The 103,593-nt window shown below is 42.8% G+C and overlaps 8 protein-coding genes, 1 long non-coding RNA gene and 1 pseudogene across 13 annotated transcripts; 4 read left to right on the top strand and 6 right to left on the bottom strand.

Annotated features, from left to right (window-relative positions):
* Positions 16,259-17,620, top strand: LOC8062245 (auxin-responsive protein IAA12). The gene is made up of 3 exons (XM_002466735.2): positions 16,259-16,634; positions 16,744-17,127; positions 17,234-17,620. Exons 1-3 carry the CDS (start codon positions 16,417-16,419, stop codon positions 17,310-17,312), a joined length of 681 nt encoding a protein of 226 aa, XP_002466780.1. The 5' UTR covers positions 16,259-16,416; the 3' UTR covers positions 17,313-17,620.
* Positions 19,684-24,207, bottom strand: LOC8062244 (protein OSB2, chloroplastic). Its single transcript, XM_002464162.2, has 5 exons — positions 23,809-24,207; positions 22,724-22,862; positions 22,557-22,635; positions 21,434-21,582; positions 19,684-20,237 (listed from the first exon to the last, which is right to left on the bottom strand). Exons 1-5 carry the CDS (start codon positions 24,147-24,149, stop codon positions 20,040-20,042), a joined length of 906 nt encoding a protein of 301 aa, XP_002464207.1. The 5' UTR covers positions 24,150-24,207; the 3' UTR covers positions 19,684-20,039.
* Positions 26,216-32,636, bottom strand: LOC8062472 (CBL-interacting protein kinase 7). The gene is made up of 3 exons (XM_002464161.2): positions 31,192-32,636; positions 27,514-27,695; positions 26,216-26,573 (listed from the first exon to the last, which is right to left on the bottom strand). Exons 1-3 carry the CDS (start codon positions 32,480-32,482, stop codon positions 26,433-26,435), a joined length of 1,614 nt encoding a protein of 537 aa, XP_002464206.2. The 5' UTR covers positions 32,483-32,636; the 3' UTR covers positions 26,216-26,432.
* Positions 46,377-46,824, top strand: LOC110436018. Its single transcript, XR_002453713.1, has 3 exons — positions 46,377-46,400; positions 46,499-46,662; positions 46,773-46,824. It is a non-coding gene; the product is annotated as an uncharacterized LOC110436018 (long non-coding RNA).
* LOC8062242 (pentatricopeptide repeat-containing protein At2g42920, chloroplastic) lies at positions 51,287-52,852 on the bottom strand. Its single transcript, XM_002464160.1, has one exon. It carries the CDS (start codon positions 52,850-52,852, stop codon positions 51,287-51,289), a length of 1,566 nt encoding a protein of 521 aa, XP_002464205.1.
* LOC8062241 (guanine nucleotide-binding protein subunit gamma 1) lies at positions 53,526-57,309 on the bottom strand. Of its 2 annotated transcripts, none has more exons than XM_021455118.1 (4): positions 56,996-57,309; positions 54,238-54,314; positions 54,097-54,141; positions 53,526-53,991 (listed from the first exon to the last, which is right to left on the bottom strand). In XM_021455118.1, exons 1-4 carry the CDS (start codon positions 57,107-57,109, stop codon positions 53,907-53,909), a joined length of 321 nt encoding a protein of 106 aa, XP_021310793.1. In that variant the 5' UTR covers positions 57,110-57,309; the 3' UTR covers positions 53,526-53,906. The 2 variants fall into 2 exon arrangements, with proteins under 2 accessions (XP_021310793.1, XP_002464204.1); XM_002464159.2 differs by having other exon boundaries at positions 54,262-54,314; positions 56,996-57,299.
* On the bottom strand, positions 59,509-61,229 carry LOC8062240 (signal recognition particle 54 kDa protein 2). The gene has a single exon (XM_002464158.2). The coding sequence runs from the start codon at positions 61,149-61,151 to the stop codon at positions 59,721-59,723; it is 1,431 nt and encodes a 476-aa protein (XP_002464203.2). The 5' UTR covers positions 61,152-61,229; the 3' UTR covers positions 59,509-59,720.
* Positions 63,840-68,091, bottom strand: LOC8062471 (WAT1-related protein At5g64700). 3 transcript variants are annotated; one of them, XM_002464157.2, is made up of 7 exons: positions 67,836-68,091; positions 67,444-67,509; positions 67,170-67,286; positions 65,069-65,321; positions 64,781-64,939; positions 64,277-64,428; positions 63,840-64,197 (listed from the first exon to the last, which is right to left on the bottom strand). In XM_002464157.2, the coding sequence occupies exons 1-7, from the start codon at positions 68,006-68,008 to the stop codon at positions 64,029-64,031; spliced, it is 1,089 nt and encodes a 362-aa protein (XP_002464202.1). In that variant the 5' UTR covers positions 68,009-68,091; the 3' UTR covers positions 63,840-64,028. The 3 variants fall into 3 exon arrangements, with proteins under 3 accessions (XP_002464202.1, XP_021312378.1, XP_021312382.1); XM_021456703.1 differs by lacking the exon at positions 67,170-67,286; XM_021456707.1 differs by lacking the exons at positions 67,170-67,286; positions 67,444-67,509.
* Positions 78,836-80,180, top strand: LOC8062469 (annotated as a pseudogene).
* LOC8062468 (signal recognition particle 54 kDa protein 2) lies at positions 98,143-100,441 on the top strand. 2 transcript variants are annotated; one of them, XM_021454179.1, is made up of 2 exons: positions 98,143-98,166; positions 99,390-100,441. In XM_021454179.1, exons 1-2 carry the CDS (start codon positions 98,143-98,145, stop codon positions 100,425-100,427), a joined length of 1,062 nt encoding a protein of 353 aa, XP_021309854.1. In that variant the 3' UTR covers positions 100,428-100,441. The 2 variants fall into 2 exon arrangements, with proteins under 2 accessions (XP_021309854.1, XP_002466776.1); XM_002466731.2 differs by lacking the exon at positions 98,143-98,166 and having other exon boundaries at positions 98,997-100,441.

Raw genomic sequence — 103,593 nt, 5'->3', positions numbered from 1 at the left:
AGCTAACAGAGTTCATTCTTATTCAACCCACTTCTTCTCTTTTTTTTTTTTAAAAAAATATTATCATACCATCAGAAATGCTTCGGTCTGTGACAGTCTATTGAGGAATCAATGAAACTCCCGCTTAATAATAGCATATATAATAATCGATATCAGTCGTACCTAAGCTTAGTGCGTGCACGCATGTATGCATCATTAGTTGTTGCACAATCTTTGTGTACGTACTCGTACGGTCCTTGGAGTAACGCTGGTCTCCTGCGTTTCTTCGTAGGCTGCCATCCGGAAGGCAACAAGAAGGCTGTGCATGCGCACGTACTGTCGCTTCACGTGCACGTGTGTGTGTGGTATATTTTGAGCATCCTCACATGCATGCACATTCGGGCATGACAGCCTTTTGCTACAGCTTTACTCATGACTTTTGCCGGCTCTGCTTGCATTACTTCCTCTCACGTTTCTGGCCAGCCCCAAAGCGGGCAGTCAGGAGCATATGCTTGAGCCAAAAAGTATCAGAACTATTGATTTTACAACGCAAGTTAACACTTTCTGTAAAAATCATCTCATCATTCAGTATTTTGTCACTGATTTCTTTTTCCATTCTCTTTCACAACCTCTGTAAAAGCAGAGACCAGGCTCGCTGCTCGACGTCTACAACGCTTGCTTGCTTGCTTGGGTGCCTTGCACTTTTGTCAGACGAGGCTGTTGTAGCCTCTGCAGGCAGCTATAAGCTGCTGCGGAGCCACTACAAAACATGATTTGGAGCTCACGAGCTGATGTGGAGGATGGGGCTACAAGCCAGCTTGGCGCGTTGGGGAAGGCCTTATTAGCATCCTTGATCCAGATTCCAGCACTATAGCGTGTGCTTGGCATGGGCAGCAGAGGCCCGGCCGCACCTCGATCAAAGTGACAGCATGGCTTGGAGTTGTTTGGTTGGATTGTTAAAAGTTTAACAGGTATTATAAATTAATTAGACTTAAAGATTTATTTGGTAAATTACTCTTTAGCTATGTTTTTAGTTTCGTAAATAGTCTATATTAGTACTCCTAAACATTCGATGTGACATACAGTAAATTTTACGGAGCTTGTAACGCCCGGACATCCGGATGTAGAGGTATCCGTCCCTGCATGCCCCTATAATCGCCCACCCCACACGAAGGAAAAAGTGAAAAAGGAAACGTCCCGTCCCCCAACGTGCACGCAGAGGAGGAAGTAGATCGAACCCGCCCCAACCTCGCGAGCCCCCCAGCACATCCGCCTGGTGCCAGTTTGCCTCCCCCTAACCCCCTCCCCGCACGCCCCCACACTCGCCCACCCCGCACCCCGTCCCCAACATGCGCGCAAAGGAGGAAGTAGATCAAACTCGCCCCCAACCTCGCCAGCCCACAGCACATCCGCCTGCTGCCAGTTCGCCCCCACAACCCCCAATCCCCTCCTCGCCTGCACTGCAACATAAGGACGAAGACACTGCAAACACCATAAAGTGCGATAATGAAACAACACTCAACGAACTGCTGCAACAAAAAGGTTGAATCAGTTGAAACACCGTAAACGTATATATTGCTGCAGCAACAACAACAACAGCAAATGACAACAACTCTAACACCGAGATGATGAAGTTAAAAGACCTTAAACATATATAATAACAAACAAGAAAAACAGTTAAAACATTAGACTGCAGTTGCTGAAACAAAATAAACATATTACTACAACAACACCCGAACACACTACTGTAACAACACGCAACAACTACTGCAACATACCGACTGAGAAAACTGAAACAATATATCAAAAAATAGTACTCCAACAACGATCCTATCACACCCATGTTTTAAGAACAAAATAGGATGCATTAAAGACTCATATGTGCCCCAGGAATAGTCGCACACACAAGTAGACAAATCTCAAATGTACCATTGCAGTGTTTATTACATAGCGGAACATAATATATCACATAGTCTCATACAAAAATGATAGCATAAAGTAAACAACGCTCTCGACAGAAGCTCCACACAGGGACACTGTTGACTGGTTGACTCCAACCTAGTACTCATAACGGTAATCCTCATTCCAGTCATCTTCATTATCATAACCTGAGGTGTTGGGAAATTGCAAGAGTGAGCACATATCGTACTCAACAAGTATAACCAGGGGTTCATGAGGCTCAAATAGCTGACACTGGTTTGACTGCATTTAGCTTTTAATAGTGGATAGCATATTCATAATTAAATAGCAAATGCCAAGGTAGCATAGATAATCCATTAATCACATGATCAAGTGTAAGCATAATTAACTCATAGCACAAACGATAATCAGATGAACATAATAACATAATAAGCTCATCATCTTAATGTAGATGTCCCCAAGGCCGCTCCTGACCGTGAGCTCGGCTAGTATACCAGTTTTACACTCTGCAGAGGTTGTACATGTTTACCCATGAGTCATGATTTACCCTTACGCCCGAGGTAGCTAGTCTCTTAACCCCCTTCCTAGGGAGGTCGGCAGGAATCACTATGAAGCCTTTCAAAAGTTCGTCTAACATGTTAGGGCCGCAAGGTTTTCTTTGCGCGCAGATATAGAGCCCCCCTTCCGATGGCACAATGACTCGCAGCCTATACTCATACAGACAGAGGCCACACTATACCCAAAACGGTTCAGCCCCTCCGCCCTTTCGGGTAACCTCTAACAAGCTAGAAAAGGTCTTCATACTGAGCTAAAGCCAGAGCCATTATAGCCCTCATGGTTGCACTGTTGTCCCGGGTGATCACGTACAGACAAGATCTCATACAGTTATTGTCATTCTTTTATGTTCATTGCATAGCTATTAATCATCTTACAAGCACTAGCACATCTACAACAAATGCATATCAAGTAGGTAGCAAGGAATACAGGTAACAATCATCTATGATTTTGCTAAGGTCGTCAAGGTGATAGCATGCATATGATATATATATGTATTTATAAGTGAATAGGTAACAAGGATGATCCCAAGTTATACTTGCCTTGCTCAAAGCTCTCCCGAGCCTGCTGGTCTTCAAAAGCTTGGTCTTGATCACCAACGTACGACTCACCGTCTAAACCCAATCATCAATCAACAACACGCAATCCAATGTAGACAATCATACACGAAGCAAACAAGATATAATTAGAACAATACACCAAACAGTGAGAAATCAAAGATAAAAGTTTATAAAAATATTCTACGCAGCGCTACGATCACACAAACGTAAAATTCACAAAAATCAGAATTAAAACGTGAAAGATATGAATTTTCTAAGATTTCCTATATAGAAATAATTAATTAAATGCTACTGCAGAATTAAAAAGTTTCAAAACAGAGAATAAATAGTTCTAACATGTAGAGCTCGTTGAAACGAACCTAACGAAATTTGAATGGATAAAAACAGAGTTAAAATGAATATTTTATGAGCAAAATACTGTGAATGGCAATTCTGTAAATATTGAAAAACGTATTTTAGCTTCAGCTGGCAGAAAATACGCTTTTAAACTTTTAAACTGAGGATACGTATTCTTCAAACCTGCAAAGGACCGTGGGTTAAATCTAAAAGAAAACAGGGGCTCTTTAGCAATTTTCGCAGCGAAAGGGTATCTTCTAATCCTATCCGTTAGTCCTCGATCGAACGGTCCTGATCCAGTCGAAGGGGGCGCGTGCGGCCTGCCGGCCGGCTCACCACTCCGGCGCGGTGGTGCGCCATGGGCGCCGCCTCGAGGCTCGCCGGCGTCGTCCAACTTCCCGTTTCCGAGCACCAAATCGAGAAGCAAGACCATGGGCGCGTAGAGGAGCATTAGGCAAGCTCACCAGGGCACTTTGCTCGGGCCGGAAGGTAGCAGGGGACTCACGCCGCGATGGGGAACGGAGCCGGCCCCGGAGAGATCTCTGTTCTGGCGGCTAGGGCACGTCTTCGCGATTTAGATGCAAAAACACGACGCGGGCATCACGGGGTGCTTTATAGGGGCTCGGTTCGCGCAAAACGGCAAGCAAATCCCGACGTTCACGGCTTCGATTCGGCTGCTGCGTGACCGGCTCGGTTACGAGCAGAGGAAGGAGATGGAGGCACCGCTCGGCGGGTCCCACGCGTCAGCGAGAAGGGGAGGGGGTCCGCGCGCGTGGCCTGGGCCAGTTGGGCCACTGCGAGTTGGGCCGGGGGAAAGAAAACCAGGGGGGTGGGGGACTGGGCCTCGGCCGATTGTGTCACCAGGCCGAGAGCAGGTGGCTCTCTTTCTTCTCCTTCTTTTTTTTTATTTATTTCATTTTCCAAATCCTTTTTCCAAAAGAGTTTTGGGAAAAACAATTAAAGATATAACAGAAACAGCAATTCACAAAAATACTATGCTCCATCATGAATGCAAAACATGTTTCTAAACTTATGATAAATTTTATTTTCCGAAAATTTATTTAAGTGCTAAATTTAAATGCTCACCAAAAATACATAATTAAATCAAATTAATTCCTATTAATTCAAAAGCAAAATTTTGGGTGTTACAGATCCAAACTCGCCGCAACATCGAGAGAGAACCATTGCAACAACGGCGAAATCTGAACCCGAGAGCTCGCTGGAAGCCTGGCCTACTGAAACAACAACTGAAAATGCATTGCAACATCTAGAGAACACCATTACAACACGCGCGAGAGCTGGACCTCGAGACTTCACCAGAACCCTAGCCACCACCGCATACCTTAGATCCAGAGGAGGAGGAGAAGGAAGAAGAAGAGGAGGAGGAGGGCTTGGATCAGATCCAAAACAGGAGGGAGGGGGAGGAAAGCCTCAGATCTAGATCCCTCTACCACCTACCTCATTGGAGCCACCGTCGTCGTCCTCGTTTTCGATTCCATGGAGGTCGCGAACCGATATAGGGAGGAATGGCATGGCTCCTTGGAAGCCATAGCCCTCCTCTCTGATGACATAGAGGTCGCGAAAGGAGCAGGGATGGAGGGAGGGAGGAAGGGAGGAAGGGGGCTCGTCGGAAGCCGTCGATGTCGCCGTCCTCTCCGGTGACTTGGAGGTCATGGAGGGAGGGGAGGCACGACAGCGCGTGAGTAGAGCGAGGGAGTGGAAGAGTCATAGGAAGAGAGGACGAGCGGAATGTCATGAGCACTGTGGGAGTCCGATTCGAGAAAAGAGATAAGGAACAAAGACAGAGATAGATGAGTTGGTTCAGGTGCGTTCGTTCAATTGGACTACAGGCCCACATGTGCGGCGCCCGAACGGGACGGACACCCGCATAGTATTATTTCCGTAAATTTTAACAGATACAACCAAACATGGCCTTATTACAGCATGCGTGTAGGATCACTTAGCTTTGTCGTGCCTGTTGTAGTTCTCGAAAACCATAATATGCCCTTCGCTGCTACGGAAATAATCTTTAGAGGCGTATTTAAGAAAAGATTCGCAGAGATAACTATTTTTTTCTTCTCAACCATACTTTTTCTGCTAAGTAGTGTTTTTCTCTTACAATAAATCAGCCAACAATAATTTCAGCCTTAACTTTTCACACCAACTGTTCTATCCACTTTTAGTATTTACGTGTCTTCAGAAATCAAGCTAAAAGTGACGAAGAATACAAGCAACCTCTAAAAAAAGATCTTTTATGTTTTCCTCTTATGATTACGGTACAACACAGAAACTCATAAGATTGTTAAGATCTCATTTCAATTCTACCCTTGGCATTGCAGTTAATTAGGTCTTAGAGACATGATTACAACGACATGCATAGACACTTCTCATGGTTGTTAAGCACCAAACATCTTGTCCAACAAACAACCAAACACGATAGAGCAAATACACAAATCATGACACGCTACTACTGAAATGGTTTTTTATGAACACCGTCTATTTTTTTCATTTTATTTTTTAGAATACACTTAATAAAAGAAAAAAGTTTACGTAACCCCCACAACTATACATGGTGGACTACTTCACTCTTCGAACTATAAAACTGGATTTTCTACCTCCCTAAACTTTCCAAAACCAGTCAAATAACCGTTACAAGCAGTTTTGGACGGTAGTTATGTCTTATTCCTTCTTTTTATTTTAGCTAAATCTTTAAAAAATCATAATAAACACGGAAAAATCATAAAATAAAAGTATAATTTTATTGGACTCTACATGAGTAGATCTATATAGTGAACATATAATACGGTATGATTTAGTTCACTTTTTTTCTATAGCTTTAGATCTATATTTTTTTGTAATTTATTGGAATAATTCATAGATCTAAAGCTACAACTAAAAAATTTTACTAAAGCATATTATATTATATATTCACTGTGTAGATCTACTCATGTGGAGTCCAACAAAGTTGGATTTTCTATTTTATGATTTTTCTATGATTTAGTATAATTTTTTAAAGATTCAGCGGAAATAAATAAAAAAGAAAAACACACCGTCACTGTAGCAAAACCACTACTCAAAATCGCTTGAGGGTGTTATTTGAACGGTTTTAGATAGTTCAAGGGATAGAAAATCTGGTTTTATAATTTAAAGGGTAAAGTAGTGCATCTGTGAGGGAGTTATATAGACCTTTCCTTAATAAAATCACCAATACAAACCAATTTCCACTAATAGTTGACTTTTTTTGAAAGGAAGGTAAGCATATATTACTCATTTCAAAATGTTTACATCAAAAAATACAGGAGGGGGAACCAAGCCAAACATGTCGGCCAGGTCTAAGTAAACATGCATACTTTGCAAGATAATGAGCCTCCCTATTAAACTCCCTACCTTCATGTGTGAAGCGCACACAATCAAAAGATTTAGATGTCTCATAGATATCTCGAAGGATCATCATATAAGTGCAGCGAGGCATCTCCTTTATATTATTGATTACATTTAAGCAATCAGAAGCCACGTTCAGTCTGTAGACTCCACAATCCTCCGCGATCACTTGAGCCTCTTAACAAGCCATCGCTTCTAGTGCTTATATTAGGAACCACCATAACGCTAGCTGCAATAAAATAGCTTTGATTGTTCCTGCATATAGCAGCCACAGTCCCTTTAGAACTAGTTCTATCAACAACATCAACATTTATCTTACAGAAATCCCTCTCAGGAGCTATCCATTGTTGAGTTTTTGATTTTGTCAGAGATTTAATACATCTCTTGAATTCAAATCCCTTAACAAAATCAAATTCTTGAATTAAGCGGTTAATCATTATCATAATGGAGAAAGGGCTCTAAACCTCTAATGATATTCTTTCACTAATAGTTGACTTAACCGAACTGCAAGTGGATATGGGACTAGGGCCACTAGAGTCATGGCCCTAGGTGTGGCCCAAAACGTATTCCACTTACCACATCTTGACACCACGGCCCAGCAAGGAAGCCCTCACCTTCACTCATGCGAGAATAGAGTATCCGGCGGCCAGCTGTCCTAAAGTTATCCTTAGTAAGAGTTTCATCACTCGATTTTCAACACATCCAAATTTTAAAAACTGTGTAGAAGGGTTTCATCCCTATAAAACTCTCTCTACTCTTATGAAACTCTTATCATCTCTCTTCATTAATATGTGCCACATCAGTATATTTAATGATTATAAAACTTTATTAAAACCCTATTAAGACTAGTCTAATAGTTAAGTTGCTCGCCTAGTCGCATCTTCCCTCTTATGTGCGGCAAATCGATTTACTCCACCTGAACCCTAGCGTCGGTCCGCCGGCCGGCCGCTGTCCACCTGAACCCGCAGAGTTGCGCCGCTGTGCGGCTGTGTTGCGTGGTGGCCCCTTGCCCTGTTGGTCCCTTCCATTCTGCAGAATTGCAATGCAATAGAGGCACACCGCAGTCCGCAGAGGCAGAATTAGAGACAGAGGAAGTACAAGACAGCAGGTTTTTCACTAAGGTCTTGTTTACTTCATCCAAAAACCCAAAACTTTTCAAGATTCTCCATCACATCGAATCTTGCGGCACATATATAGAACATTAAATATAAATATAAATAAAAACTAATTACATAGTTTGTTTGTAAATCGCGAGACGAATCTTTTAAACTTAGTTACTCTATGATTGAACAATATTTGTCACATAAAAACGAAAGTACTACAGTTTCGTTTTCTCAAAAAAATTTGGAACTAAACAAGGCCTAACTCTGGTCCTCCAACCCAAATATGAAATATCTAAACTTCCGTTCCCAATTTTCCATGGTTTCGTTAGTCAACAGTTTATGTTTTTGTTGGATGCAGCAAGTAGCAATCAGGTTATTTTACTTTGTTTTTCTTCTGCATCTTTTAAACTTACACAAAGAAGAGGACAAAGACATTGGAGTCTAGATGTGTTCACTTGATAGTAGATAATTCAAATCTTTTTAGTATATATTCATAGTGAGACCTTTTACAATAGTTGGAATCACTTCCAATCGCCTCTCATCGTTTCCGCTAATTTTTTTTTGATTTAATTTATACAAGGATAATAATGTCATTGTACAAGATTCTCTCAAACCCCAACCCCTATCATCGGCGGCGACGGCTTCCTACAACACGCACTGGCGGATGCCGGCTGGTGGAAACCCTAAGAAGATTTAAAAAAAAACTTAAGAAGAAGATTTTTATCTAACTAACTATAGTACTTGAATCATACACCCCAAAATATCATTTTTACAATTTTGAATTTATCCTTTTACCCTTCATTAAAAAAGAAATACGAAAAATGAATTACCACTCGTCTATTTAGGGTCCTAATCCCCATAATTTCGGAGGCGATGTGACGTCTATGGCTCACCGACCATAGACACACATGTCGCCTCCCATCGCCTCTCATTGCTTTTCATGTTCTTGGTCCACCGACCATAGACACACCAATCGCTTCTCATCGCATTTTCAACCATTGTAAAAATATTCCATACTTTATATAGAGTGCATCTCTTTACTTTTTCTAAACGTTATAGGATCATGGATCCACAAACCCATACTTCCAAACAAACAAAAAAAACTCCTACAATTATGATCCTGACAATCATGTCTCATGATGCCTGTTGTTGAACATATTACACTATACTTAGTACATAGTACCAAAATGTTTACTGAAATAAACAGTTAAACAATCTTTGCAATACCTTGAGCAGATATATGATCTATTAATCATTGTGTTGCAATATTAATAGGCAGTCGTGCACACATTCACATTGTTCGGCTCATGATCTTAGCCATAGTATTCATGCATGGCCATCAATGCACCCACACCGATCAGTCTCAATTCTTCCCTACGGGTCACTATCGACTTGTTGTGCTTAGTGCTGACACAATGAAGGTGTATCTTGCTGTCCTATTCGTCTACCTTCACAGGATTACAGACATACGTACATGGTGCTACACTACGAGTCTACATCTCAATGGTGTCATTGCAGACATATTGTACAATATAATTGCCCACACCCAATCTTAAGATGTGTGGGCTGATGATCACGACATGGACAGTGCTCGTCTTCACCTGTCCCCCATAATCATCCCACGAGGGTTTGCAATCCAAGTGTAGCTATCGGACAAATATAGTTGTACAGTCTGATCTTTGAAATTGTTGAAAACACTATTTAGTAAGCTTTATTTCGATCGATCAATTCTGGCATGGGTATAGATTCACACTACTTTGGACGACTTATACCAGTGTTCAAAGTTTCAGGGTCATCATTTAACTCAAAAGTTATGGTCGGTGCTCGGAGATGGAAGCTGCCACCTCCAATCAGGCCAGGGAAAAAATGTCATTTCAGACAAGCAAAAATAATCAGCAAACAACTTATTATTCTTTTCTAAAATTTCAAAATTATTTATTGACCGGAGTACAATATAACATTTGGAAATTGCGGGACCAATGGATTGCCGTTATGGTTTAGGCCGTGCAGGGGCGGTGGTGTGCTCTTGCTAGTCACAAAGCATCAAGCACTGTATATGTGTGTATGATATATCCTATAGACCACTATATTATTTTTAACTTTTGACAGGATATAGTATAGTAATACTTAATTGGTGGTCAAGGAAACTTTATCTATGGTCAATGAAGCTTACAATTGACAAAAACAAGGAGAAAGCTAGGGTTCAGTTGCTTACTTTAGTAGTGGGGACCTGTTTACGACGCCCAATGATCAAGAACAGTTTCTGAAAACCGTATGCAGAAATACATTCAAGATTCAACAGAGACTGAAGCAACTCGAATACTACACAGGGAATAACTGACAATATGATTTATTATAGTATAGTACCAAAGGCACAAGAAGTCGATATATGGTGGTTCAGAGTTCACAGACCGCCACACCGGCAGATATAGATTTGTTAGTACGCTTGATGTGGGAGGTTATTGCGACACATGGCATCTTTGTAAACAGAAAACAAACTGAACATGAACCTTTGCTCTGATCTAGTCGTGGGAACCCAGATGCAGTGCAATATTCAATACATGGAGCCAAACAAGTCCAATTCCACTGCATCGAAGAATGCCAGCACTATGCTATTTTGCTATGCAACACTTTAGTCGGTGCAGCTGTCAGAATCATATGCAATGCATATGCACAGCAGACCGCCTGGAATCCAAGGAATTTTCTTTTCAGTTGGCCGGGGGCGACATCAACAGCAGGTACACATCACAGCTCGAGACTAGTACTACCAATATAAATGTTTATTAGTCATGTACAGTTGAACACACACGCACACATAGTTTAGGAGCAGAGCAGCTCAATTATCAGTAGTGTTAGCCTGTGTGCTACGACGACGTTTCAGCTAGCCTTGTGTCTGCAAGAGGTTGCAGGAACAGAAGGCATCTGCCAACAGTCAAACGGTACTGGGAAGCTTTGATTTTTCAATCTATATGGATGCATGCATCCAATCATGGACAGTAGCAGTGTGACAGGGAATCAAAGGTTGATTCTAGCTTGCTAGCGCGTTAATTAGGTGAAGAGAGGTTCATCATTTCAAGGCAGCAGCCAGCAGCTAGATCAGTTAACACCAATAAACTGATCGTAGCAGCTAGCTTCGATAGATTGCATTTGGATCGACTGATGCTGACAAAAGGATCGGAGCATATCATGCATGGGATAGCACACACGACCTTGAGACCTGCAAAAACAATTCTTTTTCGCGTCATGGAGCACCGCGCATGTGTCGACACATTAGGAGCATCATCTGAACTTCTCGCCACTTTAAAAACACAACGAGGTCAGATTAGCTATAGGCTTAGCTTGGCTGGGTGTAGTTACTAGGTGTAGACCTGTGTGCTTAACTTGTAAGTACTAGCTAATGAACTCCATTGTTAACTCCGATTATTTTTTGGACCGTACGTTACAGCCTTACAGTCTAGTCTTTGTCCATTCTATCAATCGCCCGAGACGTTTGTTACCTTTTGTTTTGCCGCCTGTCCTTGATATACAGCCAAATTACAATCCACACACTCCCTATGTCCCTATTTAAATGCTGTCGTGTAGGAACCGTATCAGCGAAACCATCTTAAGTTTAACTACATTTATAAAAAATATTAGCAATATTTTTATCTCCGAATAAATTTATTATAAAAATAGATTCAATGTCCATCTAATCATACTAATATTAATATTTTATTATTATATATTTAGTCAAAGTTAAATACGTTTAGCTTCTCAGGAAGTGAGAATGATGGACAAAAAGGGACAGAGGGAGTACATATTTTTCACGGTGGTGATTCGTGCTCCAGTCCCTACAAGCACTCCTCTCCAATGACGCTCAATATATATGAGCAATAATTCTAGCCAGAGTTCTGCCAGGTTATTAGGGCTTACAGGATCACCTGGGAGGTTGACATATATCTCTACTGTTATAGAAGAAAGGTAAACCTAAAAGCCTATAAAACATTCAGCTATCAATAAGCTATACTCTAGTGATCACTAACAACAATAATCTTTGCATTATTCAGTTTCGTACCTACAGCTGTTATTATTTAAAACAGTTCAAAGTAACACCTAAATATATATCTAAACTACCACATGCAGATATTTGTCTAAATTATCCACATTTGCCATTATGGTAATCAATCTAAAGTAACCCACTAAATCTTCATTTAAATTATCCACACCACTACGAAAAAATTAATCTAAAGTAACTCCTAAATTTATGTAAACTACCCAAAATATATGTTATTATTGAACCTCTCTAAATTTGCATCCAACTGGCACAATACAAATACCCAAAGTACTGTGTGTCTACATTACCATATTACTCCATTTTTAATATAGGCCCTGCTTCTCAGGTATCTTTATTATCCATACTTCAATTCAAAGTTGGGTTTCTTGCTAAGCTAGATTCCTTAAGAAGTAAATTAGGTAAAGCTTACTGTTTGATAGTATGCTTTGAGAAAGAACCCAATGATGGCTGATAGTAGCAAGAGGTAGGGAGCGGTGGAGGCGGCCGGTGTTGGTTTAGCTCCCTGCAACAAACATGCCTGTAGCTGGTGTGGTGCATATTGCAGGGTTTGTTAGATTTGCAAGGGTGCCTCTAACAAAAAAAGACAATTCCTAAAAATTCTCATAAAAATAGAAACATTCGGTTATCGATTTCAATACATCCAAACTTCTTGGATAATAATAGACATGTGATCTATTCTAGTTTCTAAAGATTGTCTACCCTGTCATTATCAAAATACTCTAAAAGTAAACACTAAATCTATATCTTATTATCCACCTCTGCCATTTTGAAAATTAACATAAAATAATCACCTCCTAATGTTCATCTAAATTACACACCTATGCCATTGTGAAAAATAATCTAAATTGACCTCCTAATGTTCATCTAAATTGGTCATATACTCCATTATTAAAAATAACCTAAAGTAACCCACCTATGTTATTATAAAATTAAATAATCTAAGTTAACCACTATTTGCTTCTAAATTAGTCATCCCATCATTATTTTTACATCATCTGCACCATTATTTAAAATAACTAACAGTAATATCCACTTATACCCCAAAAATTGCATATAAATTACACACCACCACTATTATGGAAAATAACCTAAAGTAACAACCTCAATATACATCTAAACTACCTACATAAGTCACTACAGAAAATATCTCAAAGTACTTGTATATATGATTATAAATTATCCACTTCTTTCATTGTTAATATGAAAAAAATAACTCAAGGTTTGCATCATGTGTGTCACCATTCATACTACCATATACTCTTATAAAGCTAAACCCCATTAGATGGTTTTTCTCTTCATGCAAGGTGTCCACATTATTTTTCACTAAGTGACCCACTAAATGTTCTATCTCTTCATGTAAGGTATCCACATCATTCTCCACTAAGTCTATGTCATCCCATATTAATTACAAAAAATATCCATATCATCTAAAATAATTTAAATATTTAATCTATTAACATACAATTCATCTATATATGCTATTTGTTTTATCACCTATTCCTCTATAATGTAATCAAATATTCTATTGTTTTTCTTCTATTAGCTTAGTGATTGCTTATCAAATCTAATACAATAAAATAACATGCAAGTCAAATTCATATATATGTATACACAATATATTGAATATCAAATAGTAATGCTATGTATATAACAATTTATTTAAAAAAAAAACTCGCAGCGACGCGCAGAGAATCCACCTAGTTTATACAAGTATGCATGAAATGATTATCATATCTAGTTCCTCATCAAAGTCATAGCTTAAATTATATGGTTTCAACTAAACACATAGCCTAAGCTCTAGGGATTGCAACAAATGCAAGTTGCCTTTTGGCGATGGTGAGTCCTGTCATTTCTGACTAATTTATAAAGGTTTCTTCCGCTGGAAAAAGCTTTAGATGATTTATTTGCACTATATACCTAGTATATTTTAAAATTCTATTCTTTTAGATAATGGATAAAATGACAGGCTTCATTCCTTATAACCTAGAGAATTGGACCAATTATTACACAAGTCTAAACCAACACAAACAAATTCAACTCAAAACTCAGTTCTAGCATTGTTTGGCCATCTGAAGGAAGCAAAGAACTGCATTGTGGTTGATTCAAGCATGTGACAAACTTGGAAAATATGTTCCTTGTTCTCCTCATGCAGTTTTAATTGTAGCTGCAGCGAGTGACATGATATTTTTGAATTATATTGATTTGTTAGCTATTCTTGGATGTTTCAATGTGAAACTTTTGATTTTCTTATTTTATTTCATTATTATTGTGTCCTCAACTGCTTTTTTTTACAAGACGGCAGGGGAGGCCCCTACCAATGTTTCTGTGTATACAATAAGTGAAAGAAAGAAGTATATATAGACTATACAAGTCCTCAACTGTATTTGGAACAATACATAATGCACACCAAAGGTTATATATGGCTCTGGTACTGGTTCTGATAGTGAGCTATGAAAGGAGCTAGCATCTTTCATAGAATTACTAAAAACATTTACAGTTCACAATAAACTTGCTCCAAGCTGATACAGGCAAGTAATCAAACCTAGTCGTTGCTCGTTGTTTGTCTGAGAGGGGATTAGCTGCCTTCAAACTGATGACACACAAAAAAGAAACAACTTCTATACACCGTACCATTCAATAGAAGGCACTGGAAACAATCCCGTAAATTCTGGAGTGCATGATTTTGCCTACGTTTTAGTACTTTTAGTACAAGACAAGCTTGTTTCTGAAAGCACTAACCTTTTGCTTTTCTAGAACTGCTCGTTAAGTGCGGTTTCCAAAAGGTATGTGTAGTTTGATTCAACTAGTCCCGACTACCATGATACACTGTGTTAAATTATGAGCCAAATCTTTAAACAGGGGGACCATGTTCTCATGATCAAACTCAGGAGTGCACTTTGTTTAGTGAATAGCACAGCCAACCAAACAATGCTTTGTGTGTGAACATTTTTTAAACAAACAACTCCCACTTGTCTTTGTTGGACCTTTACCAAACCAAAAGATGCAACTGCAGCAACAGAAAGAGAGATTTGCTGAACAATAGTATCTCATCTAATGGTTAAAAAAGAAATTGGGAAGTGAAGTGGATGAATGAGAGAGGATTAGAGATATGAACCATGGATAGCCTGCGCTTTAATTTACTCATGGTTGTTTTTTAGGAGTGTGGTATTATAGAGGCCATTGATCTTGTGTGAAACACCACTTTTAATGTTGATCCGACAAAAACAGATGAGCAAATTACATGTACCATCCTTTTTTCCCCGATGATCAATTGCACATATTTTAGATATAACCGTTGCCATAATCATGCGAAAAATTGCTTCACATATGATACCTCCCTTGTCTAACCTTAAAATGTAGAAGTATGAACAAAGGTGACGTGCAATGATGGTCATTGGGTGTAATTTACTCAAAGATACATGGGAAAAGGAGAAAGAGATGCATATATGCGTCCAAAAGCAATGGACAGTGCCCCTATATTCCGCGATACATATCATCTTCAACCTCTGTATATTAGTTAATGCTCCATGCGATCGACAGGGCCGAAAGGAAGAAGAAACAGCTCATAATAATGCTCGAGAGATGCTTCCCCAATATCTCTAATCATAGCATCCTAGTAATCATTCCACACTAGTAGTTTTTCTATTCCTCCTTGATCATCCTATATTGTTCACATATATATCACCTATTGAACCGGGTTATCGGGTCACTCAACACTGGGTTTATTCGCCTTGTGAACCGATAAGCATACCTCAGATCGTATCACTACACCCAACTATATGCATTAGTGATCTGGAACCGATGATAAAATCGGATCGCCAAATAAATCCTACAAACCGAACCCGTCACGAGCGACAACCCGTTAACACGCCATGTTCTTGGCTGAATTGAAAAAATCAACCCGGGACCCGGAAAACCGCGTATCCAGCCACCCCATTTGGGTCCAACTAATGGAGCAAATTAGATTAGATATATATGTGCATAGCATGATTAGATTCATGGCCAAAGGGAAGCCACCCAGCGTGTAAACATACAGTATAGTTTTATAGTACTATACTATATGTGTGTACACTATAGACATGATTTGTGTATCCTCTCCAGCGGCCACATGGGCTGCCTCCGGATCCGACGGCCCCGGCTCGCCGTGACCCCGTCGACCGAGGAATCCTTGTCGCCGGCCGACCCGGCAGGCCGCTCGTGGCTGCGCCCCCGCCGTCACCCTCGCAGCACAGCCCACGCCCACGCCCACGCCCAGGACGTCGTCGTCGCTGCATGCATGTGTCCGTGTCGCCTCTCGCTCCCCCTCGATCGGTTGTTCCCTGGCTGGCTGGCTGGCCACCTCTCCTCCCCTCCCTCCCTCCTATAAAACATGCGCACCGAGGCCAAGCACACAACACCAGCTCATCATCACATCCATCTCATTCATTCTAGAGCGAGATCAAGGTAGCTGCAAGCCTGTGCGACCAGAGAAGGAGAACTACTCTTCGCCGGCCGGAGGAGTACGTGTTCATCACAAGTAGTTGGGGACATGGAAACCACCGTTGTGGGAGACCTCATGGCGACCGAGCTGAGGCTTGGACTGCCGGGCACCGTCGACGACAGCTGCAGCCTGCAGAGCCAGGTGAAGGCGACGACGCCTAGGGGCAAGAAGCGCGCCACCACCGATGCCGCCGTGGAGGACGCCGCCGCCGCCGAGGAGGCAACAAACAAGCGTGACGACGCCGAGGCAGCACCCCCAGCAGCCAAGTGAGTAGATCAGACAGAGCACCAAAGTCTTCAGAAAGAACTGTCTCTCGTGGCAGCTCGCTCTGCAATCAGATTCTCACGCGCTAGCTACTTCGATTCGTTCTTGCAGGGCGCCCGTGGTCGGTTGGCCGCCGGTGAGGTCGTACCGGAAGAGCTGCTTCCAGCAGGCGATCAGCAGCAAGCAGCAGGTCAGCAAGCAGGCGGCCAAAGATGAGGCGGCGGCGGCGTCGCCCAGCTGCACGGCGCCATCCGTAGCCGCCGCGAACACCACCGCCAGCGTCGGCGGCGGCTCGTTCGTCAAAGTGAGCATGGACGGCGCCCCGTACCTGAGGAAGGTGGACCTGAGGATGTACAAGGGCTACAGGGAGCTCCGGGAGGCCCTGGAGGCCATGTTCGTCTCCTCCAACAGCGGCAGCGCCAACCTGTCCGAGTTCGCCGTCACCTACGAGGACAAGGACGGCGACCTCATGCTCGTCGGAGACGTGCCGTTCGAGTAAGTAGTATTAATTTCATCTTCTGTTCTCTCTGATTTCTGAGAGGATATATATATATACCAACAAGATTACTGATCATCAGGATGTTCTTTATGTAATTTGCAGGATGTTCACTAGCACTTGCAAGAAGCTGAGGATCATGAAGAGATCTGAAGCCACAGGCCTGGGATCAGCGAGGCAATGAAGATCCATCTGATCTGAGGACCGGATCGGACAATATGTTGTCATGACCTTCTTGTTTTTTTTTTCGTTTTCATTATTTTTGTTCTTCTGGTTGGATCCCCAAGCCGAAGGATGAGCTTGGTGTTTCGAAGCGCATACACGGATGTGTGCGGCTTTGATTCTGTAAGACGATTAGGTCTTTTTAGCAGCACAAAGGAGATGCATGCTGAGGTTGTTTCAGTTTACTCTCCATGTGTTTGTACAAACGAAACAATACAGTTATATTGATCGTTGATCCCTTATTAATTACTTGAAGCCTTCGTTGATCGAGCTGGTGCTTCTCTTGAGTCTTGATGCCTTCGTTTCGTATTCTGATGCCATGTCTTGTCAGCTCATGGCGTTATATATGAGATACCTTGGTAGATGTCTTTGGATCTGATATATGTCATCGTAAGATTGTTCATCAAGGTGACACAAAGGCAAATATACAGAAGAACAGGCTAATATCAAAGCTGCAACATATATATATGTAGCCTGTCCAAAATGCAAAACTGGAATCTCCCCATTTGATCTGTTCGCTTGAGCTTATTCACCAAAATCAGCCGACATGAAACAATGACTCTACAGCAGTTGACATTAACCACGCCGCAAGTCATGTTATCAGCCAAAAAAAAAAAGAGCAACTTGTTCTAAATGATCCAGTTTGACTTGAAACGAAAAGTTCTGATTCAAATCAGCCTGGCATGTCCATGTGCGACCCGAGGATTAAAATCTGACGGTGGTCAATCTCAAGATCCACAAATTAACCAATGTGAGTGACCGAGTTCAGTCAGTCAAACAAGAAAACAAGGTTATCACCGAGATCGATCGATTCGATGGGTCAAGGAAACACAGCGCAGACACAACGCCGACGACCTGCCTGCGTAACTGCGTTCTGTTGTCAACACATGCACCGGTCGAGGCACCGGCGGACACCGAGCATGTGGCCGCACATGAGAGCTGCATCACCGAAGCATCCATTGGCATCAGGGAACTGCTAGTTAATTAATCTATATGGCTGATTGGTTGCCAGGTCTCTATCCGGCTATCTGTCATTCAGAAGAGAAATAAAAATATATAGCCAAGTCAATATCCTCCCGGCCTGTCCCTGAAATACGGCATATATAAAAATTTTGGAGCTCTGCTAGCAGCTGTAGTATTCGTCTACCTTCTGGGATGCTGCGGTGTGTATGGTTGCTGGCGTGCATGACGCCTGGAGATACGGCAGGTCCATCTGCTGCACCCATAGAAAATGCTTCAGCGCAGATTCACGTCGTCCGACAAGGCAAGAGGGGTACCATGTCCATGATAGTGTAGGGGAAAGAAATCAGTGTATAATAACTGTATATATATATACATACATATATACCTTGGTGATTCACCTTGTATGTGCCATGACAATGAGATTCACAAGAAGGTATGCATGATGATTTGGGTGTAAAATTAAACACGATATACGTCAAAAGATAGGATCCGGCTGTATCTGCCACTCTGGACTGGATGCAGGTAAATGTCTGCTCCTTTTGCATCACAGGCAATCAGAAATCTGGCGGTAAAGCGAGATAACAGCCCGCAGTTCAGTTGTTCACGAGCCATAACAAATCTAAAATTATTTTTAGACCAAAGGCCGCTTACCGGCCCAGCTTATATTGAAAGCGTAACGAGGTTCACACCGTGGAGCCCAGTTTAAGAGAGGAACCACAGACGACAATGAGTGACCCAGAGCCAGCCCAGCTAGCCCAACAAAATGCTTCGGTCTTCAGAGACAGCATTAAACCAAAACTATCTGGAAGTCTTCGTCTATCCACTCCCTCCATCCCTAAATAAATAAAATTTCTAGAGTTGTTCTTTTTTTTAATTTAAGAACATTATAAGATTCCAAATTGGAATATTATATTAGATACACCTTAAATATTATTATAACACGTTCATTGTTGTCATAAACATTTGTGTTATTTTATATAATTTCAATCGAAATTTGTTTGACTTAAGACAACTCTAAAAATTGATTTACTAGGAGTTGCTGAACAATGAAAGGAAAACAAAGACTCCTCGGGTAGCGCGAAGATGAGCAATCCCGTTTCAGTTCCCTGTCTATGACGCCCGTTTCCGTTTCAGTTCCCTATGACGCCAAGGCCCAAGGGTACCAACCTGCAAAAATCCCATGCTCTTGTTCTACCGGCTACCTGAGGAATAGGGCACTAGATTGCCTCCCTGGCGGAAATGATCACGCATTCTCGCACGCGGCACGCGTCAACGGAAAGATGCAAGCTTCAGACTTGATTCAGCAACTGCTGGCCGGTATACTCGATCTTCGTCTCTCCGCGTACATGACACCGGACTGTTTGTAAGCATTTTTGAACATGTGTATGTAGATAGTATTGCAAATCCAGCTCAGCAGAATGTGACATTTTATCTGCAAATCCTTCCAAGCAAAAACATAAAAATTTGAACATGGCAACCCAAGGTTTACACATTACCACTAGACGTAACAGCACAGTTGAAACTTGAAAACCATGTCACAAACCTGCTAACACTACTAACAGATCTACGATAACACTCAACTCTGAAGAGCCGCTCAGATATGTACAATAACACTCAACTCTGGACAGCAAGCATGAGTTAGCTACTCCGACAGCACGATCTCGCCATAACAGCCAGCCAAGCTGCACAAAAAGTGGGGGCTGTGAAGCTTCCTCCTTCATAAAGACTACCGATTGCCGTCCAATGTCATGAACTCATCAGCATACATATAAGAGACTGGTTTTCTCCCATTGTCTTGCAGAGAACTCATTCTTGAGTCCAAAACAGCCAGCTGAGAGATGACCCAGTTGGGGTTGTTCCTCCCGTCAACCCATAGTGCTTCACCAGTGTGCTTATGCTTGAAGTCTGGATACCTTGGGTTCTTCTGTTCATATTATTTAAGGTCATAAGTCAAGCAAATGTTGAGAAGACCTCTTCCAAATAAATCGATAGACAAATTACTGAAGTAAATAAACAAATACATCAACCTAACAACATGATCATTCTGAAAGGTATATTATGAAGTAAAGTCAAAGTAGCTTCTAGCTTCTACTGGAGACGATTCAGTTTAAAATATGGACCAAACTAGTCAGTGTCCATTCATTGCATTTATTTATTATTTGCTTGACACATGACAGCATATCTGGTGTACATGAATATGAAAACAAAAGGTTTAAGAAAAACCATGTAAATATCAAGTCTATCTCTATAAAAAGCACACTAAACGTTAGCATAGAAGTGTCGTGTACCGATAACAGGTCTTGAACTCTTGTCACCAAATTGAATTTAATTTGATATTTGTACTAGATTTCTTTATAGATTCAGAACGATGGACAAGTGATATTTAATTCTGTATGACATATACAGCCACTGTTCGCCTAAATGGTCGTTTAGGCCGTTTAAACGCTGTGTAAACGCTACACAATGGTACACTGTTTCCGTTTAATCATCCGTTTAGCCCATTTAATGGTCTGTTTAGCCCGAATAATGACTAAACAGGAGGTGACCGACTGTTTACCGTTTAGCGTTTAGGAAAACTATACAACAGGATTAAACCAACTAAATTCAATTGCACGACTCAAGCAGTACTACAGCCACTATACTTATGTTCATTAAGCTATGACTTAGATATTTTATTTCCACTGTTCTAAATTAGAAACTTTAGTAGTCTCTTCTGGTTAAATTGGAAGGAAATAAGGGTAGGTTCCAAGGTCAGAAGATAACTCCAACATACAAAATGCTGCAGAACCCTTTCTAGTACACTAGTCTTAAATTTAAAGTAAGAAGTGCACAACTTAAGCATTAAATCACTAGACAAAAAATTAATATCTTTCATAACCGCATTTGGCTGTTTATTATTTCCGTCTCAATATTCACCACTCTACTGAACATATATCCCTCTCCCTCAGTAAATATTTGAACTTCTTTTCTTGGTTCTAGATTTCTCATGTGTTCTGTATTTTTTTTTTATGTTTGCAAATTAGCATACGCTCAAAATGAAGGTTTAAGTTATTCACATGCAAGGTAACTGTTACCATGTAAATGACAAGTAGTTATAACTTTAAACAATCCCAGTCTAACCTTATTTGTCCTGTTATCCCACCAGTCAAGAGGGTTAGCAAAGAACGCTTGCCACAGCTCTTCAGTTGATCGAGAAGAGCTCATATTATCCCTATTCTTATCCTCAGTTGAATTAGAGGTAGAGTTAAAATAATCAGCACGCCTTCCACCTTTGATTCAACAAAAAACGAAAGTTAATTTTTACCTTTTATGAATTTTCATTACATTTAATAAGCAGCTAACTAGAACCAAGTATGTGCATCATTGGCTAATAAAACATTTAATGAACTGGAGAAAGTCAGCTAAATCAAACAACTGCTTCTGCAAGAGTACTCAAGAATGATGCAGGCAAGAGTCCTTTTCTGCTCCTTTCTAGAGACAACTACCTACCTTGCACCCAGAAAAACAAAATTTGAAACTTTGGCAGAAAGCATGCTGTTTAATGGGATCTATCATGAGAAATGTTTCCTTTCACATACATATAAACGAGGGGGCATAGTAGCAAGGTTAACAGCATATCAAATTATATATTACAGGAAAGCCAGTGGAAAATTAGCTCTCCCATTGATTCCTAACCGAAACATTTGCAGAGTTGTGGATACAGGAAAGTAGGAAACACTTGCCCAGAAGCTTTCAATCCAACTTAACTTGATTCTCACTGCATTTATTTTCTGTACTGGTCTCGCTTGTATTATTTGCAGTTGCAGCTAACTAGGGCCATTACATACTACTAGCACGATTTTTCGCATGTACAAACAGTGAATGCAAGTGATATGCGCCAGTCTAAGAAGATGCATAAGCTATATTTCATTACTTTAAGCTTCAAACTAATTAACCATGCATGCAGTTAAGAGTCCACTGTAATTAATAGATAATTAAAAGCACATATCAAATACAAATCAAACACAAGCAATCAAGAAGTTGCAATTCTAAAAAAAAAGATTGACCAGGAACCAAATAGTAGTCTAAGAATGTTCCAAAATAGTTGGCAGCAGTCCAAACAATTCTATTGATGTTTAAAAAAGTGGAACATGTCATCACAGGCCACAAACAACTATATCTCACAAAAATATGGGCAGACAAGAATGGTAAAGGCAGCAATTTTATGATAAAAAAGGCTTCACAGCCTAACTGAGATTCATACCTGGGGCATCCTGGCTTGCCTCTGGTTCATATAATCGAACTGGCTGGGACTCGATGAAATTCAACTGTTGAACTGCAAGCTGAGAAAGAGTGTACCCATTAATTTCATTATAATCACAGAAAAGAGGGATAATGAAAATGAGAATGTAAACCAGATGAAGATGATACCTTGTAATAAACATGCCGCTTCTCAGGCCCCTCATCAACAGTATCTGACACAAGCCGTCCAGAAACAAATATCCGGTCACCCTTCTTAACGTGCTCAGAGGCAACAATAGCCAGATCATCCCAGAATTGTAGAGTTACCCTATAGTAAGGTGACCCCCATTAAACATTTAAACAACAAGTACTGCTAGGACTGTATTTTTCAGTTTAAAAATACTCATCATTTATGGCTCTGAGAGGATGTAAAAGGCAGTATTATGTATCTGCATAGCTAGAAATATGTATATCAATAACTCATGCAGTCACGCTTGGGCTTGCTTGGTGTGTGTTTGTGTGTCGCGCTTGTGGTGTTAATTATTGATGGAGAGCCTCAGGAGTCAGAACTCAGTTTAATGCTTAAATTGTTGATACAATAGGTATTCAGAAATTGAAACTCATTTGTTTATCATCGTAGTACAATCATGATTTCAAAGGTGACTAGGCATTCAATCGAGAGCTAACACTGTTCCCCAAGGCAAGATGGATATGCCTGGACACCTAGGCAACACCTTTGAAACAGAGAGTACAACAGAAATTGATTACTGAATCTTGTCAGGTTGTAAGAAAAAAAATTGCAGGTAGCAGACAGCCTAAGGGCATATACTGATAAATATTCACTGCTTCAAAATAAAGTCCCTATTTAAGTAAAGTACAAACTCAGTTGCAATAAAGAATTGTTACACAATTTCATTGGCATTTTCTGACCTCGCTGTATAAGCAGCAAAACAATTTGGCACAACTACACTGTCCGTAAACAAAACCCAAATCCATGGTCTTACCAATCATCTTTCTTATTGCTACAATCCACCAATTGCACAAACCGCTCTAGCCAACATATTACCCAATGGCTTTGCCGACCTCTCAAGAACCACGCTTCCCTCACACTCTCAAAGGTCAAAGCTACAAGCCTACTACGAGTGACCAACAAGTGACAGATAGTCGAAGCACTGCCGGCCGGCCCCCAATAATAGGGACATAAATAGTCGACGCTAGAAATGGAAGGAGAATTAGCAATGCCTAGCGGTTGGCACCAATCAAATCAGTAATACCATGTAGTTTCGGTGGCCGACTTCCATACGGCGAGGCGGCCCCTCGCAACAGCGGAGCCGCTGGGCAGCTGCCGCAGCTCGACTTCGGTGCCCACAGTCCCAATGAGGCGCACCGAGTTGCAGAGCTCCTTGCTCCAGGGTATCTCCGCCGGCCGCGGCGTCGTTGTCGACGTGGGCGGCGCCGCCGCCGCCTCACTGTACTGCGCGGAGCACCGGAGGCGGCGCCATCGTGGCACCGGGAGCGGAAGGCGGAGGAGGGAAGAGGAGAGGCGGATGCGGCTGTGGTCCGCCTGGCTAGGGTTTAGGGTTTTGAGCGGAGAGGCGACGGCGAGGATAGCCATGGGGATATTTTCTCCGGCTTCCGCTTTCACCTCTTCCGGAGATTGGAGGCGTTGCGAGCTTATTTCGGGGCGTGGCCGCGTGGGTCCTTTTTCACCCGGAACCTGCCACGGCGGTCATTGACGCGTGGGGCCCACGAGCTGCCGCTGTGGCTGTCATGCGGGCCGCATACTAGGGCCTCGTTTACTTTCAAAATATTTTACAAAATATAAATAGTATTACTTTCGTTTATATTTGATAAATATTATCAATCATAGACTAAATAGGCTTAAAAGATTTGTCTCGCAAATTACATGTAAACTGTGTTATTAGTTATTTCTTTTATGTATATTTAACGCTTCATGCATGTGCCACTAGATTCGATGTGACGGAGAATATGAAAAATTTTACAAAATATTTTAGGAACTAAACAAGACCCAGGTTCTTAAAAAAAACACAAATCACAATGCACTCGAGCCCTCACTCCCAAATCCCGAGAAGAGTCCACTTCTGTCACCAAATCATCGAATATATTTAGGCCTTGTTTAGTTTCCAAATTTTTTTTGAGTTGAGCCACTGTAGTACTTTCATTTTTATCTGACAAACATTATTTAGTTATGAAATAACTAGACTCAAAAGATTTATCTCGTAATTTACAGACAAACTGTGCAATTAGTTTTTGTTTTTATCTATATTTAATGCTTTATGCATGTGCCGCAAGATTTGATGTGACGGAGAATCTTGAAAAGTTTTTGGTTTTTAGGGTAAAAGTTCTATATTTAGGCAAAAAAAATGTTTAGATTTTAGCTCATCATTGTGTAGAATGAAACTAAACACCATCCAAAATTTTTAACAAAATAATTGCCATTTTACATTCTGCAAAGCCTAAAAGAGCAGTTTCCTGCATGTTTAGTTACTCATAGAATGCTCATAGAATGCAGAAAACAAAATGCAACTACATTAGAATGATGAAATACAAAATAGCAAAATTTTCATGGTTGTGTTTAGTTCCATCCAAAATACTGAATTTATTTTCCTCATTATGGCCCTCTTGAGGCTTTTTTGGGCTTTTCTTCTTCTTCTTGAGGCCAAAATCCAAAATGGAGAATAGCCATTTTTTTTCTAAAACTTTTGTGTAGTGTTTAGTTTCATTATGCAAAATAATAGACCAAAACCTAATTTTTTTTGGGATGAAAAGGGGAACTAAACACCCCCTTCATGTATTTTGGACCCTGAAAATTTTGGTATTTTAGATGGAAATAAACACACCTATAAAAAATTTGATATTCTAGGTTTCATCCTTCCTTTGTATTTTGCATTTCATGGGGAATTAAACACACCCTTATAATTTATCATATAATATATATTTAAAGTATATTTGTTTAGAATCATAATTTCTGGCTTTACTTTTTATAAATTAGTCAAATTTAAAATAATTTGGTTTGAATGAAATCTAAAAATGCACTTGACTAGAATAATAAGGAAGTATAAAAGGCAAATCCTACAACTAACTGACAATTGCAATAATAAATAATGGTCGATATCTTCAATCAGGCAAAGAAAAAAATCCAGCACATTCTCATTCCTTGTGTGTTTGCTCGGTAAGCTTTATGACTTTATCAAGTGTGGAAGCACCAGAATGCTATGTGCTTCAGGATGACAGTATACCTAACATAGAAGTGCTACTAGATGGTTGCCAAGAGGAAATGCTTGTGGTTTGAGGATGCTAAGCCTAACATGAAGTGCTACTACGTTTGGATGACACAGTTTCCAAAAACTGTAGTATCATAAAACTGTGGTTTTATAAGCTAAAGATACACAAAAGCATGGTTTAGAAAAAAGAGATCGTGAGTAGAGTTTCTAAAATTCTAAAAAGAGACCAAACTATGGTTTTAGAACTACAAGATTTGTTGCATCCAAACATCTACTAGTAGCTTTTAAAAACCAAAGTATTTTGTAAAAACCATAGTATCTCTTTAACACTTCAAAAATACTTTGCATCCAAACAGTAAGTCGGTTTTTTGGTCAGGGTTGTTTGGGAGGGATTGAACACCCACCTGTTAACGAAATGACACATAACTCTCCTGTGTTGTTTAAGAAGAGAGAAAAATAATATATAACAGCCTCATAACTGAACACAGCAAGGTGTTATTCATATTCCCGGGTACAAACTAGAAACAATATTGCTACAATGGCCTGAAACCGTGAGGTTGTCAAAATAAAAGGACAGGAATTTGATGCTAACTCCAGAAGTCCAGAATACAGTTTTACATAAACAGCACTAACTCACAACACTTGATGGATCCTCACGTGCTCTCCTTGCTGCTTGATGCCTCAAGCCCCTTCTTCTCCTCCCCACCACTTACCGCCGCGGGGGTCGCAGGTGGGGGTTGATCGTCCCCTTCCCCAGGCTCTTTCTTCAGTTCAGACTCAAACTCCTTAGCCGCCTGAGAGAGAAGTTAGATGGATCACTGAACAATTTTACTAAATGGAGAAGGACATAATAACCTGATCAGAAAACTCAATCAGTAGCTTGTCTTCAGAAAACAGAGCACAAAAGCATGCTAAGGTGAATCAGTCCCTCAAATTCTTGGACAAGTGAGGCCAAAAGGAAGCAGGCCGTATTTCCTACCATTGGCATTATCCCACTAAACGTTCAACAACACAACTGAGCCAAAATGCAAATTTGCAATGAATGTGCTTTTTTTTTTGAAAAGGGAATATATTAATATCCCAGCTTCTGCAAGGAATCTCAAAAATGAAGTTTTGAGCCATGGAGACAACAAAAAAAGTGCTTCTAAAAACCACAATTAAAAAGCAATGAATGCGCTATATTAGGTCACTATATTTATAGGTCACAGGGTTCCTAAACTAAACATTATTATCTACTCCCTCCATTCCAAATTATAATACATTTTGTTTTTTATAGATACATAACTTTTGTTGTACACATAGATATACATTATGTTTAAATACATAGTAAAACCAATATATATTGAAAAGCCAAAACGTCCTATAATTTGCAACGGATGGAGAACCAAAATCCTCGAAGTTGCAACCAAACCTTATTTTTATACGGTCAATTGAGGGGAAAGTATACTTTATCCACCTGGATTTTCATTGCATAGGAGTGGGTACCGAACAGTACCACTTGGGAAGAGTTACAGATCAGGGGATCAGGAAAGAGTTGCAACCAAACCTAAAAGTGCTACCAAAGCAATGCCTCACAGATTGAGCATCACGAGCAAAATGGGGTTACTAGTTTCCGCAGCTGCTAAGTGCTAACCGCCAGTCAAACCACTGTCAGTACGGCACACGCATCATCCTCCACAAATTGCAAGCTTCTACCGACCACGCCATTATTAGAATTCATACCCCAACCCTCACCTGCTGGAAGCTCTTGACGGTCTTTCCGATGCTGCGGCCGATCTCGGGGAGCTGCTTGGGCCCGAACACGAGCGCGGCGACGCCGGCGATGACGGCGAGCTCCGGCACCCCGAGCCCGAAGAGGCACTTGCACCCGAGCGCGCCGCCTCCCCGGGAGCCCGCCCCGCTCCTGGGCCGCGCGGCTACCGACGCGGCCACCGCCGCGAGCCCGCCGCCTCCGCCGCCCCCGACGAAAGAGGACGCCCTGGAGGACATCCCGGCCGCCGCGACGTGCGCCCGGCTCGCCGCCCTCGCCGCCCTCGGCGGCGCGGCGAGGGAGGAGGAGGAGGAAGAGGAGCATGAGTAGGCCGCCGCGACGGGAGCCACCACGGCTATCCCCATGGCTGCTGCTGCTGCTCGGAGTGGGAGGGGGAGGTCGGGGTCACGCACTCACGCGGATATTTTTGTGTGAAGTGAGAAGATGGGATAGCGTTCTATGGTGGCGGACGAACGAGCTCGTGCAACTCGTGTAAACACGGTGCCCATTTTGTTGCGCGTTGCCGTTGGATGCAAAGTGGGCCGCCGATGCTTAGCCTGGGAGACCAAGGGTGTGATTGAGCCAGCCCATATTGAATTTGCACCAGTTGGGCCTGATGGGCCAAGATGAATCGCTAATCCCAACAAAGGTGGGGTGTTTCGAGATTGGACTGTCTAATTGAACTTTGGGCCTATTTGTCTTTGCATATCTTTTCGTAGAGTATTTTTCAAAGCTTCCTTCTCTTTGAGTGCGCTATACACTAGTATACAAGAACTTGCTACAAGTGCCAAGGGGTTCACAGCGCAATGGCAAAGGCCATTGGTTGGGGGCTCCCACCCAGGGTTCAAATTCTGGGTGCGGCACTTTATTCTGGATTTATTCTAGGATTTTCCGGCGCTACGCATTAAGTGGTAGGCGACGTGCCCGTCGACATCGAGACGCCTGTGGTGCGCCTGTGGTGACTTCGTGAACTTCAAGATTTGCTGGCTCAGTCCTTCGAAGGTGCTCATAGGGGTAGGGTTTGCGTACGTGTGTTCATAGGGGTGAGTGTGCGTGCGTGTTGAGTGTCTGCGTCGTACTGTGTAATCTCAAAAAAAAAAGAACTTGCTACAAGTTTGTCATTTACCTGTCTTTTTTTTACTCACACAAAATGAGATACATAATAAGATGAAGAAGCGTGTACATTTCAAGCTACTTTTTTAGCACCTTGACTGATTGATTCGCACGCTGCTGAGTCCACTGATCAGATTCCAGAACATGCATGTACAACTGTACATCTCTGATTGCGACCACTTGATCTTGCTCCTTTGTTTTCTTTGGCATTAGAGGGTCGGGAGGAGAACCTTTCCTACTTCACGACCAATGGGAGGTGAGATGCTTAAACACAATTAGACTAATCCAGTACACGATGGCAGCAAGACGACGACACAACACAGTTCTGCACTAATGCAAGGGGGGTGTTAGGTATCGTTCGTCTTCAGTTTTGGATGTCTTGCGTTGACAGTAAGAAACGTGATCTCCTAGCTCATTAATCCACAGACGATCAGTTGGTTAAAGTTGTACGTAGTAGTTGGAGAGCCTTCTCCGGGACCGGGTCAGAGACTTCTTGAGCGACACATGCTTTCAGGAATATTCTTCCCGGCCAATAGTATGCACGCAGCATGCCCTCGTGCGTATATGAAGATTCATGCATGCTTAGCCGGCCTCCTCGTTTATTTAGCTTAACGAAGGGCGGCCAATAGTTAGGCTGGCTCAAGACATGGCGAGATCAAGGCGAACAAGAACTCTTGTTTTCCTTCTGGTGTGTGTTAATTATCATGGTGTCTCTGATATCTGAATCCAAAACTGGTTTCTTGTGGAACAGATGGCCTGACCAAAAGATGGCCATGCTTTCCTTGCACATGTAGTTCCACCGGAGCTTCTTTCTCTTGATGAATCTATGTCCAAACCCGGCGTTTTAGCTAGGGCATCTAGTCAAACCAACCTTCAATTACATGCTCAATTCACTTTCACCACTTTACAGGCTGATGAGGACGTCAGAAGGGAGAAATTGTATAGCTGCCGACTACCGAGCTCAACTTGTTCATAGAGAAGTAATTAATAATTCAGCACAAGGATACAAGCTACTTGCATTGTCATTTTTCCATACCCCAGATGGCCCTGATCGACCTTGTTTTGTTCGTTTCCCCTGATCGACGACGTCCATGTCAGGATCATCACTCCTTTTTCTCCTCCGGGTTCTTACCCATTCTCGCTTTCGTCGCCATCTAGCACACATCCATCCACTAGCTACCTAGTAGCAGGCCACAACTTGCAATTGCCTGCCGATGCGCTGCTACTTGAAATAACAAGTTCATTCAAGCGTCAGCATGCATCGATCTGGCAAATTTGAAGTGCCTGATGAAAGAGTTCTGCATGCCTTTATGTGGGTCTGCATTTGACGTGTTTAATAGGATGACTTGTGTGGTTTCCACGGAGTTCTATTTGACACATGTTTATCCTCGTCATGAGCTTGGTGCTGGCGCCCAGAAGTCACTGGAGATGATGTGATCTAGATCCCCGTTTTAAATTCTCCATTCGACTTCCATTTGATCACGCGCACGCCAATGAGTTCCCTTGTGTTTGAGTGCGTTGCCTCATTGCCTGCAAACCGACTAGGACTTGCACCAATGAGTTTTCACTGTACTGTATGTCAGCCGGTGTATCTGTCAACCTTTTGCGCTATGGTTCTTCGCGTTAATCATAACTGAGATGCCGTGATATTCTTCAGCAAATTAAAGCAGGTGAGATTGAGTTGGACACCACCTTAATTAAACCTTAGTTGGATGGACGGGAATGGTAGACTGTAAATGATTTGCCACCCCGGTCCATACTCCATAGACAAGAAAGAATTGACTTGATAGCTAAATCATGGGAGGAGGGTAGGAGTATGTATGTTTCTTCCTACTAGCTTCTAAGCTAGCTGCGGCTGGGTGGGTGCAGCTGCATTTGGACGCGTTGCTGCGGTTTGGCAGCCGCTGTCGTCAGGGAAGACCACGAGTCCATAACAATGGGAATGTGCAGTCATGTTTGGAGAGCTCCATTCGATTGGACTTGGAAGCTGGACGATTTGGTGTTGCAGTCTTTTGGTGCTTGCAGCTTTGCAGGTGCCTGCTTGGTTATACGTATGGCAGGCATGTATGTATACCTACTGTGTATGGTATTAACCATTATTGCCACCGCTTTTATAAAAATTTCTTGAGAGCTCCAGTGTTCTGGAATCCAGCTGTTTCCTCTGAAATCCTTGCAAGATTCTTGTGGAAACTCCTAAGCTGCTGCAAGCATTGTTCTTGGAAAACTGCGCAAAGGCCTGAATGGAGTGCCGTTTAGACTGTAGAGACTGAAATTGTCAAACATCACACATAAATTGAACAAGGTCTAGTACTAATTAATTTGACAACAACTATCATCCCAATTCCCAAACATCACATATTAGATTGATTGAACCTACCAATCTAGTTACAACATCACACATCTTCAGTGCGTCCTAGCCAACTAATTCTACGTACATGATACGCACTTTACTGTACTACTATACATACACTTCCCCTCGATCTCCTACACGAAAGGATTCTGATCCTGCTTCTCGATATCGCATTTCCTCCTCTTGCGAGCGAATCAACCTTCTTCGCACACGTGCCATGCTGTCACGACGTCGCCCAGCTCCACCCGGAGCTCCTCCCACCCGAACGCATCGGCCTCGTCGCCGTCGCCGCCCTCCAGCCTCAGCTCCACTAGCATCAGCTCGTGCGACACCTCCGACATCTCCATGGACATGGCCACGAGACCCGACAGGCCGCCCAGCGGCAGGCGCTCCACTCCCTTCTTCCCCACCATGAAGTAGCCGAGCTTGGCGCCGGCGTGCCCGAGCCGCTCCACCGTCTGCTCGGGCGACGCCGTGGTCATGAACCGCTTCTCGCGGCTGCGCCTGCTCTCGCCGAACAGCCCCGACAGGTCGAGCCCGGGGGACATGGAGATGATGTCGAAGGCGTTGAGCGCCGGCGGGGCCTGGAACGCCAGCTCGCGCTCCGCCTGGCCGCCCAGCAGGCCCCCGAGCTGGGAGTCCACGCTGAGCGAGCGCTTGAACCAGGGGTGGCTGGCCAGCTCCGCGACGGCGAGGCGCGTCGCCGGGTTCGGGTCCAGCAGGCGCGCCACGAGTCGGCGCGCCGGCTGCGACACCCAGCGTGGCACCGTGTACTCCCGGCGGTGCGCCTTGCGGCACATGTCGGCGATGTTGGCGTCGTCGAAGGGGAGGTGGCCCGCGAGGAGGACGAAGAGGATGACGCCGCAGGACCACGCGTCGGCCTTGGCGCCGTCGTAGGCCTTGCGGCGGAGCACCTCGGGCGCCGCGAACGCCGGGGTGCCGCACGCCGTGTGCAGGTGGCCGTCGTCGCGGAGCGAGTCCGGGAGCGCGGCGAGGCCGAAGTCGGACACCTTGAGGTTGCCGTCGGCGTCCAGGAGCACGTTCTGCGGCTTCACGTCGCGGTGGAACACCCCGCGCGCGTGGCTGTAGATGAGCGCCGACGCCAGCTGCAGGAACACGCGCCGCGCCGCGTGCTCGGGGAGCCTCCGCGACGGCAGGGAGGCGAGGCGGGACAGTAGGTCCCCGCCCGGGGCCAGCTCCATGACGAGGTACACCTTGGACCGCGTGGCCAGCACCTCGTGGAGGCGGAGCACGTTGGGGTGGCTCAGGCGCCGCATGGCGGAGACCTCGCGCAGGAGCCGCGCCGCCATGCCCGTGGCGGACAGCTCCGGCTTGTCCAGCACCTTCACGGCCACGGGGTCGCCACCGGCGAGGCAGCGCGCGTGGTATACCTTGGCGAAGTTGCCCCGGCCGAGGAGGTGGCCGAGCTCGTACTTGCCGAGGAGCGGCGAGCCGGCCTTGGTGGACGATTTGCTCTTGGTGCCGGCCATGGCGCGCGGCACCAAGGGCCAAGGCGACGGGCAGGCCGGGCAAGCCGCCTCTTTTGGCTTTGGTTGTTTACAGGGGCTGGCTTGGTAGTGCCAAGGTATATAAAAGAGGGAGTGGTTGAGTCTTGTACGTTGTTTGTGTGTATATATATGGCGCCCTTGTGCCTCTTCTAGTTCCTGTCATTGGCATTTTGTATTTATATAGTAGCTTCAAGTTAGGATCACAGTGGTTTGCGTATTTTAGATCCAGAAAGAAGGTTTAAATTGATGGACTTTGAAGAAATGAAAAGGTTGAGAAGTGTCTTTTGTACAACCGCACCTTTACAGGTTGTGAGACATTTAATAACTCTCTCCGATGGGAAATATATGTTTTTTTTTTGGCTTTTTTTGAGTATTGATGACACAAGGTAGAAGATGGGACTTTCACTGCAAATTTTATGAAAATTATAGCTTGATAGTAAGAAAAATGTGCGTCTATTATGGATCCATAAATGGTATTACATTATCAATACATCTATGTCTATTATTAAAAAAACAAACTGATTTTGTATCCATCTTTTTTTATTTTCTATAAAAAGCCCTCGCGTCTCTTATGATATGAATTTCACACGGATTCACATTCACAGTCTTATACGAGCTGAAACCCCACATGTTTGTGCGTCTAGCGATGGTACATATTTCAATTAATACATATTGAATTAGGCGACACAATTGTTACATAAGTATTTAAGGCACAAATTATCCAAGTAACCACACAGTGAGGTGTGTGTTCTATTGTAACGAATGGACACGTAAACACGTTTGCTAGTCTAATTGGTAATAGTGAGCCAATAGCTAGCACCTTCATTTTAAACTATAGGTCAATTTTAGGTATTTTCTTTTAAGTGAAATCTTTTAACTTTAATAATAAAGTTTGTAGAAAAAACATTTTGATACCAAATAAATATATTACAAAGACATATGTTATAGTTAATAAAATTAACTTATAACATTGTACATGTTGAAGCATCTTTTTTTATAAATTCAGTTAAACTCAGACAAGTTTGACTCTCAAATGACCTATGCTTTTTTTTAGAACGTGAAGAGTAACATTAAAAACAATGATCCTTATGATTTTTGTACGCCAGATGTTCTATGGATACAAGCTATTTCATGTTCCAAACAAAAATTTTGTAGATTCTGGACCACGGGAACTCTTTTCTTTTAATTTGTATCTTTTTACTAGTAATAGGAATATGTATTTATCGAGATTTTGTTCTCTCTCTATGCGTTGATAGGGTAGAGGCTCTATTATCCAATTATTATACTAAATAGGATTTTCTGTTTTTAACCAGTCCGCTCTATATTCTAGAGTGGAAAAATTAAAAAATTAAGAAAAATTAAAAATGTCTAATTAGATCAAATGCTGGCTATCTTACACATACATTTGTTGAAGTAGTTCAACATATTAGTGTACGTAGAAGAGATTGTGGTACTATCTAAGGAATTTTTGTGAGTCCTCAAAATGGGATGACGGAAAAACTTTTGTCCAAACACTCAGTTTCACCAATAAGATATGAAGACTTGCTTCACATTTAGAATTACACAAAAAGATTTTTCATTGGAAAGAGAGACAAGCCCGTGCCTCTTTACATATTGTGCAAGCAAAGATTGCCTCAACATCAGGCAAGTCTGGTTAATTTAGTTTTTTTTTGTACCTATAGCAGCTTCAAATAGATGATATATCAATTCTCTCTCTCTAAACATGTAGAAAGGACTTTGTGCCTTGAGATCCGCCATAAAAGGTCCAAGCCATAACAAATGAGAAGCTATATGGCTCAATTCTAATATAATTACTCTAATATAGCTAGCTCTTTGGGGTATTTGGATATTCTCTAAGAATTCTGGTGCAGTACTAACCTCTATAAGAAACGCATACATGAATAAAAAAAATATTCGAGTAGTATCCACAAATATTACCGAAAACATTGTTAAAATACTTCTACAAGAGGGTTTTATTGGAAGTGTTTGGAAACATCATGAAAGTAAATACTTTTTGGTTTCAACTTTGCAACATCAAAGGAGAAAGACTAGAAAGGGAATACATATATAGAACTAGAACCTTTTTAAAGCGTATCAGCCGACCTGACTTATGAACAAAATTGGGCGAAGTTTTTTTTTACCAAGAAATTGATATTCAAAATCATTCTATTCGAGATTCTTTGCTTTCTTAAAGCGTCAGGCTTCTTGTCGACGAAAGCTAGTCGGCAGTCTACCTTGGGGTATACCCACGGTAGTAGTTTATCGGTAGACGGTGCGCAAACTACGAACTCGATGGTGACGCAAGACACGGACAAGCTTTTTATCCAGGTTCGGCCGCCGAGTTGGCGTAATACCTACGTCCTGCGTCTGGTTGTATTGATTTGTGCTGAGAGAATATGATGTCCTAGGGGGGTCCCTCGCCCCTCCTTATATAGTCTGGAGGGCGGGGTTACGGATCTGGAAACTAATCCTAGTCGGTTACAATTGCCATGGATAATTCGATGTTAATTCCTATTCTAACCGACTAGAATCCTGTTTGATCTCCACATCTTGTTTCCTTGCGCGAAACTCCAGGTTGTCGGATCAAGCCTTGAACTCGTCTCGTAATGGACCAAGCCTCCTGGCCGAAGTCTAGCCGTAAGGGTATAGGGGTTTATACCCCCACACTTCTAAGTTCTCATAATGTCATCCAGACCAGAAATCATATAAGAATTTGATAGGAGTAAATTCCTTTAACGGGTTCATCCATAGTCTTAGGGCAGAATAGAATGACCTTTTGACTCTGTACCCTTTAGGCCTTTTGACTCTGTACCTTTTATTCTACTAATAGTCATAGTGAAATCAAAGGTATAGAATTAAAAGGCCATTCTATTCTGCCCTAAGACTATGGATGAACCCGTTAAAGGAATTTACTTCTAACAAATTCTTATATGATTTGAGTAACGTTAAAAAGATTGATCCTTATGATTTTTTTTTAACGATGCTATAGTACATAACAGGATAGGAGGGAGTTGTGGAGATCCTTGAAATAGAATTGTGTAGGGTATCTTGAAGCGTGTCGGACAATGAATAGTTCAAACAAAAACTCAGAAAGGGACAAAGAACTCGGTTGCCTCGGTGGAACCTGTGATTTTTTTTTTCTTCTTTTCTTCCCCTTCCTTCTCCAGCACAGCCACAGCACGGCGGATGTGATCTGTTTGCTGAGCGTATCTGATCAGGTACAGAGCCTACTAGTACTAGGACGTGTCAAGTGCCGTCGATGAGCCTTGTTGCTGCTGCTGGGCTACCCATGTCTCTCGCCCAGCCACGGATGAAAACGATAAAAAACGCTCGAAAACAAAATAAAAAATAAACACGATCAGTTCAAAATTATTCTACATTTTTAACAATTAAAAAGTAAAAACAAGAGTTGAAAATAACAGAACGGAAATATTTCAAGAAAACCGTTTTTATTTTTCACATTATGATATGTTCTTTATATTATGATATGCTTTCAAATTTTATCACGTATAAAAAATTGTCAGTTTCGAAGGAACACGTCAGTTTACCATTTTGACCTGGCCCTTTGGTGCTCGGGAGGGCCAGCACGGCAGGACGCAGCATTCGATTCCCGCTACCGCTAGCATGGGGCACGGCACGAGGGGGCCAGCTCGAATGGTGCCGCCCGTCGGCCCGGCCGCTTTGCGCTGGCCCCACAAAAGAGCTGGGAGCCTGGGACTGGGAGGAGAGAGAGGGAGACAGGGGCTCCGGGCCGTGGACAGGTGCGAGAGAGCTGAGCGAGACGTGACGAGCTCACGAGAGACCGAGACGCGGAAAGGAGCCGCTGGGGGATGGGATCCGACTCCGCAGGGGATCGGATCGAGGGAGGCGCGCAAAATATCCGCGGAACGGAAACGACGGAACCAGCGACGACCACCCCAGCTTTTTTCGGGGAAAATCCTCCCGTCGTGCTCCAGCCTTCATCAGGTCCAGGGTGGTGGCGTACATCAGATGTCAACAGCGGCGGTGTTGCCGTCCCCGGCGGCAACACGAACATTCACGATAGTGCCACGAGTGGCCTAGATAAAAACCGCTCGTCTCGGACACAATACATTTAATATTATATATATATATATATATATATATATATATATATATATATATATATATATATATATATATATATATATATATATATATATATATATATATATATATATATATATATACAGGAAGATTTGATATGACAAAAAAATTATAAAAAGTTTTTGAATTTTTAAGTGAAGGTCTAAGTGCACTTATATCACCATTCTATACGCTTTTATCTCTCAGCGTAGTACGTGTTTTCTCTCTCTTTTTTTTTTCTACTGGATGATTAATAACTGTTTAGTTCCACCACATGCTTAGTTAATTATTATACTTGGCATTGAGAAACAAAGACATGACAAACTACCTGGTACTGGACTAATTAAGTCTATGATTTACGGTCAACACTTGCTAACGTTCATGCTTGCTGCTTGCACATACATGTCAAAATTCCATATACAGCAGAGGTACTTCGCTAGCTAAAACCGAACGTCCTTGTCCAGTTGCTGTTCATACAAAGACGTTTGCGGCGGCCGGCACAGCCGGGCCGCCCTGCCGCCTTGTAGCTTCTGACGACCTCCGGTCGCTGTTGGATTGCAACCGGTACGGTGGGAAATCAAGGGCATATTTATATGTTTTCATTCATCGGTTCCATTTCCAGGTCATGAAAAAATAATTATATGATTCTGGTATTTTATTGGCAAGGTATACATGCATCCTCTGCATTCTGAAAATCACTGGGATGGTTATATCTCATCATCTTGGAATATTCTGTGGTGACATAGAAAATGCTCTTTATATAGTTCCTCCGTATAGGATTTAGAAGTCGTCTAGAGGAGCGACATGGTCTCAAAAACACAATTTTAACCTCTTGTTTTTACAAAAAAAATTTAAAAAAAATGATATATGTATACTTTTATGAAAGTGTTTTTCAAGATAAATCTATTCATATAATTTTCACATTTGCAAACTCAACAATTTAAAAGTTATCGATGTTTTACATCCACACTTTTAGACCCAAATTTTATCCAAAACGACTTCTAAATCCTATAAGGAGAAAGTATATACTTAATTAAGCAAAGGATTCATGACACCTGCACCATTTAATTTTATTTTCGCTTCATATTTTTGTAATATAATATAGGCATACATAGATGTTTTACATGCATATACATATACACATACACATATATTTTATCTCTATAGTAAACAACTCTAAGGATGACTAGTCATTTCGTTATTGTTGGGCACATTGTTTATGAGTGAAAGAAAAACACTGTTAAACTCTAAAATAAATTCGAAGAATTATATCCAAAATAAACAGGTTTCATAATGAGAAACCTAACCACTTCACCATATGCATATACTAGTTTTAAGCAACTGCTAGTACTACTTCACACATATATATATTTTTCCTTCTTCTTCCGAAGTTTCACATGTACAGGGAATTATTAGCACGTCATCAGCCGCCGCCAGTAGCAGGCACCCGTGAATCTTCTGGTCTCATCTGGTGCTAGCTTGTAATCAACTAGTACAATGTAACGCGCCAAGACCTATTTGTGTTTTACTACTTTTATTTGTCGATCGAAAACGACCTGGGTTGAGTGAGGAGAAGTCACTGATGACTTGCTAGCTATCTAGGCCGACGTGTTTAAATTAGCGTGCGTGGGTAATGCCGTATAATGGGGTTTTTACGCGCAGCTGCAGCGAACGATCGAGCTGGAGCACACAGCACGCGCACGCCACAGCTAGCCCACGTCGTACGGGCGGCCACCGGCGCGCGCGGGGGCGATGTGCCAGCGGACGGCCACACGGCCTGGTGGAGGGGATGATTCGCCCGTGCGCGCCGTGCGTGTCGCGCCGCGCCGCGGCCACCGGCGCTGTGACGCGCATAGGCTGATCTGATATGCGCGTGACTGATGACCAGCCAGTCCTGTGGTGTGTGTTGTTGGATCGATCATTATCTGTCGTGCCAACCAACGGCTGCTACCAGCCCGGCCGGCACAGGCGGCAGGCAGCAGCGTAGCTAGCTAGCTAGCTAGCGCCAACGACACGCCGAGCCTGTCGATCCATCCATCATCTCTGTGTCTGTCTCGACGATCGTGGAGGTTTCCTCGCTCGATCGGTTGATTGCATTGCGCGGCTTCGCAGAGCAGAGAAGGCGCACCAGGGAGCTGAATGCCGACATGCCGTGTCTGTTCCCTCCCTCCTTCTTCCCGCCCCGCACCGGCACCAGCGGCAGCGCGCGCGCCGACGGTACGGCAAGTAGCCGCGTCGAGTATAGTTGGTGGGTGGCAAATGGCAAGTGGGGAACGAACTGAACTGCCGCCTCCAATTCCTTCTCTCCATCATACAAACATTGCCGAGCATATGCAGATCGATTCCATGTTTATATATCTTTACACTTAAGGATTCTATACGCTTTATTAGGAGTAAGTAGTATTATTATATATGCATCCCCACTTATTAGCTTCTGCGGGTGTATATATATGCACATATGCACGTTCCAAACCACCTGGCACTACTACGCAACCTGCACTTCTCAGAAGTTTCTCCTTTTTTTTCCCATTTTTTTTTTAAAAAAACTCTTTCTCTAGAAAGGGAGAATAGTGCCCCCATTCATGTATATATATGTTTTTTTTTAAAAAAAAAGAAGAGAGAGGGAATATATCATGCATGTTAGTATTATATAGCACCTAGCTCGCCCATTTATACATGTGAATGGTCTAGTCTATGCCTCTATATATGGTCTCTCTATATACACCATAAACATTTCATCACATTTCTTTTGTGGAGCCAAAACACTTTGGGGAAGATATATAAACAACTACTTTCACCATCCAAAACACTATAGGATGATCAAGAATACGTACTACATTTGGTGCATACATAGAATATAAAATATATATTCACCAAGCATAGGTACTTGGTCGTAGCACTTAGTCGGTAATCCTTTTGTTTGGTTTTGTTTCTGCGAGTTTTCTTAAAATAGCTAGGCTGTAATCAAGTGTAATAAGGATTAAAACTTCTCCTTTTTTTTTCTAAAAAGTAGGCTAATGTATAAGTAGAACAAATGTTCAAGAAGTCTTTCGTGGAATATGTTCTTGATGAGACGTACACAGGTTCTCCAAAGGGTTTATTACTCTCTAAAGAAACCTAACCTAATATGCATGTTTTTCTTTCAGGCACCCAACACTTCATGGAAGAGGTTAACAGCATCTGCTACGTACGAGCATACACTATACAGCCTTTTCATTGGTGGAAGGGTGCACCGAGTTAATTAATTTGTTGAAGACGTTGTTTAGCATATTTCAGTATGTATAAATGTGTATGAGAAACCTTTTAAAAAATGTGTAAAAGAATTTTGTCTGAGATATTCTTCGAACCGACAGCTCCTCCAGATTTTGTATGGGTCAGAATAATACTCTCAAGGAGATGCAAGTATGTCCTTCCAAAATATGCGCTGAAAGCCGAAGCTTTTCACCTGTGCCGATCATCCTAGGGATACTACAACGATCTTTGATCTTTTAGTTTTTCAAAACAAAGAAGGTTCTTTTTATGCAACTTTAAGTCTTAATAAACAACAGCGCAGGGCAAAGCTAGTAACTGTTGCACTACCGGAAATTAAAAGGCGAACTGAACCATGAGCATGACATGCAAAGTGGCACACAGACGACGTAACACACAGCTAAAAGACCTCGCACTAGCTGAGACTAATTAAACGATCGAATCGTATTCATCCTTTTTGCCCATCTAACCCCACTACGCATGTATATATTGCAAACAAATGAACCCATGCTATTCATAGGAGTATTTTTTTACTAATAAAAACTTAATTTAGGCAATGACGAATTCCATCACGAGCATTGTCAGCAATCATTGAGAACTACACGAAGTCTATACTTTGCCCTGACACCTTGGTCCATTGACATATATACATTTGATTGCTCTTGGTTGCCCTTCTCTTATGCAAATATATGGATACAACATACTCACTCCGTCTCAAATTATAAATCATTTTAACTTTATTAAAAAAAATCAAAATATTTTAAGTTTGACTAAATTTCTATAGTAAGATAGTAATATTTATGATACCAACTTCTAAATATCATTAGATTTTTTATTAATTATATTAAATAGTATATCTATTTAATGTCATAAATCTTTGAATTCTCTCCGTAATTTTGGTCAATCTTAAATATTTTGACTCTCTAAGATTTTTAAAATGACTTATATTTTTTTTGAAAGATCCGAACATTGTCTAACTTTGATTAATAATGAGGAAGAGCAAAACATCCGTTTATATGCGCGAGCAGCGCACCCCCACCATAGCCTAGGTCGTGTGGGAGTAAGAAACAAGCTAACTAGTTAATTACTCACTAATTAAATGGACAAAAAAAGAGGCTGCAGAGCAGTGCACCTAGCCAAGCTCCACTGATTCGCCGTATCCTTTATTTTAGCTAGGAGTGCCTGTGTTGTCTTCCATTTTTTCCTAAAGACAACTACATTTCGTTGATTCCAGATGCTCTATAGGGTGAGGATTGACAGCATATGACTCTTTTTCCCTCTTGATGCCAACATTTGACGTAACTAATCTTTCAAGCTCGTGCTTAATCTCCCAATTTGCTAGATGTAGACTGACACAGCAACTCCATGAAGCCACAGGCTGCCACACAAGGTGGGAGTAGGGGCATTCAAAAAACAAGTAATGTGCCAGTCTCAAGATTTCTCTCACAAAGAGCACATAAATAATTGCTCTCCCATTGATCGTAGTAGTGTTGTTGTCCACAACATGTCTTAGAGTAGCAGCCATAAGAAAATTTCGCACTTCGGCGGTGCCCAGGCTTTCTAGATCAAAAATGGATAGGCCGACTGGAGGTGTCCTATGAACTGGATTGTATATGCTGACTTGGCTGAGTATTCGTCTGAGCTCTCCAAGATCCATATTATGGTGTCCTTACGGCTATCTTCTAAGTTAAGATGCACTGATTCAATAGCAGTCCATAACGTGAAATACTTCCTTAGAAGGTCATGGTTCAGATTATGTGCAATATTCTGAATCCATCTTCCACCTAGCAGTGCTTCCTTTATCGTTTGGTTTTTACGCTTATTGTGTCTATATAGCCGCGGGCATAAGCTTGTTGGAGGGCGCCCTCACTCCAGCTAGATTGCCACCGTGACTTTGGTGGTCGCTGACAATAGCGCCAGATCCTTATAGTCCACTTTGAATTCCACCATGCTCTCTCTTTTTTTTGAATTTTCACCCGGGGGATTACTCCCACCTGAATATATTCAAAAGAGCCCAAAAAGGCAGATTTACAGAAGTTTACAGAAGTTTTGAGGAGGAAAACAACAACAACAACAACAACAACAACCGCCGCACCGAACGCCCTAGCGCTAGGGCGAGAAGTGGCAGAGCCACAGATAAACAAGGAAATAGAGCAGGACGCGGAGACTACTACATCAGAACATATGAGCTCTTCGACGATGCCTCTAGGGGGGTGAATGACGCCGTAACGTAATCATCGTCATCCAAGCCGAAGCTTGGCAAGGATTTCTCCTGAGCCATGTGTCGATGAGAAGTAGTTGCAAGGCTATTCAGTGACGCCTTCAAGAAGGAGAATCTCGTCGCTGGCTCAAAAAGTTTGAGCTGAGCTTTCGCCCAGAGCCGTTGCCAAAGCCTCCAAAGACCCACCCGCGACTGAGGTGGTAGCCGGCCGCCTCCACACCATGCAGAGCCTTTCTGACTCGCCCGCGATGATGGTAGGAGCGCACCGGCAAACGTCAACCGCCTCCGCTTAGCGCAGAGCCATGCCGGACTCGCCCGCGACGAGGGGAGACACGCAAAAGCGTTCACGCCTAAACAGAGGGGGTGTCGGCCGCCGCCACACCGCGCGGAGCCGCTCCCGGACTCGCCCACGGCGGTGGGAGGCGCACGCCAACAAGGATCCCCAAACGTGTTGGTCGCCGCCACACCGCGCAGAGCCACACCTGGACTCGCCCGCGACGGAGGGAGGCGCGCACCGGCAAGCAACCGTCCTAACGAGGGGAGGAGCCGGTCACCACCACACCACACGGAGCCATTGCTAGACTTGCCCGCGAGATGGGAGGCGCGCACCGGCACTCCAACAGCACGCTATCACCCACGAGGTTGCCGAGGTCGACGCCGTCGCGGTGGCCAAACTGCGTTGTGCCTCCCCGAGGAGAAGGCGGGAAGGCGCCCACGAACACGGAGCCCCGCCGCCAGCAAGCCCGTGACCAAACCTCGCAAACGTGCCGCAGTTGGCCCCTGCACAAACGTGAAGGGCACACTGCCCCACTGCCAGCACGCCAGCAGCCGAACCGTGTGCCCCGCGACGCTGCAGGACCACCCAGATGGGGTCAGAGTAGCCCAAAGTCCGCCGCCTCGCTGAGGACCAATGAGCAGCAGACAGATCGAGACCCAGGAGGCCCCAATCCGTCCACGGATGTTCAAGGTCGTCCTTGTCGATGTAGGAGAGGAGGGATCCGCCGGTGGTGAAGGAGAATGGAGGGAGGGCGCTGGGGCCGGAGCCACCGCCACCCCCGCCGCCGCCCCAAGGCATCGGGGTAGGGGGAGAGTTAGGGATGGCAAAACCGGGCGTGGGGGAGCCGGATCCAGCCACCGAGGCGCAGCTTGAGCCGCCGCCATGACGAGGCGCGCGCGGCCGCAACGGAGCAGGAGGTCCGGGGAGGGGAAGGGCGGGCAAGCCACTCCCCCGAGCCCGAACCGCCGCCGTCCACTTCGTCTTGAGTGACCGCCAGAGGGGGGGGGGTCGTCGGATCCGGAGCAGGAGGACATGGATCCGAACGCCGGAGCACCGAATCCGCGGCCAGGGAGCATGGATCCGCCGCCCCGAGCCCACCAGCGGCGTTGGAAGAGATAGACAGGGAGAGATAGGGAGGAAATGGGGGGAGAGAGGGTGCTGCAGGGAGCCAACTAAGGGGCGCCGCTGCTGGCCGCCGCCACCGCTAGCCGGAGCCGCGGCGACGGCGGCTGGAGCTGGCCTACAAGCGGCGGCACGAGTGGCGGCGCGAGTGTCGCCCCGAGTCGCCTGAGGGAGACGACGCGGGGCTGGTGTGCTTTCGCTCCTCTCTTTTTTTAAGCCATTTTAGTTTTAAAGCTCTACTAAATGAAGTATTAAAACAGAGGAGACGATAGATATTTTCTGACAAAGAATCTTGCCATAGGTTTAATTTCAAGGCTGATATTCTGTAGCTCAAGCGCTACTACTATATGGATCAATGCTGCGTTGGTCAGTGTGCATGTTTATCTTCTCTGCTTTGAGAGACTTCAAAGTGAAGTAAATTATGCCTGCATCGATCATCCTTATATCCTTTTGGCCCATCGCAATCTGCTTTTGAACAACTAGATGGACAGCTCCAAGCAACTCCAGCTAGCGTTTCCCAAGCATACATGTGTAGATTTTGTGCAACGACTAAAATTATCTCGGTCATAAATATTCCTTTGGACCAAAAGTAGATAAACTAAAAAAGCAAATCTGGTTTTTCGATCGAATCAGTGGATCTGGGAGGACGTTAGTCATCAAAATAGTGGCAGGGAGTTCGAAATATTGATCAACAAGGATTGAATAAGAGCTTTGGCATATCAAGCTATATACCTATAATGGATCATTTGTAATCAAGTGAATAAAACAATCACGTGTTTGTGTTAATTTCAAAGTATGCACAATCGGTCTGCACCAAGGAAAAGTTTGCCGCCTATCTGAACTGAGCGCGATCATCCGAATAGTCTCCTTATGCGTTCGAACCTCCAACTTCACAAAGGTGCTCGCATCTACAGCTAACTATTTTTTTATTGGTAGGTGATCACTAGTCCATGGGATTCCATCAATCTTACTGTGCGCTCATATTTTTTTTAAAAGTGTTCTTCTAGGATATTCACATATTACAAGTCTTTAAACAAATATGTGCTGCCATAGAGAACCAGTTGTGTACCAAATAGAGCTCCTTCATACTATTATGTATGTTTCATTTCAATTGAAAAAAATGGGGGTTTGTGGGATCAATTTCAACGGACAAGTTCGAAGTGAAAGACAATGACTAAACACATATGTTTCACAACATTTCTAGTATATTTCCCTGTCCAGGAAATAACTTAGATTTCACCAAAACAATACTGACCACTAGTAATTTAATCCAAATCATGCATGCCATCATTTTCATTGATTTCAGGAAACTGATCCCTTTATCAAGGTGATTCCGTATTATGCACCATGCACTTAAATGTACTACTGGTTGACTTTTTACAAATTAATAAAGGAAAAACAAGAACTAGAAAAATAAATAAAAGGCATCTCAATGCATCATTGGAGTTATTTATTATCAATACCACAGTCAATGAGGTCCTATACATAACCATCAGTATTGTTATTAACATTTGACTTAGAAATCATAATGAACAAGGTCATAATTATACCTATAAAGCATGTGTATCACTACCGAAAACCGAACGTTGCCGTGTGCCTGTAGATTTGCCGTGCGCAAACCTACAGGCACACAGCAAAGAGCAGATTTGCTGTGCGCTCCCCAGACCAGCACACAGCAAAGCTTAAACACTCGGCGTTTACGTCCTGCGCCGTGAGCTAAACAGAAGAGCTCACGGTGAAGTCAATCCATTTGCCGTGTGCCGAGAAAAAACGCACGGCGAAAATAAAACACACGTTGAATGCAATCTTTGCCGTGTGCCAGAATGGGGCTCACGGTAAAATTCTGACGCCGTCGGCCACCGTTGGCTGCCGGCAACTCTTTGTCGTGTGCCAACTGGGGGCGCACGGCAACCCTTGGATCTTTGCCGTGTGCTAGTCTGGGGCGCACGGCAAAGACTGTCTTCGCCGTGTGCCCGATAAATAGCACACGGTAAACTATAAATTTTTTTTCTTATTTATTAGTTAATTAGTGTTCCTTTGACTTTAATTATTATTTCAACTTGTAATTCTGATCTAATCTTATGTTCTAGTCTTAAGTTAAGTTGTTTATAGCTCGCTCATGATGCTAATTTGGATGAGAAATAATATTTGATGGTTAGAACAGGGAGTTATGATGCTGACCAAGGAAGAATTCATGAAGGTACATATGCAACACTAATAATATTTTCTTTTGTAAGATTAAGTAACCTTAATATGATCTTATATGTCACATGCTTGATGTCGTGTAGGTTCCTCCGTGGTGGTGCAATGCGAACGTCCGTTGCTGGGAGGTAATTGTGGACAGGTGGTTCACTTCTGAGTGGACACAGTCGCACAGTGCTGGTAGGGAGCGGCGCGCCTTGATGCAAGGTCCAGCACACCATCAAGGCAGTCTTAGCCTTGATGGATACAGAGCTAGATGAGTAAGCTAAATCCACTTCTCTCGTATAATGCTTAATTTGGCATAATTTCTAATCATACTGTTGTTTCTTTTGCGGTCACAGGCACATGATGGTCAGGAAGTCTCCACCTTCCAGGCGTACGCGATGGGGCACCAGGACAAGTACAAGACGACCGTTCTCTACAACCCAGATGCTCCGGCCTCATCGTACAGCAACCCCTCCGTCCATACACGCCTCACTCAGTACATAGAGACGGCAAAGGAGGTATATGGGCCGGACTACGATCCCGCCGCCCATGACATTGATGGAGAAGTCGTCATGAGGGCGGGAGGAGGGAAGGTTCGTGGCCGGTACATGATTGGCGACGATAGCTTGGATTCCAGAACTGTTTCCAGCCTAGCCCAGATCCGAGCAACGAGCACAAGCTCGAGCGCGCCCATACGCCAACGGCCGAACAGTACGATGAGCATTGTGGCATCTCTCCAGGTAATTTCTGTTTTATTCTCCGTTCATTTATTTCGACATACGTTTGCTTTGCATTGTAACATTGCTGTCAATTTTATAGGAGCGGCTGGCCGAATCAGAGAGGCTAAGGGAGGAACAAAGACTTAGGCAGGAGGCAGAACAGGAGGCTGTTCAACAGAGGATGAGCGCGATGTTCCAGTACATGCAAAGTATTGGAGCAGCTGTAGGTCAACCTCCTCCACCTGAGTTATTCCAACCTATACAACCTGCTGTCAACACTCCTGTGAGTTGCCTTCAATTTATAATGTTTGTTAAGTCCATATATCCGTTGTTAGACAACACTTCTATTTATAACCTTTGTCTAACACATGCAACATATTTAACTTTGTGTAGAATCAATCGGCGGCGTCAAACGATCCACCTCCTAGGCTACAAGGAGGATCGGGGTGGGACGCATGGAGTGGGCCGAGGTAGGTGGAGTGTGATTCATGATGTGGGACGCATGGAGTGAGACTTGTAATGGTTATGGACATTATGTGATGCTTGTGGGTTTATATGTGTTGCTCATGGAGTTTATTTGTTGGTTGTGGCCTACATGAGATGGACATGGAGTTTATGTGATGGATTTGTCGTATTTATGATATATATGTGATCTGTGATGCTTATGAATGTATATGTGTGATCTGTGATATATATATCTTTTTGTTTTGATGGTAAAGCAAGTAAACAAGCAAAAAAAATTGACCATAGAGGCCGTGCGTTGCACACGGCAAAGAGCTTGTTTGCCGTGTGCTGTAGCCTAAGGCACACGGCAAAGACTGCTGGCCAGAGATACCTGGGAACTGCCTTTGCCGTGTGCCTGGTCAGAAAGCATACGGCAAAGCCTCAAATTTTGCCGTGAGCCTGGTCAGGAAGCACACGGCAAAGACTGCTGGGCAGAGCTACCTGGGAACTGCCTTTGCCGTGTGCCTTGTCAGGAAGCGCACGGCAAAGCCTCACATTTTGCCGTGAGCCTGGTTAGGAAGCACACGGCAAAAATAATTACTTTGCCGTGAGCCCTGTGACGTGGCGCACGGCAAAGCTGGCCGTTACTGCGTACGACCGTTACGTTGCTTTTGTGTGCCGAGAGCCAAAAAGACACGATATTACGTTTGCCGTGCGCCCTGAGGCTGGCACACGGCAAAGATGGTCTTCACCGTCAGCTACTGCGCCGTGCACTCTTTGCCGTGTGCAGCGCACGACAAATGCTTTGTCGTGTGCTTTAGGCATTTTGCCGTGTGCCTAAGACACACGGCAAAGCTCGTGAGTCCGGTAGTGTATGTATCTTCAGTCACTATTGATGTTATCTAACATTTTTCAGCATCCAGGGTCCGGTGGCTGCTGCCAATATTGCGTTGAACTGGAAGCTTACTGAGATACGTAAAATTAAGAACACTGAGCATCTTCTTATGAGTATTTTAGAGGCATGATTGCTCCTGCCTCTCCCACGATTCTTCCTCCTATTATATATGCCCCACATGTCAAGATGAGAATTGAAAGGAATATATGTGTATGGTGGAGAAGATGTCTACTCGAGTTCGTTTCTCTAACTCAACACATGTGTTTACTTAATGTCTAATTATCTGAGGCCACAAAGTATGCCATGGAAGAAACCGCCACTTCTTGATTAGATTCCCGAGGAGCCAGTAGCAAGAAAGGAACAGATCATCCCCAAATCACCATCACCTGTACTGTACACGCACAGGATTTGCAGCCTGCTGATGCAAAGCCAAGAGATGAGCTGTTGGCTTTCCTAGTTTAATGTGACTGCGGCTTCTTGGTTATTAATGTATTTAGGATTGCATTATTACGTGTTTTCTAGGTCAAGGGGAGCTGGGGAGGCACAGTGACAGCCACATATGTGTTTCTGTAGACTGAACGCAATGCTTCGTCTGTGATAAATAATCTTTGGAGAATATTTCGGGAGTGAGATCTTTTCAGTGTCAGGCGTGTATTCTTTTTTGAACTAACAGGCACAAGATGTATCCATTTCTAACCGTGTGTTTGGTTGGAGAGCGGGGCGAGCCGGGTCGGAGCGAACCCGTTCCCGTGGCTGTTTGGTTAGAGGATGAGAGGGTTGGGTTGGCTCCGGTGTGGAATATTCCTCTCACGGGTTGGACTCGTCCGTCAAAATCTGGCGGATGGAGCCGCTCCAGCCGGGTTGATGTTCACCAAACACTGAATTCCTTCAACCAAACACTGAACGGAGCCCCTCCATCCCCAATTCTTCAACCAAACACTGAAACGGGTTGAATCTATCCCCAAAATCGAAATGCAACCAAACACTCTTTTGGGTTGGCTCGGCCCCAAAAAACTGGGTTGGATCCAACCCAACTCACCCAACCCTCAACCAAAAACACAGTAATTTTCTCGTATGATCTGCTGCATGTGAGATCAACAAATGAATTGATAATTGAGGATTTATCATCAGTTCTGAAACCAGTGGAAGATTTTTTTAGATAAAGGAAACCAGTGGAAGATATGATGCCATGCTTAGCTTTGCAAAACAAAATGTTCAAATGACTGATGAAATTCGTAAGAGCTGTTTCTATGCAGTGCCGCAATTATTGTTAAGACCATGCTCTCCGCGCCCTTGCTGACACTGACTGTTGCCGGCCTATGCAAGCCTCATGTTTATTCCTGTCTAAACACTACTTCCAGAAACAAGGTAAAAATCTGAGTGCTTAAATTCAGGTTAGTAATCATCATAATCATATACCTAGGGGGTCCCAAGCCCCAACACAATCATCTATCATGTAGCTATCGACAACTAGAGCTAGCACAGCTAATATAAGTACCTGAATTATTCTATGACATATTCTTCCGGTATATACTCCTTTGCAAAACCAATGATCAAACCAACGGATGAGAATGGGGCATGGCCCAGGCTGGGTAGAGATAATAACAATAGTTTAGGACCCTGACGGTGACAATCCAGTATAAGAATTTCCAGATTCAGCATAAACTACGTACTCTCCGTAGGCCATCCGTCTCACCAGATAGTGATCACCAATGAAGGGAAAATCGAGCTTTAGATTCGCCGATCGCTGTCATGATGTTTGTTTAACAGTGATGCCGACGGGCGATGGTGGTGTTACCTGATGTCATTTTGGTATTGTATAATTGAACCGAATTGACCTGGGGCAGTTATTTAAGGATTAACTAGTTCATGGTTGTGGAAGCCTTGCTTGAAGGGTGGTGCGTTCCAGTAGAATTGGTGTTATGTTTAGGTAGGTTTGCAAATGGACAAGCTAGAGACTTTGTCCCTTTTGACGAGCTGCTTTTGTTTGTTCCTGATATATACAATCTATCGGTTCATCAGGGTGGCTAACCTGTCAGCTTGCTTAGGCCCTGTTTAGTTCCCCATCCAAAATTTTTTCATCCATCCCATCGAATCTTTGGACACATGCATGGAACATTAAATGTAGATAAAAAAATAAACTAATTACACAGTTTAGTTAAGAATCGCGAGACGAATCTTTTAAGCATAGTTACTCCATGATTAGCCTTAAGTGCTACAGTAACCCATATATGCTAATGACAGATTAATTATGCTTAATAAATTTGTCTTGCAGTTTCCTGACGAGCTATGTAATTTATTTTTTTATTAGTTTCTAAAAACTCCTCCCGACATCCTTCCGACACCTCTGATGTGACACCCAAAAAATTTTCGTTTCCAATCTAAACAGGCCCTTACCTTATTTTTCAGTACAGACGGCGGTTGAGGTGATGCATTTGCAGCTAAATATCTGACGGTACGAAAGAGCAGACTTTGTTTGGCGTCAAATTTTGTTGGACACGGGAAACAGACAATGGTGTACAGTACACTATACTGCTTTCAGAAAAGATGTGTATACCTGTAGGTTGGTCAATACTTGACTGAAACATTGGGAATGCCTAGCTGCGTACTCGTCCTTAAGATGTCTACTGTATGTATGTATATACTGAAATCAATCAAGGTAGTATAATACAGCAGCAACACAGACATCTGCTTAGATTCTTTGACGCAGGACATGAGAACTGTAACACTTTCCTGAAGAAGACGTTGCACCAATCTGGTCCGGACTGTCCTACCCATGCCTGTAGCACCAAGCAAATGGACAGCCACTTCCACTGCAACTCTGCAGCTCCCTCACCTTGGAGAAGAACATGGGCCAGCTAAAGATCTAGTATCTTCGAAAACATATCTCGGCAGCAGTATGTACGCTGTCACTGTCTGGTCCCCTGCGCAGCAAGAATCATGCCGTTTCTATGGTGCACATCGTCTCAGCAACTGTGCCAATATCTGAGTGTGTAGTGTATCTCCGGATTCTAGCCAGCACGATCTAACCAATGGAGCCCATCGCCATTTGTTTGCTAATGGATGGAGGATTTGATCAAGCTTCTGCTGCCTTTAAGGACAATGACCTTCTGCTCTAGGAAGGAAAGGTCAGCCCGGCCTCTAGGGCGAATGTGGCTCGATCCACTTCTTTGTTTGTTGCAAAATCCAATCCTACGTTGTTTTGTTTGCAGTTAGGACTTGAATCCTTGGCCTACATCTGCATGAGCGGGCCTTGAATTTCAGTTAAACGAAGACAAAGATCAAGTGGAGACAGCACCTCATCACCTAATGATGTCCTAATGACACACATTTCATACAACTACTCTTTATTCAGAAACTTGGTTCTACAAGGTGATCAAGTTCAGACCTTATTAACAGTTCAGTTACGTGTCTTATGATGAGTTATACTCTGTACAAATACGCTTGTATTTGGCGCTTGGTTCTGTACAGGTACAAATGTAGCTTGTCAATTTTCCAATGCTTACTAACGATGTAGTACTCCGTATGATGTACCATCGTGGATTACTACACTACACTGCTGCCTACGCTAGCTCACAAACTCGTGCACGACGCCGTTCACCTCGATCATGCTACACCCGGGGACCTTGCCGACGCCGGCCTCCCTCATCCGGCCCCTCACGCCGGCGCCGCGGCCGGGGTTCCCGCCACGCGCCAGCACGCTGGCCGCCAGCACGTACGCGCCGCTGTCGCGCGGGTCGCACCGCACGGCCTCGCGCGCCGCGCGCGCACCCAGCTCGGCGTCGCCGTGCAACCGGCACCCGGAGAGCAGTGCGCCCCAGACGGCCGCGTCCGGCGCCATCGGCATCGACCGGATCGCGTCCTCGGCCTCCCGGAGCCGCCCGGCGCGGGCGAGCGCGTCCACGAGGCAGCCGTAGTGCTCGATCCCGGGCTCCACGCTGTGTTCGGTGGCCATGGACGCGAACGCGGCCTGAGCCTCGTCGGGCATGCCGGCGTGGCCGTAGGCCGTCAGGACGGCGATGAAAGTGACGTTGTCGGGGCTCAGCCCGTAGGATCTCAGCTCGGAGAACAAGGCGACCGCTTCTCGCCACTGCCCGTGCACCGCTAGCCCCTGCATCATGGAGTTCCAAGACGATAGCTTGGCCGAGCCTTGCGACCTTGCGGCGTCGAACACCTGGCGGGCATCGTCTACTGAGCCGCACTTGCAGTACATGTCCACCAACGCGGTGACGACGAGCGCGTTCATGGCCACGCCATGGCGGTCTATGTACGCGTGCACCCACGCGCCCTGGTCCAGCGCGCCGAGGCTGGCGCAGCAGCCCAGCACGCTGACGAGCACGTTGGCGTTCGGCTCCACGCCGTCCGCCTGCATCGCCGAGAACAGCGCCAGGGCCTCGCCGCACCTCGCGGCGCGCGCGTACGCGCTCACCATGGCGCTCCACGTGGCGACGGTCCGCTCCGGCATGCCGTCGAACACGGCGCGCGCCTCGTCGACGCGCCCGGCCCTCGCGAGCGCCACGATCGCGCTGTTGCACGCCACCGCGTCGAACTCCGGGCACTGCCCGAACAGCGCCAGCGCCTCGTCCGCGCGCGCGCACGACGCGTACATGGCGATCGTGGCGTTGCGCACGTACGCGTCTCCGGCGAGCCCGAGCTTGAGCGCCATCCCGTGGAGCGCCGCGCCGTCGCCGGCGCGACCCAGGCGCGCGTACGCCGCGAGGAGAGACGGGAGTGTGCGACGCTCGGGCGGCGTGGGCGAGCCGAGCATGTCGACGAACAGCGCCACGGCGGCCTCCGGCCGGGCCCCGTCGGACAGCGCCCGGATCACGGTGTTCCACATGAAGGAGTTGGGCCTCGGGTGGTGCCTCACGAGGCGCTCCGCGTAGGAGACGTCGCGACCGGGCCCCGCGCAGAATGCGACGGCGCGGCTGGCGGCGATGGGGTCCTTGGCGAGGCCGGACTTGACGAGCGCCGCGTGGAGCTGGCGCAGGTGCGCCATGGAGGCGCATCGCGTGTGGAGGAGCGTGAGGGCAGGGTCGGAGGCGATGAAGGCGGATATGGAGGCGGAGGAGGGGAGGAGAGGAGGCGAACCGGCGGTCGAGGTGGGCGGGGGGCAACCGTTCAGTGGCGCCATTGCCATCCCTCTTCTCCACCTCGCTCTCGCTCTCGCTTCGCTCGTGTGGTTTTGGTGTTTCTGCGCTAAGTGTTTTAGGATAAGGTGCCTTTACAGTTTAATTGGGCTGTCCTTATTTGGGCTATTCTTTTAGGCCTAGCCAATCAAGCCCAATGGTTCCAATTACTTGGGCTGTGCTTATTTGGTCTATTGTTCATTGGAATGGAATTTACTCCCTCTGTTCAGATTTGTGTAAGTCAACTAGCTTAAGTCTAGTTAACTTTATTGCGAATAGAATTAATTATAGTTTACTATGAAAATATATTTTATAATCAATTTAATGGTACTTATATTGTATCATAAACGTCAGTACATATAACTTCAGTTAAACTTTAAATTGTTAAACTCTTTGAAAAGTGAGAATCACGTTCTTTTTAGGACGCATTCCGTCCCAACTAAGGGCAAACATAATTTGCTGGCAGGCCGTCTTGGCGTCTTGGGTAAGTACGATATGGCCCTTATGCTTATACCTTATAGGAAACCGTGTGAACATCACATGTCTGTCTACATCAAGCCATCGTAATTCAGAAAATACATTACCTTCTTTGTCACAACAAAGAGTCAGCTGACATTGTACTGATTATGTAAGTTCACACGGCATGGATTATCAAAAAAAAAAAGTTCACACGGCATGGTAGAATAATTTGAAAAGTTAATACTAGTAAGTAGTACACGGATCACAGAAAAGTTAGGCATTTCGGTTCCATTTCGGTTGGGTAAAGACCAAACAAAGTAACAAACTGATTGCCAAACAACAGAGTTCAGTTCAGTCTACAGAGAACATGTTAGGACAAAGCTTGTCACTTTCGAATTCCAAAGCTCTGTTCTCATTTCTCAGGTCATTCCTTGAGTCCTTCACACAATCACATCTTACACGGAGCTTTGAATGTCATTCATAATCGATAATCCTCGGCTCAAATGGATACTGGTTATGCTGCGGGGGACAAAAACGATATACACTTGAATCGTAGCAACAATTGCCTTGTGTTGTTTCTCTTAATATTATTGCCCAGGATCACAAAAACCAGCATTTGCATCTGCGCAGATCTTGTGGACCTTCAAACCACCTATCCCAGGACTGATTCACAGGTCCAGTAGATCTGCAACAACAGGGGGAACCAAAAAAACAAAGAAGGCAATATTGTGAATATATCAGTTAGATGTGTGGATAAAAGCCAACATAATAACTTGTTCGCTTCTCTTACACAGGAAGTAGAGGGTCAGCTTTCCTTTCCATTGCCGTTAGAAGCCTGGCCACATAAACAACATAGTCAATCTCCAACAACAAGCACATAAAAATTGCCTTCAGTTCATAAGCACCATAGTAAAATACTCGACTTAATCACATTTCTTCTGCAGGTGACACGTACTCTTGCAGTGCAGATGATACCTTATCTGCTTTCTCAAGCTCTTCAAGTTCTTCCTGCATTCAATCACAGTGGCCATATCGGTGTTTAAAAACTGAGAACGCCACTACTTTGGTAAGGATGGAAGACTACAATAGCTTAAATAGTAATTACATCTTTGCTGTTTGTGCATAGTTATATATTAAGAAAAGAAAAGAAACTTTGACAGATTTGATGATAATAATGTCTAGAACGCAGAGGAAATGTAGTCTATAGCACTGATATCGAGAAATTCATTATGTGGTGAATTGGTAATGTGCAGCTTTGCCTATTTGCATATATGTTGTGAGGCCAGGACACAAGCTGAACATTCAGAAACAAAAATGGCAATTGAAGATGCTCTTTATATGTACACAAAGATGCAACAAGATGGGCCATGCGGACAGTAAATCAGTAGTCCAATCTCTACCTGAATGGAAATGATAACAGCTGAAAACAATGCAGACAAATCATCGCAATTTGTCAAAAAAAAAAAAAAGCTTATGGTAAGTTGTATATATCACAATTTAAACTAACAAGGAATCCAGAAATAGTCGTATTATATGTATATTGTAGCTTAGTTTTAAAGACTAAACTTTGATATCTCACCAGTCTTTTTAGATTTCTGTTCAGTAGAGTGAGATTCAAGAACAATTATCATCAATAATCCACGTTGTTAACAGTTCACATTATATCTCAGTGCCATGTAGATGGTATAGAAGAACAAAAATGTTTGATGGAAAAAGTCATGTATGCCTAGTCATGAAAAATATATTTCTACTAAAAAGGAAAATATTAGAAGACATAAAGAGAACAACATCCTGAATGAAAGTGTAGTATATCACACAAAATTGAAAAAATATAATATTATTTCATTTGGTAACTTCCAGTTTCTTCTGCTGGGAAAATAACTGCCTCGCATATTTGACATTTGGAAAATGGAGGTGGACAGTTAGAAACAAGGCTGTGGACTACTGGACTATTAACAGGATGACCCCTATTTATATACAAAACAACATGTATTCAAAGAAAAGTGATAAACAGATTAACAGCATAGAAAACAAGTTGCATATTGCTACTAATAGAATTGACCAATTTTCAAAAAAGGTTGAACTACCATCCATATTGCCATTCAGAGAACTGTCATAGATGAAACTAAAATAATAGTAGTACTAATCATAGTAACTAGGTATTAAACTCCATTAGACGTTAGTAGTATTTATAGCAAGGTACACAACTAACTCAAACTTAGGTCAATACTATATACTAGTAACATTTATTTTCTGAAAGGTCTGATGATCTATCTGTCGGAGACAGGCTGATTAGTTAAAAAAACGGAGGGAGCAGGAATGACCATGCTGCAGTACTACATGCTTGAAAGGTGCAGTACAGTACGTCCATCACTTTGATGGTACCTGCTGGTATTTCTGCTTCCTAGAAAAACTGCAGCTGTAGATGTCAAGAGAAGTATTTCACCAAATAAGAACTAGGATGCTATTAAAAGTTATCAAGACTCAAGAGTTTTACATGCTTTTCAACTTGCATGAATCCTTCGGCACCTTGAAAAAAATATTACAGAAAAAAGAATAGCAATGCAAAACAAGCAAACACTCATGTGCAAGATATGCTCCTTGCCCAACATACCAGTTTAGGATAGGACATTGCTGAGCTAGCATACCAGATTTATGACAGCTCATTGCTGAGCCAACATACCAGCTTGTCAGTTGTTATTAGCTACTCCGTATTCAAGCTTCAGAATGCCAAAGATAAATACATAATGCATAAATGGCAGTACGCTCTATGCCTTCAATAAAATCAGTTTCGCTGATCTTGCTGCTCAAGTATACTTATTAGAAAAGAAATCTTTGCTGTTCTGTTAATGGTTTTTAACAACACTGCTATGTGCTATCCCATAAATCAGTAGTACTATATTAAAGTACAGTTACAGAGACTGCATCTCAGAAACTAGAAAACACGTTCCCATGCCCACAGGTCCCCCCAGAAAGGGGCATCACCACGCTTCATCAGAGGTTTCAGTCTTCAGTACACTGTCCCCAATCATTTGATGCAGAAGAATCAGTTTCGGGTTACCACAATATATCCATAAAACATACATATAGTCGGACAGAAAAAAGAGCTACGTGCTTTGTCCCCATCAGAAAAAGGCCCACACAATGGTACGGAAAATGAATCTTCGCAACAAGCAAATTGTTGCAGCAGGAGAATGCAGCAAACAAAGAGCACATGGAGCATGCACATGCACATGGCTGCTTCTCCCTGCACCTCCATGAGGAAGAAAAACAACACGGGTCTTGGGAAACCATGGCAAGAGAGGTTGTCCCTAACCTCCTATGGCAATTCTTTCCTCATGGATCATAAGAGGGAGAATAGGAATCTTGGAAATTATGCCACGGATTGTTCTAGACTGGTCTGTATACTTTGACCATCGGGCTAAAAAGCAGCATGCTTCGCCGAATTCGGTGGGATGAATACTGCCTACCGCTGCATTTCGGTAGATCGCAAACATTTTCAGATTTTCTCTCTGGTAGTGCCGTGGTGGTAAGCACACCAAGAAGTCCTTTGAAAAGGAGTTCTCCTTTTTGCGACGATTAAAAGGACTTCCTTTTTGGAACACAGCAAGGCCAGCATAGTACGCACGCTATGGAATCGACGAGACAGGAAGCGAGTTTACGAAGAAGTGGAGGCAGGGGGCACACACCTCGAGGAAGCGCGCCTCCTGCTCGAGCTTCTTGAGCTCGGCCTGGATCCGGTGGCGACCCCGCAAGTCCGCCGAGTCCCCTCCGCCGCCACCGCCGCCGCCGCCGACCTGCATCGCCGTCCGACGAGCGGGAGAGGGTTGGTGCGATCCGGTGAGGCGCAAGCTAACTGGCACAGCGGAAGCGTTAGTGGGTTGGGGAAGCGAGCAGGCGGAGAGGAAGACGACGAGGAACTGTCACGGAATGCGGGTGGCCAAACCAGAAAGGTTCTGCCTTTTTTGGTTAACGAGAGAGGTTTGGGCTCTGACAGTGGAGGTTTATTCTAACAACTGTACTAGACCAAGTGACCAACTCCCACTCTCCCACTCTGTTATCCTGTCCGTTTCTTCCTCCAATTTTCTTTTCAAGTTTTCTCTTTTTTCAACACAGTATAGTAATTAAAACGTTCTTTCTCTATAAACTCAGAAATTGCAAGGTACAACAATCCAAAATACTCCCCTCCCTTTGGGGTTAGATATCACCACATTTTAATTTTGACCATACAATTTTTTCTACATGTAAAATTGGTAGCACTTTAAAATTTCACACTTTATGATCGATCATGACATCTTTGCTAGTAGTTCCTCCGTATCAAATTAACATTTGACTTTTATGACACCAAATTTGACTATTTATTTTATTAAAAAAAAATTGTGCAATATAGTCAAATTTAAGTCATTCTTGAAGAACTTTTATTAATAAACCAAGCCACTACAAAAGAAGTGATGTTTTGCATAATTTTTTGAATAAGACGAGTGATCAAATTTGATGTCGAAAAAATCATACTTCTTATAATTTGAGATGAATTGAGTATAATATATTTTGAAACATGTGAAATTCTTTCCTAGGGACAAACATATGGTCAAACTCGGTACAGTAAAATTGTTGGCGATAGGTAAACTCAAACAAAGGCAAGTACAATAGTTCGCAGTTCCCCGTCATGAGAAATTGGTTATCTCAATTTTCATTCATAAAACATTTGAACAAAACATTTTGCAAAAAAGAAGTATTCCTTTGTCCTTGAATAAATAGATTTTCTAGAGTTGTCTTAATTCAAACTTTTTAAACTTTGAGCGAATTTCTAGAATAAAACTTTAAAATTTATGGTACCAAAATAGTATCATTAGATTTATCAAAAAATATATTTTTACAAGGTGCTCATTTTATGGTATATATGTTAAAGTTAGTTAAACTTAAAAAATGAATGATGCGGATTCAAAAGTTATGCAGCTTTGTATTTCACAAATTTTTTTATTTAAAGTCATTATGACGTCTCTCTATTTGATTCACAAGATTTCATAGAAGTTAATACCAAAGCAATACATATGTTCTATAATCACAAGTGAGTGTGTAGCAGTAGTTAAGGCTCTCGGATGGAGAAGCGACTAAAAACAAAAGCTATATATGTCGAAGAGTTATGCAACTTAAAAGATGACAACCAATAAAAATTATATTTAATTTCTCAAATTTAAGATTCATTTTTAAATGACCTTGGATGGAGAAATACTCTAAACAAAAGTTATAGATCTCGAAAAATTATGCAGTTTTGTAATTGGTAACATTCTCATTTGAAATCATCCATCCAAGAAAAACTACATGTTAATTTTGACATAGTTGAAATTTAAAAATTTCCAATGACTTTGGACACCAAAATCAAAGTGGTAGATCTCGAAATTTATAAAACTTTTTTGTTGACAAATTTTTTTATTTAAATTTATTTAGGGTCCCGAATACCCATTTTAAAACTAGATGATCATAAAATAGGGAGAATAAATATCCCAAATGTGCACATGTGTCTTACAGATGGAGTGCTTAGGGGACAAACGTGCAAAGCATGAGGTTGTGTGTTTGAGCTCAGCCGGTTGGTTGTATTAAAAATTATAAAAATATCAAGTCATTGTGTGGATAGCTGGTGGGGTCTTTTTTCATCTTATTTCTGGGTTTTCTAAAAACCTTGTCACTGTAGGTTTTAAAACTAGCAGTGATGAGCACATCATTGTCGCATTGTTATGCCAGATCAAAAACCAGCAGTGATGAGGTTTTTTAACCGGCAGTGATACGTTCTTGATAGTGATCTAACCTAAACCTGACCACATACTCCATTTTCTTGGCCAGTAAAAAACAAAGCCCTATCATACATACCTTCGTCTTGAGCTTGCTCCTCACTTCTTCTCTTCAATCACTTGATCAACTTGTGGTCGTCACCATCTCCCTCCTCCATACATATCATGCATCTAGCTCAAGATACCTTTAAAAAGTTGATAAAAAAGCTTCATATATTTTTTATCATATATCTTCAATATACCTTTATTCACTCAAGATTTTTATCGTATATACATATACCTTTATATACTTTATTTAAAAATCTTTGTCAGACTTCAACTTTTTAATAAAAATTTTGTATATACAGTGCAAGCAATGCCTGACAAAGCTTTTTTTTAAAAAAAGTATATAAAGGTGGAAGGAGTTGCCAAGATTATACTAATAAATGAGGCGACTTCAGCCCATAAGCCCAAAAAATAGACAAACAAGAACAAAAAGAAACTACGCCTAGCAAAACTTGAGTGGAGCTGTACTCCCACGACAGTCTGTCTATCTTCTTCTTCTTCTTCTTCTTTGCGAGTAGCTACATAAATTTTGTAAGACTAACACATCGGCTGGTGCCCACGACTTTAAAAAGGGTTTACATCAATTTTGGGCGCCCATTTGTCTGATGAGACTCTGCAGCCCAAAGTTGCCACCAAACTGATTCAACAGAGGCTGAGGGATGGCATTGACCAAGTGGTTTATGTCGTTGGGTCTCTTGACATTTGGCAACTTGCTCATCATTTTGGCCATTCGCTTGTGCTCCTCCAGCATGTCCACCACTTCCCTGACGGGCCTGCCGGACCCCCGAGCCACCCGGTTGATCCGTGACTTGTTCATCAGCTTCGTGCTGGTCCCGTCGAGCTCCGCATCCGTCATGGAGTCCATCATGGTCATGTACCTCTTCATCTTCGCCTGCCCTTCCTTCTCACTAAACCTGTCGCTAATCAGTCCAGGTATCATAGAGACGAGCTGCCCAAGAGGGCCCATACTGAGCATTGCCCGGAACAGCTTGCGTAGAGCTCTGAGCGTGAAGTTTTCCTTGGTCAGCTCCTCCAGAATCTGATACGGTGATCTGTTGTCATCAGCAGGAACTCCATGGATCTTTTCCATGAGGCCAGACAGGTCTCCCAAGCCTAGCAGACGACTCACAAACGACTTGGCGTCGAAGGCCTCGAGGTCTGGGATATGCTCCCCGGTTCCGATGAAGATCACAGGGCTTTTCGTGGCCGCGACGGCGCTGAGCGCGCCGCCTCCCTTGGCGTGGCCGTCCATCTTGGTGACGATCACGGCGCCCACCGGGGCGCTCTGCCTGAACGCCTGCGCCTGCTGGAAGGCGGCCTGGCCGATGCTGGCGTCCATGACGAAGACGACCAGGTCGGGCCTCGTGGCGTCCGCGACCTGCCGCATCTCCTCCAGGAGCGCGGCCTCCTGCCTGTGGCGGCCGCTCGTGTCGACGACGATGAGGTCGCAGGCGTCCTCGTTCCTGAACCTGTCCACGCCCTCGACGGCGACCTTGACGGGGTCGGACTCGGTGTGGCTGCCGTAGAACGGGATGCCAGCTTTGGTCGCGTTCTGCTTCAGCTGGTCGAAGGCGCCGGCGCGGAACGTGTCTGCGCAGACCAGCGCCGGGCTGAGCCCCTTGTGGCGGCGGTGGTAGTCGGCGTACTTGACGCAGGTGGTGGTCTTGCCGGAGCCCTGCAGGCCGACGAACATGACGACGCTGGCGGGCTTCCTCCCTTTGGTCGGGGCGAAGGACGGCTTGCCGGGGTCCAGCGTGCGGCGCAGCTCGGCCACGACGGCGCGATGGATGACGCGGCGCTTGTTGGTGCCGTCGGCGAGCGCCTGCAGGTTGACGGTGCTCTTGATGCTGGCCTGCACGCGGCGGACCGTCTCGAAGCGGACGTCGGCCTGCAGGAGCGCGCGGGAGATCTCGTTCAGGCAGTCGTCGAGCACCTTCTGATCCACCAACGTCGCGTTGCACATCCGCGACAGCGCGCCTTTCAGGCTCCCGCTTAGCTGGGACAACACCATCTTAGATCTTGATCTTGATCCCGTCCACGTCGATTCACCAAGGCGTTTTTTTTTATTTTTGTTTATTTATTAATCAATCACAGGTGGGAAGTATGGAACGCCTTCGGTTTATATGGATTCATCAGGCGGTTTGTATACGAATCGGTTTATATACGTGGGGCGTGCTCCTGCCGCACCTAATGAATCCGAACCCGGTTTTGTATTAACCGCAATACCCTTCAACTTCATCCGTTTATTTTTTTTTTTCAGCGTTTCCTGCGGACGTCTGTTACATTTTTTTTCTTCGTTTCTTTTTTCTTATCGTATAGTATGCAGGGATTTTTTTTGTTTGTTTCATCATGCGCGATGAACGTTGATTTACTGTTTGGTGCCTTTTTCGTTTATGGGGTTTTTCACATTTTATTTTTTCTACTAGCAAAAGTGTCTATGTTTTGCTCTTTCTATACTCCCTCCATATTAAAAAACTGGACGTTCTGGACTCCCCAATCGTGAAATCAGAAAACCTGACGTTCCGTGCTGGCGTGACTCTGCTTGGACGGGTTTACCCCTCGCTCTGCGTCTGTTCGGCAAGGAATCAAACCCACCACCTCACGGCCCACAACTCGGCCCTCAACGCACTAGCCATCTCAACAACAGAACTTTCTCGTGTATAGTGCACCAACAACCATATTTAATAGGGGTAGACAAGGAAAAATACCCCCTAATTAATCACTCCTTGGCTACCGTAATCATGTCTAAAACGTCAGGTTTTTTTTAGTATGGAGGGAGTATAATTTAATAAATTTGTCTCTGTATCTCTCTTTTTCTTTATGTTGTCGTGTCAATCAGAAATTAGACACCACATTTTTCTTATTTTTCTACTGACTTCTTCCATCGTATGCCATCTCCTTGACAATTCTTGCAGTTGCTACTACCCATCTTGCTCCAACCTAGTCTAGTTGCGCTCTGCCAAGACATTCGAAATCGCACAATATGGTTGGGGCTATGGCTGTGGGACATTCGGAGACTCAGGATTGGGTTGACGGTCCGTACCTCTAGCGCCAGTGGCAAAGACATGCACAACCCTAAGAGTTCAGCCATTCACGTCAAATAGCCCTAGCATCGCCAATTCCATGCCTGATGGCGTCTCAAATTCTTGCTACATGTGTCTGTCGTGTGGACCGTTCTGGCACCTTGGACAACAAGCAGTCCATATCAGACACTTCAATTGGGTTCTGGCTCTTAATCTCCAGCAACGACGATATGGTGGTGTGTAGAGATATCTAGGATTTCTCCAAGCTATATATACCCTATTTCAAACTATCCATAAATTTCTCCAATGCTTTAAAAGGTTTATTTAAAATAAAAATAAAACATCTTATATTTTAGAATAAAGGAAGCAGCCATTCTCCGACACAACAATGGAGCTAAGATAGCGCTACCACAAAAAAGATTTTATGCTGACTTCCTAATTGATAGAGACGAACATTTTTTAACCGCTTTGTAAATGGGCAATGGGCCCAAAATAAATACCCGCCTCTGCCAATCATTTACGGAGTTGAGCAACAACATCCTAAGAAGACCACGTCCGTAAAATGTGCATGTGCTATTTATAGAGATGGGTCCTAGGATGTTAGCCTTGGACCTACTGATAAACTGAACATGAAATGCCTAGGCCAGCCCGCCTCTGTAAATAAAAAAAACACGACAATTAATCATGTAGTGTGTTTAAGGAGGATTGCACTTACAATGTAAGATTACATGGACATTAAGGATTTAGTAAACTTGATGAATCAATCTTTTAGTAGTGTGTTTAAGGAGGATTGCGCTTACAATGTAAGATTACATGGACATTAAGGATTTAGTAAACTTGATGAACTAAGAAAAATGTTTACCTTGGATACATAATGGACTTAGAATACATTCATCGAATCCATAAATCTTAGATTCGTAGTTCTTGGGTGCATAAAGTAATGCGTCTAGGGCCTAAAACAGGTGTTTATAGACATCTAGATGGGCCAAATAAAACTGGCCGGTGCTACCAGAGATACTCCCTTCATCTACAAAAGAATTAATTCCTATAATCCGTGCTAGTCAAACTTTTTAAAGTTTGACTAACTTTATAGAAAAGAGTAACAACATCTATAATATAAAATGCACATCATATAAAAATATATTCTATGGTGAATCTAATGATACTTATTTGATACCATAAATCTTAGTATTTTTTTTCTAGAAATTTAGTCAAAGTTTAAAAAGTTTGACTTAAGACAACTCTAGAAATTGATTCTTTCGTGGACGGAGGGAGTAGCTTGGAGCATAAATCTCAAACACACGCTAAGTGAAACACACACTTGCACTAATCCACTTGCATTTATTGTCTTTGTTTTACGTAAAAAGGTAACCTGGTGATGGTGATATGGATTCTAATCCTTATAAATTAGTCTAACCCATCCTTGACAACTAAGGTAGAACTAAAACCACCATAGTCTCATGACAACAGACTTGGGCCGTGCCAAATGTCACCAGATGTGACCAAATGAAAGGGCTACAAAGCCAAAATTGGCACCAAACCAAATTAAGGGTAATTTTAGTCAAAAGTAGTCAAGTTTTGACCTTGCACTTTTAGCCACACTTAGGAGCAACCCCAAACGTGCCACTTTATGCGGTAGTAGCATTAGATATGCTGTTTTCATGGGACTATTACAGTTATCATAAAACCCTTCATGGAAATTATGGATTTAGAAAACTGCTTGATCTAGTATCTACTAAGAAATTATTATTATTATTTTAACTTATATACATAATGGAGTTAAGTACATTAGTTGAATCTATCGAACATTCATAGTTCTTGGACGTGCAAAGCTGACGAGCCAATCAATGTTGATTCTAGAACATTCATAGTTCTGGCGTAGTATGACGATGTTGCTCTTCTGGGTAACTCTCAGCAGAATTCTTATGCTCAGCTTTCTCAGTATCATGAGTGATATTGTCAGTCTTAACCTCTTTGCTTTTACCCCATAGCATGGTGTAAAGGCTTCCGACCAGCAAAATTCCACCCAAGATGCTGCCGGAAATAAAAGTTTATTACAATGCATATTTGAATATCATCACTATAGTTAGATGGCAGCGAGTATATGATTTACCTGCCGAGGTGAACAATCTCACCGAGAAAGAATGATGAGCAAAATATTGTGAACACAAAGCAGAGTGGAGTCCAGGCGGCGAAGAACATAGGGCCTCTCATCTCTATGCACCAAGTTTGCAAGTAGTAGGACACTCCCGTCACCATAAAACCCTTTATGCATGCAACCAATTAGAGCAATCAAACTCTAGAAGCTTTCGAGGCCGATCATATAATAAAAACTAATGTATCGACAGGTTGGACAAGAAAAATACCACCGAACTAATCTACTCTTTTTAAAAGAAACAGTCATAAATAAAGATAATAAAGAAATATCAGTCCTAAATAAAGATATAGTAAAGATAATGTATGCACTAGTGGAAGAGGATGAATGAAATTTAACCCTGTTCGTTTGAGCTTATCTGCCGAATTTAGCAGCCATAATAAATTAGTGAACAATACTTTCAGCTATGGTTTTTCACACAAACAAACAAGGCCTCGAGAGGAAAAAAAAGGCAGAACTTACTGAATATAAAATGGCGAGCAAGCTGATGTCAAAGCGGAGCTTCCATTTAGAGAAGTCCCGCTCCGCGACCACCGCGACAATGAACGATTGCACCGTGCTGAACAGGCACTGTGTGACGGTCACAACCATCTTATCTGGACAATCCTTTAGCAAAGCAGGCTGCACAGTCAACAGAACAGACACAGATTCAACAATTATAGCTATGGATGCAAGAACAGCAGCTCAGAATTTAGAGAAAGCACACCGTCCTTGGTTTCTGGTAAAGAAAAATACATAATACATGCGAACCTGAAAAACTATCCACAAAGACCAGCACATGTTGGCGACCACCATAAGGAATGTCCATTTGATCCATACCGCCTTCGGAACTACTTGTTTCGAGCCTGCTGGTGCTGGGTCAGAGGCAAAGGCATGGTGATGGTTCACAGGACTTATTGACGGCCCGGTGAAAAAGGCGATGGTGAAGACTCCAGCCAGGCAGAGCGCTATGCCGGTAACCTTGGCTATGCCTGAAGAACTCCTCGGCTTCACATCCTCCATCCTGGCAGGCAAACATTTCATTCCGTGTATTTATACGTAACAGCTGAATATATAGTCTGCATTCCTTATATTATATGCAGACATTGAAGTTTGGACTCTTGTCTATCAATCTTACTTTTAGTAATTATTAGAGGCTATACTGATGGAGTCTCTATGTTAGATGTATTAGAAAAAAGGTAATACATCCTATAGATTTCACAATAATCAGAAACTTCCTTTAATCTGGTAGACTCTAACAATCATCACAATAGTAGCCATTGCATCTATTCTATTTATAAAATTTACCAACCTCTATTATTATAAAATAATATAAAGTAACCCCTGATTTTATATCTAAATTATCCACATCTGTTATTATAAAAATAATTCAAAATAACCCCTTGATTTGTATATAAATTGCTAACCTTTGGCATTACAAAAGATAAATAAAAACAAATCTGCATCGAAATTAACCACAAATACCTTTATAATTTACAAAAGATATTTCAAAATAACATCCTGTTTTTTTATCTAAATTACTCACCTTATCTAAACTACTCATCAGTTCAGTATTGAATCTATTATATTCTTTAAACAATTACCCATCTGTGATTGTTTAAATCACTATGGCTATTATGACTATTATGTTGTTGATAATATTCGTGTCCAAAGTGGTGAGGATTTGCAGTATGGAATAACATGAAGCCTTGAAAAGAAACGTCTAATCAGAGACAGACTTTAGTGGAACTCACACCTCAAGCAGCACCTAAAAGTTTAGTAATATTTAGAAAAGTTTTTGTCTAAGGCCTTATTTAGTTCACCCAAAAACCAAAATTTTTTCAAGATTTCCCGTCACATCGAATCTTGCGGCACATGCATAGAGCATTAAATACAGATGAAAACAAAAACTAATTGCACAGTTTACCTGAAAATCATGAGACAAATCTTTTAAGCCTAGTTACTCCATGATTAGACAATGTTTGTCAAATAAAAATAAAAGTGCTATAATATCAAAATATAAAAACTTTTAGATCTAAACAAGGCCTAAAATGCATTCAACTTACTGTACTTTAGTTATTTTAGTAGATCTTGCATTTAGAGGGTGTTTAGAAGGGTTCTGTGAGGAGTCTTCTCAGTGGCAGACCCAGGGGCAGGGCTGCTCGTGCTGCAGCCCTTGTCTTAGCTAGAAAACTCCATATAAACTTAATTAATTAGCTATAAAAAGTAATGGGAAAAATAACTTAGTCCAAATATAACATGGTTTTGCCCGGGGCTTTGTAGATTTCTACTCTTCTGTTTTTAACTGAAAAACGACTCCTTCTACAAAACATTTGGTAACGTTTCTCTAGACGAGCCGGAGCTGAAAATGAGCGTTACAAAATAAGGCATTGTTCAGTTCGCAAAATTTTTTGGATTTCGACACTGTAACACTTCCGTTTTTATTTGACAAATATTGTCCAATTATAGAGTAAGTAGGCTTAAAAGATTCGCCTCGTGATTTACAGATGAACTCTGCAATTAGTTTTTTGTTTATATATATATATTGTACCATGCATGTGCTGCAAGATTCGATGTGACGAAGAATTTTAAAAATTTTTCTGAACTAAACAAGGCCTAAGTCCTTAGAAGTGGTACTGTGGTAGGCTAATGATTTTGATTGATGTTAAAGAATCGGTGGGGATTGTCCTCGTGGGACAGTCATGACCAACTGCCACGTATTGACGACATTCATTATAATTACTTCTAAATCAATTAATTGAAGCAGTCTCATGCGTTGGATGATTGTGCATGGACATATGTTATGAATATATAGTTGGTGACCATGGCTGTCCCTTATATATTGGATCATCCACTGGTTTTACCGTACAACCTTAGTAGCACCGCCATGAAGAAGATGATGGCGGGAATTGAGCTGTCTGCTGCAGATGCCACAGTTGCAGAGGTGAACTTGAGGCTCACATTATACAGATTTACGCCAAGCGTAATCCTGAAAAAGCAATTTCGATCCACATGTAGGATCGGAGTATATTATTAGGGCCTGCACTGAGCTCATGTTTTAGCTCGCAGATAAGTATAGCACTGATAGGTTCCTTCCTTTGTTTAATTTGCAGGAATTAATAAACACTGCAAAGATGCGCGCATACCCGATTAAGGTACAAAAGAAGATCTTGATGAGCCCCCGAGTTGATATGATGGGTTGTGCATTTATCCTACAAATATAATCGAAATATAATCGATTGAACAGACATGTACTTCTCAGCTAATAAAAAAACGCATGCAACTAATACAATTCGAAGTGGCATATATATATATATATATATATATATATATATATATATATATATATATATATATATATATATATATATATATATATAGAGAGAGAGAGAGAGAGAGGAGAGAGATTAGTGTCTTTTATTTCTACATAAGCTGTTTTTTGCAGCCAACAGTGTTTTTCTTTTATAATAAATTAGCGAATAGTACTTTCAGCCATGACTTTTCAGACCCTGCAGCGAACAGTGGTTCTTAGATTTACCTTTGTAGAAGTGCTATAGGCAGCAAGAGAACGGAGCCAAGAGCTTGACGATAGAAGAAGAAGATGTAGGTGTTGATCCCCTGGTTGAAGGCTGCCTTGGATATCACGAACAAGCCAGTGTAGATCAGTTGTACCATGATGGCGAGGCAATAAGGCTTCATACTTGCTTCCATAATCTTCAAGCGACGACCAAGTGCAGGACAAAAAAAGGGAGTGTGTGAGAGAGTCTGGGTGTGAGGAAGCTGCTAGCGAGAGAAAACAGGGGAGGAGTTAATGTTTTTTTATAGGAGTATATTGCTTAGGCCTTGTTTAGTTCACACCAAAAACCAAAAACTTTTTAAGATTTTCCGTTAAATCGAATCTTGTGGCACATATATGAAACATTAAATATACATGAAAACAAAAATTAATTGCACAATTTGCCTGTAAATCGTGAGACGAATCTTTTAAGCCTAGTTACTCTACGATTGGCCAATGTTTGTCAAATAAAAACGAAAGTGCTACAGTGTTAAAATCCAATAATTTTTTAATCTAAACAAGGCCTTAGCTTGGGCCGTGTTTAGTTCCTGAAAAAAAAATTCGCGACACTGTAGCACTTTCGTTTGTTTGTGATAATTATTGTCCAACTATAGACTAACTAGGCTCAAAAAAGATTCGTCTCGTAAATTCCAACCAAACTGTGCAATTAGTTTTTATTTTCGTCTATATTTAATACTCTATACATACGTCTAAAGATCGTCTAAAGATTAGATGTGACGGAGAATCTTAACAAACTAATTGCACAAAAGTGCTACAATAGCAAATCCTAAAAATTTTCGCGAATTAAACAAGACATTAATGTGCAGTAGTGGAATATGCGCTCATCTTTAATTTCTCTCCATCCCATGTGGGATCTGATTCAAGCCGACACAGTTTTGTCGTCCTCTGCGATCCATCACCTCGACCCACAGTGCAGTATCGTGTTCTCATCATCAGGAGTCACGACCCAGAGTGCAGTATCGTGTGCTCATCGTATCGCTAAGCGACGGCACGACGAAAGCAGTGTCACCGGGAATGTTGTACAGTGCCACGTTTCGATAACCTGCCTGCGTTCTTAGGGCTTGTTTAGGCCTCGTTTAGTTCCGAAAAGTGAAAAGTTTTCGGTACTGTAGTACTTTCGTTTGTTTGTGATAAATATTATCCAATCATAGACTAACTAGGATCAAAAGATTCGTCTCGTGATTTACAGCTAAACTGTGTAATTAGTTTTTATTTTTGTCTATATTTAATGTTTTATGCATGTGCCACAAGATTCGATGTGACGAGGAATCTTGAAAACTTTTTGGTTTACAGTGTGAACTAAACAAGGCCTTACTTTCAAAATTTTTTGCAAAATATAAATAGTAACACTTTCATTTGTATTTAACAAATATTATTCAATTATGGACTAACTAGACTCAAAAGAATCACCTCGTCAATTCTGACCAAACTGTGTAATTAGTTTTTATTTTCATCTATATTTAATACTCCATGCATACGTTTAAAGATTCGATGTGACGAGACTGAAAAATTTTGCAAAATTTTTAGGTAACTAAACAAGGCCTTATTAGGAAACGTGAAACAATCTCGTTATCATCACAGTATAGAAAATCCTTTCTTAAAGGACTTATCACGTTTTTTGATCCTTCGTTCCACGATAACCCAGTCCTCCCGGAAGGTAGCGGCTTGCATTCGAGTTGAATCGGTCAGCTATGGTGTGGATTTGGACCCAGCTGCAGTCGTGTGCTCAGGAGTACAATACCTGTAGCCTGTACGCGCGCGCACACCGTGGCACGAGCGTGCGGCTGTGTGCCTCGTCTTGCCTGCCTTATACGCAGCGGAGCAGCAGCAAGAGGAGAGCAGGGTTACGGCGGACATGTATATTTTTCCATATGGCCGGAGGCACGCCGACCCAGCCCAAGGCACAGTCTTTTGGCCCAGCACGAGCACGGCCTGGCCTATAGGTGACTGGGCTCAGGCTGGCCCAGCACGTTGCACCAAGCCGTGTCTGTGCCGTCAGGCGGGCCTGTAGACTGGCACTGGCATGGCGTCTAGGGGGTGGACTGGTGACGGCCCGATAGCCCTCCCCCTCCTCATCCCTACCCCCACCTCACAGCCCAGCTACGTGATCTGGCCTAGACCCCAGACCACACGGCACCCCAGACCGCACTCACCAGCTCGCCTAGCTTGAGCTCGCCGCTGCCGCCTTCGACCTTGACTCCGGTCTCGCCTGAGCTCGACGCTGTCCGCGGACACCAGATCCCTCTCTGCCTCTCCCTTCTCCCTCTCCTCCCCATCTCTCCCCTCCAGATCTCGCTGGTATGTGAGTTTGTTGTCACCGTATGTCCCTTCGCCACCGCTCACCGTCGTTGCTAACACCTTGTCACTGTCGTTTTCTCATCTCTATCCTCTGGGTTGGCTTCTTCTTCAGCACCGGGCTCTGATTGCGCAAGTCAATAACCCTAACCCTCACTTCCCCTTTTTTTCTTATTGATTCATCATTTGATCTTGCTTATCTAAGTGCTAATCACATGTCTTCTTTGGTTTTGCAAGTCGGTAGCTAATGCTTCGTCCTCTAGCTGCGGCTTAGAGCGAGCATTGCGGCCACCCGCACCGTTGAGGAACAGAGTTGGAGGGAGCATGGAGGATGAGGATGAGGGCATCCTACTGCCTGGCCAGGCCCGAGACGGCAAGAACGACGACGACGTTGGAACCAACGCTGCTGCGTTGTTCGGCACCGATGTTGGGGACGGATCTGCTGCTCCGATCGATTTGGACGACAACGGTGGCATAGGAGCGACGGGGACTGTGAACTCCAACAGCTCTGCTCCTTCGGTTGTTGGTAAAGGTAACGTTGGTAAGCGCAAATCTCTTGTTTGTGCTGATTTCAATGAGATCTTCAAGAACATCAATGGTGTTTCTGTTTGCACTAAGGTTGTTTGTAAGATGTGCAAGGCTACCTTGTCTGCTAGATCAGCTGTTGGCGCTGGTCACTTAAAAAGACACAAAAATCATGCATAGTTAAAGTTGACCAAAGAGCTAGGGTGCAATCTCTGGGTTTCATACAATCCTGATGTTTCTGTTTATAACTTGGATTATAAACCTGATGTTGCTAGATCTAAATTATGTCGTTTGATTGCTAAGCTTGATCTGCCTTTATCTATTGCTGAGACTGATACTTTTGAAGAATACATTCAACGAGCTCATAATCCTAGGTTTGTTAAGGTCTCTAGGCAAACCACCACTCGACGTAATTAGATTAAGAACTGTGTGTTGCTTGGTGCTTCTTTTGTTGCTTTGACATCTTGTTCGTTTGGCTGATAAGCCATGGCAGAAAGTACTGTTGGCTGATTTATTGTGAGAGAAAAACACTGTTGAATGACTGGCAGATTCGGCTAATAAGCTCAAGCGATTGCTTCTGTGATTCAAGAATTTGGTTTGCTTGATGAAACCATGTCTGTTACTCTTGATAATGCATCTTCTAATGCTAAGGCCATGGAAACTTTGACACCTATGCTTGCTGATTGTCTTGGTTCTGAACCTACACCAACACATGATGATCCTAATAAGGTTAAGTATAATCTGATACATCAGCATTGTGCATGCTATATTATTAATCTCATTATGAAATCTGGCTTAATAAGATTCAAATCTTACACTTAGGATCTTAGGACTGCTATCAATTTTTTAAATTCTTCTAATCAAAGAATTGCTATGTTCAAGAACTACTGCATTGCATAGGGTGTTAGACCCAGAAAATTGGTTTGGATATGGATGTTAGATGAAATGCTACATACCTAATGCTTGAACACTTGATGCCATATAAAGATGTTTTTTTCTATGTTCATTAATTCTAATATGGCTCAAAACTTTGCTAAGTGTTAGACACAAAATGGCACCAAATGATCAAACACTAGACTATAGTGAAATTGTCAGGCTCCCTACATGATAAAGGAATACCTAGCAATGCCAAAATGAAGGAACCAAAATCACATCCCGAGAAGCCACAGGTTAGAATCGACCCGATTTGTTTGCCCTGTGTCCTTAGTATATAAGGAGAGGCACAAGATCCTGTAGAAGGAGATGACTGACTAGGAGAATGATCAGCCCAAGGTAGGAAACCAAGAACCCTGTGATATCACCACACCATCTCCTGCCAAACACATGCACTCTCTTTCTCTATTCTATTATTGTAAGAAACTCCTAACCAGAACATTCCTAACATGAAGAACACTGTACTACTAGATGTAGGCTCTAAGGCCCAAAATAGGATAAGCTAGTTGTGTCTCTGTGTGTTTTGAGTGTCCAAGTGAAAGCCCAAGTTTAGTTTTGGATAACTGATGAAACTCAAGTACTAATCTCTATGCTAAGTGTGTGAATTAGATGGGGTTAGTATATGTCAAGTGGTGGATCCTAGAGGATCATGATGATGGTGGTGATGACCACAAGATGATCTCAAGTGCTCAACTTGGAAAGAAGAAAGAGAAAAATAAAGCCCTATGGAGATCAAGATAAAGGTATTTATTAGGGTTTTGGTTTTAGTGATCAAGACACCATAGAGGGCGTGATCACACTTAGGATAGATAGTCGTACTATAAAGAGGAGAATTCTTTAGCTAAGCGGTCTATCGAGTGCCACTAGGTGTCATTATTTATGTGTATGCAAATATAGTGTGCAAATATAGTGAGCTAACTCGCCTTAGTTGCCCACTCACGCATCCACACACATGATCTCATGTTGCTTGTGCACACCACCTTATTATCTTCTATGGTAACACTGTCCCAACTGCACTAGCCAAAACAAACATCACATTGTAGCCTGCACATCTCCCATGTACATCTCACAGAGTGATCACCTTCACGCATATTGTTTTCTAGTCTGAACATCCAGATAACATTTTTGACCAATAGGACCCCAGTTCCTCGGCGACCTGAGCGAGATCGAGGTGAGGATATGAGACACCGACGATGCAGGACAATGTTAAGGAAAGAGAAGACAATAACGTGGAGGAGGCTCATAAGTCATTGAGGCATGCGAGTGCTTGGGCTCCGTTGCATGGACCTGCCAGGGTGTTGAGACACCACCGCATGGAGCTACTTGGGTGTTCTCGCATCAGGGCTATGTGGCTGCCAAGTTGTAGTGACCATCAGCCCGTTAGGGCTCCATGACCACCGTGGCAAGTCTTTAGGCAAACAAAGTTGGAGGCCTTGGGATGCGAGTGGATGAGGCCACGTGTCTCTAAGTCCGAGCTAGCAGATAAGAATGAGATAGAAGGGAAAAAGAAAGAAAGAAAAGAAAAGAAAAAAGGGTATTATGTCTCCTTATTGATTAATTGTGTGCTATTGGTCTCGATTTTAACAAAAAAATAAACGATGAAGTGTTTATACACTATGTAAAATAGTTGTGCAAGTGAAAACGTTCGCCCTCGACCATTTCTATTTGCCTGTTGGAAGTGGAAGTGAAAACTTGTGCCCTTGATCCTCTATTCATCTGCACTATAACATAGATGCAATTGATTACTTAATTAGTTTCTCCTATTGCAACGCACAAACACTTTTGCTAGAAGTAAGATGAAGTATGAAATTATGCTAAAGTTTTGATAGTAAATGACTTATTTTATTTCTTTTATTTTTTGCTTTTATATTTATGGAAAAACATAAAAGAGAAAAAACCAGAAATGAAAAAGACAAAAGACAAAACCAATGTTTATTCGGATTCATCAAGTAAGAAAAATCGTGTGTACTACGGTAAGAAAAAGAAACCAAGAAAAAATAAAGTAACAGACGCCCGCAGAAAACCTTGACGATGAAAGAAAAAGTAAATGGATGAAGATGAGCTTGTTTGTCAGTAAGACTGAAAGTACTACGGTTTTGGTAGAGTAGAGAGAAGTCGCCGTTGATTCGGATTCATCGGGTGTGGCAGGATGGCCGCGGACTCGGTCCGCTGCCAAAAAACAATAACCTCATATATTTCTCAAAAAGAAAAAAATACAAGCCCACATATAAGTCGATGTTTTCGGTTTCCAGGTTCTGTCTATTAGTCTATTTATTATAAATACAGTAGTAGGCAACCAGACGGCCGAAGGTGTTTCATACCACAAATCCTCACCACTTCGGACACGAATATCATCATCCATATAATAGCCATAGTGATTTAAATAATCACATATGGGGGTAATTGTTTAAAGAATAGAATAGATTCAATGGTTATTATTATCAATGATTATTAGAGTCTACTGAATTGATGGTAGATGCTTATGAATTTCTAGGATTTATTTTTTTAGATAAGTCTCGCGAGAATAGTGGTGACCCATTTGGGTCTTTTGTTATGATTTATTTGTTTTCTCTATTGTCATATGTCAAAATGGCAACGGGTACTGGCCACCCATACCCGCACCTGCCAAATCAAAACCTATTTCATCGGGTTACCCGCGAAAGCAGATGGGTAAGGAATTCATTCCATACCCGCACCCGACAGGTAATTCTTACCCGACGGGTATTCCATACCCAAAAATATACCCGAGTTCAACAAAAATATTACAACTTTTAGCAAGTTAAATATCACAACTTCCAGGAAATTAAACTTAACAACTTCCAACAAATTAATAGCAGCACTAGTAGCATACCAGCCGCTCAACACTTCCCACGTTCAGCAGTGCCTAGTGGAAATTTCATGGCCTATAAGGGCTAAATTTCATGGGTTATATGGGCTAAATTACTTAGGCTTCTTACTCATTTTGCGGATATTTCTTACCCACGGGTATGCGGGTACGGGTACTACTATTCCACACCCGTACCCGTCATACCTGATGGGTAAAGGATTTCACCCAATAACGTACCCATGGGTACAAAATCCATTCCATATCCGCGTTTTTATCGGGTAAAACCCGTCGGGTACTCGGGTTTCGAGTACCCGTTGCCATCTCTAGTCATATGTATTTAGTTAAAATGACCTTGTTGTATCCCTTTATATCACATCATGAATCCATATTTTAGATTTGAAGTTTTAATCCAATTGTTGAATTTTTTATTTCTGTGTGAACTTGAAACTCTTATGCTTATTTTAACTTGATTCAAACTTAAAAACACCATTTTGGTATAGTCCTTATTTTATTGGAAATCATGCTACCCTCTTAATTCCTATAATGACAACACCATGATATTCAAGATGATGAATTTATTATATTAAGAATTATGTCGGTGTTTTGATCTGCGGTCCCTACACTGGCAAGTAAATTTGTATCTGTGTATGTTTGATCTGGATGATGTGCAAGAAGAACACAAGCGATTTATACTGGTTCTAGCAAGGAGTGCTCTACGTCCAACGAGGGGGAGGAGTCTTGTATTACCTCGCACGATGGTGCTTGTAGTAGGGGTTACAAACAGAATGAGAGAGAGAGAGAGTTGTTCCTAGGTCTCGGGGTTTAGTGTAGTGAATGTGAGTGTATTTGTGTGCGGGTGAACTTGTCTACCAATGCTACTATGTATTGTAGCGTTCTCTCATTTTTTTTAAATAGAACCATGTCTCCTCCTTTTATAGTCATAAGGGGAGGCAACAATTACATGTATATGCATTGTGTCGTCTCTGCTGAATCCAAAGCTGAGTGGGGGGTATAGCGTGGTATGACATAGGAATGCCCCCCGTCCTTCAGGTGCTATAGCCGGTCATTGCAGTAGTGCGAGGCATGGTTCTCTATAGTCGTCGTGTCGAACCATATGTTGACAGTCGATAACGTCAACTTTTATTATAACTTTAGATTTGAAGGAAAACATAAAAACACACTAGTCTAAGGTTTTATCTAACAATTCCATGAGTTTTGCATATTTAGTATTTTTTAGGGTGAATTTTAGAAAAGCTGAAAAAAGGGACTCTAGTGCAAAATAAACACGAAACTTATCCGCCACGGGAAACATCGCGAGAAGACTCAGGAAGGATCGAGAAGGCACCCGAAGCAACAGGGGGCCTAGCGGCTGCCAGGTGGGGCCGGCCGGCCCCACCCTAGCGCCGGCCGACGCCCCCTTAGGGTTTTGGCCCTCCTCTTCCGGAAGCTTCCTCTACCGCCTCTCCTGGTGCATCTTGGCCCTTGGTTAAGTCGGTTTGATCCTACGGCTCACGCGCATCCCACCGGACTATAAATACATGGGTAGACTCCCCCCTGGAGAGAGCCAATTCATTATTCATCAAGGCCTCAAGCCATCAAGCATCAAGCGTCTTCAAGTTGATCAAGAGCCTTCTAGTTCATAGTTCTAGTTAGTTAGATTAGAAGTAGAGGAGATCTAGTTCTTCATCAGGATCTGGAGCCCCTGGCGTTCGTCTGGAGTGCAAGAGTTCGGTAATAGATCTAGTTCTTACTTTATAGTATTCAATCGTATATTAGGGAGACTTTGTTCTTAATAGATTCATATGTTCTTAATTGCATTAGTCATTGTCTACTTTGATTATATGTCTAGGATAGTTGGTTTGATTTTATTGAATTCATGTAATTGCTCGTATAACGTTTATTTAATTGATCGTTGGGTAGATGGTAGACAATATGTAGACGTAGTGTCTAGATATCTTGTTTATCCGCGAGTGCACCCTGACGTGCCGGGACGTGTGATAGACTGCGTAGGTGACAACTTCATTGGATCCTATGTAGTCCACCCTCCGTACGTAAGACAAGGACGAGCGCGGTCGCGAAGGAGGTGGCCCTTGTGTCTTAATATCCTCATTAGTTGATGCCTCTTTACATGTAATTATGATATAGGGTTGACTTAACGATGATTTCTAGATATAATTGCACTAATTAGAGTTATTTATTAGCGTAGTTATATAATTACCTTAGATTCAACTCCCTAGTTTATCCATTGGCTAACTATGATTATGACTAGTAGATGCCCTGATGATTATCCTTAATTATGATACTTGATGATTATGTTATCACTATCATTTATCTATATTTATCTTGTGACCTCTGTCTGTTATGAGTAGATTATAAGACTTGGGTAATATCATTTATTCATCATATATAGTTTCTTATCAATATAATAGATTATAGTTTAACACTTAGCCTCCCCAGTGGTATAAATATAAATCGACAACCTGAATACTTCTCTAGGTAAAATGCTATAACGGTATAATTATTTGTCCGCTTGCAGAACCCATTTAGTTTATAATTATATTCATATCTTTTATTCTCTGCCTAGTTGTAGTAGAAGTAGAACATGTGAATCTATATTAAATTTCTAGCAATGTAATTAGGGATGACAACCTACTTCATGCTTAGGAATGTTAGAGTGGTTAGTTGCTATTTGACAAGTTAATTATTTACCGTGTATTTCTGGTGTTGTTGCTAGGAGTAGGGTTTATCTCTATTTTTAGTGATGACGATAGTAAATGTCAACACTATGGCTGCCCAATAGACAGGATGCCCGAACCTGCAACAGACGTGCCAATCCTGTTAGTTGACCTGTGTAGAGATCCAAGACCCTGGGTCAGGAGCCGTTCCCTAGACTTTGACAAGTTCATGAACACAGGGACCTAAATTGACGCCTGAATGCCTGCACAGGCCTCAACCGTATGCATAGTAACGGAAGTTGGCAGCATAGTGACGGGAGTAGATGGCACAGTGGGCGTCATGCCCTGCTCTATACAGGCATGGGCGTAGTGGGAATCTGACCCACATCTTGTCCTGCAACCCCATCGTGGGGTCGTGGCTGACGTCATGGGAGGCGTCAAGCACATTAGTGGAAGAAAAGTGTCCGAGCCCTAGGGTCAGGCAAGTCGGAGATTGCTGAACCTCGCCCTCGCACAAGGCCTTGTGAAGTTGTGATTAGGTCTCAGGCGAGGCAGGGAAAGGGATGAGTTTCAGTTCGTCCGAGGCCCCTCATCAGGCCTCGAGCGAGACAGAGAATGACTGTTTGTCGACTTGGCCTCTTACTAGGGAGAGTAGAGGGGACTTTTAGTTCTCTTGTTTTGGGTACCCCGGATTATGGTACCCGACAAATTGTATCTATAGTAGTATTGTATTATAAATTAAGTTAAATTATTTTAGTCAAAATGTTTAAACTTGTTTAAAATTACAGCTTACAAAATTTATTATGATGGAGTAAACTTAAAGTGAACCATCAAGGTCATTGCTATGTAGTTTCTTCAGGCATTTTTTGAAGCTTGATAAGATATTAAGATAAATATTTATCCTAAACTATATGTTCACTTGATCTAGTTTTTGGAGAAATTATGCTTACATTTAACTTAACATTGGCCAAGTGTAATTTAGAAACATATATAGCCTACTTTAAATTACTATTATTCAAATGACCCATAATATATGTGATTACAAATGTTGATTACACATATATTATGGGTAATTTAAAAGGTGCATGATTTAGATATAAAATTAGTTGATTATTTTAAATTATCTGTCGTAATAATGGCATAGGTGATTAATTTCGATGCAAACTTGGGAGCTATTTTTGAGTTATATTATATAATTCAAAAGGCGAGTAGTTTAGATAAAAAATAGGATGTTATTTTGAAATATCTTTTTGTAAATTATAATGGTATTTGTGGTTAATTTCGATGCAGATTTGGGGATATTTTTTATTTATCTTTTGTAATGCCAAAGGTTGGCAATTTATATACAAATCAAGGGGCTATTTTGAATTATTTTTATAACAACAGATGTGGATAATTTAGATAAAAAATCAGGGGTTATTTTATATTATTTTATAATGATAGAGGTTGGTAAATTTTATAAAATAAAATAAATGCAATGGCTACTATTGCGATGATCGTTATAGTCTACCAGATTAAAGGAAGTTTCTGATTGGATGTATTATCTTTTTTCTAATACATCTAACATAGAGACTCCATCAGTCTAGCCTCTAATAATTACTAAAAGTAAGACTGATAAACAAGAGTCCAAACTTCAATGTCTATATAATGTATATAATATAAGGAATGCAGACTATATATTGAGTTGTTACCTATAAATACTCAGAATGAAATGTTTGCTTGCCAGGATGGAGGATGTGAAGCTGAGGAGTTCTTCAGGCATAGCCAAGGTCACTGGCATAGTGCTCTGCCTGGTTGGAGTCTTCACCATCGCCTTCTTCACCGGGCCATCAATAAGCCCTGTGAACCATCACCATGCCTTCGCCTCTGACCCAGCACCAGCAGGCTCAAAACCAGTAGTTCGGAAAGCGGTATGGATCAAATGGATATTCCTTATAGTGGTCGCCAACATGTGCTGGTCTTTGTGGATAGTTTTTCAGATCCGCATGCATTATGTAGCCAGAAACCAAGGACGTTGTGCTTTCTCTAAATTCTGAGCTGCTGTTCTTGATATCTGTTTGCATCCACAACTGTAATTGTTGAATCTGTGTCTGTTCTGTTTGTCTGTTGACTGTGCAGCCTGCTTTGCTAAAGGATTGTCCAGATAAAATGGTTGTGACCGTCACATAGTGCCTGTTCAGCACGGTGCAATCGTTCGTTGTTGCGGTGGTCGCGGAGCGGGACTTCTCTAAATGGAAGCTCCACTTTGACATCAGCTTGCTCGCCATTTTATACTCAGTAATTTCTACTTTTTTTTCTCCCTCGTCCGATCTTATTCGCTTATCTGAAAAGTTACGGGTGAAAATACTGTTCGCTGATTTATTATGAAAGAAAAACACCGCTAAATGACTGACATATTCGTCCTCTTCCACTAGTGCATTCATTATCTTTATTATATCTTTATTTAGGACTGCTATTTATTTATGATCTTTATTTAGTACTTCTTTTTTTTAAAAAAAAAGAATAGATTAGTTTGGCGGTATTTTTCATGTCCAACCTGTCGATACATTAGTTTTTACTATATATGATCGGCCTTTATGGTTAGTGAATACCGTGGCCAAAGCTTCTAGAGTTTGATTGCTCTAACTAGTAGACAACTGGTTGCATGCATAAAGGGTTTTATGGTGACGGGGTGTCCTTACTACCTGCAAACTTGGTGCATAGAAATGAGAGGCCCTATGTTCTTCGCCGCCTGGACTCCACTCTGCTTCGTGTTCACAATATTTTGCTCATCATTCTTTCTCGGTGAGATTGTTCACCTCGGCAGGTAAATCATATACTCGCTGCCATCTGACTATAGTGTGATATTCAAATATTCGCTGTAATAAACTTTCATTTTCCAGCAGCATATTGGGTGGAATTTTGCTGGTTGGAAGCCTTTACACCATGCTATGGGGTAAAAACAAAGAGGTTAAGACTGACAATATCACTCATGATACTGAGAAAGCTGAGCATAAGAAATCTGCTGAGAGTTACCCAGAAGAGCAACATCATACTACGCCAGAACTATGAATGTTCAATAATCAACATTGACTGGCTCATCAGCTTTGCACGTCCAAGAACTATGAATGTTCGATGGATTCAACTAATGTACTTAACTTCATTATGTATCTAAGTTAAAAAAATTAAGAATAATTTCTTAGTAGATAGTAGTAGATAGTAGATCAAGCAGTTTACTAAATCCATAATTTCCATGAAGGGTTTTATGGTAACTGTAATAATCCCCATGAAAACAGCATCCCTAATGCTACTACCACATAAAGTGGCGCGTTTGGGGTTGCTCCTAAGTGTGGCTAAAAGTGCAATGTCAAAACTTGACTACTTTTGACTAAAATTAGGCTTAATTTGGTTTCGAGCCAAATTTTGGCTTTGTAGCCCTTTCATTTGGTTACATTTGGTGACATTTGGCACGGCCCAAGTCTATTGTCATGAGACTATGGTGGTTTTAGTCCTGCCTTAGTTGCAACGATAGGTTAGACTAATTTATAAGAATTAGAATCCATATCACCATCACCAGGTTACCTTTTTACGTAAAACAGAGACAATAAATGCAAGTGTGTTCCACTTAGCGTGTGTTTGAGATTTATGCTCCAAGCTATCTCTGGTGGCACCGGCCAGTTTTATTTGGCCCATCTAGATGTCTATAAACACCTGTTGGCCCTAGACATTGTTAGAAGAGAACTAGCAGACTATGTTAGAGGTCAAGGAAATGACATCAATAGACGCATTATTTTTATGCACCCAAGAACAACGAATCTAAGGTTTATGGATTCAATGAATGTACTATAAGTCCATTATGTATCCAAGGTAAACATTTTTCTTAGTTCATCAAGTTTATTAAATCCTTAATGTCCATGTAATCTTACATTGTAAGTGCAATCCTCCTTAAACACACTACTACATGATTGATTCATCAAGTTTACTAAATCCTTAATGTCCATGTAATCTTACATTGTAAGTGCAATCCTCCTTAAACACACTACGTGATTGATTGTTGTGTTTTTTTTATTTACAGAGGCGGGCTAGCCTAGTGAAGCGCCCCTGGTAAACCAGGAACTCAAATGTGATACAATACTAGTCCCAAGAGGCTAGTAACACATTTATTACATCAGATAAGTTTCAGCGCAGTAGTCTTGGAAAGCGTGGACAAGGAAGGCACGCTATAATAATAAGACACCAAAATACAACACAGGTCCAAAGGACCCAGAAACAAACGATATCGCCATCGAACATCTGACTAGTCCCAATGCCACAGGCTTAGTTGGGTGCAGACACGACCTTACTCGAACGCCACTTCGGGATCGAAGTCCGGATCTTCCTTTGTTTAATAAAGCAAGGGTGAGTACAAAGTACTCAGCAAATCTAACCTTACCCTACGGAAGGGGATAACAATATATATGCATATGGATAAATCAAGGATGAGGCTTAGTTTCATTTGCATAAAGCTATCTTTTTACACATGCAAGGTTTTATTTCACAAATACTGTTGTAAAAGACCTCTTTTCCACATATGATAGTATTTCTGAAAATGGGGGTTTGATCACAATTTTAAGTGTTGTTGAACCCTTGTTCCCACAACACAATGGCAATCAACCATTTATTTCCAAAATCACACTCACTCTCATGTTTTCACTCATACCAACCCATCTAGTTGTTGAAACCAAACCATAACCCGTCCGAGACCGCGGACACGGCTATCCAGATAGATTTACACTCTGCAGAGGTTGTACACTTTTCCCACAAGTAGGATACCATAACTTACACCGTCGTGCAAGCACAGATCCATCAAAGTCATTACCCTCCATAGCTAAGTAATGGCGCTCATCACGGGAACACTAAGGCCACATCTCATGATACCACAATAATTCACAAAGCTCTTTTCATACATTTCCACAATTTCACATACATCACTTAGTGTCCCGTTGCACACCTGCCTCCAGGTGATTGCCATACTAACTAGAGGGATTTAGACTAAGCCTTTCCCATGCAAGGCGAGTGGTTGTACGATAAATGAGTTAGGCAAGATGAATCATCAACTCAGTCCTTAATCGAGACAAGGCGGATATCTTCACGCTTAACCCCGCAAGGTATAAGCCACAACACCAGGGCATCCCCAAAAGAGATCCCATCCGCCCCATCTCCATAGTAATCACATCTATAACTTGTTCATTAACCCTTTCATAATACCCACAATATATTTTCACCACTCACACCTTTTACTTTTAAAATCATTATATTTGAGAAAATATAGCGATGAGTATCCAGGATGAGTAACAAGTCCTAAGCATACTAAATAATAATATTTCTGTCATAGCATATTATTTGTTCCTAGGTTCGAACAAGACAGTTACTAGGTAATATCAATTCAAGGATGGCTATTCAACAGATTTTAACTAAGCAGCAAAAATACTTCGTACATATATCGTACATGCAATATTTAAAACGGCTTCTACGGGTTGTGTTTAAAAATAGGATCAATATGCATCAAAGGGGATCGGTTGGACTTGCCTCCGTCGGCGTCCTCGGCAAACTCCTGCTGACAGTCCGGGTCCTCGGCGTCAAACTCGCGGTACTCGTCTCCAACGTTCTCGTTTTCCGGCTCGTTCACTCCGTCAGCTAAAATACGCGACGAACGACACAGACAACAGGCACAGATAAATAATCACATAAATTCAAATGAGCTCTAAAAATCATAAAATTAATATGGAAGGTAGATCATGATTTTAGATGAATTTAGGAAAAAGAATTATTGAAATCAGAGTTAGCATGTGGTATTTGTAAAATGGCCGGACTTTAATCATGCGGAAAAGGCTAACGATGATTAAGGAATGGATGCTTCACGTGGGCATTTGTTTGGCTGGTAGTGCATGTTGCATGCATGCATATACTATTTGGAGTTAATGCTTGGCCCACACATGCATGGTTAGAGAGAAATTAGCAGGGGTCATTAGAACTCTTCTGTATGTCATGGTTCTATTCGTGGAGTTCTTGGCAGTGAACCGGTACAGACAAATACATGAAAAAAAAATACAGAAAAATACTACAGAAAGACAGAGAAGAGCAAGGAGATGCTCATGAGCTGCTCACCTCGTCTTGCGACGACAGTCGAGCTCGGCTTATGCGTATGGCCGTATACGGTATACGCGAAGTGAGAGCGAGTGAGCGAGTGAGTGAACGTGTTTGTCGGGTGGTGAGAGTGAGCACCCGAGGCTGGCTTTTTATAGCCAGAGGAGTGAGGTTATGTCTCTGGTGCTCAGCTTCGTGCCATTAGAATTGCTACTGTAGTGCATGGCTACACAGGACGACAGGACGGTGGACGGTGCCTAATTTTTATGCAAAGGACGATGTCCCATTTGCATGCACGTTGCATGCAAATGGACGGTGCCTAATCACCGTGTCCTTGCATGCAGGTGCATGCAAATGGTCGGTGGCATGTCCTGCATGCATGCATGAGATATATATTCGTGTAGGTGCACTGCTATGTTTTCTCGCATGTAAACTTGTTGGTACTTGCTATCTTTTTGTACAGCAAAAGAGGCGCGGGAAAAAGGCAAGAGGTGGGGCCCGCATGCCGCGGTGCGCGCGCGAGCGAGTGCGCTCGGCGAGGGGGCCGGGCGTGAGTGCGCTGCGGCGCTGATGGTGGTGGGGTCGGCGCACGCGCCGTTTCCGGGTATCGGGCAGAGCGAGCGAGCAAGAGGGATAAGTAGCGGACATATGATGCTCATGCCATGCGGTGCAGGTTATATTTAAAGATGGATAATTAGAATGGATGGAAAAGGAATTAGATGGAGATACTATAGAGCTCAAATGATTTATAGTTTTTGAAATATATTTTGAAAATAATTTTTTTTTAATACGAGTGATTTTTGAATGTGAATTTTTGGGATGTTACACCTAGGCACTTCATGTTTAGTTTGTCAGTGGGTCCAAGACTAACATCCTAGGACCCGTCTCTATAAATAGCACATTTTACGGATGTGATTTTCTTAGGATAGTTTGAAATTGGGTATGTGTAGTTTGGAGAAATCCTAGATATCTCTACACACCACCACATCGTCATTGCCGGAGATTCCGAGCTAGAACCCAATTGAAGTGCCTGACATGGATTGCTTGTCGTCGAGGTGCTAGAACGGTTCACACGACAGACACATGCAGCGAGAATTTAGGACACCATTGGGCATGGACGTGGCGATGCTAGGGTTATTTGACGGGAATGGCTGAACTCATAGGGTTGTGCATGTCTTTGCCACTGGAGCTAGAGGTACGGACCGTACAGCCCAATCCTGAGTCCCCGAATGTCCCACTGCTATAGCCCTAGTCATATTGTGTGATTTCGAATGTGTTGGCAGAGCGCAACTAGACTCACCTAGGTTGGAGCTAGATGGCTGCAAGAATTGTCAAGGAGATGGCATAGGATGGAAGAAGCCAAGAAGGTGACATACGATGGAAGAAGCCAGTAGAAAAAAATAAGAGAAGTGTAGTGGCTGATTTCTGATTGACACGACAACATAAAAGAAAAAGAGATATACAGAGACAAATTTATTAAATTTTATAGGAAGAGCAAAACATAGACACTTTTGCTAGTAATAAAAACAATAAAATATGAAACCCCCATAAACGAAAAAGGCAGCAAACACAAAATCAACGTTCATCGTGCATGATGAAACAAACAAACATACAAAAAAAAATCCGCGCGTACTATACGAGAAAAAAGAAACCAAGAAAAAAATAAAGTAACAGACGTCCGCAGGAAACACGAACGACGAGAGAAAAAGTAAACGGATGAAGGTAAGGGTATTACGGTTAATACAAAACCGGGTTTTGGTAGAGTAAGAGAGAAGTCATCTTGATTCGGATTCATCAGGTGCGGCAGGAGGACGCCCCACGTATATAAACCGATTCGTTTTCCGTTTCCAGGTTGTACTGTATAGTCTATATCCATTCAAACTGCAAGGGGGGCAGTTTGGTGCGCTCCTATCCTCAAACCTCTGCTCCATCAGCTGCAAGAGAGGTTCAGGGATCGAACTTGATGTCACACCCATATTGTAAGAACAAAATAGGATGCATAAAAGACTCATATGTGCCCCAGAAACAGTCGCACACATAAGTGGACAAATCTCAAATGTACCATCGCAGTGTTTATTACATAGAGGAATATATATTGAATCACATAGTCTCATACAAAAATGATAGCATAAAGTAAACAACGCTCTCGACGGAAGCTCCACACAGGGACACTGTTGACTGGTTGACCCCAAACCTAGTACTCATAACGGTAATCCTCATTCCAGTCATCTTCATTATCATATCCTGAGGTGTTGGGAAATTGCAAGAGTGAGCACATATCGTACTCCACAAGTATAACCAGGGGTTCATGAGGCTCAAATAGCTGACACTGGTTTGACTGCAATTAGCTTTTAATAGTGGATAGCATGTTCATAATTAATGAGCAATTGTCAAGGAAGCATAAATAATCCATTAATCCCATGATCAAATGTAAGCATAATTAACTCATAGCATAAACAATAATCAAATGAACATAATAACATAACAAGCTCATCATCTTAATGTAGATGTCCCCAAGGCCGCTCCTGACCGTGAGCTCGGCTAGTATACCAGTTTTACACTCTGCAGAGGTTGTACATCTTTACCCATGAGTCATGATTTACCCTTTCGCCCGAGGTAGCTAATCTCTTAACCCCCTTCCTAGGGAGGTCGGCAGGGATCACTATGAAGCCTTTCAAAAGTTCGTCTAACAAGTTAGGGCCGCAAGGTTTCCTTTGCGAGCAGATATAGATACCCCCCTTCCGAATGGCACAATGACGCGCAGCCTATACACATAGGGACAGGGGCTCGCACTATACCCGTGTCGGTTCAGCCCCTCCGCCCTTTCGGGTAACCTCTAACAAGCTAGAAAAGGTCTCCATACTGAGCTAAAGCCAGAGCCATTATAGCCCTCATGGTTGCACTGTTATCCCGGGTGATCACGTACAGACAAGATCTCATACAGTTATTTGTCATTCTTTTATGTTCATTGCATAGCTATTAATCATCTTACAAGATCATGGATTATATCAAGCACTAGCACATCTACACCAAATGCATATCAAGTAGGTAGCAAGGAATACAGGTAACAATCATCTATGATTTTGCTAAGGTCGACAAGGTGATAGCATGCATATGATGTATATATGTAGTTAATAGTGAATAGGTAACAAGGATGGTCCCAAGTTATACTTGCCTTGCTCAAAGCTCTCCTGAGCTTGCTGGTCCTCAAAAGCTTGGGCTTGGTCACCAACGTACGGCTCACCGTCTAATCCCAATCATCAATCAACAACACGCATTCCAATGTAGACAATCATACACGAAGCAAACAAGATATAATTAGAGCAATACACCAAACAGTAGTAAAACAAATGTAAAAGTTTATCAAAATATTCTACGCAGCGCTACGATCACACAAACGTAAAGTTCACGAAAATCGGATTTAAAACGTAGAAGTTATGAATTTTCTAAGATTTCTATAGAGAAATAATTAATTAAATAGAACCAGGAAATAAAAAGTTTCAAAACAGTAAACTAATATTTCTAACATGTAGATATCGTAGATACGAATCCAACGGAATTTGAATGGACAAAAACGGAGTTAAAATGAGCATTTTATAAGCAAAACAAATCTAGTGGCAATTCTGTAATTTCTGGAAAGCGCCTTTGAAACTCAGCTGACAGAAATACGCTTTTGAAAACTGGAAAGCGTAAACTCCTCCAGGGCGCCAGGACCGCGGGTTTAAATAAGAGGAAGCCGAGGGTCTCTTTAAGAGTTTTCACCCCGAAGGGGTATCTTCTAATCACGATCGTCGATTCGCAAACGGACGGCTGGTGTTCGATCTGGGCGGGGCTGGCCGGCCTCCTCGCCGGAACAGGAGCGGCCGCGGCGGCTTTCCATTGCCGGCGTCAAGCTCCTCGCCGGAGTTCACCAAAGCGACGCTGCGGCTCACCAAAAACAACACCGAAGGCACTGGATTGAAGAGAAAGGAATGGCGAGCTCACCACGGGGGTCGGCTCGGCCCGGGAAGGAGCAGTTGCGCGCGGCGGCGGTAGGAGTTCACGGCGAGATCCAAACTCCGAAGAACGCGACGGCTAGGGCTCGGATAGAACTCCGTGGGTGCGAAAGGGGTCCCTCGGGGTGCTTAGGAACTTTATAGAGGTTTGATTCTTCGAAAAAGGCAAGGGATCGCGGGATTACGGTCTTGGCTCGGGAAGGAAGCTTCCCCTGCTCGCGTCACGGCTGGGAAGAAGAAGGGAAGGTGAGAGAGGAGGCTGACGCGTGGGGCCAAGCTGTCGGCGGAAGGAAGAAAGGAGGGAGTGCGCGCGGGCCGGCCTGGCCGCCTGGTGGGCCGCGCTAGCGGGCCAGGGTGGGGGAGTAAGCAGGCCAGAGAGACTGGGCCGAGGGGTGAGAGGGGGGGAAGTTCGGCTGGGGTTTCTCTTTTTTTTTTTTTCTTTTCTGTTTTCTTTTTCCAAGACAAATTCCAAAAAGGCTTTTTGAATAGAATTTGAGAGCAAATAACTTTCAACAAATATCAGCAGCACAAAATAAATGCTATTCTCAGCATGAATGCAAAAGCATGCTGTTGGTCTTATGATGAATTTTATTCTCCACAAAATATTTGATTTGCTAAATTCAATGCCCATAAAAAAAATATTTAAATAAATCCAATTAAATCCTATTAATTGAAATTCAAATTTCGGGTGTTACAAACTCTACCCCCCTTAAAAGAATCTCGTCCTCGAGATTGAGCAGAACTTACTCAAATAAATATGAATATGATTTTCTCAGGTCATCCTCTCTTTCCCAAGTTGCCTCTGCTTCCGAATGCCGATTCCACTGTACTTTGCACATTCTGATGACCCGACTTCTGGTGACCCTCTCTGCTGTCTCCAATATTTTGACCGGATACTCTTCATAGGTGAGGTCACCTTTAACGGAAAGTTCTTCCAATGGTAGTTGCTCCTCCGGTACACGCAAACACTTCTTAAGTTGTGACACATGGAACACATCGTGCACACCAGATAAACTTTCCGGCAATTCTAACCGATATGCTACTTCTCCACGCCTTTCTAAAACTTTAAACGGACCAACATACCTTGGAGCTAGCTTTCCCTTCATATTAAACCTCTTCACACTCCGCATAGGTGACACTTTCAGATAGACATAATCACCCACTTCAAAAGCCAACTCTCTCCTACGCGTATCTGCATAGCTTTTCTGACGAGATTGAGCAATTCTCAAGTTATCCCGAATAGTCCGCACTTGTTGTTCTGCATGTCTAAGCACATCTGTCCCAAACACCTGAGTTTCTCCCGTCTGATTCCAAAACAAAGGTGTCCTACACTTCCGACCATATAGGGCCTCGAACGGTGCCATCTTAAGACTTTGCTGATAGCTGTTGTTGTAGGAGAATTCTGCATATGGCAAACTCTTGTCCCAACTAGCCCCATACTGCAAAGCACAAGCTCTCAACATATCCTCCAATATCTGATTGATCCTCTCAGTCTGTCCATCTGTCTGTGGATGATATGCTGTGCTGAAATTCAACTTGGTTCCCAATGAATCATGCACTGCTTTCCAAAAGTGAGATGTGAATTGAGTACCCCTATCTGACACAATCTTCTTAGGTACCCCATGCAAACAAACAATTCTCTCCATATACAGCTCAGCTAGGCGTTCTCCAGTGTACTTAGTTTTAACAGGTATGAAATGAGCCACTTTAGTCAAACGATCTACTATCACCCATATTGAGTCATACCCTCTCTGTGTTCGTGGTAAACCCACTATGAAATCCATACCCACTTCTTCCCACTTCCATTCCGGAATCTTCATTGGTTGCAACAGTCCAGCTGGCCTCTGATGTTCAGCTTTCACTCGCTGACAAGTATCACACACAGCAACATACTCAGCTACATCTCTCTTTAAACCATACCACCAGTACTTCTGTCTTAGATCTAGATACATCTTAGTGCTCCCAGGGTGAATGGAATATGCTGACTCATGAGCCTCTCTCAGAATCGTATCACGAATAGCCTTCACTTCCGGAACACATATCCTTTTTCCAAACCACAATACACCATTGTCATCTATTCTGAATCCTGGTGCTTTGCCTAATGCCACATTCTGTGCTATCTCCTTTAGTTTCTCATCTTCCAATTGTCCTTTCAATATCTCTTCCTCTAGGGTAGGAGTGATCTCAATTTCCGTAGCATTTACTACCATTCCCAAGTTCAAATATGCAAATTCAGCACACAACTCCTCAGATTCAGGTGTCGCCTGAAGCTCATTAGCATATTTCTTTCTGCTAAGTGCATCAGCTACGACGTTCGCCTTCCCAGGATGATAATGCACTTCCAAATCATAATCCTTTATCAGTTCCAACCATCTTCGTTGCCTCAAATTCAGATCTGTCTGAGTGAAGATGTACTTCAAACTCTTATGATCAGTGTATATGTCACTCTTATGCCCAATCAAATAGTGTCTCCAAATCTTCAATGCATGAACCACAGCTGCTAACTCCAAATCATGAGTAGGATAATTCAGTTCATGTTTCCTCAACTGTCTAGATGCATAAGCAACAACTCTACCTTCTTGCATAAGAACACAACCCAAACCCAGACGGGAAGCATCACAATAGATAGAGAAACTCTTACTCAGATCTGGCAAAACCAACACAGGTGCAGTAGTCAATCTCTTCTTGAACTCCTCAAAACTAGCTTGACACTTGTCAGACCACACAAACTTAGCATTCTTCTCTAATAGAGCAGTCATAGGCTTTGCAAGTTTTGAGAACCCTTCAATGAATCTACGATAGTAACCAGCTAGACCAAGAAAACTGCGAATTTCACTTACATCGGTAGGTGGTTTCCAATTCAACACATCTTTCACCTTACTAGGATCCACTGCAATACCACCATTTGAGACAACATGACCAAGAAAAGAAACTTCCTCCAACCAAAACTCACACTTACTACGCTTAGCATACAACTTATGTTCTCTAAGTTTCTGTAAGACCAATCTCAGATGTTCAGCATGTTCTTCCTTGGTTTTAGAGAATACCAGAATATCATCAATAAAGACCACCACAAACTTATCCAGATACTCCATAAATACTTTATTCATCATGTACATAAAGTAAGCTGGTGCATTGGTCAAACCAAAAGACATAACTGTATACTCATATAACCCATACCTTGTTGTGAAAGCTGTCTTTGGTATATCTGAATTCCGAATCTTCAATTGATGATAACCAGAACGCAAATCAATCTTAGAGAACACACAAGCACCTCTTAGCTGATCAAATAAGTCATCAATCCTAGGCAATGGATATTTATTCTTGATAGTGACCTCATTAAGTGACCGATAATCAACACACATCCTCTGACTACCATCCTTCTTATCAACAAAGATAACTGGTGCACCCCATGGTGAGGAACTAGGACGAATGAACCCTTTATCTTGCAATTCCTTAATTTGTTTCTTAAGTTCTTCTAGTTCCTTAACCCCCATCCTATATGGTCTTTTAGCTATGGGTGCAGTACCAGGTAGTAATTCAATAATAAATTCAATGTCTCGGTCAGGTGGCATACCTGGCAATTCGTCTGGAAAGACATCCGGAAACTCATCCACTACCAAATTCTGAGGATCAACATCATCAGTCAGTTGGTTCACTTTAGCTGTGAGTGGTGCTTGCATTGTTACATCAACACTGATTCTTTCTCCCTTTGGTGTTGTCAGAACCACTACTCTCTCTTTGCAGTTAATATTTGTCGCATGTTGCTTCATCCAATCCAAACCCAAGATCACATCTATGCCTGAAGTTCTCATAACCATGGGACTGATAGGAAAATCTACCCCCCTTAAAGAAAGACTTGCTGAGGGGCAACGTAAAGAAACTGGTATAGTCCCACCCGGTGAATTAACTAACATAGGGGTGTTCATTGCAACAAGAGGAAGGCTATGAACTCTAACAAATGCTTGCGATATGAAAGTATGTGAAGCTCCAGAATCAAATAAAACTGTAGCAGGGATAGAGTTGATGCTGAACGTACCCATCATGATTTCTGGTCCCTCCTGAACAGTTTCTGCTGCCACGTTGTTCACCTTTGCTGAATTAGGAGTGGATCTCCGGTCGTTGTACTGCGGATTAAACTTCTCTGGGCAATCATAGGACATATGCCCTTCCTTCCCACAACGGAAACACCTGGTAGGATTGTTAGAAGCACTCCTTTTTGTAGAGTTGGCATTTGAGTTCCCTGAGCGAGGTGTCTGCTGACCATGCTGCTGTTGATTATGGTTACGTTGTTGGAATGGAGGACGTTGGTTCCCACTCTGTGACTGATTCTGGAAACGCTGGGGTTGCTGGTTACGGTTCCACTGACTAACTGGTCCCTGGAACCTCTGCTGATGGCCTTGATGGGAACTAAAACGCTGACGGTTGTTGCTCCCAGATCCTTGTACCAGCATCCTTCTCTTCTTATCCTGACTCTTCCGCATATTATCAAGCACGATAGCACGATTCACAAGAGCTTGAAAGGTAGGATAAGTGTTTCCTGCCAACTGCAACCTGAGTTCATAGTACAAGCCCTTCATGAATAGACGCTGCTTATCAGCATCTTCCCTGACATCATTTGGAGCATAGCGAGCCAACTGTTCAAATGTGTCATGATATTCTGCTACAGTCATGGAGCCCATCCTGAGTGATCTGAATTCTTCTTGTTTGAGCTCCATCACTCCTTCATTTATATGTCGAGCTCTGAAGTCCCTACAGAATTCCAGCCATGTGACAGGAGAAGCATTGTTGGGGCGAGCAGCTTGATACGACTCCCACCATGTCTGAGCTGCACCTTGAAGCTGTCCAGAAGCATACAACACCTTCTCCAAGTCATTGCACTGTGCTATGTTTAGCTGCCTCTCCACAGCACGTAACCAATCATCTGCCTCCATGGGATCAGCTGAGTGTGTAAATACCGGAGGTCTTCCCTTCATAAACTCTCCACGCTTGTCCCTCACATGAACAGGTGGTGGTGTTGGTGGAGGTTGTTGCTGCAGGTGCTGCATGAAAACGTGCATCATCTGATTTTGGGTTTGCATGAGTTCCTCCACGGTGATTGGAGCATTGCCACCATTGCCATTGTCATTGCCATTGCCACGGCCTCTGCCTCTGCCTCTTCCCCTTGCTGCCATCTGCATTCCAAGGTATATAAACACATCTTAGTAATGTCCAACATGACAATTACAAGAGTTAACCGAATCTGAAATTTTCTGGGTAACATCCAACATCAGCAGATCAGAAAATCAGTAATATCTCGAGTTCCATAATTCAAAAGGATACATGCTGTACACCGTTGGAAAGATAAAGAAATTGTCTACAACTTTCATTTAGATCATATTACCAGATTCCAACGTGAGGTTAACCAAAAACTGGGTACAACCGAAACTGTTCCAGAATTCCAGACTGCGCAGAAACCTCAACTTTAAACAGTCATAACTCACAGCTCATAATAGATAATATGGTCATTCTTGCGGCATTGGAAATATATGAAAGTCTACTTTTTCCCAAAAAAATTTGATGAACATTGCACGAGCAGAATTTGATTTATTCCAGAATCATTGCAGACTGCTCCAGAAAACAGCAAAAGACAGAAACAGGATATGACCCCAACCCACTATTTATTCATATTCTTACTTAAGGTTCTTAACTAGGGAACTTGTGGACATGCCCACAAAGTCCCAGCACTCATTACAAAAAAATCCAAATCACACATATTCATAATAACAAATCAGCAAGCACACCAAGTTCACGCCACAATAGCAAAAGACTCGAAATAACTCGTAAACTACTAACGTTCCTATTACATATGGGTTCTTTTCTATTCCTCGGGTGCAGCATCCTTCAAGATGGGTTCAACATGCAGCCTCTTATGAAGTTTGGGACGGCCTAACTCTGCTCGAAGGTCATCTGCTTCCCGTCGCTCTTTCTCCATCAGTTTCCTCTCACGGTGCAGTTCATTCTCCAACTCTATCACCTTGAGTGTCAGCTCATAAGTCAACTCCACTTGTGCTTGAAGCTTTGGTTGTGAAGCATCTGCAACTTCTATGGTCCAAGTCATCTTCTCTGGTACAAAGCGAGGATAGTGGTATGTTGCATTGTACTGAACATCCTCAAAGCGTCTACCCCGGTAAAAGATCAAGGCCTGGTAAGCTGCATCTGCCATGCTCTCTCTCATCGTGTCCCGGCTGATTCGAGCGATGTGTTTTGATTCCACCTTTCGAATCCCCTTAGTGGCATCCAGTGTCTTGACTATCAGCTCTGCAATCCAAAGTGATCTCCTCAGAGGGTGTTTGTGCTCAGTGCAGTTATACTCCAGTGTGGCTTGCAAATCTGGGTAATGGTGTTTCAATGTCAGCACCAAGTTCTCATGGAAGAAATCCTTGGGATCTGCCTCTGGAATCCACAGCTCAGTAGTCCATCCCATCCTTGCATTAGCAGACTGTGGTGGAGGTAGATCTTGCATCTCCTCATCCTCAGGCACTTCCTCCTGAGCTTCCACCCTTGATTCCTCATCTTCCAGCTCAGGAACTCCATCCACATGCTGTCCTCCTAGGTTGAACATGGCACGGTACTCCTCAGCAGCCATGCGTGCAGCACTACGGGTGCGGGGCGGCATCTACAAAAAGTTTTTAGACATAGGTCAGATGGATGCAATAATTTCACAATAGAGCAAGATAGAGAAGCATAAACTTTTAACAAATAACAAGGCCATAGTGGGAAGCATGAAGTAAGTAAAATAAGGACCTAAGTTTTCGACCATTTGCTAACTAGGTTTGCGTCCTACAGTCAACAAAGCTTTGATACCAATTTGTCACACCCATATTGTAAGAACAAAATAGGATGCATAAAAGACTCATATGTGCCCCAGAAACAGTCGCACACATAAGTGGACAAATCTCAAATGTACCATCGCAGTGTTTATTACATAGAGGAATATATATTGAATCACATAGTCTCATACAAAAATGATAGCATAAAGTAAACAACGCTCTCGACGGAAGCTCCACACAGGGACACTGTTGACTGGTTGACCCCAAACCTAGTACTCATAACGGTAATCCTCATTCCAGTCATCTTCATTATCATATCCTGAGGTGTTGGGAAATTGCAAGAGTGAGCACATATCGTACTCCACAAGTATAACCAGGGGTTCATGAGGCTCAAATAGCTGACACTGGTTTGACTGCAATTAGCTTTTAATAGTGGATAGCATGTTCATAATTAATGAGCAATTGTCAAGGAAGCATAAATAATCCATTAATCCCATGATCAAATGTAAGCATAATTAACTCATAGCATAAACAATAATCAAATGAACATAATAACATAACAAGCTCATCATCTTAATGTAGATGTCCCCAAGGCCGCTCCTGACCGTGAGCTCGGCTAATTTGTCACACCCATATTGTAAGAACAAAATAGGATGCATAAAAGACTCATATGTGCCCCAGAAACAGTCGCACACATAAGTGGACAAATCTCAAATGTACCATCGCAGTGTTTATTACATAGAGGAATATATATTGAATCACATAGTCTCATACAAAAATGATAGCATAAAGTAAACAACGCTCTCGACGGAAGCTCCACACAGGGACACTGTTGACTGGTTGACCCCAAACCTAGTACTCATAACGGTAATCCTCATTCCAGTCATCTTCATTATCATATCCTGAGGTGTTGGGAAATTGCAAGAGTGAGCACATATCGTACTCCACAAGTATAACCAGGGGTTCATGAGGCTCAAATAGCTGACACTGGTTTGACTGCAATTAGCTTTTAATAGTGGATAGCATGTTCATAATTAATGAGCAATTGTCAAGGAAGCATAAATAATCCATTAATCCCATGATCAAATGTAAGCATAATTAACTCATAGCATAAACAATAATCAAATGAACATAATAACATAACAAGCTCATCATCTTAATGTAGATGTCCCCAAGGCCGCTCCTGACCGTGAGCTCGGCTAGTATACCAGTTTTACACTCTGCAGAGGTTGTACATCTTTACCCATGAGTCATGATTTACCCTTTCGCCCGAGGTAGCTAATCTCTTAACCCCCTTCCTAGGGAGGTCGGCAGGGATCACTATGAAGCCTTTCAAAAGTTCGTCTAACAAGTTATGGCCGCAAGGTTTCCTTTGCGAGCAGATATAGATACCCCCCTTCCGAATGGCACAATGACGCGCAGCCTATACACATAGGGACAGGGGCTCGCACTATACCCGTGTCGGTTCAGCCCCTCCGCCCTTTCGGGTAACCTCTAACAAGCTAGAAAAGGTCTCCATACTGAGCTAAAGCCAGAGCCATTATAGCCCTCATGGTTGCACTGTTATCCCGGGTGATCACGTACAGACAAGATCTCATACAGTTATTTGTCATTCTTTTATGTTCATTGCATAGCTATTAATCATCTTACAAGATCATGGATTATATCAAGCACTAGCACATCTACACCAAATGCATATCAAGTAGGTAGCAAGGAATACAGGTAACAATCATCTATGATTTTGCTAAGGTCGACAAGGTGATAGCATGCATATGATGTATATATGTAGTTAATAGTGAATAGGTAACAAGGATGGTCCCAAGTTATACTTGCCTTGCTCAAAGCTCTCCTGAGCTTGCTGGTCCTCAAAAGCTTGGGCTTGGTCACCAACGTACGGCTCACCGTCTAATCCCAATCATCAATCAACAACACGCATTCCAATGTAGACAATCATACACGAAGCAAACAAGATATAATTAGAGCAATACACCAAACAGTAGTAAAACAAATGTAAAAGTTTATCAAAATATTCTACGCAGCGCTACGATCACACAAACGTAAAGTTCACGAAAATCGGATTTAAAACGTAGAAGTTATGAATTTTCTAAGATTTCTATAGAGAAATAATTAATTAAATAGAACCAGGAAATAAAAAGTTTCAAAACAGTAAACTAATATTTCTAACATGTAGATATCGTAGATACGAATCCAACGGAATTTGAATGGACAAAAACGGAGTTAAAATGAGCATTTTATAAGCAAAACAAATCTAGTGGCAATTCTGTAATTTCTGGAAAGCGCCTTTGAAACTCAGCTGACAGAAATACGCTTTTGAAAACTGGAAAGCGTAAACTCCTCCAGGGCGCCAGGACCGCGGGTTTAAATAAGAGGAAGCCGAGGGTCTCTTTAAGAGTTTTCACCCCGAAGGGGTATCTTCTAATCACGATCGTCGATTCGCAAACGGACGGCTGGTGTTCGATCTGGGCGGGGCTGGCCGGCCTCCTCGCCGGAACAGGAGCGGCCGCGGCGGCTTTCCATTGCCGGCGTCAAGCTCCTCGCCGGAGTTCACCAAAGCGACGCTGCGGCTCACCAAAAACAACACCGAAGGCACTGGATTGAAGAGAAAGGAATGGCGAGCTCACCACGGGGGTCGGCTCGGCCCGGGAAGGAGCAGTTGCGCGCGGCGGCGGTAGGAGTTCACGGCGAGATCCAAACTCCGAAGAACGCGACGGCTAGGGCTCGGATAGAACTCCGTGGGTGCGAAAGGGGTCCCTCGGGGTGCTTAGGAACTTTATAGAGGTTTGATTCTTCGAAAAAGGCAAGGGATCGCGGGATTACGGTCTTGGCTCGGGAAGGAAGCTTCCCCTGCTCGCGTCACGGCTGGGAAGAAGAAGGGAAGGTGAGAGAGGAGGCTGACGCGTGGGGCCAAGCTGTCGGCGGAAGGAAGAAAGGAGGGAGTGCGCGCGGGCCGGCCTGGCCGCCTGGTGGGCCGCGCTAGCGGGCCAGGGTGGGGGAGTAAGCAGGCCAGAGAGACTGGGCCGAGGGGTGAGAGGGGGGGAAGTTCGGCTGGGGTTTCTCTTTTTTTTTTTTTTTCTGTTTTCTTTTTCCAAGACAAATTCCAAAAAGGCTTTTTGAATAGAATTTGAGAGCAAATAACTTTCAACAAATATCAGCAGCACAAAATAAATGCTATTCTCAGCATGAATGCAAAAGCATGTTGTTGGTCTTATGATGAATTTTATTCTCCACAAAATATTTGATTTGCTAAATTCAATGCCCATAAAAAAAATATTTAAATAAATCCAATTAAATCCTATTAATTGAAATTCAAATTTCGGGTGTTACACTTGATCCATGCCACGCCTGGTCTGTACGAACCGCGGTTACCCAGGGATCGAACCGGCTAGCCCACATTGCTGCAACTCACATGGGATCAAAAGCAATGCTTCACGTACTACAATATGCACATACATACGTATATGTCACTGCAGCTCACGTACACGGGATCAAAAGCAGTGAACTCCATACTACAATATGCATGCATCAAGTGTACATGTTCCATAAACAATTAATTTGTGTTTGATTAAGGATAAACCTGCAACTAGGTGTTAATCTACAGCAAAATTGGGACCTGAACATTGTCTTTTATAACTATATCCCTGAACTTTGTTTGACAAAGGACCACACATTCCAATAGCAAATCAAATGACTGAGTATTATCCTTCCACTCAGGCACACTGAAATGTGTTGAAGCTGAGATTAATACTTCAGTAGGAACATTCAGAAACATTCAGAACTGAAATGACAGAACATTTCCATAACTAAAATAGGAAGCAAGGGCAAATAGCTTAATACTTTAGAACATTCATTACAGACAATGTATTTCCACTGCAGGCCAGCAAATAAGCATATCATTTACATGACGTTGAGAATGTTTTATCCTACAAATAATTTATAGACAACTTCAAAATGCTACTTCCTCTTGGCAGCAGAATCATATGACTGTAAATCTCAGCTACAGAATCATATGCTTTCTGAATATCTGCCATTCTGCTTCTTGTACTCTCTGCATCAAATATAGGAGGCGCCACAGATCAGTATATGACACTAATAATTCAAAGAAAAGTATTGTCTTTGATAAGTACAAGGAAGTCAGCTAGCTACTGATAATCCTTTTTTTCTCGCTCAGGATCCATCGAAACTGATCCATCAATCCGAAAATGAATCACAAGCTGATCCATCAAAACGAGGCCGACGCACCTTGGCTACGCAGATCGTCTAGTGTTTAGTCCCGGATTACTATGAGTGGTACAATGGAATGAGCATGTAAATTTTGGGCAGGTATTGTATAAGTTCTGCTCATGTTATTTAGGTAGCAGTAGCACTCGTGATGTGTTAATGAACTCTGCTTTCAGAAGTAAAAGACTTGATTGTGTCAATTGAGAACAAGATGGAAGTAATTTGGAGTCTGACATTGTCGATTAGCAATGTCAATTGACCAAAAAAAAAACCGATGTTGAAGAAACACTCCACGACAATGACAAGTTATTATTATTATTATGTCTACCGAATTTTCTCTTCACATCATTTCAATATATCTTAGAATCCAGGCTCTGCAGTACGAACTATTTTTGGGCAGTAGCACAACATCTAGTCTTCCAAGATTCAGATTCCAATCACGAGAGGAAGGAGCCAAGCGATCCTACCAGCGTGGGACTCGACGGCGAATCAATCATGTAGTAGTGTCCCTTGCAGTCGACCCGCTCCGAAGTCCGAACCGGACGCCTAAACCAGGAGCAGATCGTATTTGACAACGGGTCGACCCGTCCCCCTTGCAGTTCTAATATCCATATAAATATATAATAAATAGCAGGCAAGCAGGTGTTCCATACTTCCCACCTGTGATTGATTAAATAAATAAATCTGGTGAATCGACGGGAAAATCAAGATCTAAGATGGTGTTGTCCCAGCTAAGCGGGAGCCTGAAAGGCGCGCTGTCGCGGATGTGCAACGCGACTTTGGTGGATCAGAAGGTGCTCGACGACTGCCTGAACGAGATCTCCCGCGCGCTCCTGCAGGCCGACGTCCGCTTCGAGACGGTCCGCCGCGTGCAGGCCACCATCAAGAGCACCGTCAACCTGCAGGCGCTCGCCGACGGCACCAACAAGCGCCGCGTCATCCATCGCGCCGTCGTGGCCGAGCTGCGCCGCACGCTGGACCCCGGCAAGCCCTCCTTCGCCCCGACCAAAGGGAGGAAGCCCGCCAGCGTCGTCATGTTCGTCGGCCTGCAGGGCTCCGGCAAGACCACCACCTGCGTCAAGTACGCCGACTACCACCGCCGCCACAAGGGGCTCAGCCCGGCGCTGGTCTGCGCCGACACGTTCCGCGCCGGCGCCTTCGACCAGCTGAAGCAGAACGCGACCAAAGCCGGCATCCCGTTCTACGGCAGCCACACCGAGTCCGACCCCGTCAAGGTCGCCGTCGAGGGCGTGGACAGGTTCAGGGACGAGGACGCCTGCGACCTCATCGTCGTCGACACGAGCGGCCGCCACAGGCAGGAGGCCGCGCTCCTGGAGGAGATGCGGCAGGTCGCGGACGCCACGAGGCCCGACCTGGTGGTCTTCGTCATGGACGCCAGCATCGGCCAGGCCGCCTTCCAGCAGGCGCAGGCGTTCAGGCAGAGCACCCCGGTGGGCGCCGTGATCGTCACCAAGATGGACGGCCACGCCAAGGGCGGCGGCGCGCTCAGCGCCGTCGCGGCCACCAAAAGCCCTGTGATCTTCATCGGAACCGGGGAGCATATCCCAGACCTCGAGGCCTTCGACGCCAAGTCGTTTGTGAGTCGTCTGCTAGGCTTGGGAGACCTGTCTGGCCTCATGGACAAGATGCATGGAATTCCTGCTTATGACAACAGATCACCGTATCAGATTCTGGAGGAGCTGACCAAGGAAAACTTCACGCTCAGAGCTCTACGCAAGCTGTTCCGGGCAATGCTCAGTATGGGCCCTCTTGGGCAGCTCGTCTCCATGATACCTGGACTGATTAGCGACAGGTTTAGTGAGAAGGAAGGGCACGCGAAGATGAAGAGGTACATGACCATGATGGACTCCATGACTGATGCGGAGCTCGACGGGACCAGCACGAAGCTGATGAACCAGTCACGGATCAAACGGGTGGCTCGGGGGTCCGGCAGGCCCGTCAGGGACGTGGTGGACATGCTGGAGGAGCACAAGCGAATGGCCAAAATGATGAGCAAGTTGCCAAACGTCAAGAGACCCAACGACATAAACACCTTGGTCAATGCCATCCCTCAGCCTCTGTTGAATCAGTTTGGTGGCAAGTTTGGGCTGCAGAGTCTCATCAGACAAATGGGCGCCCAAAATTGATGTAAACCCTTTTTAAAGTCGTGGGCACCAGCCGATGTGTTAGTCTTACAAAATTTATGTAGCTACTCGCAAAGAAGAAGAAGAAGAAGATAGACAGACTGTCGTGGGAGTACAACTCCACTCAAGTTTTGCTAAAAAAAAGTTGAAGTCTGACAAAGATTTTTAAATAAAGTATATAAAGGTATAGGTATATACGATAAAAATCTTGAGTGAATAAAGGTATATTGAAGATATATGATAAAAAATATATGAAGCTTTTTTATCAACTTTTTAAAGGTATCTTGAGCTAGATGATATGTATGGAGGAGATGGTGAAAACCACATGTTGATCAAGTGATTGAAGAGAAGAACTGAGGAGCAAGGCCGAAGGCGAAGTTATGTATGATAGGGCTTTGTTTTTTACTGGTCAAGACAATGGAGCGTGTGGTCAGGTTTAGGTTAGATCACTACCCAAGAATAGACTATCACTGCCGGTTTAAAAACCTCATCACTGCTGTTTTTGATCTGGCATAACTAATGCGACAATGATGGGCTCATCACTACTGGTTTTAAAACCCACAGTGATAAGGTTTTAAGAAAACCTTTAAACAAGATGAAAAAAGAGCTAAAAAAGTTTATTCTAGGAGAGACCCCACCAGCAATCCACATTTTAATATAACCAGCCGGCTGAGCTCGAACACACAACCTCATGCTTCACGCGTTTTTGTCCATAAGCACTCCATCTGTAAGACATATGTGCACATTTGGGATATTTATTCTCCCTATTTTATGATCATCTAGTTTTAAAATGGGTATTTGAGACTGAAGGGCCGAGATGCGGATTGGATTAGAGGGGTGTGAATATTTCTTTCTAAAACTTTAACGCGCCGGCTGACCGAAATAAATACGGAATTAAAACTATCGGTCTAGCCAAGACTACACCCCTCTATCTAAGTTCTCTAACACATTGTAAAAGATCCTAAACAAGCAAACAAGGTGTTTCCTTAGCAAGAGCTCACCTAACTAATTCTAAGAGCAAGGTTACACAAACCTAGACCGAGGAGCACAAGCGAATGGCTAAAATGATGAGCAAGTTGCCAAACGTCAAGAGAACCAACGACATAAACCACTTGGTCAATGCCATCCCTCAGCCTCTGTTGAATCAGTTTGGTGGCAAGTTTGGGCTGCAGAATCTCATCAGACAAATGGGCCAATAGGAATATGGTGTGAGGGGAGGATTTTGGTGGCCAATTAAATTTGGGGTCTCAAGTATGGGCCCTGCTGGAACTCTATTTTTCATCTGAGCATTCATATTTAGCGATAAGGGTTTAAGTAGAGGTCGTGTTGGAGTTGTTCTTATAAAGCAAAACCTCAAAAATCACTAAGCAAAAACTCATTAGCTATTTTCTCAACATGTAAGTTGTCCATCTAGATAATACACTATCACATACAATTAAAATCCATTAGCACATGCAACTATAATGTCTACGATTGCAAGACACATTATGTTGTCCATGTCATCATATCAAGCAATCCATTAATCCGCAATTCTCACATCAACATGCAGGGTATGCCTCTAGTTCTATCTATTTATTGGTCTTCTCAAGCACACGCTTTCAACCAAACATGTGGTCTAAAATTAACTCTAAACTTTAGCCCACCTCATACTAGAGCCGTAAACCTCAAAAGTGAGCTAAAATGCTCTCAAATTTTTAGAGCAAGTTTAGGGAAGGACATGGAAACAGGCTCAGACATCTGCAGATTTCATCCCATTTCTAGATAACTATGAGGCAACACTTTTGCAAGACAAGTAGCACAGGCCTCCAACCAATACTGCTTGGTTCAATGCCGCATAGCATTCATTTAAGGTCTTCTTTAGTTCGCGAAATTTTTTGGGTTTCACTACTGTAACATTTTTTGCTTTATTTGACAATTATTATTCAATTATAGACTAATTAGGCTCAAAAGATTCGTCTCGCAAATTACAGGTAAACTGTGCAATTAGCTATCTTTTTTATCTACATTTAATACTTTATGCATGTGCCGTAAGATTCGATGTGACGGAGAAACTTGAAAAAATCTGGGAACTAAATAAGGCCTAAGTCCTCTTGGCGTCCACTGCTAAGCCAAGAAAAGCTGCCTAGGCGGCCATGGCCGAACACCTTGGTTAATTAAATAGTGCGATATGGACTGCTGGTTTGAGTAGTATCCAATGCAAAGAATCGCAACAAAACACAAGAAAAAAAATGCATCTGCATTATTGGACACTACTCACACCAGCAGATTAGAGCCGTTTGTTTCAGCTCCTCTGTACTCGTTCAAAATTTATCCTTAAATATAATGCATAGGACAAAACCTAATTTTACATTAAATACTTCATATTTATCAGCCAATCACCATTAATTAAGTTGATGATAGCGTCTGATTAGTAAATAAAATAAGATGCCTCTTTTATGTTCTCTCTTCTCTCTTAATTTGTCTTCAAAAATCTAAAATATATCATATTACAGGACAAGAAATACAACACTTGCATTGCTGTAGCAAAAAGAGCTTTATCTCCTTAAGTAGAGAGGACAGTAGAGCCTCCGGAGCTATGGTTTTGACGGAGCGGGAGGCGGCCCGAGCCCCTTGGCTTCTGCCCTAACAAAAAAGAGATGCCCCGAATATCCCACATGCAGATGCACGAAGTCACAGGTAGCTGCCCTGCCGTCCCGCCCCAACGTAATCATGCCCTAAAAATCCAAAGGAAATGACAATAACCAAAGAGCTACAGTCGGGAGTGGATGCTCCTGCAGTCCTGCACTTGAAAGCAAATACTCCCTTCGGCCGTACTGGTATTTTGGTTTGTTTGTCAGGATAAGACTTACTCCCTCAGTTCCGTTAAAAATATTATTTTCAATTTAAAATTTCTTATTTAATCATTCGTTTTATTTAAAAAATTTATATAAATATTATTTTATTTATTATGATTTATTTTATTATTAGAGATATTTTAATACTAATTTATTTATTTTATTATTAGCATAAAAAATGAAATAGATAAATGGCTAAATAAGAAATTCAAAAGTTAAAAATAATATTTTTAATGAACGGAGGGAGTACTCGAGGAGCTTTTGGCAGGGATTGAAAACGTTCGACGCGTCAATTCCTACTTGTGTCCGTCAAAGACACTTGCATCTGTCAAAAA

This window comes from Sorghum bicolor, chromosome 1 (assembly GCF_000003195.3).
Source record: "Sorghum bicolor cultivar BTx623 chromosome 1, Sorghum_bicolor_NCBIv3, whole genome shotgun sequence".
NCBI classification, from domain to species: Eukaryota; Viridiplantae; Streptophyta; class Magnoliopsida; order Poales; family Poaceae; genus Sorghum; species Sorghum bicolor.
Note: the sequence above shows the minus strand (reverse complement) of the source record. Positions and strands in the feature narration are given on the sequence as shown.

What these genes read in the sequence shown, in the direction of transcription:
- LOC8062245 (XM_002466735.2), top strand. Translation starts at nt 16,417, where the DNA reads ATGGAAACCACCGTTGTGGGAGACCTCATGGCGACCGAGCTGAGGCTT. An exon ending in GCAGCACCCCCAGCAGCCAA is followed by an intron (nt 16,635 to 16,743) that starts GTGAGTAGATCA and finishes TCGTTCTTGCAG; the next exon opens with GGCGCCCGTGGTCGGTTGGC. An exon ending in GTCGGAGACGTGCCGTTCGA is followed by an intron (nt 17,128 to 17,233) that starts GTAAGTAGTATT and finishes TGTAATTTGCAG; the next exon opens with GATGTTCACTAGCACTTGCA.
- LOC8062471 (XM_002464157.2), bottom strand. Translation starts at nt 68,008, where the DNA reads ATGGAAGCAAGTATGAAGCCTTATTGCCTCGCCATCATGGTACAACTG. An exon ending in TTCTTTTGTACCTTAATCGG is followed by an intron (nt 67,287 to 67,443) that starts GTATGCGCGCAT and finishes TTGCTTTTTCAG; the next exon opens with GATTACGCTTGGCGTAAATC. An exon ending in TGCTCGCCATTTTATATTCA is followed by an intron (nt 64,429 to 64,780) that starts GTAAGTTCTGCC and finishes GCATGCATAAAG; the next exon opens with GGTTTTATGGTGACGGGAGT.
- LOC8062242 (XM_002464160.1), bottom strand. Translation starts at nt 52,852, where the DNA reads ATGGCGCCACTGAACGGTTGCCCCCCGCCCACCTCGACCGCCGGTTCG.
- LOC8062472 (XM_002464161.2), bottom strand. Translation starts at nt 32,482, where the DNA reads ATGGCCGGCACCAAGAGCAAATCGTCCACCAAGGCCGGCTCGCCGCTC. An exon ending in ATGGCACGTGTGCGAAGAAG is followed by an intron (nt 27,696 to 31,191) that starts GTTGATTCGCTC and finishes CCGCGTCGGTAG; the next exon opens with CCGCGCGGCCCAGGAGCGGG. An exon ending in CCGTCAAGAGCTTCCAGCAG is followed by an intron (nt 26,574 to 27,513) that starts GTGAGGGTTGGG and finishes CTTCTCTCTCAG; the next exon opens with GCGGCTAAGGAGTTTGAGTC.
- LOC8062244 (XM_002464162.2), bottom strand. Translation starts at nt 24,149, where the DNA reads ATGGCTATCCTCGCCGTCGCCTCTCCGCTCAAAACCCTAAACCCTAGC. An exon ending in TCGGCCACCGAAACTACATG is followed by an intron (nt 22,863 to 23,808) that starts GTATTACTGATT and finishes ACCTTACTATAG; the next exon opens with GGTAACTCTACAATTCTGGG. An exon ending in GGCAAGCCAGGATGCCCCAG is followed by an intron (nt 21,583 to 22,556) that starts GTATGAATCTCA and finishes GTTGAATCAAAG; the next exon opens with GTGGAAGGCGTGCTGATTAT.
- LOC8062240 (XM_002464158.2), bottom strand. Translation starts at nt 61,151, where the DNA reads ATGGTGTTGTCCCAGCTAAGCGGGAGCCTGAAAGGCGCGCTGTCGCGG.
- LOC8062241 (XM_021455118.1), bottom strand. Translation starts at nt 57,109, where the DNA reads ATGCAGGTCGGCGGCGGCGGCGGTGGCGGCGGAGGGGACTCGGCGGAC. An exon ending in AGGAGGCGCGCTTCCTCGAG is followed by an intron (nt 54,315 to 56,995) that starts GTGTGTGCCCCC and finishes GATTGAATGCAG; the next exon opens with GAAGAACTTGAAGAGCTTGA. An exon ending in GTGTCACCTGCAGAAGAAAT is followed by an intron (nt 54,142 to 54,237) that starts GTGATTAAGTCG and finishes TTATGTGGCCAG; the next exon opens with GCTTCTAACGGCAATGGAAA.
- LOC8062468 (XM_002466731.2), top strand. Translation starts at nt 98,997, where the DNA reads ATGGTGTTGTCCCAGCTAAGCGGGAGCCTGAAAGGCGCGCTGTCGCGG.